This window comes from Mustela erminea, chromosome 6 (assembly GCF_009829155.1).
Source record: "Mustela erminea isolate mMusErm1 chromosome 6, mMusErm1.Pri, whole genome shotgun sequence".
Lineage (NCBI taxonomy): Eukaryota > Metazoa > Chordata > Mammalia > Carnivora > Mustelidae > Mustela > Mustela erminea.
This window is the reverse complement of record NC_045619.1, coordinates 15,504,567-15,615,256: the sequence shown is the minus strand read 5'-3', so window position 1 is coordinate 15,615,256 and position 110,690 is coordinate 15,504,567. Positions and strand designations below refer to the sequence as shown.

Here is a 110,690-nt window from a genome sequence, read left to right as displayed (position 1 = left end):
ACATCTCCATTCCCTCAGAAGATAGGGAAGAAAAGTGTTGCCTACTTCCACTCATGGTTCACTGGCCAGAACTCAAATCATATGGCCTCATCTAGCTGCAAGGAAGGCAGGACAGTGTGCTGAGGAGGAAGAGGCTGATTTGGTAAGTTTATATGGGTAAGTATTAGCCATCTCTACCTTGGGTCCTTCCAGCTTCCTTAAATAAGCCCTGTGAAACTCCTTTTCCTGAAAACAGGTTTAAAGCCATGTGCCTGCTCTGATCTTTGACCAGCAGTTCTCCAGAGCACTGTTGAGAGGATTTTAAAGCCTGATCCAGGAAAAAGAGTAGAGAGTGCTCTGTCTGGTTGGCGAAGTAAGCCGAGGCCATGGAACGGGCCACCTGTTGTGCAACATATTTTTATTTCTAACTGGAGCCCTTCTTAAACCTAAAGTTCTGCCTGTTCCACCTCTGGGGGTGTTAAGTCCCAAAATTTTCCACTCATTATTTGGTGAAAGTAGTGTGGGGCTGACAGTTAACAAGACCTAAGTTTGAATTCGCTTCCGCTACTTAATAGCCCTATGAACTCAAGCCAGTTTCTTTAATTTCCTTGAGCCTCTGTTTCCTGCTCTACCTCACAGAGATGCTGTGAAAATCAAATGAGATAATGTATTCAAAATCATCTGCAAACTCTAAAGCATAGTGTAGTCAGAATACATTAAAATAACTGTAATTTATTAGTCCTAAATCTCTTTCAAGCTTCAGGAAGTTTTAGTACTGAGAGCTGTGATGGTCAAGTACTTAAATCCATCAGAACAGAAATGGTCATATCCCATCAGGACCATGGTTCGTTAAGCCCAGTATTGTCATTGGCAGAGAAACTCAAGGGTATGCAGAAGGCAGCAGTAATTGTCCTTGGTGACAACTGTAAAGCAAAGTGACAAACCCAACATGTTCCAATTGTGTCTAGTAACCACTGATGATTTAATCTTTTAGAAAGTACGTTTGTATTATTGACTTGTGTCCTCTTGTTCTCTATTTTTGGGGTGAAGCTTCCTCTTTCTTGTTTCTAAGCTTACTATGTTAGTCTCTTTCAGATTTCAAAGGAAAGGGACTGAGGGGTTTATTGCAAGACTTTATAAAGAAGAAAACCCAGGAATCTGTCTTCAGTAGTTGCACTGGCAGGATTGATAGAGAACTTGAATATAATTCTTTTATCTTTCAGGAATATAATAAAATAACAATGATAAATAATAAAAACAAACAATACTAATAACCACTAAGCCGCTTACCATACGACAAGGAATACTTCATACACTCCATCTCCTGTAACTGTACAATGCCCCAAGAGGCAGGCTTTATCACTATTTCCATATAGGCAAAATGAAACTCAGACTGGCCAAGGAGGTTGTCCAAGGTCACAGGGCTTGTGAGTGTCTCCCAACCCAAAAAGTCTAACCCTGGAAAGTGTGCTCTTAAACTACTTGCTACATTGGCTTACTAAGGTCATCCAATCAAAAGAATTTCTCACTGTCATGATGTTACCAAATGTTTTCCTGGCATTGTACTTCTCTGCTTCTTTCTGTGGCTGTGCTCCCTTCTGGTACCTCTTACTAACATCCCAGAGAGAAATGATTGGGTCTGATTGCCATTGGTCAGTATGCACACTCCTCTCTCCCGCTCTCCTGCATTGGGTAGGGGGGTCTCATGCCCGACAAGCCACCTTGGCCCCCCTACCTGGCTGTCTTTGACAGATTCCTGGCCCTTATCAGTTCTCACAGTATGGTCAGATCTCATGACACAACACAAGGCTTTTCAGAGCAGGTGGCTTGTGGGCATGTCGAGCAGCAAGAGGTTTTTGGACTACCCACCCTTGCTCAAAATGCAGGCTGTTCTCAGATTACAGTAGAGGCTTCTATCCGTGTTCAGCCTCACCTTGCTGCTTGTGAAATGAGAGGCTTCATGGACTCCCTCTTTGCCCGTAAGAGCCCATCTTCTTTCCCCAACATTGTTCTAGTCTTTGTTAGTTCTATTGTGAATTTATTCAGGTTTAGAAATCAGGATCACATATGTTTTCTCCCACTCTGGATGCACCAAGTCTTTGAAGAAGAGAGGAAATCCTTTTGTTTCTAGTGTCTTCATGTTGAAGATGCTCAGAGTAAGGTCTTATTTCTTTAACATGGCATAAAGGCCAATAATGGCCCAGCTCCAATGGAGCTGTCTAGTGTCATCAATAGACACTTCCATATAGACAAGTCCCATGGAGAACCACACTCAACTGTCAGCATGCGGTACTGTGTAGAGCTCTTGTGTCATTGCTCGCACTGTTTTTCTCTGCTTGAAATGTCTTCTACCACCCCATCCACTCAGTGTGGTATTATGCTGGAGTGGCTGAAAGCATGAGCTCTGGGGTCAGGTAATTATGGATTTAAATTCCAGCTCTGCTTGGCAAATTTCTTAATCCCTATGAACCTTAATCCCTTTACCTGTCAAGTGGAGATAATCATACTTACCTCCTGGTGGTTGATCATTACATCAGGGAGTGCACACAAAGAGGTTATTTCAATGCCTGGCAGAGGGCAAATGCTCAGTAAATGGAAGTCTAGCTTGGATACCTCTGTTTTTCTCTTTCTTTTGCCCATATTTCCCCCACCCACTTCTCCATGGCATCAGTCACTTTCTCATCTGGTTATTGCAATACCGTGTACGTGAGTGACGGCATTGTACTCCAAGATATCAGACGTTTTTCCCTCCAAGATTTCCCTTCTGAAAATGTGCCCAGCCTTCTACTCAAACCGTGAGTCTTGGTGCTCCAATACCTGAGAGGTGGGGGTGGGGGGAGGGGAGACAGGTGTAACAAGGGAAGGCTTTCAAAGATAGTGGCAGCTGTGGTCTAAGGGCCCTGACACTACTCAGCGTCAGCTAACTGTTGCCATGCAGGATTCTGGGCCCCCTGCTACCTGATCCATCTCTTTTCAAGAAAAACTAAAAAAACCCAAAAAACAAAAACAACAAAAAAACAAAAAAACCTCAAAACAAGAAACCAAGTTTTTTTAAAAAACATGAGATATCAAATTTATTAATACTCATTGCATTACTTTCTTTCAAATTATTTATTCAACAAAAATTTATTCAGGAACAAACAGTGGGTTAGAACCTGGGAATGCAAAGACAAACAAAATGGTTCCTGTTCCAGGAGCTCCCAGTCTGAAGAAGAGATAGATGCGTAAACAGGTCATGGTATCCAGAGATATGTCCTACGTTGGACAGTGATTCCCAAAGTGTGATCACAGGGCCAGCAACATGGGCATCACCTGGGAACTTATTTAAATACAGATTTGCAGGCCCCCAGTTCAAACCTGCCTAATATTAAAATTGAGGTTGTTTCACCAAGCTTTCTAGGTGATTCAGATTCTAAAACTGGAGAACCACTTTGAGCTTGAGCGTGCAAAGCCAAGAGGACTTTGGAGCAATGAGCCAAAAGATCCGAGTCAAACTTGAGAACTCTGCCATCCAAGAATCACCTCATGGTCCCTTCTAGGCTAGATTCTAAATAGGCTGCTCTCCAGTAATTCACAAGGATGATACAAGAGCATATGTGTCTCTTTAAGTAAACTGTAAGATCTTCAAGGACAGAGTTAAGATTCCTCTTTTAATTAGCTATTTTAGGTAAATTTCAGTGCATTTCAGTTTAATTCAGAAATTTAACTGTGGGCAAGGATTATACATTCATTATGAGAAAATGGCAGATGTATATTTACAAATTTTCATAAAATACTATAGCAAAATATGCAGAAAATGTACTACTATAACCATTTGGAGTGTGTAGTTTCAGTGGCCTTAATATATTCACACCATTGTGCATCCTTACCACTGCCCAGTTCCACAATTTTTGCAACTTCCCAAAAGGAGACTGTGTACCAGTTAAACGATTTTGGTATCTTTTATCCTGTTTTATTCCAGTGGGAGTTTTTCCTATTGATCTGTATGAGTTCATTCTAAATTAGGGCTACCAATCCAACATTTTCTTTGTCTTCTAACAACTTGTGTTTTTAAAGAACTCTATTCACAGTGAATTTTAAAAATCTGTTCAGAAAGGGTGCCTGTGTGGCTCAGGTCATGATCCCAGGGTCCTGGAATGGAGCCCCAATGTCAGGCTCCTTGCTCAGTGGGGAGTCTGCTTCTCTCTCTGCCTCACTGTGCTCGCTCTTTCTCTCTCCCAAGTAAATAAATAAAATCTTTTAAAAAAATTTATTCAGAAAATTCTGCATTTTCATGGAATCATAAAACTATGGTTACAATTATATTACCAAATCTATGAATACTTCCCTTCAGGATTTCTGTGCTGCTGTCCTTGAAGATGTTCACAATCTCAATCTTTCATTTCCTTTTAAGGTTTTAACATCTAAATACCTAAACCATATAGGATTTACTTAATTTTTTTTCTAAATGGCTAATCACATGTTCCAATATCATTTATTGGATAACCCATCTTTGCTTGATTCAAAATATCATATTTTCATACTAAATTTCTCTACATCCTGGTATTTATTCCTGGATCTTTTCCCAGTCCCTTGAGACTATAACATAGTCTTAATTACTGCCCTGTCCTGCTCTATTCTCTAACGAGTTGATCCCTCCCCACTTTAGGTCATTTTGATGGTTGCATAATATTCCATGACACACAGGTACCGTAGTTTTTTAAACCAATCCCCTGCTACTAAGCATTTGTTTCCTATTCTTCCATACTCTACAGTGTGTAGTTTTCGGTTGGATTAAACGAATCCTCTGCCTCGGTGGCTCGAGTTGCGCAAATTCTCCGTTTGCCCTTTTCCTTGAATTATTGTAAAAATTACAACCAGTACGCTCTACTAGTCTCACTTGGCATCATCGGCACTAAACCTGTCCGGGGGTGAAGATTAGCCGGCAGAGACCACCAAGCGACAGCAGGGGGCGCAGTTTCCCAGTTTTGCCTAAACCACATCCGGGTTCTACCGCAGGTTCGGGCCGGGAGCGGGCGGAACGTTTCGGTCACACCATCAATTAACCCGCGCGGCAGGGACCCTTTAGGCCTCGGCGCACCGCTCTTGACCGGCGCTGCAGTTTCCTGGGGGGCAGCGAGAGCGGGCGTGGGGATTCTCCTGGTTTCTACCGTCGGCGTGAGCAGCGCAGCATGGACGTGCTTGCTGAAGAGTTTGGGAACCTGACCCCGGAGCAGCTGGCTGCGCCCATTCCCACTGTAGAGGTGAGGCCAGCGGGCCGGGAGCGGAAGGGGCCGGGAGCGTCGGCAGGAGGCGTTGCCCGGAGAGCTCTGGCGGCGGGGTGAGGGGCGGGGGGGCAGCTTTGCGCATGCTCGCGGCGCCGGAGCCGGTCTCTTCCGGAGCGGGGTGCCACGTGCACGTGGAGGGGTCGAGCTTGGAGGAACGCTGTGCGGGCGCTGTGCGGGCGGAAGAGCCCGGCGCGCCGGCTGCTCGGGGCTGGCGGCTACTTCAGCGTTCGTGTGCCTCGGGGCAGGACTGGCCCTCGCGCCGGTAGAGGGGCCTGTAATGCATCCCCGCGGGCTGGAGCGGACGCTTTCGTGAGGTCCGCATCCTCCGGATCCGGGCTAGTGATCCTTTTACCCGGAGCTCAAGTTTGGGCTTCAGGAGTATTTTAAGCGCCCTGAACATTGACTCCTTATTTTTGGGAGGAAAAAAAAAAAATCTGTATTTTGGGGGAGTAGCTCCATACCTTTCATCAGGCAGAAGTGTCCCTCCCTAACGAGGAATGAAGTTCAGCTGTGGACATAATGTGTACTTTCTTGAAAGGCCCGCAGAACCCCTCTGGCCCCGATCTCTAATGGGCATGAAAGGGGGCAAGTGCAGAAATGGTCCAGGGAGAGCTTTCAGGTAGTTGCACCGCGGTAGGTGAGACCGCCCGACCGTCTGATGTTTTCCAGGAACTGCAACCCTGTAGTGCTAGAGGGAGGAACAGAGAAAGGGGTGGGTGAGGGTCCCGACTGTGGACGGTTTTGATCTTCATAGACCTCCGAAGGAGCGAGGAGATGCTGTTGAAGGGTTCAAGCAGGAGAGTGACATGATCTTTGAATCGATTGGATCATAAGAATAATTCTTTATAAGCATTTGGCAAATTAGTGAGGTCCATTATGATTAGTCCGCGGGACTTAATCCCTGAGTGCGGTACAGCGATCATTGGGCAATACTGGATTTTTTTTTTTTTTTAACTCTTTCAAAGTTAAGACCCAGCATTTGCTGACCTTTTGCCATGTGTCAGGCTGTTTAAGCCTAAGGTGCATTGCATTATTTAATTTTCTGAAATAAGTACTGTTTTCACCACATTTTGCCAATGAAGATTTTTGAGGCCCAGAGAAGTTAGGTAGTTAATCCAGTGTCAAAACGATGTTAAGTGGCTGATCAGGATTTTGGACTCTGGCAGTCGGAAGTTAGTTTTAATCCTTAACTGCAGACCAGCTACTTCTCTGAAGACCTGAGGGATAAGCCTGAAGGATTTGTATATACCTTGCTTGAATTTGCACAGTTGTGAAGGAACCAGAAGCACAGTCCCAAGCTTCTGAATCGGGAATAACAATTCCTCTTCCTGGCCCTCTGTGTCCAATCCACCATCAAATCTTAGGATCCTGCCTACTAAATACCTTCAAATCTGAAACTTCTGCTATTCTCCAAGTTGGAACGAATGGCCTCTCTTACTTCCTAGGCTGCTGACTTGTCTCACCCCCAACCTGTTCTCTGCTCTGTAGCCAGAGCCATCAGTTTTATTTTACCATCGTTTAAATACACAACTATGATCATGTTGCTCCCTTGATTAAATTTTTCAATCTCTGTCCAGTGATAGTAGAGCAAAATCTAACATCTTAACCATATTTATAAGGCTCTTGATTTGGCCACTAGTGACTTCTTCAGCCTCTTTTCCCACCATTCCCACTTCCTTCCCCATTCTGCCCTGCGGTATTCTCTCCTCACAAAGTTCCTTCTGGATTTTTCTCTCATTCCTCTTTGTACATTTACATAAAGTAAAAATGCACAGATATGAAGTGTTCAGTTACATTTATTTTGACAGTTAGATGTACCCAAATAACTGCCATTCAATATAAGATCTAAAACATTTCCCTCACCCCAGAAAGTTCCCTTACGAAACCTTTCGAACTTACTCAATTTCTATCATCATAGATTAGTTTTGCCTGACTCCTTCTTTTTTAGTAGACTTACTTTTTTAAGAGCAGTTTCAGGGCCACAGCAACACTGAGAGGAAGATACAGGTATATGTGTACCCCACATCCACCCTGCACCCACCTCTCTGTTTTACTCTTTCCAGGTTTTTGCTTCTCTCCCTGACCACTCCTGTCACTCCCCTTGCTGGATCCGCTTTCCGCTGCTCCTCTCGACGTGTCGGAGTGTTTGTGCACTGCATCGAACTCTTGCCCATCCACACTCCTTCGGTGATCTCCGCCATTATGGGACTTTAACTGTCCTCCATCTGTAGGCCTCTCCCTAATTTTTATTTTTAGGCCACTCTCTTCCCAAGCTCCAGACCCCTATTTGTTGTCTCTTTGACATCTCCCCCTGACTTTCTAATGGATTTGTCAAACTGCATGTGCTCCCGGCCAAATTCCAGCTAGCCTCTCCATACCTAACCCTGCTGCCCAGCAGTGTCCCTGCCTCCTCCTCTCCATAAGTAGCAACTCTGGGGTGCAGGTCCTGACTCCTTTCAGAGTCTCTGTCTAATCCGTGGTCAAGTCCTATTGGCTTTGACTGTGTCTTTTTATTTTTTATTTTTATTATTTTTTTAAGATTTTATTTATTTATTTGACAGAGAGAGATGACAAGCAGGCAGAGAGGCAGTCAGAGAGAGAGGAGGAAGCAGGCTCCCCGCTGAGCAGAGAGCCCGATGCGGGGCTCGATCCCAGAACCCTGAGATCACGACCCGAGCCGAAAGCAGTGGCCTAACCCACTGAACCACCCAGGCTCCCCTTGACTGTGTCTTTTAACTATAATTTCTCCCTATCTGTACTGGTAACCATTGGCCTGGAGTATTTCAGTAAACTCCAGAGTCCTCTCTCTGCTAAACTTGTCTGTTCTCAACCTAGCAGCTAGAGTGATGCAGTTCAGATGAGTCAACATCACATTACTCTTTTGTTCAGAACCTTCTGATGCTTCTTACGTCACTCAAGAGTGGAAGTCACAGTTTATATAGCTGCTGCCGGGTCCCCTGTGGTCCTTAGACCCTTACTCAGAAACTGGGTATCCTTACCTTCAAAGACTTGTTTCTCACCATTTGTGAGCGTTCCCACTAGCAGAGTAGATACATAAAAAGAGACTTGTCATCTCAGTCGTGTACCACCTCAGGAAGGTATAAAGAGCAGGACTAAAACCTCGAGCAGTGCATGAGTATGCAGGTATCTGATGTGGGACACGAACCTCGTGTATGCCGAGGAGTTGTGACCAGACGCTAGCTGAGAAAGAATGGGAGGGAGACAGAGCTCTTTGTAGGGCAAGACATCCAGCTTCCCAGGGCTCTGAAACTAACATTCCCTGTCTCAGACTGGCAAACCCAGCTTTCCCAGGTGTCGTGACAGTAAAACAATGTGTGAGGAGTGCTTGGAGCCTTGAATCATCAGAAGATTAAAGCATATTCTATTTAAAAAATAGGTGGCATGACCCAGCAATTGCACTACTGGGTATTTACCCTAAAGATACAAATGTAGTGATCCGAAGGGGCATGTGCACCCGAATGTTTATAGCAGCAATGTCCACAATAGCCAAACTATGGAAAGAACCTAGATGTCCATCAGCAGATGAATGGATAAAGAAGAGGTGGTATACATACAGTGGAATACTATGCAGCCATCAAAAGAATGAAATCTTGCCATTTGCGATGACGTGGATGGAACTAGAGGGTATTATGCTTAGCGAAGTAAGTCAGAGAAAGACAACTATCATATGATCTCCCTGCTATGAGGAAGTGGAGATGCAACGTGGGGGGTTTGGGGAGTAGGAAAAGAATAAATGAAACAAAATGGGATTGGGAGAGAGACAAACCATAAGAGACTCAATCTCACAAAACAAACTGAGGGTTGCCAGGGAGGGGGGTAGGGAGAGAGTGGTGGGATTATGGACATTAGGGAGGGTATGTGCTATGTGAATGCTGTGAAGTGTGTAAACCTGGTGATTCACAGACCTGTACTCCTGGCTGATAATACATTATATGTTAATAAAAAATTTGTTTTCAATTTTTAAAAAAAGAAATAGGTGGTATATGTGTGTGTGTGGTTATTTGCACGCACATACACACATCTGGGATTTCCATAAAAGTGGTTACCATTTTAAAATTGTTGTTTTCATTTTTATTTATTTTCTTCTGCTTTCTGTGATAAAGTAAGTCATTTTTGGCATATTAAAATGACTTCTTGTAAAACCGCTGTTGCTGGCACAGAGTGCTGATACACCTTGTTGTTTTGGTTTGCAGGAAAAATGGAGGCTGCTTCCAGCATTTTTAAAGGTAATTGTTTAACATTTAATAATAGTTGGTTATTTTTCAAATGAAAAAAGTTAAATTCATCCTTCTTAAGGATTAAGTGTTTATCACCAACTAATAATTTTTTACTTTGCTTAACTCTGTAATTTGTTGTATTTTAGAAATAACAGGGAATTATACGGCAGTTTCCCTGACTGTCTGTAAGGTGCTGGTTGGGGGAGCAGTCATCGGATTCTAGAGATGAGGTGTAGTATACACAGCACCAGAGTGGGCTTGGCAGAAGAGATGCTACAGGTGGTCGGAGAAGGTCTCCCAGGCAAGGTGTCACATAAACCCCATCTCAGTAGGACAGGATTTAAGTAGGCGGAAGGGTCTAATGCGGAGAGCGTTCCATGATAAAAGCAGTCAAGGGGCACCTCCACGGCGTCTGTAAGGAACGGTGACTAGTCTGTGTGGCTGGAATGGACAAGTGGGTAGTCACAGGAACTGCTGAATGTCTGGTTAGTGGACGGCTTCAGTTCACTTTTAAAGAGTTTATGCCCAGACGTAGGGGGTACCACAGTGATCAGTCACTTGACACCAGCAGGATGGTGGTAATCAAAAAGAAAGGTAATAATTGTGTTGAGGATGTGGGGAAACTGGAACCCTACTGGCAGGAATGTGAAATGTTGCAGCTGCTTTGCATAGCAGCCTGGCAGTTCCTAGATGGTTAAACAGAGTTAACCATATAATCCAGGGATTCTGCTCCCACTTACTCAAGAGAAGTGAAAAACACCTGTCTGCACAAAACTTGTACACACATGTTCATAATAGCCAAAAAGTAAAAACAACCCAACTGGCCATCAGCTGACAGATGGTTAAATAAAATGTGGGATATCCATTCCGTGGTTCTGCAGTGGATTATTATTTGGGAATAAGAAGAAATCAAGTGCTGATACATACCGCAACGTGGACGGATGTTGAAAGCACGCTAAATGAAAGCATGGAGACTTGAGAAATGAGTACAGTCTTATCTGACTTAGTTCTGTGTTGTAGGCAGGGAGAGTGCTGGTGGGGGAGTTCTGGGGAGGCTGTCAGGGCCTGAATGTTGGTCAGATTTGAAAGCCACGTTAAGGATGTTGGCTTTTCTTCTAACACCGATAGGAAGCTGTTAAAGAGGTTTAAGAAGAGTGACCAAGAATAAAATAAAATGGTAATAAGGTCAAGGGAAGAGAAAAAAAATTTTTTTGTTAAAACTTTTTTTTTTTAAGGAAGTGTATATGAGCAGAGGAGAAAGGGTGGGATTTATGATTCAAAAAAGAGGAGACAACTGATGGCACACAGTCTAAGAAGAGAGTGAGAATTCAGTAGAGACATAAGACTGGTTTTTCCATTCATTCATTCATTCATTCACTCAAAGTTGGGATTCTCCTTTACTCAGACCACCTTGAAATATATTTGTCCAAAAACAAAGATACAAATATTCTAAAACATAACTGAAGACAGAAATACAAAGCTTATAAGGCTGCCAGCTCTGTTGGCCAACAGAATCAGACTCCGTTCTTAGGCTGGGATGACAACAGTGAGGAGCGGGACAAAGGTGAATCCCTGTCCTTGGTTTCTAACAAATGTCAGATTGGGTGTGCTTGACTTAATAGCATCGTTTTGTGAAGATAGACAGTACCTTTTGAGTTTTAGTTGATGAATCAGTAACGTGGCCTTGGTTTTTTTGTTTTTTGGTTTTTTTTAATAATAGTGGTGGTGTGGTATCCAGAATGAGGGAGGCAGTAGCCCCACTCTGTGCCGTCAGACTGTCGAGAACCTTGTCAGTGAGTTCAGGGTGCCCATATTAGGAGGAACATGGACCAACTGGAAGACGCCCAGGAGCAGGCCATCTGCTGCTGAAGGAAGGGTCCGGAAGGCATGCATGTGAGACAGAGTTGAATAGGTCATCCTGGACGTGACAACAGGAAGGACAGTTGTAAATACACAGACTGGGAGCAGGCCTTCCTCTCCAGAAGGACAGTTCAGTCCTCCGGCTGGAAACTAGAGGAAGGCAGACATCAGATCAGTATATTCGAATGAATTTTTTCCCCCAGTATTTAGGACTGCATCTAAATGGGATGGTTGCTTTCTAAGCCGGTGAGATCCCAACAAGGAAGTGTAATTAAAGCAAAGGCTCTGATTATGTGTTAGTCATGTTCTAGCAGGGCTGAACCCATTGTGCTTGAATATTAATATTTTTTTAAAAGATTTTATTTATTTATTTGACAGACAGAGAGATCACAAGTAGGCAGAGAGAGAGAGAGAGAGACAGAGGCAAGCAGGCTCCCTGCTGAGCAGAGAGCCCAGTGCGGGACTCGATCCCAGGACCCTGAGATCATGACCTGAGCTGAAGGCAGCAGCTTAACCCACTGAGCCACCCAGGTGCCCTGAATATTAATATTAAAAAAAAAGGAACACATACATAAATTTTCACACTTTGGAGTGTGTGTTATTGTCTCAGTGTTTTCCATAGCACACCGCACTCTCTGCAGGGTTGTCTCTGGCTTCAGAGATGAAACGGAAGTCTCTGCTGGCTGTTCTGCTCTTAGGTTCCTTGAGTTTCACCTGCCTTTCAATTTCAAATGCAGTTATTTTCAATTTTCTTAATAAAGATCCTTATTTTTTTCCCCCTTGGTCTTCTATAAGAGATCTGAGTTTCAAAATTGCTCGGATAGGGGAAGACAGAAAAGAAAGCCGGCATTTTTGAGGGCTGAAGAAATGATGCTCAATTGCTGTATTTTGTTTCTTGGATTTTTTGTAAATTGAAAATATGCGGAGAAAATCTTGCCCCATTTGTTAGCATATGGGAAGTCATTAGGTATGTTCGAATACCCCTATCTTGCATTCCAAGGGTCAGATTGATTCTCAGGGAAGAAACTTTGAGGGTACATTAGGAAGGGAGGAGAAATAGAATGAGGACACATAAATGTAAAGTTCTACTAAGTGACACTTCTGGGTTTTTTTTCTCAAAACTTTAGAGAAAAATCTGAAGGCCCCCTGGGGTTAGAGTCTCTAACATACTATGCTGTGTTGTTTCTAATCTACTTTCTATTTTTTGTCTGTTTAGGTGAAGGGCCTTGTGAAACAGCATATAGACTCATTCAACTATTTCATTAACGTGGAGGTAAGCAGCAGGGCCTGGAAACAGAGAGAGGGTGCCGGGCGGGCTCAGTTGGTACAACAGGCAACTCGATCTCGGGGTCGTTGAGTTTCCGCCCCACGTTGGGCATGGAGCCTACTTAAAAAAAAATGTAGAGACAAGAATTGACGGAAGCCAGAGATGTTCCTAATGGTGCTCTTTCCCCTGCAGATAAAGAAGATAATGAAAGCCAACGAAAAAGTCACGAGCGATGCCGATCCCATGTGGTACCTGAAGTAAGGAATCAGCTACTGTTGCCTTGCTGCTTTGGTCACGTCTCGTGTTTTGTAGAGTGAACGTGGTTGTTACCAAAACTCTCATTAAAATAACTGTCTTTACTTGGTTCCTAAGAAAAGTACTCGATTTTTAATGGGTAAACTAACGATAACAACTAGAGTTATGCTTGAGAAGTACTGAAGCTATTAGGTTTAAACATTTTTTCGAACAATTTTAAACTTAGAGAAAAATTACCAAAATAGTACGTACGAAGAGTTCCTATTACCGTTCGGCCAGCCTGTGCTCATGTTAGCATCTTACAAAACCAAACCAGGATTAGCAGACTCAGGCAGGCAGCGCTGACAGGATGCTGCCAGCTACTCCGCACCTCTTGTTTCAAGCTTTCCCGCTCATGTCTTTTTTCTGGCCCAGGATTCAGTCCAGAGCTCGATGTGGTGATTAGTTCTCCTGTCTCTTTAGCCTCCGCCAGCCTGTCCCAGTTCCTCTTACTTTCTTGGTCTCTTCTCACCTTGACACTTCTGAAGCATCCTGATTCATTGTTTGGTAGGAGGTCCTTCGGTTTGGGTTTGTGTGGTGTTTGCTCATGGTTCAGTTGGCTTGTGCATTTTTGGCACAGAAGGAATGTTTTGTGCTATCTTCCCTGCATCGTATCGGGGGTCCAGAGATCAGTATATTCTATTGTAGGTGGTTTTTGTTCACTTGATTAAGGTGGTATATGCAGGCTTGTCCACTGTGAATTTACTATTTTTCCATTTGTAGTAAGTATCTTATGGGGAGATCCTGTGATACAACGCAAAGAGCTTACCCACTAATTTTACGTCAAGGATGGTTCTTATAACAATTACTGCTGTGTGTTTGCCTGGTGGTGAGGCTCTGCTGCCATCATTCCCTGCACGTTAGTACTGGTATTCCATTGGAAGAAAGAACTTTTTCTTCCCTTTGTTTATCTCTCTCTTTTTTTAAAGATTTTATTCATTTATTTGACAGAGAGAGACACAGCGAGAGAGGGAACATGAGCAGGGGGAGTGGGAGAGGGAGAAGCAGGCTCTCTGTAGAGCAGGAAGTCCAGTGAGGGGCTCGATCCCAAGACCCTGGGATCATGACCTGAGCCATGATCCGAAGGCAGAGGCTTAATGACTGAGCCACCCAGGCGCCCCTATTTATCTCCTTAGTTTTATTTAGACTGATCCCGATTCCTGTGTATTTTAATCTGTGGCTCACGATCAGTAGTACCACTTCACTGCTCACAGCATCTCAGGTTGAACGCTGTGTCCTTTCAGCACACCCCATGTAATTTTCAAGCACTGATTTGCTTTGTGGCGTCATGAGATGTGGTTGATCTGGTGTTTTCCTTGTGTCAGCCTGGAATCGACCATTCCCCCGGGGAGCCCTAGCCTCCTTTTCTGGATGGTGTTTAAAAACCAAGATAGGGATAATAAAACCTTGGTAGACAGAGCAAGAAAGTGTGTGTGTGTGTAAATCACTCACATGCATGTATACATCAGTATTTCCATATCCTGTCTTCTTATGTGTAAAAAACCCAGCACACTGATAGCTCTTATTTCAGTTCAGCTCCATGGGACTCACTGTCACTGACCTCTTATTTGTAAGTTCTGTTCCTAAACCTGGCTCTCATCATTCACACTATTTTACCTATTTATTCAGTCCTAGACTAGATCTGGTTTCAGGATTGCTGATTGATACTTCTGTGAGAATAGAATTTACTAATAAGAGTGCAATATCTATATATTGCTTTTTTGTCTTTATGTCTATGGTATCCAAGCAAAATACCTTCCAAAGCTAATCAGACTCGCTCCCTTTCCCACCTCCCTGGTTCAGTTACATTATTCATTTGTAAATCTGTGGCATTTGTATTCCATTTTGGATCCCCGTCTGCATCCATAATTTTAATTATGCATTTGCTTTTTGAGTGTGTGAAACATGATTGTAAGAGTTAGACCTATAGGAAAAGGTATTTTCAGGGAATTGTCACTCCTGTCCCAGTTCTTTCCACCCTGTCGTCAGGGACCCCCAGTGGGTGACCAGTCTCCTTAGTTTCTGCTTTCTTCCTGTTCCGTTTACCGTAACGAGCACACACAGATGGTCCCTGATTTACAGTGGTTCAACTTAACAATTTTTCAACTTTACGATGGTGTGAAGGCTAGACACATTCGGTAGAAACTGCCTCGGATTTTGAATTTTGATCGTTTCCCAGGCTAGCAATATGCAGTACAATCCTCTTGTGATGCTGGGCAGCATGGTCACAGCTCCGAGCCAGCCCCACAGTCAGGAGGGTTGACCACCGACACACTGTCATTCTGTTTTTCACTTTCTGTTTTCAGTGAACTACGTGAGGTATTTAACACTTCATTTTCAAATAGGCTCTGTGTTAAATGATTTCCCCCAACTATAAGCTCATGTAATTATTCTGAGTACATTTAAGGTAGGCCAGGCTAAGCTCTGAGGGTTGGTAGGTTAGGTAGGTTGGTAGGTTAGCCTGAATTTTTGACTCAGTCTTTTCAACATGATGGGTTTAATTGGGTTTATTGGACGGTAAGACCTCTATTTTTCTGCCCTTACAACCTTTTCTTTCTTACATAAATAATAGCTCTTTTCATTAAATACTATCTTTTGAGAGCTGTCTTTCCAATATTTTTAAAAAGAGATTTATAATAATTTCTTTTAAAAGTTTGATAGTAGTTACCCTCCTTTGTAGAACTGTGTGTACTATTACATCAAGAGGATATCAAATTATAATTTTTAATTTGCTTGTCATTCTTAGCAAGGTAAGTATGTGTCGAAGTATAATCCTTGTATTGGGGAGGGAAATAGCTTGTTTGTTTATATGTTCTTTGAAAGGTGTAATTGGTCATGGAATAATCTGCTTTTCAGGTATCTTAATATCTATGTGGGGCTTCCTGATGTTGAAGAAAGCTTCAATGTGACCAGACCAGTATCCCCTCATGAGGTAATTACCTACCTTACCGTAACTGAATTTGTTTGCCTTAGCTCAGAGTCTGTGCCCCTAATATATGCTCTTAAAATGATTTAAAAACAGGGAAAAAAATACCTTCTATGAGACAAAGATAGCCAAAATAAATTAGCATTTATATAATACTGTATTCGGAAACAATTCAGCACAATTTAGTTCGTCACTGGATCCTAGTTAGCGTGCACTGTTACATAACTGTGCTTTCTGCGTCCCTGCCTCTGAGCCTTTGAGCAGCGCTCCCCTCGCCCCTGCCCCAGCCGGCCACTTGTGCGGAGGACCGTGTGCTGTGCATTTGCAGAGTTGCCGAGCACGTTTTCTGAGGGTCAGCAGGCATCGTGTCCGGCAGAGGAGACCAAGGGCAGGGGCTCCGAGTCTGTTAGAGGAGAGGGATGCGAGGAAAATTCGAATTCCAGCATTTTAGCAGAGCTGCAGGCAAAAGATTGTAGAACAGGCCCATTAATTGGCTTTTAAAACTTTCTGGATTCCTCTGGAAATTCTTCCACTTACTGTCCATAATTTGGAATTGATTAGTGTCCATAAATTATTTGAAATTAATTACTGCCCATAATTGGAATTTTAGGGAAAAAAATGATTTTTGTAGATTTATGTAGTTTTTGTTAATGTAAAACTAATGGGATTGGGAGGGAGACAAACCATAAGTGACTCTTAATCTCACAAAACAAACTGAGGGTTGCTGGGGAGAGGGGGTTTGGGAGAACGGGGGTGGGGTTATGGACATTGGGGAGGGTATGTGCTTTGGTGAGTGCTGTGAAGTGTGTAAACCTGGTGATTCACAGACCTGTACCCCTAGGGATAAAAATATATGTTTATAAAAAATAAAAAATAATCGGGGGTGCCTGGGTGGCTCAGTGGGTTAAAGCCTCTACCTTCCACTCAGGTCATGATCTCAGGGTCCTGGGATCAAGCCCCACGTCGGGCTCTCTGCTCAGCAAGAAGCCTGCTTCCCTTCCTCTCTCTGCCTGCCTCTCTGCCTACTTGTGAGCTCTGCCTGCCAAATAAAAATAAAAAAAAAAAAAAAAAAAAATAATAATAATAAAAAAATAAAATGTTAAGCAATCAGGGAAGGTGGCAGAGGAGCCTTTACTAAACAATAAGTAAGTTGTTAGAATGTTAGGGTTGTTGTCTGAGCAATGTTATCGTGAAATACGATAACATATACATACGATAACACATATACCTGTGTGGACATTTCACACAGGTATATGTCGATGTTATTTTCTCACCGAGCATCGAGTGTCAGTTGGACATTTATTTTGTGCCTCAGCATTGAGAGATAGAAAAGGAATGAGACCCTCTCCTTCCTCAGGGAGTTCATACACTGTGGAGAGATAGAGCACGTGAAACGGACACCAGGGGTTGCACATTGGAATGCCTGGAAGGGTGAGGTAGGCGTGAGAAGGGAAGTTGTGTTGAGTAGGAAGTGGTGAGGTTTGGAATGTTAGAAAGCATGGACACCCCTTTAGTTTTCCCCACTTCCTGTTCCATTTTGCTGGGGTTTTCTAATTTTGTAGGAACTAGGCAGCCAATAAGCAATTTCCACGTCATCTTCTGAATTATATTACCAAGTGTAGAGTAGAGAGACGACAAAGCAGTTTGAAGTAGTTCAGGAAGCCGGAGGCCACAGTTGTCCTAATCATTCTTCCTGATGTTGGAGAAAACACATGGGTGTTACTGCAGGTGGGGAGGGAGCGAGAGCACGAAGATTTCTTGGAGGGGTTTTGATCCTTGGGGAGATGGCGAGAGCGGGAGAGCAGGTGGGTGGGCGGTCGGGACCCACAGCAGGGGTGGCGGAGTGTTGGTGCTGCCAATCCCCAGCACAGCCCCAGTCCCATGAGGACAGGGAGGCTGGGGGTGGGGGGGACAGACCGAGCTCATGGGATAGTTTGGGACCTATGGAAAGGATTCCCGTGTTTACATCTGTCATATTTCATTTCCATTTGAAGGAGAGGAGTTTATTAAAACACACAAATATTTGCCCACTTATGGGCATTACATTGTTGTTGTTTTTAATAAAAATGAGATACTCTCTGTATAATACTCTGTACCAGGCACTATTCTAAAAATATATATTTATACTCTTAGGAATTAAAATTATTGTCATTCCCTCTTTACATACGATGAGACCAGGCACAGAAGGTTATTCAGAACTTAAGTGGGGGAGCTGGGGTTGGAGCACAGGCAGCAAGGCGTGCACTCCGAGCCCCCGGGCCATGTCGCCTTTGGTGTGGCCTGAAGACAGAGGCTCAATCTAAGTAAATATAAAATAAGCCATTTTTGGTCATCATTAATAGAGCTATCTAATATTTAAAGATCCCACGCACTGGGAAAGAGACAGTTTAAATCTGTCTTTGGTTTAGTTGGAGGCAGAGAGAGGATTCAGTACTGCGAATTACATGGTTGATGTTCAGAGAAATTATTTTTTTGAGAGTACAGGCCAACTGACAACCATCGGTAAAACAGGGAGGTCATCACGATCTTGGTAAGGTTTGCCATGTCTGGTCATGGCTCAGGTAGGGGCATCATTTAGTGACACATCGCCTTGTCAATAGCACACACCAGTAGTTTCTAAAGTTCCCCAGACGATGCAGAAATTGTTAATAGGATGTGTTGGATGATTTGTGTTCTACGATACTGCTTGTTAAGGAATTTTATGATAGAGTTAGTTTATTTGGAGAGTAAGAGGAAGTGTAGTTTAAATTTTTTAGTTTGTGCATGTGTATACTTTGGGTATTACACTGGTTGTGTTGTTAACTTTTCCAGTGTGAGGTAACCACATAGGCTGTTCCTTGAAAACTGGGTCCATGGAAAGTAATCAAATTGCTTCAAAGTGGGGAGCCGACCGTGGATGGCATCAGATGGCGGGAAGCCAGTCAGTACTAGAGTTACTGGGTCATCTCTGGGCCGGCAGGGGCAGAGATGCCGGGGGGGTGGGAGGGTGGTGTCTAGATCAGTGGCTGGTGTCATTCCCCTCCCGGAGAAGGCAGGGTCATCACTCCCGGTGCCCTCACAGCAGCACCTGGAATAGCACAGGTCAGTGTGGACTGTACTACTCGTACCGGAAACAGAGCTCTTGGAGGCCTCAGGACCCTTTCTTTCCCAGCGAGGAGGAGCAGTGACAGTCTGGTTGTCTTTCAGTGCCGTTTGCGGGACATGACATACTCCGCGCCCATCACCGTGGATATCGAGTACACCCGCGGCAGCCAGAGGATCATCCGGAACGCCTTACCCATCGGCAGGTGAGAGACGGTGTCCGAGCTGGAGCCACACCGCCTGCGTTCTAGCCCTGCGGGGTGACCTTGAGCAAGTCCTGCAGTTCCCTTTGCCCCATTTCCTCACCCAGTAGATGTGGGAAACGGTGCCTACTTCATGGGAGTCTTTCTGGGGACCCGTGATCGGCCCAGCAGAGCGCTCTGAGCAGTGGGCAGCGCATGGCTGGGTTGGCGGGGCTTTCATCGTGAAACCTTTCTGTAGAGCTGAGGAGAACGATTCCATCTCCTCCCGAAATCCCGGCTGTTAGGGAAGCATTAGGTTCATTTCAGTGAACTCTCCTGGGCTAGTCTTCTTGGTGGATTCATGTGTGTTTGAGTTTGCATTTTTTTGGAAAGTCGAATTGTTTCCAATATAGCGGGTATTTGAGGGAGAAATTATTTATTTACCTGAAGCAGGTTTGGAAATGATAGATCATATCAGCTAGCATTGTTGTATTCTGCTTTCCCTCATAAGGAAAATGGACCCACTTGCCTGTAGAAATGGACAAAACTCACAGCACTGTGTATCCGATAACAGGGTTGGACTTTAAACTCAGTGCGAACAATTCCCACCCAAGTGTTTCTCCTCCTTCTGCAGAGCTTAATAAATACCCTTTGGTTCGGTAAATACGCACCAGTTGCCTGTCACTTGTCCTGCACTGTGTTGGGGGTTCGGGTCAACAGAGATACTTAGAACTCCTGTTGGCTGTCTTCATCGCCAGCTGCTGGGGAAGGCAGGCTTGAGTAACTGTGGGACCATCAGGCAGGTGCTGTGATGGTGAGGTCCAGAGTAACGTGGAAACACACAGGTTTAGCAGATCCTCCTCTGTAGTCTCCTAAAGGAGGGGCTGTGTGTATTGTCCCTGTCTTCTCTCCTCAGTGAGGAAAGTGAGTTGGGATATCAGAATATTAATCTTCATTTTTTTATTATTTTATTTTATTATTTTTTTAAAGATTTTATTTATTCATTTGACACAGAGAGATCACAAGTAGGCAGAGAGGCAGGCAGAGAGAGAGAGAGGAGGAAGCAGGCTCCCCGCGGAGCAGAGAACCCGATGCGGGACTCGATCCCAGGACCCTGAGATCATGACCTGAGCCGAAGGCAGCGGCTTAACCCACTGAGCCACCCACGCGCCCTTAATCTTCATTTTAGCGGGACTGGTTTTCAGTGTCAAGACCTTCCTTCTTTCTCGTCATGCCCATTTAATCTTGGATCATAAGTAATTTCCCAGGTTGAATATTGTGAAGGGCAGACTGGAGAGGCAGGCTCAGGAACACTGGTGCCATTTAAAGGGCTTACATCCTGGTTAGGAGGAGGCGGGGAAGGCGTGCACATAGCCAGTGTTTGGTGAGTACCTGCCGCGTGCCAGACTCTGGGAGAGGTGACGCATTCACTGCACTGGTGCGGGCGACCGCCTGTGGGTCTGACTGCTTGCATGGACCGTGCACCAGCCACAGTATACATGGCCTCATGGAAGGCTGTGGCTTTTGGGTTTGGGGTTTGGTGGATTTGGTTTTTTTTTTTTTGTTTAAGGAAGAAGATTTCCATTTAATTCAAGTAATAGTCCTACTTGGTAACAAATCAAATAGTACATGAGAGGACTCGATACAAAGAAGAGGCTTCCCTGTTTCCTCACCCCAGTCTTTCTCCCATCTCGTGACCATGTCTCTTATTCCGGTGATTTTAGTGCATCCATATCTTTAAATGCTGTGTATGTACCTCTACTTCTTGGTACATCAACTTTAGACACTATTTGTTTAAAACTCCGGATATTTGGTTTTGTCCAAAGAGCTCCTCACATGGACCTCATTCTGCATGATGCCGTTAACAGAACACCAATAAGGTGCCAGGGACTCTCCCTCCACACTTTGTACACCCCCAACCCCGCCTTCATTGCAGGTGGGCCCTGTTGTCCAGTCATCCCTCCCTGTTCGGTAAGCGGCCTGTTCTCTCTGGGTTTTAAATCTTCTCTTTGTCTTCGATGACTGTATATTGACTATGGTGTGCTTTGGTGTGGCTTTCTTTTTATTTATTCTGTGTAGATATGATTGTGTGGGTTCATGGCTTGCCTACATTTCTGAAAGTCCACGGCCGCCATCTCTTTGAATAAGACTCCTTGCCCATTGTGTGTATTTTTTCCATCTAGAATCTGATGAGCTGTCTATGAGACTTTTTCGCTCTGTCTTTCCTTGCCTCTTAAACTTGGTTATACATTCCTTCTCTTTGTCTTTCTGAAATACATTCCCAGTAATTTCTTCAGCTCTCTTTTACAGCTCAGTAATTTTGTCTGCAGGGGCAAATCTGTTATTCAGCTTATTCATAGATTTTTAAATTAATATTTTTCACATGTAGAAGTTTTGCTTCGTTCTTAAAATTGTGGGCAAGTGTCTTGGTAGGCTCTTGTTCCTCACACTTTGTTCATTGTGGTATTTCTACGTGACGAATGGCCGTCCCTTTGCTTACCATGGGTGGAGAGTTGCCATTTCTGACTAGTACCAAAGTCTGTCTGCAAAGTTTAAGGAAACTAAACTCTTGAATTTTTATTCTCCGGACTATAAGAGCAGCAAGCCTAGGGAAGTGCTTCGTTTTACTCGGCTCTCATGTAACGGCCGCTCGTCTGCCTTTTCTGAAATGTCCAAGAGGAATGCAGATCCCTTGGTGATGTGTACAGAGCATGGTGCCTCTTTTCACCTCTTCTGCCAGTGACCATCTTTATGTGATATTTTCTTTTGTTTTTCCATAGAATGCCCATAATGCTGCGTAGTTCAAACTGCGTTCTCACGGGGAAGACACCAGCAGAATTTGCCAAACTGAACGAATGTCCTTTAGATCCAGGTATGTGTGATTCCTTAGATTTTCACCCCCCACCTCTTACCCTTTCTGGGCCTTTCTTTTGCTGTTGCTGTTGCTTTAATTCTCAAAAACTATACCAGCCTTTCTGCTTTATAATGAACTTGGATAATACTGTCCACAAACCATGGGGCTCCTGGGTGGCGCAGCCCATTAGGCCTCGGACTCTTGATTTCGGCTTCTGCTTGGGTTATGATCTCTGGGGGATGAGATTAAGGTCTGCGTGGGTTCTGCCCTGAGCACAGAGACTGATTAAGATTCTCTCTCTCTCTCTCTCCCTCCCCACTTCTGTCAGCACCCAGCTGGCTCACACCTGCATGCTCTCTAAGAAAAAAAACTAAAAATATTTTCGGAACATCCAGAAATTTGGCTCCAACTTTATTCTTTTAGTCTATATTTCTAAAAGGTGTACTGTTTCCTCTAGTGGTTTTCATCTATTCCTCTAAAGTTGCATTGATATAAAATCACAGCAGGTCTTGGAAAGAGGTTAACAAAGGACATGACTTTTTTAAACTATAACAGAATGTTACATAAGTCAAATATATTGCTTGTTCTTGTTTATATTCTAAAAGTAAAATGAAGCCTCACTTTATCTTATTTTGAATTGTGTGCAAAGAAAGGACATATGATAATGTTTAAGGATTTGGTTCAATATGGAATACTTAGGAAACCTAATCTTAGTCTACTATTGTCCCTGATTTATTAGAAAACTTAGGGCAATTTTGAGTTTATATTGAAGATTGTTGGTTATCTCTTTGCTTAAGAAATTTGAAGACTAATTTATTTAACATATTTTTTCCATTTGCCTCTTGTGAATGTCTGGCGCTGGTCATATGTACAACCAGTAAAATCTGGTCCCTGTCCTCAAGAAGTTTATTTTCTAGTGGCTTTTTTGTCTAAAGTCACGTGCTGACACTGTCATCGTTCATACAACAGCATCAGCAAATGCTTCTGAGTGTTGGTCAGCACCGTGGAGCAGTGGAGGAGGGGGTCTCTGAATCAGGAGATCACTGTGGCTCCTCAGTCACACTCTCAGAACAGGACGTGAACCTTTTCTTGCTTCCTTTGGGCAGGTGGCTACTTCATTGTCAAGGGGGTAGAGAAAGTTATTCTTATCCAAGAGCAGCTGTCTAAGAACAGGATCATCGTGGAGGCCGACAGGAAAGGGGCGGTTGGTGCTTCAGTTACCAGGTACGGAAAGCAGGGATGTTGCTAAGAAATGCTGATAATTCCATTAATATCGGATGACTGTGTTTCAGTACAGAGATAGCCTGTTACTTCTATAAGAAGCAGCAAAATATTGGTCTGTTTAATGATTCAGTTTATTGTGTAACTCTGGAAACATGGAGTATTGATTTAAAATTTTTAGCGATGAAAGTGTGAAACATTGGTTGAAAGGCTACTAGCTGTTTTATTCAAGTTGGATTTTGTTGTAGTAAAGGAATGTTGAAAAAAGAAATATGAAACCACTCCTTTTCTTATTCATGTTTGTTTTTAGGCTTTGACCATGTTGCATAATGTATTTCTACATTGTTATGACCAGAGATTATTTTTTACTTAATATTTAATGAATTCTGTCATGGACTTACATCTTATTGTTAGTTTTCTTGACTGGCCTCTTCATAGTGTACTCATTTTTCTCCAGCAGCATCTCTTGTCTGCTGTAACTTTTCTCTGATTTATTATCATATGTAATTTGAAATTTGTAAATTCAAACGTTCTGGGAAGGAAGCAGTCATAGAATAATCAATATGTCAGTATTCAGTAGGGTTGTTTGTCCTCCGACGACCTGTAATAAACTGTACAACTCAGACTTCTTTAATTTTCCTTTCTGATTAGCCGAGGGGATGGGGACAGCTAACAATAATGGCCATTTACTGAGCAGTCACTAGGCGCTAGGCAGTGTAACAGTTGCTGTATTTGTCACCTCAACCCTCCAAGATAAGTGGTGTTATTTCTCTTTCACTCCTGAGTAACAGGCCTTGGGCTCAAGGTCCTACTGGTCAGAAGAGGTGGCCAGCATTTGGACCCAGAGCTAATAATTCTATGACCCAGGTGTTCCTACTGTCTACAGCTTTTGGAGCCAGGGAATCGGGATCTAAATCCCAGAGTTATTGTTCGGTAGTTATGAGGCACTTGGATGGGAAGTTACAGATCTCTAAGCAGTGGTTTCCTCATGTGTGATTTGGAGACAGTCCTTCCGAGTAAGCATAGTATGTAGGAGATCAGAGCTAATATGAGTGTGTCACGTAGTGTTAATGGTGCCTAGCGGGTGAGTAGTGTGTGTTCTTGTTGTAGCCGATTACACTTGGAAATGTTTTTAAATCAATTAGGTAATTGGTAGCTGATGAGATACCAATGAAAGGAGATTCCGTAGTTTCTTTTAGCTTCACTGTATAGTAAGAGTGTGAATATGTTTTATTGGATTATTAATTTAAACACTCGAGTATAAATTCATTTCTTCATCATTTTTTCATTGTGGTATAGATTCTTCTGAGGTTTTTTTTTTTTTTTTTGAAATGTATAAAATTGATCACGAATGTACCTCACACTGAATCAGCAGTTCAGGTGGAACCAAGGTGAAGTAGGGTCAAAATAAATTTGTCACTTCCTCACCCACAAAACTCCACCCTATTCTCAAAGCTATAGAAACGTGTAGTGTTTTTAAATATTCATGGAAATGGCAGGAAAGCTTGGAAAGGAGTTACGCATCTTCAAAAGGCAGCTGTTAGGAAGGAGCTTCCTGTCATTACTGATGACTGAGTCTTACTGATCGATGATCATTGCTGCTGCATGCTACTGGTTTGAAACCAAGTGGGGACACAGTTTAACCAACTTGTGTTTCCTTGTAGCTCCACCCATGAGAAAAAAAGCAGAACCAATATGGCTGTGAAACAGGGACGATTTTATTTGAGGCATAATACGTTGTCAGAAGATATTCCCATTGTCATCATATTTAAGGTAAGGCTGCAGGTGCCTACTGAAAATGATAAGAAGCCTTTCTTGCTTTATTTTCATATGTCATTAGAAATTTGGAGGCTAAGGATCTTGAGGAATGGAAAGATTTGTGGCATGCGTACATTGTCAGTTATGTAATATATTTTAAATTGAAAGCTACTAAGATCAGGGTTCACGTGTTTTCACTATTTTTTAACAGCTATGCAATAAAAAATCCTAAGGTACGAAACGATATATAGTGAGAAGTAAGCCCTTCTACTCCCTGGGACCTGACCACATAGTTATCCTACCTGGGACACTGGTGCTCCTGGTTTCTGGGAGCTTCCCTATGACCCTGCAATTGCTCTCCTGGGTATTTACCCCAAGGATACAGATGTGAAAAGAAGGGCCATCTGTACCCCAATGTTTATAGCAGCAATGGCCACGGTCGCCCAACTATGGAAAGAACCAAGATGCCCTTCAACGGACGAATGGATAAGGAAGATGTGGTCCATATACACTATGGAGTATTATGCCTCCATCAGAAAGGATGAATACCCAACTTTTGTAGCAACATGGACGGGACTGGAAGAGATTATGCTGAGTGAAATAAGTCAAGCAGAGAGAGTCAATTATCATATGGTTTCACTTATTTGTGGAGCATAACAAATAGCATGGAGGACAAGGGGTGTTAGAGAGGAGAAGGGAGTTGGGGTAAATTGGAAGGGGAGGTGAATCACGAGAGACTATGGACTCTGAAAAACAATCTGAGGGGTTTGAAGTGGCGGGGGGTGTGGGAGGTTGGGGTACCAGGTGGTGGGTATTAGAGAGGGTACGGATTGCATGGAGCACTGGGTGTGGTGAAAAAATAATGAATACTGTTTTTCTGAAAATAAATAAATTGAAAAAATTAAAAAAAAAAAAAAAAAGAATTTCTTCTGTGTAGAATTGCATCTCCAGTAGAGGGCAGTGTGTTCCCATGGATCAAAAAGAGTTTCATGGATGTTTTAGAGGCTTAATGTCGCTTTGGACTACTTTCCTTAGACCAGAAATTAAAAATTGATTATAATAATGCAGTAGTCTTATGTTACTCACATGGAAAATTCATCACATTTTAACATGGACATGTTAAAATCAGAAAACGTTTATCAGATACTTTTTTGGCTAAGTAGCAAAATTTTGATAAGACAGTTTCTTCTGTCGAATTTAATATTATATTGCAAATGTATACATGTGCTTATAGCAAACTTAAGTCCTTTTTAGAATGGGGCTGTAAATTAATATGTACTTTAATATAACCTGTAGTTGAGATTTCAGATTTCTCCTTTTCTGATTATAAAACAGTCCTTGAATTGTACAAATTTAGAAAGTTACTGAAAAGTAGAACTACATTTTTGGACCTGTTTTTTCAGACCCTTCTTCCTTTGCTTTGGTAATATACACATAGATTTTACTATTTTTTTCCCGCTGAACAGTGAATTGTGAAAAGCTTTCCATATCTATAAATACAGAGCTACATCATTATTATTTTTAGTAGGTGTCCTACAGGAATTAGCCATGGGTGGTGTAATCTGTTTAACCAGTTTCCCGTAGGGGGACATTTAAGTGTCCTTTTTCCCCCAAGTTTTCACTCTGATACACGACCCTGGGTCTTCTTCTACATACATATTTGTGTATATTGCTGAGTAGTTTGTGAGACTTAACTCCTGGGAATGGAATTAGATGTTTTTTTAAAAAGAACTTGGGCATGTGGCCAGAAATTTCTCATGAGACCTAACCATTGCATGCTAATCAGCATGTATAAGAATGACAACAACTATTTAAATTTTTTCAGTTTAAATAAACGAAGTACATTGGTCACAGATAGTCCCGTTTTGCAGTCTCCTGTTAGAGGGACATTTTAATAGCCTGATGGAACCTTGTCTGATGACTTCTATGAAGACTTTTCCATCTGGGCAGCAACACGGAAAATGGGAGATCTTAGCATCAGACAGATCTAGGCCAAATTCCAGCTTCTCTACTAGTTAACTGTGTGACCTCAGGCAGATTTTCCAGTCTCCCTGGGTCTTGGATAATTCCCCTGCAAAGTGAAAATTTCACCTGGGAGGGTTGTCCTGAAACGCAAAGGAGATTATCTATTTTTTGAAAAATGGGCAGCCTAGAATGAAGATACTGTTTCTCTTGCCTGCACTCTGCCTCCACGTTCAGTGTCAGGAGCTGGGGAAAATAAACTGGGAGACCAGGAGAGTCCCATCATTTCTCTTTCTGTGTTGTGTGGCCCTAACACAGACCTTGACAGTCATTAGGACTTGATGGTTGTTGATTGTAACCAACAATTGGCTAAAAGTGACAGAAGCAGCAGGGTTTCCAGGTTCCATGCTGGGTCTGAATATGACGGCTAAAGCTTTTTAAGACCTAGATCAGCCTTATTTATGGACTTGAATCACTACAAAGGTTCTCCTGCCCATGAATCTTTCCCACTTTACACTTTGTATTCCCAAGTATTCAGCAGATGCTCTGTGATGGCCTCTGTAGTCTGAAAGTTTTTATAGAAAAGATCAGATTTCAAGGGGGCTGGGCATTGTTTCTTGGAAACAAACTTACATTGAAATTTTTGACCTTTAAAGAGAAAAAATTGCAGAGTTAAAGAGGGCCATCGCAGTTCTTTTGGTATCTACTAAGACTGCTTTTAGTGATAGTAGATCGATTCCTGTCTGAAGAAAGATTAGAGATTGCTGAATATTAGGTATTTTAAGCACTTCTTCCCCGTCCCTCCGTTGCACAGTGTATTTCAGCAAATCACTGTCAGTGGACGTGTTCGTCTCTCATTAGTATTCGGTCTTCACAAGTCACACTTGTAGTCACACTTAGTGGGTATGCGAAGAGAAGACTGTGCCGCTTCCTAAAGAGCGTATGCCCTCATTTTTGTTCTGTCTTACTCCCCATGGCCAGACTGGGTGACCTGCTGAAACGTATCCTCTCTGCTGTTTCTTCACAAGGTCATTATACAGCATTCATTTCTGACTTATTAGTCAGGTGAAATGATTTCAGATATCTGGAGTACAAAGAGTTCCTTATAAAGCTAGTTTTCAGATGTCTAAATTATGTCTGTAAAGCACAATGGTTGAGCATTTTGCTGTCGTTTCCATAGCAATATGTCATTTATTTGTAGCTCTGACTTCCCAAGGCTGAGTAGTCATAAAATCAGTTTGGTCTGCGGCACTGGACCGCTTTCGGTGATAACCTGACCGAGTTACCACCCTGTTGTTCAGTGACCCGGTAGAGGAGGGGTTTAGTCCTTGTAGAGCAGAGCTTTGCCACTGATCCTTCTCCCTGCACATATGGTGTCATTTACCATGTACTTGGCGTATCTTTGCTTCGTGGCTTAGAAATGTTTGGAAGGCCTAAGCAGTCTGTTTAGATCCATGTTAGAACGCTTGAAAATTTTATGCAGTTATAAAATTACTGCTCAGATTCAGCTTCGGGACAGCTTGAAGCAGCTCCGTATGTCAGATGAGAATGCGGGAGGACTTTTTCACTACTGTTACACGCCAAACCTATGTAGTCTTTTTCACTTAGAAATTGTTGAACTAAAAATTAATCACTAAAATAACCCAGGTGGCTTCGGTTCAGGTGTAGAGGTTGTCCTGCCTCAGGAGAGGGGACTGATCCAGAATGCTACTGGCCATTCAGCTCTCGTATTCCACTTCTGTCCCAGCAAGAACTTCTGCTCAATCATTTTACACGCTCCGGTTGGCATCCGTCCCATGTGGATCTCTTTTAGTGTTTGCACTTTCCCCTGGGGAGGGAAGTGCATTGCTTACAAAGTTTTATTATCAGTGATTTTAGGAAAGGGTGACTAGATTCTACTGCAGATTACTTGCCTTGGTGGTGTCTTTTGTATATTTGTCTGTTTTGATTCCGTTGAAACACATATAACACTCTCCTGGGAGATTAAGAGGCAAAAGTTAATTTATATTCTAATTAGCTTTTCGCAGAGAAATACTCTCTTCTTGTGTTTCTCTCTGGCTTCTTGCAGACCAAGGAGAAAATGTAGACAGGCCTACCTACATACCATCACTGTGAGAGTAGATGCCCTCCGTATACTTCATCAGAGGGTAATCTGGGGTATTTTCCTTCATTGGCTTAAAAATTAGAACTGATAACAGTTTTTTAAAGATTGCTCCCTTTTAATCCACGAACTCCTAAGTGTTTCAATGAACTTAAAATTTTTAATTATATTTTTAGTATTTTTAAGTAGTGCTGTTTATGTGTGTCCATTTGAACAAATGTGTCCTATCAAATTAGAGCGAAAACGATGAAAATTAAAATATAGAAGAGATTTGTGTTGTGAGAGCATCTTTGTTTCCAAAACACAGTTTTGAGCAAAACAAGTTCTACATTTACAAAGCTTTTTTTACGTTTAAATAGCAAATTTAATTCCAAAAGTTGGTCTGTTAGATATCTGTGGTGTGTAACAAATTATAGCACAGTTGCTGTTGGTCGGAGATGTGGAGGTTGCTTGGCTGGGTGGTTCAGGCTCAGGGTCTTTGAAGAGTCAAGTTGTCTGCCCGCGCTGAAGTCACCCAGAAGCTGGACTGGAGCGCAGTGGGGTCCGCTTCCATTCACGGCTCCCCCATGATGGCATTTCACTCCTCACCAGCGGACCTTTCCACAGGCTGCACGAGTGTCTGCAGGACATGGCCGCTGGCTTCCGGCCCACGTGCTCTCCACGGGCAAGGGCAAGCAGGCAGCCGTGGTGCTGTTCATAACCAGGGCTCTGCAGTTGTACTCTGTGCTTCTTTCTTATAAAAGGGAGTCATTGAGGGGCACCTGGGTGGCTCAGTGGGTTAAAGCCTCTGCCTTCGGCTCAGGTCATGGTCCCAGGGTCCTGGGATCAAGCCCCGCATCGGGCTCTCTGCTCAGCAGGGAGCCTGCTTCCCTTCCTCTCTCTCTGCCTGCCTCTCTGCCTACCTGTGAACTCTGTCTGTCAAATAAATAAATAAAAATCTTTAAAAATTTTTTAAAAATTAAAAAAAAAAAATGAGTCATTGAGTTGAGCTTCCACTCTGAAGGAGGAGTCGTCTTTACCTTGTGAAGAGAGCGTCAAAGAATTCGGTGAATGTTTTTCAAACCACCACAGGTGGCCTGAAGGGACGTAGCATATATTTAACTCCCTCCCCCCACAAAAAGTTTCAAACCTTCAGTCAGTTTACATCTGACCCTGAAGTATCCACGTCGAATTTCGGGATCACAGATGACTCAAATTCAAATGGAGAGCTGTAGAATTTTGCATCCTCCTGTTCAAAGATATGAAGAAACAGGTGGACAAGGCGGTTCAGCAGTAGTGGTTGTGAAGTCGGTCACTGACCGTGTTGAAGGACGGGCACTTCTGATCTCGTGACTCCGAGAGGTGCGCCGCCCGCTGCGCCCGGCTCATGTTCTCCACGTTCCTCCCTGGAGCCCGAGACTCGGTGTCCCTCCTCCTCCCCCGTGTGTGGGGGAGCAGGCGCCGGAGCATGGAAGCCTAACAAGACGGTTTACTAATGTGGGTTCCGTTTGTTCTCTGGTTCCGTTTTCTCTGCATAGCCGAAGGAATCATTTTAATGCAAACATAACTTTTCCCGTAACTTCTAAGAAGCACATTCTTTCTCTGCCAAGAGAGGTTTAGTGAGATTATGCTCTATTTCTTGATATGGCAGAATTCCAGGGGGATGTGTGAAGGAGTGAGCCCTAGTGCCATATGGAATCTACAAAGACCGGCGTTGCCGGCTGCCACCTTGAAACACTTAAGATAAGTGGGTTTCTTAAACCTCTTAAGTGTGTTTTTAGTTTAGTTTAGTTTTGTTTTGTTTTTTAAAAATCTTCTTAAAACCTGCGTTAAGTATAGCTTGGTATCTCTAGAATAGTGAGTTAAAACATCCTTTCGGAAAAATTCTTCTAGCCTAAATGTGAATGAATCGATAGTACTCAGAAAAATTAGTCTTGCGACAAAACTAATTGGGGTTCTGTTTACTTTCGGCAGTGCGTATTTTCTGATTTACCGCTCTTAGGCTGTTTTGTTTTAATTTTTTAGTTTGCTTTCGTAATTGCGATCAGTGTCTCTGCTATATCTTCCTACCTCCTTTTTCACGATGACACTTGCAGGATATTCAAACATTTTAGAAGATTGCACACATGAGAAAAAAGTGCTTGAGAATGTTTGTTTTCCTCTTCCCAATCAAAATTTCTATTTCAGGTTCTTCTGCAGCTTGGGCTGGGGCTGCCAATGCCAGATGGCACCGTTTCTGAGAAAAGAGCTAGCTTTTGCTTAGAAGTAATACCCACAAACAATGCCAAATTAGCATAAGCAAATGTCAGTGAGTTAACACAAAGCCAACACTCTTTCTGTCTTTTCTTTCCTTCCTAGGCCATGGGTGTTGAGAGTGACCAGGAAATTGTACAGATGATTGGAACAGAGGAGCACGTGATGGCTGCTTTTGGGCCCAGCTTGGAAGAGTGCCAGAAAGCTCAGATTTTCACACAGATGCAGGTGTGTCTTTTCATGTCGTCCTTTGCTATGAAAGGGAATTGGAGATTTAATGTTGCTCGTGCATAAAGCATCAGATGCAGTGACTTCTTGGGGTGTGGGTGCGGGAGGGTGTTGGGGAGTTGGGAGGAACAGTAGAGAAGCTTCTTTGACTTGTGTGTTAGGAATTGGAGGAAGGAGTCTGCCTTGATAAATTATCAGCCTATGGTGTCTAACCCTGAAGGGGGATATGTGTCCAAGAGGCTTTTGTTCTGATAAAATAGCAAGTACTCTTCTTTCAGTTATTTGCCTGAGTGATCTATGTTTTTGTTTTTCTGTTTTTTGGGGTATTTTTAGAGAGATTTATTTATATTAGAGTACATGTGAACGAGTACACAGCAGGGGGTACAGAGGGAGAGAAAGAATCTTAAGCAGATTCTGTTCTGAGTGCAGAGCCTGATGTGGGGCTCGAGCTCATGACCCTGAGATCATGACGTGAGCTGAAACCAACAGTTGAACGCTTAACCTACTGCACCACCCAGTTGCCCCAATATATGTTTTTGAACTACAGCAACTCTAGTGTAGAAGATTTTTTTCCTTCATTTCTCCTCAAGTTCCCTTTTTATTCCCTACTTCCAGTTGCTTTCAGTGTCCAGTTGTATATGGTCTCAGTCCCTTTTTCTGAATTCCTGGTGTCATCAGCAAGAAAAGCCAGGATCAGAAACCCTTTACCAGTACAAGCTTTCATCGACCTGCCAAAGAACTTCTAGCTGGACCTTGGGGATTTTAGGACAAGATTAGTTTCTTGTCTTCATATATATATGTGTGTGTATGTACACACGCTAAACATAATAGAAATAAAAAATATTAAAAACAATTTTACTTCCCTCCCCTTGTGACTGGAGCCCTCACAGCCACACGTCGGGTGCCAAGTCCGACATTTGTAAAGTACTTTGCTAAGTATCAGTCCACGGCAGTGCACCTCATAACCATCCTGAGAGGTAGGGATTCCTGCTACAGAAGCACAGTAGACAGTGCTTACTACATATCTGTATTACATTGTCTGTTCTGGGAGTTACGTACAGTGAAGTATAAATTCCAGGTGGCATTTTTCTTGTTACCTAGGATGCTTATAGAGATAGCATTTTCCCACTTACATCTGTTAGGGTGTGTTCTGAAAAATCACACCTCTATTGATGTTTTCATAGACTGAGCCAGACAAACATTTAAGGTTAATCATCATATGTAAGTGTATATAATCCCAAAGCACAAATCGGTAAGGATTATTCTTACCCCTGCCTTCTTTTCATGCAGTTAAGTAAGAGTCAACTCAAGTTCTTGGGCAGGCCGCATCAGGAGAAGTTGTTTGGATTTAGGAGGTTCTATGTGTGGTCTTTATTGAAAATGAAATATGTAGTGAGCATGAGTCTTTGTTACACACTGGAATTTTATTGTCCAAGGGCTCCAAGAACATGAAGAGGAAATGTAAAGAAATACCCAGGAGTTGGCCAAGTTTGGGGAGATACACGCTCTCCTCTAAAGCTGTGTAATGTTCGGGAAGAGCAGTCTACCTTCACAATCCTTCAGTGGACACAGTGAGATCCGTTACCCCTTTTATAACAAACAGCATCACCGGTGCTCAGATAGCCCTGTAACCCCGGCATCACAGAGCTGTGTGAGCAGGGCAAATAGTGGGTTGGGAAATCATTTACTTCTGCTATACAGGTGCTGACCGGAAACATTAGCTAACACAATGAGAGAAGTTCAGTTCAGAGATGGGAATATGCAGACGGGGTGTGACACGAACATGGCTCATACTCTGCTGTGCTGGGTTAGAGCAGGGATTAATAATCTGCAACTAAGAAGATGCTCTTGAGGCCATGCGTAATCCAAAATGGTTGGTAAGTGCGACATACGAGTTAGGGCAACGTGGGTATTGTATGCTATTGTAAGTGAGCAAGTAGCAAGTGCTTGGTGAACTTTTGGCAACGTGGCACTTAGTGGATTTCTTAACACCTGAGTTGTGTTTGTGTCGAACGCTTCCCTTGGTGTCTTTCCTCCATTCCTTCTGCTCACAAAGCCACTTGCTGGGTCTTGCTCGCGGATATTTTCTATCATTCTCTTCAAGGGCTGTGGCATAGAGAGAAGAAATTATTTATAACCTTCTTCGGAGGATAAGATGCACGGAGGGGGTGTCACGTTAACCTGTTCATGCCCGGGTCGGGCTCTCACCCCGACTCTCACACTGCACAGCCATGATAACATTATTACGCCAGAAAAAAGCTGACTGCAAGCTAACTCAGAAGGGATACTAGGCCCCTGTGTTCCTCTGTTTCTCTCCTCAAAGTGAAGAATCTTTAGCTTCTTTCCCAAGGGAACTGGAAGATCAGAATTTCATGAGGACAGCTCAGTTGAGGGAGGACTGAACTGCTTGTCTCTTGGCAGTTCCCACTGACTATGGGCTGGCTTTTATCCGGTGCTGGATCCTACTTATTGCTGGGTCATGGTGGCAGGGGTTGGCACGTCTGAGGTTTTTTTGTTGTTGTTGTTTTGGTTTTTGAAGATTTTGTTTATTTGACAGACAGAAATCATAAGTAGGCAGAGAAAGGGAGGGAAGCAGGCTCCCGGCTGAGCAGAGAGCCCAATGCGGGGCTCGATCCCAGGACCCTGAGATCATGACCTGAGCTGAAGGCAGAGGCTTTAATTCACTGAGCCACCCAGGCGTCCCGAGTGTGAGTTTTTCATATGCTTTAATGGACACTAAACAGAGAGGATCCTCTGATGTCCTGATCTTACCACAGAGGACTTCCATTCAAAGAAAAAGATGACACAATGTCTAGTAGGAATGACATACCTGTAAATAGTTAAAATATGGCCAGGGTCTAAAGCAGAATGAAAGCACTTAGTTCCTTATGCATAAGGAATTCACATAGCAGAGAAAAGGAGTAGGTGATACCTGAGCTAGTTTTGAAGCACAGAAATTTCCCAGGCACATAACTGGGGACAGGAATTCCAAGATAAAGAATCAGGAATCCCAGCCCCTTTTTCTGACTAACTGAAAGCCAGTTAAAAAAAAATGCATTCATTGTTGTTTGAAAATTATCCTCTTTAAAAACTTTTTATTGTGGAAAAACAACATGCGCAAAATATACAGAAGTAGTATGAACCCCCTTGTGCCCATCACCCAGCGTCAGTAATTACCGACAGTCTGCCATCTTGTTTCATCTAAATCTTCACCTACTCTTCACACCCACTATTTGATTAGTTTTTAATACTTCATATTTTAGGTACAATTTATGTGTGCTGAAATATACAAATCTTAATTGCATAATTTTACATAATTGATGTGGAATATTTTTCCATTACCCCGGGGAAGTTCCCTCGTGTCCCTTTTTTTTTTTTTTAATTTAAATTTTTTATTTTTTATAAGCATATAATGTATTTTTATCCCCAGGGGTACAGGTCTGTGAATCGCCAGGTTTACACACTTAACAACACTCACATAGCACATACCCTCCCCAGTGTCCATAACCCCACCCCCCATCTCCCGACCCCCCTCCCCCCAGCAACCCTCAGTTTGCTTTGTGAGATTAAGAGTCACTTATGGTTTGTCTCCTTCCCAATTCCATCTTGTTTCATTGATTCTTCTTCTACCCACTTAAGCCCCCATGTTGCATCACCACTTCCTCATATCAGGGAGATCATATGATAGTTGTCTTTCTCTGCTTGACTTATTTCGCTAAGCATGATACGCTCTAGTTCCATCCATGTTGTCGCAAATGGCAAGATTTCATTTCTTTTGATGGCTGCATAGTATTCGATTGTGTATATATACCACATCTTCTTTATCCATTCATCTGTTGATGGACATCTAGGTTCTTTCCATAGTTTGGCTATTGTGGACATTGCTGCTATAAACATTCGGGTGCACGTGCCCCTTTGGATCACTACGTTTGTATCTTTAGGGTAAATACCCAGTAGTGCAATTGCTGGGTCATAGGGTAGCTCTATTTTCAACTTTTTGAGGAACCTCCATGCTGTTTTCCAGAGTGGTTGCACCAGCTTGCATTCCCACCAACAGTGTAGGAGGGTTCCCCTTTTTCCGCATCCTCGCCAGCATCTGTCATTTCCTGACTTGTTAATTTTAGCCATTCTGACTGGTGTGAGGTGGTATCTCATTGTGGTTTTGATTTGTATTTCCCTGATGCTGAGTGGTATGGAGCATTTTTTCATGTCTATTGGCCATCTGGATGTCTTCTTTGCAGAAATGTCTGTTCGTGTCCTCTGCCCATTTCTTGATTGGATTATTAGGGTGTTGAGTTTGCTAAGCGCTTTATGGATTTGGGACACTAGCCCTTTATCTGATATGTCATTTGCAAATATCTTCTCCCATTCTGTCAGTTGTCTTTTGGTTATGTTAACTGTTTCCTTTGCTGTGCAGAAGCTTTTGATCTTGATGAAGTCCCAATAGTTCACTTTTGCCCTTGCTTCCCTTGCCTTTGGTGATGTTCCTAGGAAGATGTTGCTGCGGCTGAGGTGGAAGAGGGTGCTGCCTCTGTTCTCCTCAAGGATTTTGATGGATTCCTTTCTTACATTGAGGTCCTTCATCCATTTTGAGTCCATTTTCGTGTGCGGTATAAGGAAATGGTCCAGTTTCATTTTTCTGCACCTCATGTCCCTTCTTAGTCCCTTTTTATCTCCATCCTCTGATTTTCTTCCTCGCTGTTCTGATTTTTCACCACAGGTTAATTTTGCCTGTTTTAGAACATATGAAATTGTTCAGAATATACTCTTTTGTGCCCAGTTTCTTCTCCTGAGCGTACTGTCTGAGATATTGTGTCATTTGGCCATTATTGCTGAGTAGTATTACACTGTATGACTATCCCATGGTTTATCTTTTCTTGTGGATGGACATTTGTTTTTTTCACTCTGGATCTTATGCATAAAATTGCTGTAAACATACCTGTACAAGTCTTTGCCTGAACAGGTCAGCATATCTCTTAGATAAATACCTACAAATAGGATTGTTGGATCAAAGAGTAGTTGTGTATGTAACTTTGATAAAGTTGGAACTCCTAAACCTTTTCCCAAAGTAATTACCATTTTGCAGTCCATCTGCCACCCCACCCACCCCCAGTGTGGGAGAGTTCTGATCGCTTCCTATCCTCACTGATATTTGGTCTTGTCTGTCTTTTTAATTTTTTTACTCTTTATACTAGGTGTTGGATGTTGTGTGTCCCATTATGGTTTTAGTATGCATTTTCCTGATGACTAATGATGTTGGACACTCTTCATGGACTTACTACTCACTTTCTTAGTGATGTATCCAGATCTTTTGCTTATTTTCCTCACTGAGCTATCTTTTTAGTATTGAATTTCTAGTCCCTTTTTTAAAAAAAAGTATCCTGGGTATAAATCCCTTGTCAGATTTATTATTGTAACTATTTCTCTCTGTCTGTTGCTTCCCTTTTCATTATCGTAACTTTGTCTTTGATGAGCAGTTTTAATTTTGATAAAATCTAATTATCAGGAGGTTTTTTGGTTTGTCTTATGGTTATCAATTTCTGTGTCCTGTGTAAAGAAATTTCGGCTACCCCAAGGGCAAGAATATCTCCTCCTGTGTTTTTCTCTAGAAGCTTTATAGTTCTAGATTTTATGTTTATTTCTAAAATCCACATAAACTGATTTTTTTTTATTTGGTGTGAGGTAGGGGTCAAAGTTAACATTTTACTTTGTAGATACTTATATATGTAGATAAAATATGTAGATATTTATATATATTTATATATGTAGATATATATGTAGATATTTCAACATTTGTTGAAAATGTTTTCCCTCACCTGTTGAACTGCTTTAGTACTTCAATCAAAAATCATCTGACCAGGGCTGCCTGGGTAATTCAGTTGGCTAAGCTTCTGCCTTTGGCTCAGGTCATGATCCTAGGGTCCTGGGATCCAGCCCTGCATGCAAGGGAGCCTGCTTTTCCCCTCTCCCTCTGCTGCTCCCCTGCTTGTGCTCTCTCACTCAGTCAAATTTATTTTATTTATTTATTTACTTTTATTTATTTATAAAATCTTTTAAAATATCCTCTAACCGTGAAAGCCTGGGTTTATTTCTGGACATATTGTTCCATTGATCTGTTTGTCTGCCCTTATGCCAGTCTCACACGGTCTTGATTACCATAGCTTTCTAATCAAAAGTAGGTAGTGGCAGTCCTCTACCTTTTCTTTTTCAGGATTGTTTGAGCTATTCCAGGTCTTTTGCATTTGCATGTCAATTTTAGAATCCATTGATTTTTGTTTTTTTAATCTCTCTCTTTTTCTAAAGATTTTATTTATTTATCAGAGAGAGCAAGCGAGTGCACAAGGAGGGGGAGCGCCAGGCAGAGGGAGAAGCCTGATGTGGGACTTGATCCCAGGACTCTGGGATCATGACCTAAGCCAAAGGGCAGATACTTAACTGACTGAGCCACCCAGTCATCCCTGATTGTTTTTTTTGTTTTGTTTTGTTTTGTTTTTTAAACCCGGGAGTATTAATTTCCAGGAACAATTACGATGTGCCTATTCATCAGTTTGGAGAGAATTTAACAGTAAGCCATCCTAATACTGTTAAAGCTTCCAGTCTGTGAAAACAGCATAACCCTTGATTTACTTAAATTTTATTTTTTCTCAGCAGTGCTCTGCAGCTTTCGGAATAGAGGTCTTCACATGGTGTGATTCCTTTTTTGAGGGGAGAAAAGTACAGCTCCGGAATATTAATTGTGGACTGGGGTTCTCTCTGGGTGGAGGGTTGGTGGCTGCTTCATATATGTAATGTGTATATGTGTGTGTGTGTGTGTGTATGCACATATCTTCTTATTTATATATTATAATTTTCCTGCAGTGATCATGTATCAGTTTTTTAGTAAGAAAACAAATTATGAAAAGGGAACTAGTTTATTGGACAGCATATAATGCTAGTTTTTATCATTGATTCATGACAAATGTTGATTTTTGACTGAGCTTCATGCAGCATTCTCTGTATCCAGAGCTCATTTTGTGTATAGTGTTTTGTTTGGGTAGGTGTTTAATAGATTCCCTCCGATGGGTGTCATTCAAACATGATGATATTCTGTTTTTATAGGCATTAAAATATATAGGGAACAAAGTAAGGAGGCAAAGGATGTGGGGAGGTGGACCAAAGAAGACGAAGATAGAAGAGGCAAGAGAGCTCCTGGCTTCTACCATCCTGACGCATGTGCCGGTGGGTAGCCCTTGTGCCGCTGAGAACTGGGGGCCCCGTGGGTCCGTCTGCCGTGGGTGCAGGTTCACATTATTTAATATCTAGTTCTGTAAGAAAAAAGAGAGAGTCTAAAAAAAGACTAGGCTGCCCCATGGAAATAACCTTCTGTTATCAGTAGATTATTTGTACTTTGGGGAATGTTAGCTGTGTGCTATCATTAGCATCATGTTTATTCTCTCTGGGTCTTGTTTCAATCTAAAACTATGGTTTCCTGTGTTCACACATGTACGAGAGCTACTACTCAGTCTCACGGTTTTGAAGGACAGAGGTGGTATTAGATGTTTTTAAATGAAACAAACTTGCAGTGCCTTGCTAATGTATTTTATTTTATTGTAAAATACTTGACATAAAATTGACCATCTTTAAGTGTGTGGTTCTGTGGCCTCAAATACGTTCTCCCCGTTGTGCTACCGTTACCACCATAGACCCTTCCTAAAAAGCTGGATAGTTCATCCCTTAGACCTTGAGTTTCAGAGTTCACATTGTCCAGCCTCCTTTACTTCGGTTGAAGGTGCTCAGGTCCAGACAAGCTGGGTGGTTTGTCTTGTCCCCCAGCCGGTTACTAGTCAGAGAGAGAGCTAGAATTCTTCCTTTGATCCTAGAACCCATGCTTGATACAGGTGACTCTTGAATAATGTGTGTTTTAACTACTTGGGTCCACTTAGAAATGTGTTGTTTTTTTCTTTCAGCAAGTACAGTACAGTGCTGTAAATGTATTTTCTCTTATGATTTTCTTGATGACATTTTTTTGGTAGCTTACTTTAGTATAAGAGAAAACAGTATATAACAATCAAAATAATGTGGTGTTTATGTTATCAGGCTTCTGGTCAGCAGTAGGCTATTAGTAGTTAAGTTTTGGGGGAGTTAAAAGTTATACACAGATTTTTGAATGTGTGAGGGGCTGGTGCCTCTAATGGTGTTCAAAGGCCAATTGTGTTCACTTCTTACTTATTTATCATTAAGCGGAGATTGGCCATGTTGGCCTGTGGGGTGTGGGCGAGAGTTATCATTCGTCTCTAAGGTGATGTTACTCTAAGTGACAGAATTATTTGTTAGACAGTCTTGCTAACCAGATAGTCTGGTTTTGTAATGAGTTACCATGTGAATTGTTCATGAATTATCTAATTCAGGGGTCGCACACTCTAGGAGCTGATCATAAAGTCAAGTCGAGAGCTCTGTGGAAATGGGGAGTCACCACATAAACACAGGAATTTCTTATTTTAAAATACCTTTAAAATACATACCTTTAAATACCTTTAAAATACCTTTAAAATACATATCTCCGATTCTGCCCTTTGGCTGCCATTTGTGTGTCTTTTGAGCTAATTCAAAGAATTAGAAAATCCTTACTATGAAAGCTGGGACTCAACAGAACTTTAAACTCCTCTGGATGACTGGAAAGACCATTTCAAAGTCAAATAGCAACAGTGAGTGTCTCTGGCTCCCCAGTGCTTTTCCAAGCAGGCTTTCTGTCCCCAGCAGAGTCCTGGCCTTCTGCCATGGTGCCTGGGGCCCCAGAGGAAGGAAGTGGCAAGTGCGAGTTAAAGACCAGCCCAGGGAGGGTTGGTGGGCGCCACTTCTCTGAAGGAGAGGCGTGCAAGGTGCAGGGAAGGAAGGAGTGGATAGCGGCTAACGTGCATTGTCTCAGAAATTTTCTCTAACTCCCAAATCACAGGTTAAAGAATTCAATTTCCGAGCGAAGTGTATCTACACTGCCGTGATGGTACGAAGAGTGATTCTGGCCCAGGGAGATAACAAAGTGGACGACCGGGACTATTACGGTAACAAGCGACTGGAGTTGGCAGGACAGGTGATTTACTTGCTTTATGTCAGCAGGCCTGTGCTTCAGGCCTGGGGGTCAAGGTTTTCCAGAGCGTGAATGCTTCCTCGAACTCCTCGTATTAAAACAAATAAAAGGGGAGCCTCCCAGCGTGACTCGGAATCTAAGGGCTTATTTCTCTGCCTGCTTGCCCTTCCCCTGCAACTCCTCTGTGGAATTCATGAAAGTCTGACTGTTCTGTAGGGCAAAGCATAGCGTCTTGAGCAGGGCTTCCAGGGTCCCTGGCGAACTCCCGACAGCGCGCCTTTCTAGCCCTGCCTCCCGCCAGGGCAGGCCGCTTCCCCCTTCCCAAGCACAGGGCGATGCTCTTTCATCCTCCCTGCCTTTGAGGTAGGCCTTCTGCCTCAGTGGCCCCTGCCTCGTCTCCCTCTGTCCTCCCCCTAGTGGTGAGCTCCCGCCCATTCTTCATTCTTTGAGTCCCCCTCTCTGAAACTACTTCTTCTTGGTTCGGGCCTGTATTTACATGCTGAAGTATGCACGATTCTACACCTGCAAGCCTCTTTCCCCATTAGACAGTAAGCTCATTGAGGACAGGAGTCACTGATACTCGTCTCTCGAAGACCCAGGTAAAGCTGCTAGGCACCAGAGGAGGTGTCGGTGAGTGACTTCTGTGACGCACCTGCTCTCAAAGGGCATTTTGGTGGGAGAGAGACTGTGAGTGAGAGAGAGACGTGAACAGTAAAGAAATGAGATAGTAGGAAACAATCTTGTGTTTAAAGAAAACCCCAAACAGGGTGATGTTAGAGAGCTGTGGTGTTGGTGGAGGCAAGGGATGTTACTTTTATCAGCATGATCAGGAAAGATTCTTTGACAAAAGTGATGTATTTTAAGCTGAGCCTTCAGACATTCCCCCTGAGACATCAGTGAGGAGAAGCAAATCGCCTGCAACCTTGGGAATTGCATTCCAATAAGATACCCTTGCGAGTGTGTCCATCCCCTAACGGTTCTAGCCTGGGGAGCTGGTAGACGGTCACTGGGCTGGGCAGGAGCTGTGGGGGTGGGGAGGACATTGGAGAACTAGCCTGGGGGCCGTGCAAGGGGGTTTGGATTGAGTTTCCTTGCTGTGGAAAACCACGGAAGAGTTTAAACCACGCAGGTGACACGCTCTGATTTTCAGTTTAGAAAGATCAGATTTGGAGACAAACAGGGAAGGAAGCGAGCCAGTTAGGAAGCTGTGGCCATATTCCAGATGACAGATGGTGGTGCCAAGGATAACAGATACTACAACTAAAATTTAAAAACTGGGATTAAAAAATGATGGCAGTTTTAGGTTTTGGAAAAGGGTTAGTGTCTGGACACTAACTTCAGGGGAAGTTCCATGAGGTTCATGGTTGGTGCTAGCAGGTGGGTTTTCTGCCACCTTCAGACTGACCTCTGTTTAGGGTCTTATGGGTGTCCCATCACCATCAGTCCCAATTTTTAGTTTCTTAATAGGGAAAAAAATCATGCTGTTAAATGAGGCCATGAAAAGAAATGTTGATTGTTTAGAGGAATAAGGAATGGAGTCAGGAGAGGAGAGACTATCCTGTTGCTTAAAAATTAGAATTAAAAAGAGGTTCCCATGCGCAAGAAAACATTGCTTTATAAACAATGTAAAGACATAAAAGGCATTGTGTTGGCAAAAATGTGGAAAAACAATAGCTGCTAATTTCACAGCCCATGGGACGAGGGAGTATAATGTGCTTCAGCTTTAGATAACAGGGCTGCCTTCCACTGGCCAAGTGGGTTCACAGAGCTTTTCCGCAGTCTCTCTGCCACCGGAGGGCTGGCAGGCCAGCCGCCAGTAGAGGTGTTAGCAAAACCTACCGATTTCAGGCTTAATCTTTTCACCTACCTTTTCTTTTTCGGTAATGTGTTCATTATTTGCTGAGCATTACTCTGTTCTTTGTCTGCAAATTTTTTGTTTCTAATGCAGCTTGCTTTGTATGGGTGAGATATGGAACGGCACCAAAAATCCGGCACCCTGGAAAGCCAGGGATTTCCACCCTGTGACAAAAGAATGCCGTCTTGACTTCAGAGATTGCCTAATCCCAGCTGTTCTGATAATGTAATTAAGGCTGCCTAATGTCTTTAATTTTGCAACCAGTTTGTGTGAAAAGGAGAATTTGGCACTCTGAAGGCTTAACACTAAATAGCAATCTCAAGACGCCTAATTAGAATTCTCTGACATTAAGCTAATTGGTGAAACTGTATTTCAGCAGCTTAACTTCTTTATTAATTTTTTTTTTAGCATTTTCATTGCAAATCAATTGATGAGCTGTCAGCATTTTTTCCCTTTAATATAATTTGCTCTTAGTGTTCCTGTCCTCGACAAGCTGGCAGGCCTCGTACGAATGTTATCACCAGTGCTTCATCTCTTCTCGTCCTTTTACTCTTGACCTAAATAATGCGGCTTATTTTGTGATGTGGCCCGGTAGTTTCTCACTGCCCCGTGAACTGGGGAACGTAATTTCTCTTAAACCAAAAATTTAGAGGTGGAGAAATTTAATGAGGCAGTACTTCTGTTGAGCGTGCCCTCAGGTTTTACTTGTTTAGAACGAGAGCTGTTTCCTTGGGTTTGAATTAGGGCCACAACCATTTCAGCTGGAATCCAAAAATCTTTGTTGTAATTTGAGACACGAAAGTCTAAGTGTGAGGGACTCGTTAAAATAGAGCTGACCTTCTGTGGTTTAGGTGAAGGGCATTTGCTTCTGTTCAGATTGCTTATTCAAGTCCCTTTTGCCAGTTTGCCCAGGAAGCTGCTGCGGTGGGCCTCTCCAGCCTGCTCCCCACCCTGCACCTGCTTCCCTTCCCGTATCCTTTCTTCCCATGAGTGAGGCTGCTGGGTCTGAGTGGGAGAAAGGTTTAACAAGCTCTCAGAGGAGGAAGTTTTCTTTGTAGAATGCTTCTGACGTCGTACACTCAAGTCTAAAATCCTGGCTTTCTATCTGCAAAGTTGATTTTAGTAGGAAAGTGGGAGAACGTGTCTAACTTAAAATCACATTCCACTTTGGAATTTTTTCAGTAGTAGGTAGCTCGAGGAGAAGACTCATTTGCTTTCAATATTTTCTTCCTTCTGAGTCCAAAATCTACCTATGGGTGGTAAACATTCAAGAATATAGTCCGTATGGGGACGCCTGGGTGGCTCAGTTGGTTAAGCAGCTGCCTTCGGCTCAGGTCATGATCCCAGCGTCCTGGGATCGAGTCCCACATCGGGCTCCTTGCTGAGCGGGGAGCCTGCTTCTTCCTCTGCCTCTGCCTGCCATTCTGTCTGCCTGTGCTTGCTCTCTCCCCTCTCTCTCTCTAATAAATAAATAAAATCTTAAAAAAATATATAAAAAAATAATAATAAAAAAAAGAATATAGTCCGTATGGAACTTGGGAAATCTTTAGCTTACGTGGTTTCACTGAGTTTCAGAATTCCCTTATAAGTAAACAGTGTATATGTCACCCCCCCATGATAGTACTTTAATGTTTTGTTAGTAACTTACATTACAAATAAGTCTTTGAACCTATTTGTAGAAATAGAAAAAACTTTTTTCTTCCTCTTTTAAAGGAAGAAAAAAATGCCTACGAAGGAAAAAAAAAAGAAAGCAATTAATTTTACAGAGGAACTCAAGTACTTGTAATATGTATTATATTTGATTACTGAAGAAGCACACCTACTATTTATTAGTAGTGAGCCACCTCTCTAGTCTCAGGAACTTTTCGTAAATGGTGTTCCGGTTATCTGTTGCTACATGACATGCTATTCCCAAACAACCACCATTTCAACTCACAGTTGTGGGTCAGGAATTCAGGCAGGAGTTGGCTGTTTGATTCTTGTTTCACATGGTGTGGATGGAGGTCACCTGGCAGTGTTCTGCTAATGGTTGTGGGGAAGGCTGGAAGGTTCTTGCCTAGAACTGACCTAGAACTGACCTGTCCAGTGATGTGTCATCGGTGGCTCTGGGCTGTGAATGAATGTTTCCCATGAATGAGACAGAGCCCAAGGGGCCTCCATAACCTGGTCTTAGGCTTTTTAAATTTCTGTTGTATTGGAAGAAGCAGTTACAACCTCCACCCAGATTTGGGGCACTGGAAAGACTTGGGCCACACCTTAGGGGTCAGCCAGAGACTTGGGCTAAGTTTACACACAAAATTTGGGGGTTTTCTCCCATAGCTCAGATCTTTTTCATCTGGGTCTTCAATCCAGTAAGATCGCGGGTCTCTCTCTGAATTTTAGCTTCTCAGCATAGCTTGAACCCTTCTTACCAATGTGGCCTCCCTGTAATTCAGGTAGTTTTAATATTTTGTCCAGACTTTATTATCAGCAGGTGAGTCCATCTGGTAGGAGCTACTCTTACCAGTTCCGGAAACAGAACCATCCTTGTCTGTTTTTAGGACTTTCTATTCCATGCCATTGATTTGGCTTCTGTGGTTATACTGTTTCAGATAGTCCTCGTGGCTTAATATCATTTAATTTTTGTTATGTAATTTTAACATGAAAATAAAAATTCAAATGTTACATATATGTCAGTTATGAAGGGGAGGGTACAAATAAAATCAGTACCCCCAGATCCCCTCTTGAGAAATTCTTAATAATCAACCGTTATTAATACTATTCCATTCACCTGTATATTTCTTACTCCATTCATCTTTTTCTCCCATCCTGAATTTTTGCATTTTTTAAAATTACATCTTTAAAATTTTTAAATATTTTATTGCAATATGTTTTGCTTATTTTTGAGTTTTATAAAAATAGATTCATACCATATTCATTTTTCAGCAACATTTTTCTTCACTCAGCATTGTTTTTAACATTTGTCTATATTGTTGCATGTCACTGTACTTCCAGTTTGGTATTATATTCCATTGTATATATGGAATATGATATGGTATATAAGGTATGTATATATTCACGATAAATAACATTTTATTTTGCCAGTCATTCCTTTCTATGATTTTCCCTTTTTAAAAAAAATACTAACATTCTTATTTATATTTTCTGGTGCCAATATGCAAGAATCTCTACAAAGAGGAATGCCAAGTCCTGGAGTCGTTAAATCTTTAGTTTAACTGGGGAGTATCAAACTAGTTTCCCAAGTATTTGTCTGTTGTACGGTATAGGAGTTCTCATGACCTTTGATGACCTTTGTCCTGTGCCTTAGTATCAGACTTTGAACACTATTGCCTAGTGGGTATAAAGTGGTATCTTCTTGTGGTATTGATTTGCATTCTCTCTCTCTCTTTTTTTTTTTTTTGTAATTCTGGGTTTTGCTGATAGTATCTTCATGGCATCTTTATATTATATATTTCTCTGTCCTCTAAATTTTTTGTAAACCAGGAATCAAATTCAGAGGCTGGGTTGTAGTCAAGATCTCTCTCTCTCTCTCTCTTTTTTTTTTTAATAATTTTTTTGGCTAGAATGCTTCCTGGATTGCATTGTGCAGTTGGCTGTTGTAGCCTATCAGGGAGAGTATGACTGGTTGTTTCTACACTTTGTGTCATTGAAATTGGTGATCACTGGGTTTAGGGGTGTGGGGCCCTGATTCATCCATTGTAAAGTTGCCCATCATCTTTTATCCTGATTTTTTTTTTTTTTTTTTTTTTTTTAGTGTTTGGTTCTCTGTATCCCTTAGGATTTCTTTTTTTTTAAATTTAAAGAGTATATTTATTTATTTGACAGAGATCACAAGTAGGCAGAGAGGCAGGCAGAGAAGGCCAGGTTGGGGGGGTGGGAAGCAGGTTCCCTGCTGAGCAGAGAGCCTGATGTGTGTTTCGAGCCCAGGACCCTGGGATCATGACCTGAGGCAAGGGCAGAGGCTTTAACCCACTGAGCCACCCAGGTGCCCAAGTCCTGATGGTTTTATTTAATGACTGATGATGATCATTCTATTACCCATTGTTTGATTAGGGCATGCAAAGTAGTGATACTCTAATTTACTCTTTCTGCTTTTTTTAGCTCGAATTTTCAATAAAGAATACTTTTCTCTATCATCTCTTTGGTTACTCTGAGATGTAATTTATGTAGAAAAGGCAGGGTAGATGCTTGCTAGATTTTTTTTTTACCCAGTTTATGGAATACTGTTTTAGCTCTCTTGTTTCTTCCACAGATGAAGGTTTTTTTTTTTTTTTTCTATCATCATAAACTTGGGAATTTTAACATTTTTACTTAAATATTAGAATTAGTGTTTCCATTTTTGGGGAAAAAAAAAAAAAAAGCCTGCTAGTTTTTGATTGGTATTTTGATTGAACTTATAGAATAAGTTGGGGAGAATTGATGTCTAAATAATACTGAGTCTTCTAATCTGTGAACATAGTGTATCTCAGATTCTTTTAAATGTCTCTCAGTAATGTTTTAAATGCAGTTTTTGAGGGGGGGGTGCCCAGGTGGCTCAGTCAGTTAAATGCCTAACTCTTTGTTTCGGCCCAAGTCATGATCTCTGGGTCATGAGGTCGAGCCCTGCATTGGGCTCCTTGGTCTGCATGAATTCTGCTTGAGATTCGCTTTCTCGCTCTCCCTCTGTCTCGCCCCTGCTCATGCTCTCCCTCCCTCCCTCCCTCTCTCAAATAAATAAATCTTTTTTAAAAATTTAAACACAATTTCTTTTTGTATACTAACCTTGTATCTTGCAGGCTTGCTAAACTCACTTATTGGGTCTACTAGTTTTTGTTTTGTTTTGTTTTGTTTTTTAAGACTCTGGGATTTCTTATGCGGACATTCAGCTTATTGGCAAGTAATAACAGTTTTACTTCTTCCTTTCCGACTTTTATATATTTTCTTTTTCTTGCCCTAGTGCACTGAATGCTACCCCAAATACCGCGTTGAGTAGAAGTGGTAAGAAGGGGCATTCTGTCCTGTTCCCCAATTTGATAAAGCAGAGCTTTCCGTTTCCTGCCCATGTCTGGTGTCTGGCCCTTGCTGTGTACCAGTGCAGGATCCTTGACCCAAGCATGTTTCCTGCTTCTCTCCCAGGGAAGATGCAGTTTGGCTTCTCTCGCCTCTTCCATCTGGCCTTGTCCTTTTTCCTGCAGTTGGTGACCAGAGGGTTCGCTGGCCTTCCTGAAGTGGTAGGCTTGCTATTATTCCTTATTACTAGACACAAGGCTTATGGTGGGAGCAGGGGGCTGTCCTCTCCAGCCTCAGGGACAGAAGGCTTCTATCCCTCTCTCAGTGTGGGTCACCTTTCCCTGGAGCTGTGTTGGCAGGAGAGTTTCCTGACGCTTCTCTGGCAACTTGAAGCTTTTGCTTCATCTGAGCAGAAGTCAGGGGAGACAGGGTTTTGTTGCTTGTTCCAATGAAGGAGTCTTTTTCAGGTCTTTTGTTTGACACCAGTCTTTTGGGAGCACTCCACGGAAAAGAACTTGTGGGTGTAGAACCTCTTATGTCAGAGGTTCCGAAGGAGTCTAAGCTTCCGTGAGAGCTCATATTTGGTATTTAAGAAGTACTTAACATTTTGTCACATTTCTTCTTCTGTGGCAGATGTCCTCTCTGTCATGTGTCCTGTCTCTTCCTGGACATCCAGACCATAACCCTTGTATTCGGTTCCTCTGGGTGCCTTGCAACCTTAGCTCTCGGCTAAACTCCAAAAATGTATGATTTCATAGTTGATTTATCTTTTTTTATTATTAGAGTGGAGGGGATATTGTCTTCTGGCTTTCTGCTTCTCTTGAATATGGAATTTGCAAATCTTTCTCAAGCTCTCCACTCCTCCAGAGCCGAGCCTGCCTTCCACCTCTACTGTTCATCTGTTTCATGGAATCATTCATTAATACTCCTTTCCAATAATTTTCGGGTGACGGCTTAAACACTTTATTTTTTTTTTTCTAGCATAGGCTGAACTGTTTCAGACTTTACTTTGGTCTCTGTTGCCTTTACGTCATTCTCTGCTTATATAGATTGTACCCAGACCACTGGTTGGAGGATTGGTGTGAGTCCATGGTTCAGTTTTCACTGGTCTGAAGAAGAATGAGCAAGGATGGATGGTTTGAGTTTTATTTGAGAGAGACAGAGGGTGAGAGGTAGTGGCAGGTGCAGAGAGCAGAGGGAGAGGGAAAAGCAGGCTCCCCACTGAGCAGAGAGCCTGACTCAGGGTTCTGTCCTAGGATCCTAGGATCAGGACCTGAGGTGAAGGCAGATGCTTAACTGACTGAGCCACCCAGGCACCCCCGGATGGTTTGAGTTTTATCAAGCAAATTGTATTTACTTTTTTGTGTTTTTCTTCTGAGATTATTTGCTCTCCCATTTTTTGATATTAAAATGTCCTTTCGAAGATGAGATGATGTCAGAGTAATTGGTGGGTAATGTATTACAAGCTTTTTATTAAGGAAATATTACATATAGACAGAAAAGGGGGTGAAACATGAATTTCAGCTCACCAAGTTGTTAAAAAACGAAGTTGTAAGTTGTAAATAGCGCTCAGATCGAGAAATAATATCGTTTGAACACTTCAGTAGCAGTTCCCCCTACAGCATGCCCCTGCCTGATCAAAATCCTCCCCCGACCTGATTTTTATGGTATTCGTGTCCTTGCTTTTCTGTAGAGTTTTGCCATTAAATTAGAGTTCAGTTTTGGTGGTTTTGAACTTTATGTAAATGCAGTCATACCATACATACTCTTCTGTGTGTGGTTTCTGTCACTCAATATTATGCTTTTAAGATCCAGCCATGATCTTACTCATTTCGTTTCAATTTTGATTATTTTCATTGCTTTATAGTGTTCCATTATTTCGAGTCTGCCACAGTTTATCTAACTAAATCTTATTTGTATGGCTTTCAGTTTTTAGCTTATGCAGATAATGCTGCTGTGAACATCTTATATCTGTACAGACGCACATTTGTGAAGGGCAGTGATGCCCAAGGTGCCCTTCCCCCACCAGCAGCTGGGCATCTCCTGGGAACTTGTTAGAAATGCAAATTCTTGGACCTATTGAATTAGAAACTGTAGGGGTGGGGCCAGCAATTTGCGTTTTAACAATCCTGGAGCATGATCACCATGCTTGCTGAAGTTTGAGCAGCTCTGCGGTGGGGTGGGGATGTACCTAGGGAAGGAACTGAGGGGGTTTAGGGAAGACTAGATTAATGGCAACTGTCCTCCTAGTAGTTGTTCTGATACACATTTTTACCAGGGATAGAGAAGTCCAACCGGCGCCACATCTTTGGGGTTGTCAGACTTTTTTTTAACAGTAATTCTTTTCCTCCACCCCTTTTTGGGGTTTTAATCATCTTTATCTATAAAATTAAAACTTAGGTCATTGATCAGAGAAATCTACATGTCTGGAAGTGATTGGTCTAAATTAAATGTCCTTCAGTACAGAAGTTATATCATCATTTTTTTGGTCTCATTCCCAGTGCCTCATAAGTGATAAGCCCATAGAAAAGTACATGTTTATCGAATTGAATTTTAAAATATTTTTTCATTGATAAGCAGTTTCCCCATCTTTTTAAGAAAACAGTTTAACAAACACCTAACATTTATTAAATAGACTAGTAATACATCTTGAAATTTCACCATATGCTTTTTTTTTTTTTTTTTTTTTTAGCTTTTGTCACTTCTTTTTGAAGATTTATTCAAAAAATTTAATTCCGAAATGAAGAAGATTGCAGACCAGGTGATTCCTAAGCAAAGAGCAGCTCAGTTTGATGTCGTGAAGCACATGCGTCAGGACCAGATCACCAACGGCATGGTGAACGCCATTTCTACGGTAAGGCTTCAGTCTTTTGGCTAGGGTCTTGGGACTTAGTTATACATCAATTCTGTGGAATGGAAGTTTAAAGGACTTTGGGACTCTAGGTGAAAAAACATATTTAAAGGGTGTTTTTACACATCATAAATTTTCTATTTTGAAAGATAGTCTACAGATGAAATATCAATCACTAGGGATTTTGTTAGAATATAGCTTCATTGCCAAATTGTCATCCCTGTTGTATAAGGCAATAAGAAAACATCCTCTTACGTGGAGGGAAAATCTTTTAGTTTAACTGGAAATAGCCGTTCTTTCAGTGGACACTTTCCTATTGTTTTCTGTGATAAAACTGACATAGTGCAAGTAGTTTTATTAATGATAACTTTGGTCCAAAACAATACAGAATGTTTCATTTCATTGTAGGTTTGTATTCCTCAGAGGGCATCAGCTGTTCCTCACGTGAGTGATGGATTCAGGCCTCGGCAGCTGCCATGTGTGCAGGGCCCCTGGCTTTCATAGAAGGTTATCAGATGGGTTTGGGTTCCCTTTCTTAAAGCATCACGCCTCTACGCCTATCTGATGAAGTCTCGTCGTGTTTTGCATGGCAGACATAAGATTGGCTTTATAGATGGGATTTCACCCCGGCAGAGTAGTGTGGAATAACAACACATTGATTCTCTTGACAACGAAAGAATTCGTGGCAGACTTGCCGCCACGTGTGTTTTTAGAAACTAGCCAGTGGATCTGTGCGAACAGCCCCTGCGGTGATAGCCACCTCTAACCCGGGGTGACCCGGGCCCTTTGTGCCCATCTAGGCACGTTCAGCTCTTGTGGCCCACGCCTGTGTGAAAGTAAATCCCCACGTATTAGAAGTGACGCCCCCAAAGAGCACTCGAGTACACATCTGGTAGAGTGACTTTTCCTTGCGTCCCAACCCATGATTTTCAGGTCACAATAGCTTTTTGGAGTAGTTCTTTTGCCCCCTAGTGACACCGCTTTACCTCCTGGAGAAAACTGCTCACTCGAAAAGTTGGCAGGACACCTTGTTGCAGGTGGACCCCAACGCGTTGGCATCCAGGAGAGGATCAGCTCTAAAATTCTCTGTATTTAGTAGCATATTTTCAACAGTGTTTTCTCCAAAGGGCAGTTCTAGACTCCTTGTCTGTTCCTCTTCCCTCCCTTTTGTAAGACTCGCGCAGAATACTAGAACAAACCCTCCCGTTGGACATCCGGCTTCGCTCCCCACCTACTTCCTATTTGCCAGCAGCTGCGGCCTTATTTTAGCTCTGTGCAGAATATTTATTTACCTTCCTCACGCCTACTCTCGGGGTGCCAGTTGGTTTATGAGGCCTCCCCCGTTCAGAGCAGGAAAGGAGTTAACTGAAAAAGCAACAGAAGTTGTTAACTCGTGGAATAATGTGTTTGCTCTGTTCCTTTGCTGTGTAATGGACAGTTTATTCCTATAATTTAACTCTCCCAGGTTTTCGGAAACCTCAAATTTCTGCAGTGATGGATCTTAAATAATAATGATTATGCTTCAGTTTGTGAGAGAACTTCCCCAGAGTCCCATTTTTTTTTTTTTTTAAATTTTATTTATTTTGACAGACAGAAATCACAGGGAGGCAGGGAGGCAGGGAGGCAGATAGAGAGGAAAGGAAGCAGGCTCCCTGCTGAGCAGAGAGCCTGATGCGGGGCTCGATCCCCGGACCCCGGGATTATGACCTGAGCCAAAGGCAGAGGCTTTAACCCACTGAGCCACCCAGGTGCCCCAAGAGTCCCATATTTTAATTCAAGCGGATCACCTTATCTCCTTCTGAAACTCTGACAATTTTTCTCCTGTTAGCATTTTTAGCCTGGGATCCCTGAGTCCTTCCCTGGAAGTGGGATGTAAAATTTTGTGTTTGTGGGACCAGGCACATTTTCCCCAAGAGAACAGACATAGCTTTTATTAGAATCTCAAAAGAAAAATGAAGACCTACCATTTAGCAGATGTAATTTTTGCTTTTGAATCAGAAAGATTATTGAATCAGTAATTTTTTGGGACATTTTCTACTTCACTTTTCTATGCGTACTGTTTTCTACTATTCGTATTGCCATGAACTGAAAATTTAACCATTCCTAACCTTGATCTTCAAATTGTCTTTCAGAGTATTTAGTGTGTGTGTTTAATACAGTATATCCACTGCATAGGAGATAAACTAAATGTTCAAGATTTATTTCCTATACACCTATTTTAAGATTGACATGATAGCCATAGAGAATATATAATATCTCTTCATATAAATATATATGCAATTTTTAACCTTGATTAAGAAGCCTGCAGTTTATTCATTATCCCTGATAACCTGCTATTGGAGTCCTTCTTTTGGTCATTTTCTGTTATATTTTTCTCTAATTCAGACAGATTTTGGAAGACATCCAAATAATGGCATATTCCCACATGAAATTATCTCTTTGAGCTTTGAGCTACTTTTACCTTAAAAATGTGTATAGAAACTCCTAGTGTTCTATTAATTAGCCTACTGCTTCCAGTGGAAATCTCTGGTTGAACCGGCTTATTCAGGATATAATTAGTTCTTTAGAAAGTAAACACCGTGATGTGATAATGTTGATACATCAGAATGTTCTGACCTGGTTGCTGGACACGGGTGATATTCATGAAAGCCTTAGAAAGCTCCAGTTGAGTGACTTGGCTCAATTTTCATTTTAACTGTGATATTTTGATTTTTGAATGTACATCATGGCTCTGATTTCACAAAGAAATTGTTTCTGTGATGGACTTCTCAGAGTGACTGCAACATATCAGGCAACATATGAGCACATCAGAGGTGGTCTTATGTCTTTTTTTTCCCCCTTCACAGGGAAATTGGTCTCTAAAGAGATTTAAAATGGACCGTCAGGGTGTGACTCAAGTGCTGTCTCGCTTGTCGTATATATCCGCACTGGGCATGATGACAAGAATCTCCTCTCAGTTTGAAAAAACAAGAAAAGTGAGCGGTCCTCGTTCCCTCCAGCCGTCTCAGTGGGGAATGCTCTGTCCTTCGGACACTCCTGAGGGAGAGGTGAGGTACCCACGGCGTCTCTGCTGTGTCGGAGCTAATACCTGTTGCCGGTGTTCTCCTTCTGCCCCCATTCCTGCAGGCCGTATCCTTTCTCGGGTCAGCCACTTACCTAGCAGAGAAATAACTGATGCAGCAGTCAGGACATCATCAGTGCCGTCTGAAAGCCAGTGCCAACAGAGGCAGTCGATGTAGTGTCTCACCTCAGTAGAAATATGGTCCCCGTGTTCTTGCTTGTTTTAGCCTGTCCCTGAGAATCAAGCCATGCAATGAAGAGGGGTTGAGATTGTGAGAGAAAATTGAGAGACTCCTCACCTTTGGTCACGGGCATCTCTTTTTAAGCAACTCCTTATTTTCCATGGCTGTACTGAGAGGGCATCAGACTTGGCAGTGACAGCCAGTAGAGGCACAGAACCAGGCAGCTGACGGAGGTTCTGCACCATGGCCTCTCTCCTTCATGCTGACCATTGTTGGTGTCGCCTGATTCTGTTCGTTGTAAACTGCAAACTTCTGAAGGAAGGAACCTTGTTAGGTTCCCGCTGCGTCACAAGCTTCTAGCCCAGAGCCTTGTTTTCAGATATCTGCTGAGTGAATCAATATGCTTGTTATGACATGTGAAAGATGTTCCAGAATGTAGGAATTTGTTATGACTCTGGGGAGGTGAAAATAGAAGTCCATACAGAGTTAAGATTTTTAGAAAATTACCATTCCGCTCCTAATTTATCTTAAACCATATGGAAATTCACACTAGAATTATGCGGCTTGTCAAATTTGCATAACTTCTACCCGATGGGCTTTGCAACACTGAATTTCCCAGAGTTTGTTTTAGCTAACCTCCTTGAAATACCTATATTGTGTATCACCACAGCAGATGGTTTGAAAGAATCAAAGATACACTCTACACGTTACATTGTCTCAAGTGTTTTGTTTTCTGCTTGCTGTTTTATGTCCTTGTTCTTATTTTGTCTTAGATTGTGTTTTGGTTGTATGAAAGTTTAAAAATACTTTATTTCTTTTTCATTTTAAAGTCATTTGAAATGTACACCAAAGTTGCAAAAATAGCAAAAAGAATTTCCATAGTCCCTCACCTAGATTCCCCAAATATGAACATTTTTTACAGGACCATCGCTCAGTTATCAACCCGAAATTCACATTGGTAACAGGATTATAATCCGTAGATTATAGAATCTAGACCTCGTTCACTTCTTGCCAGTTATCCCACCAGTGTCTCTTTTCTGACCCATAATTACACTTGCTTCTTGCCATGTTTCCTCAGTCTCTTAATCGGAGCGGTTCTTTGGTCTTTTCTTTGCCTTTGCTACCAAGAAACTTTATAGGATACTGGGCATTAAATTTGTTGACGACTCATTTCCGGCCACTTGTATATTGTCAGGTACCACACCCATAAATGTTTTCCTTTACTGTTTCTCTGCCATGTCATCTTAATGGTGGTGGCGTTCCGTCGTTAGGGAGTAACAGCTTATGTAGTCAGTTTCTTTTTTGAGGGAGCATTCATGATGCCATCCATATTTGCTGTTTCAAATAGTACTTTGCTGAGCATTTCTGAGGCTAAATTTACGTTTATATCCTTGTTTACTACCTTAGGATAAATTCTTCCATGTATACGTTTTTAAGCCTTTTGTCTGAATCTCCCAAGTGTCCCCTACGAGGCTGTGCTGCTTTATGTGGCCACCAGCAAAGCAGTGAGCTTTCTTCAGACACAGACCGTACCTGGGATTACTAACAGTCAGTCTTACACATGACTGTCTTCTGTTTTCAGGCGTGTGGTCTGGTGAAGAACTTGGCCCTCATGACACACATCACCACAGACATGGAAGACGGGCCCATTGTTAAGCTGGCCGGGAACCTGGGCGTCGAAGATGTGAATCTGTTATGTGGGGAAGAGCTCTCTTACCCAAACGTGTTTCTCGTCTTCCTCAATGGTGAGTGCGTTACAGAGATGTGTGGTGCCTGATGGGCCTTTGGGTGGGGAGGGGGAGGGAAGCTCTTGTCATCCAGGTGTTTAAGGACAAATAAACTTCAGGGCACCTGGGTGGCTCAGTGGGTTAAGCCCCTGCCTTCGGCTCAGGTCATGATCTCAGGGTCCTGGGATCGAGTCCTGCATCGGGCTGTCTGCTCAGCAGGGAGCCTGCTTCCTCCTCTCTCTCTCTGCCTGCCTCTATGCTTACTTGTGATATCTCTCTGTCAAATAAATAAATAAAATCTTTAAAACAAACAAACAAACAAAAACACTTCAATTCTGGGTCCAGGAGGCCTTAAGTGAGAGGTAGAAACATGTTGACAGAAACCTTCACCCACCGGCTTGTCCTCAGGGTCTGAGAGGGTCCCGCTATCCAAGTCCAAGGTTACGTTGCAGACACTGGCTGCCTTCTGCCCATTCACAGCTGCCAGCTGGTCCACTGCGGGAAAGGCTCAGCATGGTATCGTTAAGTTCAAGCTTAACATGTGAGACATTCTGCAGTCAGATCAGCCCTGACAGCGAGTTGACTCACATTCCGCCGCTCAATGACAGATTGTCGGCAACCTGTGGCCGGAGGCCCTCGCCTTCGGCTCATGCTTCAGTTGCTGCTGTTACCCTCTGCAGAGCACGCCAGAGTCTCGGCAGCGAGGGTGCCTCGTCCTTCCTTCTTGGGATTTGGTGGTCTGGGTGCCTGTCCCCTCGCCTGTCCCCCAGGTGCTCATGCCGACCCCTGTCTTCATGCTCTTCTCCCCTTCCTCCCGCTCCCTGCATGGGCCGCTGAGCAGCAAAACAGGGCTGGCCCCTGGCCACTTGCTTCAGTCTATCCCCGTGGCTAGCGCAGACTGAGCTCCTACTCCGCACTGTCAGGCAGGACCCTCTGAGTCCGCACGCTGACCTGGGGCCCGGCGTCCACCTTCCCCATGTCTCAGATGCCGATGACAGGAAGAGCAGTCAGAGAACAGCAGTGACTCGGCGCTCGGCAGAGCTCGAAGCGTTTCTCGGAGGAGCGACTCCTCACCTCGCAGCAGCCCTTGGGAAGTGATGGAGCCGGTGTTCCAACCCGGGGTTCTGGACCCCGAGGTCCTGTCCCCAGCATGTGGACTCGGGTGGTCGGGCGCCGCTGGCGGCTCCGCTCTGCCGCTGGCCTGCAGCCTGTGGGCCGGCCGCCTGGCTGGGTGACAGGGTCTGCCGAGCGCGACTCCATGCTACGGCCGCTCTTCTCGGTTGGAAGAGGTCTGTCGTCTGTCGCTCTTAAAAATGTGCTTCTCTCTGCTCAGGTAACATCCTGGGCGTCATTCGAGACCACAGGAAGCTGGTGAACACGTTCCGCCTGATGAGAAGAGCGGGCTACATCAATGAGTTCGTGTCCATCTCAACAAACCTCACGGACCGGTGCGTCTACATCTCCTCTGACGGAGGAAGGCTGTGCAGGTATGAGTGGCTGAGAAGAGTTTTAATGTTTGCTTCTGACAGAAATGTGCTTGTTTCTGTCTTTGAACCCACTTTCACCTCTTGCCCTGTTGAGGGGAGTTGAATCCAGTTCGCGGACACCTCGTGCGTGTGCATCTGGGAGCTGAGGATTCGAAGATGAACGGAGTCAGTCTCTGCCCTCAGACAGCTCAGCCCACGGCAGAGGCAGAACGGTGGCTAGTAGCACCCGCCGTGCTAGGAAGGGTGCTTGCTGCCGTTATCTATGATGTCAGTAGGTACACCGTGTGTGATGCTTGAACGCCACTCGGCTGTGTAAGGGTGGGTCACCTTTTCATTTAGCACGCGTGGAACGAGGCCTGAACAGCTTACCCAAAGCTAGATGGTGGCGGGGTCTGTTCTTTACCTGACGGCCCTTACAGTTCGTCTGGCTCCAGCAGTTGTGATTTTACCCACTGGATTCTACTGCTGTGAGCCGAGCCTTAAAGGATGTGTGGGATCGTGTTTCCTGGACAAGGGAGGAGAGGAGAGAGGCTGGGGAACGGCAAGGATAAAAACATGGAGGCACAAGCGAGTCGCATTAGACCCAGTGGATAGGTGCCGGCTCGCCATTCAGCCACATGGTAAGGGCTTACTACGCGCAGGTCCTGGCCAAAAGGTTGGGGCACAGAGTTGAGTGTAACAGGATGTCTGCTCTTGGGGGACATCCAGGGACATCAGTTAAGGATGGTATCTTGTTTTGTAAGTCTCTGTGGGTTTTTTTGTAGTTTTTTGTGGACCTCAGGTAGGGTGAGGGCCCAAGTGAGTAAGCTAGCAATGGTGGGAGTGGTGGGAAGAGCTGGGGTGTGGAGGTCTCTGAGAGGCGAGAGCACTGCCCTTGTCTGCCCAGCATCCAGCTTCTCCTGCCAGTGACCCTCCTCACTTGCCTTTGGGAACTGCCCCTCCCCATTGGCAGTCTTGTGAGAACAGTCAGGTGCCCTCTCCTGCTCAGCCAAAGGTCAGACACATGACCCTAGCTTGGCCAGTCACACTCTCTCCTCAGAGAATTTGAATCCCCAACAGAATAACTCAAGGAAGAAGTGGTTGGAGCTGATTCATGCTGACAGCGACACATGCAGGACATTGCCAGTTACCCTCCCCTTCTGGATCCTTGGGATCCTTTTCTTTGTGAGGCTGGGCATTTTACCTTTTTCTTGTCCCCCATTCTTCTCCTTGTAATAAATTCCTACACTTTCAGTAAATTCTTTAAAAAATTTAAAAAAATTTTTTATTAGTAAATTCTGTTTTTGCTTCAATTAGCCAGAATTGGTTTCTGTTCTTTGCAACCGAAGAACCCTAGGTGATGACGTACCTCTGAGTCCTGACTGCCCGTCGCTGACTTGGGTGGCTCTGACTTTAGTACTTTCCTCGGCTGAAAGATGTAAACGATCATGATACCTCCCTAGGGTTGTCCTGAGAACTAACTGATAGAAGGTGTGGCGAGTGCCTTGTGGGTTCCGGGCACATGTTAGCTGCTTATGTACCGCTGTTAACATAGTCAGGGCGGGGAAAACAGTAACATTTTCTTAGGTTACTCTTTCTGGGGATTTTTCTCTTTCATTACATTCAGTATATTATGCAATAGAATGAAAGAAAGGATTTATATTTCAGAAGTCACCTTACAATGGCCGGACAGAGGTCTGGCAGGATGAACAGGTAGTTTATTGAGTGAGTAGCCGGGCCGTGAGGTAGCTGAGTGTGTCCACTCCCGTCTCCTGCGTCTGTCCTTGTCCTCACTTGTGAGTCTCTTGGCCCGAATGCCCTGCGGCCCTTGAATGAGGTAGCAGTGCTCTCTGCCTCCCTCCCCAGAAAAAGCCAGGATTTCGAGGTAATGTTGATTTCCATGAAAAGTTCACTCAGTTCATTTCTCGGCAACTTGTGTTCCCCTTTTGTAATTGTGCAGCTCTTCTTCTTAACTGTTTAAAAGTGCTCATTAGTCCTCAAATAGTTATTTGGACTTTAGGGTAGAGCGCACAAGGGTCTGGTGGTTGCTCGCTCCTCTCTCTGAGAGCTGCTTATCCAAATAGCAACAGCCCTTGACGTTTCAGGGCCGCATGCCATCCTTTGTGTCCGTGTTTCCTTGTGGTGGCGAGGCCCTCAGCAGCGGATCACCGCTGACAGTTACAGGTTAATCTACCAGAGTGCGGAGACCAAACGCTCTCTTTACCTCACACCCATTAGCTCACTCAAAATCACAACGTAAAAAGGCTTTATTCTCTGTAAATGTGTAGCTTTAGGTAACCCGCCAGTGTAGCCTAGTGATATCTGTCCAAAAAGAAGCCCCTCTGAACAGCGGCTGTCCATCAGACCCTGTCTCCTCAGGAGACATTGTTCTCCTCAGGGACAGTTCCCTGTCTGCTGGCTTCCTGGGCCGTAGACCACATATTCCTGTGTGGCATCCTGTGAAATGCCTCTGGTGTGATGTGTTTACACCGTCCATTTAAAAAAATAAGACAGTAAAGATTTTGTTTCTAGATCTTACTGAGGATCATTTTTGTGTGGCCTTTCCATTTAAAACCAGGTATTTCCTAAGATGCTTGGAGGAAGTACTGTGCATGCATTTGTGTGCGTGTGTGTACATACATGCGTGCTCTGGCCTGTGCACGTCTGTGAACATGTATGTGAGGGAGAACAGACAGGCCTTTACACGCTCATATATGCAGAGAGCCCTCAGGTCCAGGAATTGGTTTGATCATGTCCCACTTTCCCTCATTTCACTATAGTCAGTGTACTTGCTGATTTAATTCTTGTTTTGAATGCTGTGAATTTGTGTATTTTTTTTTTTTTTTTCATTTCAGACCCTACATAATTGTTAAGAAACAGAAGCCTGCCGTCACAAATAAGCATATGGAAGAGCTGGCTCAGGGGTACAGGTAAATGGTGGAAAGCAAAACCTCGCAGACTCCTTCATAGTCATAGATATGATTTAAGCAGCAATGACATTATTTGATCTGAGCTTTTAAGAAAGTATATTTTCATTTTTAGTCCCTTAATTCCTCCCTACGCGATGCATCAGCCTATTAAAACCTATTCTTCTCTATGTGAACTTGCCTAGACTTACCAGTTTGTATCATGAGGATCACAGTGTTGGTGTAAATTAGCACACTGTGAAGGAACAGAGGGATATGTTGATGTGGATGCTGGGGGTCTCATCGTAGGGGCTCTTAAAAGTCATAGCAGACATTTTCAGAAGTGGGGACCAGATTAGGGCACCTGGCTGGCTTAGTCGGTTAAGCATCTGGCTCTTGATTTCAGCTCAGGTCATGATCTCAGGATCGCACTGGGCTCTGTGCTGGGCATGGAGCCTGCTTAAGTTTCTCTCTCCCGGGGCATGTGGGTGGCTCAGTGGGTTAAACCCCTGCCTTTAGCTCAGGTCATGATCTCAGAGTCCTGGGATTGAGCCCCTCATTGGGCTCTCTGCTCAGCAGGGAGCCTGCTTTCCCCTCTCTCTCTGCCTGCCTCTCTGCCTACTTGTGATCTCTGTCAAATAAATAAATTACATCTTTAAAAAAAAAAAAAAAAGATTCTCTCTCCCTCTGCCCCTCCCTACTCCAGCCCTGCCGGTGCGCTCGCACTCTAGCTCTCTCTTCAAAGAAAGTGGGAGTGGGGGCAACCAGATTGACAAATGTCATAGATGTTTTATTTCAATAATTTGTGATCATTCTGTGATCCAAGAATAACATGTTTCAAGCATCCCAATATATTGATACTTTCTGGGAGAGAAAGGTGCTTTGGGTGTACGTGAAAGCCAGTAGCCTCCTCCATTACCACATGTAAAACATTGCAGTGAAATGCTTATTAGTAATGCACATTTCACCAACATTTTCCTAGGAATTTTGAAGATTTCTTGCATGAAAGTCTAGTTGAATATTTAGATGTCAATGAAGAAAATGACTGTAACATCGCACTCTATGAACATACAATTAATAAGTAAGTAGGATCCATAATAACCATAATTAAAACCTGTTCTGATTCTAGAAATCACCTTTTCATTTAATCTCTTCTGTTATGTTGCCTCTTAGTAGGAATTGTTAGAAGTATACTGTCCTATAATAAAGCATAACCCATCATTTATCCCAATGTAGGGTTATCACAAGGTTGCCAACAATCTTTAGACTTAATAACCTTTTCTATTCATGTTACACTTAGTGTGTATTTTTTAAAAGGAATTGAATTGCTTCTCTGATTCTGATAATTGGTTATTGTCAAAACTGAACGAATGGATCAGACTACGTAAAGATGTATTTCTGTCTTCTAGAGAGGACGTCTAATTCTTGTTGATACAGGAATTCCTTATATTCTATGTTATATGGATGTCTTTGAACTTACATGCAATATAAAAAACGATGATATGCTCACAGTGTTTCAAAAAGAGTGTTTCAAGAGTGTTTCACAGTGTTTAAAGTAATAGTATTTTTAGAAGCATCTGTTCTATTTGGAATACATTAGAGGATGTTTCTATATCTTTCTGCCTGATGCATGTAACTGGTGGCACTGTTTACCTGAAACTGGAATTTTTGCACTTCTATTGTGAAATAATTAAGGAGCTTCATACTACTGATAACTATTTAAGTCTTCAGTTGAGAAAGTACTTTTCTGTTTCCTACTACCAGATGCTTCATTGTTGTCTTATTAAAATTTAGTAAACAATGCTTTTCAGTCATAATCTTTTTCCTTAAAGGTAGGACTATCTCATTTGAAAAAAAAAAAAGGGGAGGTAGGACTCTCTCAAAGTGCTATTTTTATACTCCCATTTGAAGATTGAGTGACTACAAAGACTTCTTAGGCAGTAACCCTCCAAAGAGTAGCCCGTCCTTCTCAGACAGAAACCTGTTTCGGCCTTGACGCCTCTCCTCCTCTACACCCACAGCTGATCCCGTAGCCTGTGGTGTCGCCCCTCAGTGTACCCCCGGGTCTAATCTCTTTCCTCCATCTCCACCTCCCACCCTCGTCCAAGCCACTGCCATGGCTTACCTGGGGACTTGCAAAAGACTCCTGACTCTTTTGCCCTTGTTCCCTTACAGTCTGTTCTTCGTAGGTTCAAGTGGTCTTTGCCCTTCTCTTCTCAAACCCCCAGTGGCTTTCCCCCTCCCTTGGGAATTCTTACAGAGGCTTCAAGGTCCTCCACGATCCACCCACCCCTCCTGGGGTCTGCAGCATATTCGTCCATGCCTTCCTCACTCTCTGTAACCACACTGGCCTCTTCCTCACACCTCAGGCATGCTTCTACCCCAGTACCTTTTCACTGGCTCTTCCCTTGCCTGGGACACTCACCTCCATCATCACCCACTCCCTCACCTCCTCCAGGTCTTCCTCAGGGGCCTCCTTCTCAGTGCCTTTTCCTGACGACCCCATTTAGAATGGATACCCCTCCTCTGTGCTCCCCTCTTCACTGCTTTATTTTTCTAGGGCTTATTACCTTACAATAAGATCAATAAAATGCACATTTTATTGATTTATCTGTGTATTATTTCTCTGTCCACTAGAAACTTCACAAAAGGCAAGGATTTTTCTCTGTCTTGTTCACTGTTACACAGGAATGCAGCCGTTAGTGTCAGGAGCACCCAATCACCAAGCCGACCCATGTATCAGACTCATTTTATTTTAAAAATAGAAAAAATTTGGTATTCTATAATTCATACTTGTGACTCTTTTTCAATTGTAGACCTGCCTGAAGTAAAAAGAATGAATCCCCTTCCTTCCCCATCCCACCAAACTCCAGCCTCCAGACATCATCAGTGCCAGTGGTTTAATATATACTCTTTTAAGGATTTTTCTAAGTAAATACAAACATACATACATGGTCTCAAGGCAACATATTTTAATTATCTTCATTTTTAAACTTAGCATCATTATCAACTTTATCATTCTAGATACATTTCTATATTAGTGTATGCTTATATGTTTATATAAATACATTAATTTCTTTATATTACATTGTCTGACTACATGTAGTTTATTTAATCTGTTGATGAATATTTAGGGTGTTTTCCAATTTTTCCGCTGTTGCAAATAACAGGTTACTGAGTCTTAATTTGAGCTAAACTTAAGGCTCTTATACATATTGACTAGAAAGTCTTCTATTTCCTGTTCAGGACAGAAGATTATGGTGGTTATAATTTTGAATAATAGTATCCCTTTTTGTTTCATAAAAATCAAAATCCAGAGCATTTGGACTTTGAAGAATTGTTAGATAACGTGTGATCTTATATACGTATTTTTTGGTACAAAAAAATAAGAAACTTCGGTCTGTATGTTTCTTCATTTTCAGCTTGTTTCAATTTATACATCTGAAAAAGTAGTTTTTATTTACATGGGGAAATTGGCCCATATTGTGAAATTGGTTAGTATGTAAAGAAAACAGTACATTTAAGACTCTGTTTTACTCTAGAACATAAAATGTCACTATAAGCTGTTTCTCTTTGCAAAAAAAAAGCAAAAAACAAAAAACCAAGAAAGCAAAACCTAGGCCTCTTTCCCTCTCTGCTGACAAAGGTGTAATGTTTCTGAGAGAGTTGGGGTTCTACTAGGTCATAAGGTCAAAATTATGTTCTTCAAACCAAGAGCTGCGTGGAAAGCATCCTCTGTAACCAAACGAGGGGCATAATTCATACATGTACTAAAGAAAAAGAAAAAAACCCAGTGGATAAGTGGGAGGTCTTTTGCCATGTGTATTGCAACTAATTTTTCCCAGTGAGTTGGGTTATCTTGGAAATCACTTGTCTTCACAGGTACTGTAAACCTTTGAAGTTACCAAAGTTATGCTTCACAGGTGCTTGAGGAAGGAATAGAGGGTCACTAGAGTCCACAGACCCTGCATGTAATCTGTAATGTCTGTTACTTCCAGAAACAATCTGGCTGCCCTTTTCCTTTAAAATACCTGAGTTGCTGTATCAGCCAAAATGGGGATTTTCACAAAAATATATTACAAAGCAGCCAGATTATGACACCTACTAGATGAAGTCTTACTTTATATCCAGTTCCTACAGCTGAGCTCTTCAAGAAAAATACCATGTAAGCCCATATATATTTAAGTTTTCCAGTAGCCTCCTGAAAAAAGAAAAAAGAACCAAGTGAAGTTAATCTTAATAATTTTATTTAACCCACTCTATCTAAAATATTACCATGTTAACATGCAAGCAATATAAAAATATTGAGATTGTTTTTTCCTATAAGACTTGAAAACACATCTCAGTTTGAGGGCTAAATGTTCATTGGAAATACCTGATCTGATCATTACCTTTCCAGTTGAAAGAATAGATTCACAAGTGAAAGTTGTTACAAACATGAAGGTTTTGACTAACTGAACTGAGTTATTTAAATTTGAGTTTTAAAATGTAAAGTAATTAGAATTAAGTCAAATTAAACCTCCTCCAAGTTCCTCAAGCATTCTAATCTAAGTGAAAAGTGCTGAACAGCCACATTTAGCCAGTGGTTATGGTATGGGTCCCCTTAGGTCTAAGGTAACTATTCTTTTTAATTTTTTTTATTTTTTATTTATTTTTATTTTTTAAATGTTTTATTTTTTATTAAGGTAACTATTCTTAAATGGGATATATTCTTCTCTAAAATGGTGAAGCAACTTTGTCATTGATACAGGTTGGAAAAGTGAGAAAAAATCAGCCCACTCATCCATGTGGATATTTTTTCGGTATTGCATTTGGATATTACCCAGTAATTTCTTTATGAGTATTAGTTATTGTTATGTAATAATGTTTTAATTTTTTTTTAACCTGGGCATTCTGTACTCTCTCTCTTCTCTTGTATTTCTATAAGTAATAAGTTTCTATTACTGAAGAAAATAATTTGTTTTACTGCATTTTATTTAAGTAGGTTTTTTAATCAGTTTTACTGTCATCCAATTTTATTGTTCTTGAAGTTTTATATAAATTACATATAAATTTTTATACATAGCTATATAAATTTACACATTTTATTTAGGTCCTTTGGGGACCTTGGTGGCAATATTTTTTTATGACCTTTAAGAGATTTATTCTAGTCCCTGGTGTCTGAGATGTCTGATTCTTAATTAACTTGACAGAGATACCACCCACTTGGAGATTGAGCCCTTCACTCTGCTTGGTGTCTGTGCTGGCCTCATCCCATACCCTCATCATAACCAGTCCCCAAGAAACACGTATCAGTGTGCCATGGGGAAACAAGCAATGGGTAAGATTTCCTTCTTGAACTTGGTTGTAAATACTTGGATAAAAGACTTGAGCCTTATTCTTACTTCACTAGTACTAAATGCTTGGCTAAGTCAGGCGGTGCTGGTTCCTGAGTGTTTCTAACCTGAGGGCTTGCAGGTGCCCCGGGTCTACAGCCTCTGCAAGAATAGAGAAGACCTCTCTGTACTTACTTCTTTGGTCAAACGAGAGGATATGTAATAAATGTCACAGAATGATGAGAGGGTAAATAGAGAAAAGCTCTGTAAAGTGTAAGATGTGAACCAAGAGAAACAGGAGAAGGAGCAGAAGAATACAAGTTTGAGGAAAGAGTGGGAAAGGGAATAGAGCCGCCGGTGCACAGTGTGTATTAGAAGGTGTTCGGGACGCTCGGGTGACAGTTGTTGAACACATCACGGCCTTGCGGTTGCTCCTGTAGCTTCCGAAACATGACACTGGTTTCCGAATTCCTTTTCCTTTCTTCTTCTCTTTTCTCTGTTATCCGTCCCCAGCACTTGTTGAGCATCACGGATAGACCAGACGGTGAGGCTGGCCCCTGAAAATGGAGGGAGGAGAAAGAGCCCTGTCCTCAAGGAGCTCAGTCTAATGGGGCAGCCCAACAAGTACAACCGGAATTGAATGTGTTTGATAAATGCTGTCTTGGACCGACAGCTAGAACCTTAGGGAAGGAGAGTAGAAGGGGCACTTGGGGTTAGAGAGTAGGTTGCTTCTGAAGAATAGAACTGAACTGAGTCTTGAAGACCCCGAGTGTTTTTCACAGGCGTGGAAACAGAAACAAGCATTGCACGGGATCTTGGTGCTTTGGTCTGGCTGTCGAACATGATATGGGAATAGTGTGATCTGGAGAGTTGCAATAGATTAGGGAGTTTGGGTTTTATTTTGAAGGTGGTCCAGCCCCCCACCCCATTTTTTTTTTGCTTATAAACTTTTCTTGAAATGTTTTAAAAAATCATTTAAGTCCCAGTAAGTTTAATTTATTTCCATACATATATCTATGACATCTATATGACTTGTCAGTCCTGGTTTAAAGTATGCTACAGCTTCATGAAGAAACTGAAAGGTTTTTGCACTGCCTTTGGGTAGCATCCAGAATGCATTTAGCATCTCAGTTACCAGCAATCAGCTGCAATGGACCATAGCTTGACAATTAAGGAATCCTACATCTCATCCCGGAATAAAGACCATGTATTTCTTTCTGAGTCTTTGTATTGCCCTTTTGGTTGGCAAAACATGTTGTCCTGCAACCATTTACCTGAATGATGTAATGCCTGGACGGTTCAGAATAATTCCCAGTGGGAAAATCTAAACAGCGGCTCATCAGTTTCGCCTTTCCCATTCATCTTCAGCCGCAGTGCAGGCTGATTTCCCGCGTGTGCTTGTGACTTGCTAACAAGTTGAAATATACAGTACTGAACCCTGTGTGTCATGAAAGGACTATCACTTCTATTGGGTTTACCAAACCATTTTGTTTCATGATGTGAATCCTGGCTGAAACAATATACCTTTTGTGTAGAATTTTCAGCAGAATTAACGGAAGACTAATCACTCCGTCGCTAATGCCACTCTTTGGTCATGTTTGAAGATTAAAACAGAAGGAGCTATGAATCTGTCTCTACTTGGTGAATCTTTCTTTTTTTTTTTCTTTTTAAGTAAAGAAGTGACTTGAAGGAAAGAAATATTTTTATTTTTGTAACTCTTCTCCTTACAGGAAAAAAAAAGCGCCTTTATTTTGTGGCCATGAGTATCTGAAACGTTTGGTTAGTTACCACACACAGTTAAGCAGGATCAGTGTGTACAGAAAGCCAATTCAGTGTCTGTAGAGTTCTTTTGTAGTTTTCTGTGTGAAGGTTTTTTTTCTCGTTTTGTTTTGAGTGTCATTTGCAATTCATTGTCTGTGTTTTCTGAGGTTGGTGTATTCAGCTGCTCTGACCCTGGGTCCTGCACATTTAGCTCCTTGGATACAATCCTCTGACGTTCCTGCTGACGCTAGGAAGACAAAAGCCACTGAATATCTTAAGTAATTAAAAAAAAAGGCTTTGTTACTGTTTGTTATGATAAAACACCTGACTGGAAAGAAAAGCATCGAGATAAAAGTACATTCAAAGTTGGCACATTACATGACCACATTTCTCTTTGGACACTCATATAGCTAAGTACTGAGCGAGGGCTGTATGAAAAGTCACAAAAGGAACAAGGCCGGCAGAGGGAGAAAACCGCACAGCAGAAACCCAGGTCTGTAAAGCAGACCTAGCACTTTGAGTTGGACTTCTCTGAGTCATTTTAATTCTGCGCAGTCTTGGCAGCTGGTAACTAGAAGGCACGCTATCCCATTTTAAGTATGAGCCATTGCCGAAGACGGTCTGCATCTCAGAGATTCTCTGTGAATGGTCTGAAGTCATATTTTAGTTGCTGTTCGTCCATTAGTCTGTGTGGCAAGTGAAAGTAGCCCGGAATTAAATCACTACACATTCTTGCCAACCTGGAAGATTTGCTATCTCCTTCTCACTACCCAGTGGCCCCCCATCCCCCCACCCCCGTCAAGGGTGAAGAAGTGAGAGAAAGTCCTTTTCCTGCCACTAGAAAGGAGACCAAGGCAAGCCCAAAGCGCGGAGACTGAAAGCCTCAACTTTCATAAGAAAGAGCACATTGTAGTCAACATGAAACATCAGCAGAGGTGTTTCTTAAGTCTAAGATTCTTTAAGTTATTAATAAAGTGCAGGTTTCCATGTTCTGTTTTAACGGTCTACTGAGGAACACCTAACCTTCCGTGATACAGCTCTGTGGTGACGAGGTTCAGAGCAAGAAACCAGGTAGACGCGGATGGAAATGGCGAGGTCTCCGGGTCACTCAGCACAGCAAGTAAAAAGCTGTGTGTTGGAGCTGCATTGTATGGACTCCCTGGCACCAAACGCCAAGTCCGCATGAGTCACGCTTTCATATCCTGTCTATTTTATTAGTTGGCAATCCTCTAGTGGAACACTTTCTCCTGGTTAAAAGGATCTTTCAGTCGCTATCAGCTCAGTTAATGAATATGCATCACATACCTCCCCTAGCCACAGGCTCTTCCCAACCCTCCTTTACCCCCAAATTGCTGAGACTTTTTTTTGAAGCTCAGGAACTAATGCAGCTTCTGTTTTTGTTTTTGTTTTCAATAGATTTTGTTCCAAAGCAGATAGTTCCTTCTCTTATGTTCCCCACTTTATACTAGGAAGAAATGTCCTAGAAATAACCTAGATTTTGCAATCCTAAAGACACATAATATGCAAAGATCCTCATAAAATTTTGTTTCACTCTATATCTCCTCCTCCTGTTTCATTCAACTTTCTGTTTGAATTTTTTTTTTTTTTTTTTAGAAAATTTATTCTTTATCCGTTTGGTGGATACAAGGTGAAAAAAATGTGTTGGCCAAATTATCTCTAGCAGTTACATTTTTTAGAATTTCACTGTTGGTTCAAAAAAAAAAAATTGAAATCATTGTAGCTACTTCAGATATAAGATGATACGATATTTCCTGAGACTAGAAAGTTAAATAATGAATACTTAATGGAGATAAAGTTGCAGCGTAGTTTAGTATGTAAAGTTAGAATGGGAGGCAGAACAGGTGATAGTGTAGGGCCCAGGGGTGTGTGTTTGTCGTTCGTAGTATTGTTGGTGAATGTTGCCCCTTACTGACCACTGAAATGACTTAGACACATTTCTTTTAATTAATCCTAATAACCCTGTCAGACTGAATACGGACCTTTTTTGTTTCTGACAAGGAGAGGGAACTCCACTTTGGTTGAGTAACTTAGAAAAGGTTACATTCTGTCTTCCGGGCAAGACATAATGTAGCTATCTGTAATACTTACACAATTCTTCTCAGTTGAAACTAACTTCTTACCTCACTTTTTCCCCTTCACGGTGGGTCCTGACCTCCTCAGCATCAGTGAGGATGTGGAGCAGCTAAAAATCGCACGCCTTCCCTGCTAGCCTGTAGAATATAAGCACTGCGAGGACAGGACTAGGTCTGTGTTATTTATTGTGTCCTTGGTGCCGAGCAGGATGCCAGCTCAGTAGGCTTAGCACATTAAAGTTGTTAAGAAATCTGGTCCATGTTTTTGAAAAGAACTAAGTTGGAAAGCTTTTATACAACTTGACTTTAAGATTTGCTGGAAAGCCACGGTAATGAAGACACTGTGATACTGACATGAGGGTGGATGTATAGATCAGTGGAACAGAATCAGGAATTCAGAAACAGACCCACATGTCTTTGGGCATTAGATTTTCAGTGAATATCAGACAATTCAAGGGGAAAGGATAATCTTATCAACAAAATAACATGTATGTATGTGTATCTGTATAGAAATAAATGATCACCAACTCCTCCCTCATAACCATACAGAAAATGAACATGAAAAATGGATCATAGCCCAGAATGTAAAAGCTAAATCCATAAAATGTGTAGAAAGAAACATAGGCAAAAAGTCTCCATGACCTTGAACAACCTAAGTGAGATTTCTTAGAACTCAAAAAGCGCAGGCTGTGAAAAAGAAAAAAACATTAGTAATTCAGACTCTCAAAATTAAACTTTTACGCTTTGAAAGACACTGTTAAGAATATGAAAGACATCAAATCCAAAGAATGGGAGCAGGTATTTGCAGTATATACATCTGATAAAGGATCTATGCCCGCTACATGTAAGAACTCTTCAGTGGTGAGACTACTCGGTTTAAAGATGGCAAAAAGGAAATGAGGCGCTTCACAGAGAGTAATAGGAATGACGCGTAAGCTCATGAAACTCTGTTCGATGTTATTAGTCGTCAGGTAGATGTAAATTAAAACTGAGACCCCCACCACCTGCTCATTAGAACAACTGAATTGGAAAAGATGGACACACCAAGTGTCCAGAGTGGAGCAGCTACAAAGCGCATACGCTGCTGGTGCAAATGTAATACTTCCGAAAATTCTCAAGCAGTTTTTTAGGTTAACCATACGCTTACCAAACCACTCAGAAGTTCCACTCCTGTGTATTTGCCCAAAAGAAGTGGACACACAAAGTCTTACGTGTGAATGTTCATGGCAGCTTTATGCACAAGTGCCCCAAATGAAACAGTTCACATATCTGGCAGCAGCTGAACGGGTGAACAAACCGTAGAGACACAAAGTGCAGTAGTTCTCAACGGCGGCAGAGAGTGGACTGTGATACAGCCACCTGGGCGGGTCTCAGGATCCTTACGCCAAATTGAAAAAACCCGCATGGGAGTTCATACTGCAGGATTCCATTTATATAAAATAAAATGAACATGAAAAATGGATCATAGCTCAGAATGTAAAAGCTAAATCCATAAAATGTGTAGAAAGAAACATAGGCAAAAAGTCTCCATGACCTTGAACAACCTAAGTGAGATTTAGGTGAACAAACCGTAGAGACACAGTGCAGTAGTTCTCGACAGCGGCAGAGAGTGGACTGTGATACAGCCACCTGGGCGGGTCTCAGGATCCTTACGCCAAGTTGAAAAAACCCGCATGGGAGTTCATACTGCAGAGTAATGAACTGTAATGATAAACAAAGCCGTGGTTGCCCCGGGGTCAGGAACAGAGGGTGGGATCTTTTGGGGGTGTCGGAAGTGTTCTGGATCTTGATTGTGGTGGTGGTTTTACAAAGGCATGAATCTGTCAGAACTCATCAGTTTTGTACAATTCAAATGGCTAAAGTTTATTGTATTTAATAATGTTATTACATTTTCAAAAATTGGGCAAAGGGAGACAGAAAAAAATAGTTAAATGCATAAAACTTCATTGTTTTTCAGTATACATTTCTTAAGCTATTCAGTCTCAGCTGTACGTATGTTTACTAACCTTTTTTCATCCCGTCTTAAAATAATTGTAACCTACAGGGACATGCCTTGCAGTGCCATCCTGTGGCTTCTTAAGAAAGTTATGAGTAAGAAAATATGATTTTATAAGAAGGATCATGTCCTGGGTAGTAAGGAAATGAGTCTATAGGTATAGCCCGGAAGACTGAAGTTACAGCAGCATCGGACAGTGGAGGGAGAACCCTGCCTACAGATTCTCTCATCGTGTTGATCTGTTATGTACGTGCAATGCCCGTTTTAATAAGGAAGCTGAAAATAGTAAGAGGCATCCTAGTTTGGGCACATGCTTCACCCAGACTAGTCTTTTAATGTCCGCATGACATTTTCTCAAAAAAAGATCGCTTATTGGCAAAATAGTCATTCAGGATTTTTACAAAAATGTGGGGTGCGATAGCATTTTGAGGTTTTAGAATAGAGAAGTCATAGCTTATAATCTTGTTTCCACCAACATGCCTGTCAGTACAGCTAAACACGTATATCCATGTGTGTACCCCTGCGAGTTCTTTAAAAAGTCTGAAGAAAATTTCTGATGAGATCATAAGCACCAAACATTTGCTAAACCATTTTGCTGTGCATCCATTCAGCGGTCAGGTCAGTTGTGATGCCTGAGAATTGCGTTCTGGGTCCGGTAGCACAGTTTCCAGCGGGAGCCAGTCTTTCTGGCCATTGTTGGGAGGCGCAGCCGTGAACGCTTCCCTGCTGCATAATCACGCCCGTCTCAGGTTTCAGAAGCCGTGTTTGGCAGCCTGGTGGGACATTGCCTGAAACCTCAGCTCAAGCTGGGTGAAGTGTACAATTGGAGCTGAAATCTTGACATAAATTTTAAGTGATTTCATGTAAAAGGACAAACTTATTGTTAGTGAACTTTACCATGATCCAGGCAACAGGCATTTTATTTCTAAAACAGTAAGTGATCTATTACCAGGTGTCTGGCCCAGTTTATTAGTTGGCACTAAAGTAACATAAATTAATGGGCAGTTTATAAGTGTAAACTCAAGAAACAGTTCATGATAAATTTCCTGAGATTTACGTACAAACATACTATCATGAAAAGTAGGGGCACCTGGGTGGCTCAGTGGGTTAAAGCCTCTGCTTTCGGTTCAGGTCATGATCCCAGGGTCCTGGGATCGAGCCCCGCATCGGGCTCTCTGCTCAGTGGAGAGCCTGCCCCCCCCACCTGTCCCCCGCCTGCCTCTCTGCCTACTTGTGATCTCTCTGTCAAATAAATAAATAAATCTTTAAAAAAAAAAAAAGTATAATGTGGTTCGGTTTCATTTACTGACATTTATGGAGCAGCTGTAGTGGGCTCCCCACTGTACTAGGTGTTCATATCCTAGAGATTTCATTATTTCTTTCAGTAATAATTGTCAAGGAGTACCATGTCATTTTTGCTGCCTGAATAGGTTATTTTCATCCCTGAATTGAAATCATCATTGATTTTATGCCACAAATGGGAGAAAAAGGTGCAGGAGACAAATACCGAGTTTTGTTTATCTGTTTCTCTTAGAACTGAACTCCATTAAATGATACTTAGGCTTCTTGGGGTGTGTGGGTGTTGAGGATGTGTCGCCATGAAAGCCTGTGCAAGAGAAAAAGAGACGTAAGGCTACCTTCTTAGCCATTCAAGGGAAAAGAAGAGATACCTGGGAGAAGTTAAAGAGGCAGCGTAGCCCACACGTGGGTTTAGTAGTAGAGCAAATGTGAGTCCCCATTCTAAGATCTCTGAGTAGGGGAGTGTATTGTATTCACAAGACCAGGAGAGCGAAGCCCTTTTTTTGGTGGAAGTCTGTGGAAGTCTGTGAACCCTAGTGAACCCCTTTGGGGAAGAGGGAGAAAGGGTAACATTCTGATTTCACTTCCAATTGATAGTAAGAACCTTCCAAGGTCCAGTGAGGTGGAAAGCCTGATTGCTAAGGACCTAAAAGTCTATACCTGATTGAACCAGACCCTGGATTTTCCCTGAGGACCACTTTATCTCTGGTGTTGGACACAGTAGTGTTTATTCAGTACTTTGTAAATGAAGAGTTAAGTAGATGAGTAAATCCACGCTCCTCTGCTTTCAGTTTCCTCCTTTTCCTTCCTTCCTTGTCTTCTGTTTTCTTTTTTATTTAGAACTTTTGTAATGGTTGATTTCTTTTTATGGAATGGATCTGTTTGTCCTATTCTGTAATATCGTTGCCTGTCAGCACTGAAGTTGGTTTCTAATTACCTTCCAGAACAGCTTTGGAAATGGGTCTGCAACATAGTAGAACTGAGTGCAGAACTGTTGGCTTCCCTGGTTAATTTCACAACCAGTAGGTTGAAGTTACTTATGTTATAATACCTTGGGTGTGTTTTTTTTCTTCTTCACAGAACTTTTAACATTACTGAGGGGGAAAAAAATGCTTTTAAATGTCGGTAGGCACTGTGAGAGTCTTGGCTTTTGAAATATTTAACCTGAAGGTTTTCTTCATGTTAATTAGTGAAAATAATGTGGGTTTTTCTTTTCCATCTCTATATTCTTGGCTACCTAATTATTTGACATAATAGAATGTTGCATTTTGCTTTCTCCAATATCCATGAAGGTACCATTGGATACAACCAGCGGAACAGAATTGATACTCTCATGTATCTGCTAGCATACCCACAAAAACCCATGGTTAAAACAAAGACCATTGAGTTGATAGAATTTGAGAAACTTCCGGCTGGACAGAATGCAACAGTTGCCGTGATGAGTTACAGCGGCTATGATATTGAAGACGCCCTGGTTTTAAACAAGGCCTCCTTGGACAGGGGTAAGTGGGTTTTCAGAGCTCTGACACCAGAGGCACTCTGCAGAGTTCAGGCATAAGGACAATCTGTTAAAAATCACCTGGTGTCAAAATGTTAACGTTGGCTTCAAGTGATTTGAATTTTATAACATACAAACAGGAGGCAGCTAGGTTTCGGTGTTGACTTTTTTAATGAATATTATGTAGAGGTAATTTGTCAAATGAATTACTGAATGTGTTTTTCCTATATTTTACTTTATTGGTAGTTTGAGACAGTTCCTCAGCAGAAAACATGCAAGAATTTATTTCCTAGCAGGAATTCTAATAAATGAAAGGTGGTCTTTAAATCTGTCTAGTTATATGTTCAGCAACAAACTGAGAAGGCAGTAGTAGTATTTCTGTGTTAAAGGCAATTTTTGTTAATTCTGTGTTTCAGCCCCACAGTGTTCATACCTTTTTGTTAGCAAAATGCTGAAATTTAAAAATACAAACACACAAACGCTTAGCATTTATGCAACCCTTTGTCTGCCTTTTGACAGTTTACTTTTGCAAGTCACCACTTCTTGGTTTGTACCCGTCACCTGACCTAAAGTCTGACTCGTCTCTTCATAATCTCTGTTTCTCTTTTTCCTCCCTGGCATGCCCACTCTGCCTTCCCCTTCACTCTCTGTAGTTGCTAGGCAGCCATAATAGTACTCCTAGACATGTGTCTTTGGCATTAATGTTGGCCGCACTTAATTTATGCCTCTTTTTTTCCTCCAAATGACAACAGCCATGCTTTAAAACTAGATGTTTTCCTTTCTGATTAACTGGTAACGTTTATGTGGAAATCTGAAGACTTTGTGATATCTGTCAGAAACTCCACAACACAATTTAATGATCTGAGTTTACTGTCGTCCAGCCTTTCAGCTATCACCTGTAAATAAAATGTCCATTTACACTTAGAGGAAAACACTTCTTGATTTTAGCCCATTCAGATTCCCACTGCACTCTAGCACGTTGCAGTTAATGGCCATTGTATGGAATTTCAAGATCATGTAACGTTTCCAAAGCAGCTGGCTCTCGGAGCGGAGTTTATTATGGCTGTACACAATTTACTAGGGGCCACACTGACATCTTCATCTACCATCCGGATGTAGAAATCAGTTATTTCATCGCACAGTCACCTTCTTTAAAAATTGCATTAGGGCACCAGGGTTTTATTTAGAAATCTACTTTTTCCTGATCTTCCAAACTCCCGTTCTTAGATTTCTTGTAATAGTTCTGCCTTAGGGAGGATGGTTAAGTGAAGGATTTTACAACCATGCATTTTATCACCTCAGTGATAGCTGGTGTTTACTCCCGAGACTTTTTCCTATTGCAGTGAGCCTCTGACATGGCTCAGTATATCCTGGGGAGGTTAGAGAAAATCCAACTTAGAGTAACTGCTTGGCCAGAGGGAGAAAAAGGAAAAAAGAAGGACATGCAGTCACAGAATCTTGGGAAATGATATTTAGTGCTGAAGAGTTGACACTTCTTCTGGACAGCTCTGCAAGCAGTGAATCTTCTTGTGGGATTCAGTGCTGGAAGTTTCTGCTCCATGTGAAGGTTTCCTTCTGTTCGTGTTGCTGATCTTTCATAATGTGCATTTAGCTTGTAAGTTGGTCTCAGGACTTTCCCCTCATGCACTAGACACATGTGATCTAAAAATATAATCAGAATAAACTCTGATCTCTTCTGATCAGGGCACAGGCGAATGATTTCTCCCCTTAGAATCATTTGATTGCAGCTGCTTTTCATTTTCTCACCTCTTTGGAGAAAAGTTAATCTTTTGTTTCCTTGTTTGGGACTTCCTCTGAATGTCAATTAGGAAAAGGAAAACTTCTCAGAGAAGTGAGGCACCAGAAGGATGTGTAGGAAGAAGGGTTGTGGCTGACCAGTAGACTTGACATGTTTTAATTCTGCCACCAACTTGCTGAGTGACCTTGGTCACGTCACTTCCCTGGACCTCATTTTGTAGCACTCATAGCTCCTGTAGACAGCGAGAGTAAGCCAGGTGGCCTCCGGGGCCCTTTCTAGTCCCCGTACTCTGTGGCTCTGTGCTCCAAAAGAATCACAGTGACACTCAGACAAGGTCTCTTTCATGCCGACACGTGGTTGTAGAGATGTCAGTGTTTATGTAGGTGGGGGATTGGGGAGGGAAGCCCTGAGCCAGCTCTTGAGATGATTAGATCCCAGATTAGCCAAATGTAGAACATGTTTGGGGGAGTGGGTGTTCACTAACACAAATCTCATTTTCTCCTAGTCCTGTTGGTCGTTCTTATCCCTGTTGGGGTTTCATTTTAGGCTTTGGGCGTTGCCTTGTATATAAAAATGCTAAATGTACATTGAAACGCTATACCAATCAGACCTTTGATAAAGTGATGGGGCCGATGTTGGACGCTGCCACAAGGAAACCCATCTGGCGACACGAAATTTTAGATGCAGACGGTATTTGTTCTCCAGGTAAGGGCCTTTTTAAAAAAACATTTATATTTTTGAAATATGAAAGTTATTCAGCAATATTTCTTAATATTCGGTAAACAGAGAAGAGAAAAGATAACAACTTACAAAACCACTTTCCTAACTCAATCAGTGAGGTCATTTTTTTAAAAAGTGTTTTTTGTTTGTTTTTTAAATTGTAGAGAGATAGCACGCAAACATTGGGAGGGACAGAGGGACAGGGAAGGCATCTCAGGCAGACTGCCCACTAAGCGCGGAGCCGGACACAGGCTTGATACCACAACCCTGAGATCATGATCTGAGCTGAAATCAAGAGTCAGGTGCTCAACCGACTGAGCCGCCCAGGCACCCAGTGTGGTCCTTTTTGATGAATTTCCCTTCCAGTCTGTTTTTCTCTGCATATATTTCTACATAGTAGTCCTAGTTATGCTTCTCTACTTAAAATTTTGAATCTCAGAAGAGCCACTTTAAGGGGTTGTTTAGAAGAAGGTCATGTCCTTACATTTACACTGGCACGTCATCATTTGTGCATTTAGCTTAGACCAGCTTTCTTAGAATCTTCTTCCCCTAAAATGTGGGACACCATTATAATTACAAACTTGTAATGAACTTTGCTGATGCAGCCCACAGCAGCCGCCCTTTTGAGTCTTACAGGCCAGTGCGGAGACTAGCATTGACCAAAGGGTCATATGTGTACCTATATCCAGTCACAGCCGGGTTAAGGAATCCTGTAACTAGCAGATAGGGAGAGGAGTGCTGAGCTGTGCAAGGGCTTGTATAACTATTAAGCTGCAGGGCTCGTTAGTCAAAACTTCCGAAAGGAGGCCACTGGGAGTGTGGCTCCTAGGGAGAGTACAGGGGAGGATGCTAAACGTGGATCTGGAGGGAGAGAGAGGGAGGGGCAGGGCCCAGACACAGGCTTTGCAACCACGCTATTTTCTTTTTCTTCTTTTTTAAAGATTTTATTTATTTATTTGACAGAGAGAGATCGCAGGTAGGCAGAGAGAGAGGAGGAAGCAGGCTCCCTGCGGAGCAGCCACGCTCACTATTTTCATTATGATCCTAAAACCAATGCTGTGATCCGATGGCATTTTGAAATGATCATTCTGATCACAGTGTGGAGAAAAGAGTAGAAAGGGGCCAAAACAGGGGACACCAGCAGAGCAGGTGATGGGAGCCGCAGTGAGGTTGGTGAGGGGGTGAGGGGGGGCCGCCGGGAGGGGAGAGCCACGCGACTCGTCCGGATGGTGCACGGATGGTGAGTGCTGTGTCCACTGTGCCCACAGCCCCGTGGTGCGCGGCTTCCCCTCTGCCTTGCTGCAGTTGTTTCCCTCTTAACCTGGGTCATGTGGTTTGGAAGGTAGTGCCATGACAGTACTGTAGTTCTTGGCCTTTGAGCTTACTAGGAAAAGATGCAGAGAGAGGTGAGAAGAGCAAAAAAAAATCAATGAAATATTTTGATTTCCTCATTGTCCAAGTTAGGTCGGCAGTGACTTACTATTGGTTGAAATAACTACTAATAGAAGTAAGTGGCCCGGACTTGTTCCAACACCCTAGAGATCTATAAAACTGTCACTTACTGGGGCCCCTGGTGTCTCAAGTCAGTTGAGTGCCTGACTCTTTGTTTTGGCTCAGGTCAAAATCTCAGGGTCATGAGATCAAGCCCTGTGTCCGGCTCTGGGCTCGGCGCAGAGTCTGCTTGAGATTCTCTCCCCCACTCTGCCCTTCCCCCCACTTTGAACGCACATGAATGCTCTCTCTAAAATAAATGAAGAAATAAAATCTTTTAAAAATAAATAAAATTGCCACTTATTGACATGAAGTTAGTATGGTCCCCTAAATCAGTTTCTTGACCTTTTACACCTGTGTGCTCATCTGATTTTTCAAATGGGCTGGCACAGTTCTAGACGAGTCCTGTTGAACTCTAGCTCACACGGAATCGGCTTTTTCCTTCCTTGTGTGCATTTCATGGACCAATCTAACCGCATAGTTGTAGGCTACAGTAATGTTTGTATTCCACAGAGATGGTAATGACCGGGCTATGATTCCCTTCTCTTCTTCTTAGGTGAGAAGGTAGAAAACAAGCAAGTGCTGGTCAATAAGTCCATGCCCACAGTAACTCAGATTCCTCTGGAAGGAAGTAATGTGCCCCAGCAGCCGCAGTACAAGGATGTGCCCATCACGTAGGTATTGGTTGTGCCTCGGAAATACATAGGAAGATTCAAAAAAGACAGAGAGAAGGGCTAGGGGAAATGAGAAGTTACTCTTGGAGGGTTAGAGAGGAGAAATGACAGTTCGGGGTAGTAATAGTTCTCCTGTGGAGACAGCTTGGCATGGAAGGAAAATCTCAGCTGTGGAATTGTGGGGGCCTTCCAGCCTGGGCTTGAGTTCGGGGCCAGATAGGCAGGGGTTCCAGGTAAGGGAACAGTGAGTGGGAAGGCCCCACAGGCAGAGGAGCACCTGGGTTTGGAGGACCAGTGTGCCCTGCTGGGACGAGGCTGTGCAGTACTCGGGAGTTCATTCTGTAGACAGTGATACGATCAGATTTGTGTTAAAGAAGTAAATAAATAAAACGCACTGGCAGCATTGTGGCGTCACCATCACGGTGGATGACGGCTGGGCTTTCATACTGGGTGTGCCGTGGGTTACCTTACGTGGGTGAAGCACTCAAACTCTTGGGTTCGGTGCTTTCATCTGAACAATGAGAGACTAGTGCTTGTTAGTCTCCAGATGTCCTCTAGGCTCTCGAATACAGTGAGATACGAGACCTTATGAGATGAGCCGTGGGCCAATGGTAGCGGCCACACTGGCACATAAAACTAAAAGGAGTAACAGGATATTCAGTCTAGCCCAGGAACTGAGTTAATCCAGTTCAAGAGGTGGGCCAGGGCGTGACACAGGAGAGCTGGATTCCTGGACAGGGGAAGGCAGTCCAGCAGATCCTTTCAGCACACAGCCGAGGTCTGCTCCGGGCCAGCCACAGTGCTGCATGTCCCAGGGACACAGAGCTGAGAGATACCACCAGCCTTGCCTGCAAAGAGCCACATCTAGTTAGCAAAGACCTACACAAACCTAAGTATGGGGACCATCAGATCATCCTTCGTGGTTTAGCCGAGAATGTTCACTGTACCAGCTACCATTCTGGGCATCATACAGGTGTTAGCTCATTTGTTCTTACCACTACCCTGTGAACCAGGCTCTCTACATGGCCTTGTTTGAAAGACAGAAACAGAGAGGTTAAATAATTTACCAGGGTCACACAGCTACAAGTGGCAGTCAGGATTTGAACTCTCGCGATCTGGCTTCAGAGCCCAACTCCTGCCCAATATGCTAAATGCTGCCTTGCTGTGGGTGCCATGAATTTGTCTGTGCAGTCGGAGCACCGGGGAGAAAGTGGGCGGTCTACTTAGGGGAGGGGTCAGGACCCTTGCACCCAATCCTACAGAGCAAAAGCTGTTTCAGAATGACAGAGGTGGTTGTGCTAGCTGGTTTTCTTCCTGTCCTGGAGGAGGAGATCTTTTTTCCTCTTCAAAGCTTGCCCCTCCACTTTCCTGGGTTCTTCATTTAATCTAGACCTTTTTAGGGACCTGACTGTCATTTTCTTTTCTGTCCTTCCATATCTTCAACGAGTTTTCTATCAATTCCTTCCCTGTAGGCTAGAAAGTGTGCTCACATATTTCTTATCCTTAAAAGAAAAGGAAACCTCCCTGGCAGCTCTGTGATCCTTCCAAGCTGCCACTCTTGGTGTCCAAGCATCCCTTTCCCTTGTCTGCAATAAGGGAGTAGCCGTGTGTGAATATGTGTGGTGTGGGTTACATTGCCTTAAGCCTGCCTCATAGTAAGTGTTCACTAAATGTTAGCCATTTCAGACCAGGACTGTAAAAGGGAAATTGTAACCTTAGAATTTAATGTTGAGAAACAAAAGGCATGTTTCAGAGTCCAGAATAGCAATGTCGAAACATTTTGTGGTTGATATTAAATAAAATATGACCTGTGAGCGATAGGTTCACGAAGGGCAGTTTGAAAACTATTTTGGTGACTTCCTCTTAATATTAGCTACAAAGGGGCAACGGATTCATATATTGAAAAAGTGATGATCTCTTCAAATGCCGAAGATGCTTTTCTGATCAAAATGCTGCTGAGACAGACCAGGCGTCCAGAGATTGGAGACAAATTCAGCAGCCGTCACGGGCAAAAAGGTAAATTGTGTCATTCTTCAACTTGTTTATAAAACCAGAAACAGTATTTATTAACCACATATGCGAGAAATGTTGTATAACCAATTTAGTCCATTGAAAAAATTATTACATTGGGATGAAAATTATGCTTGTTTTATGCCTTAGGTTAACCTGTTGATACGTTAATGGCATTGAAAAAATGTACCACAGAATTGCCTCTCTTTGCCTTTATCTCCTTCTATAGCAACTGCTCCTCCGCCAAGATTGATTCCATTCTAGACAGTATACCCACTAAAGTGCAGGTAGCTGTTTGAAAAAATAAATAGCAAGACTTATATCTCATGGAAGGTGCATATTTCCGGTGCTGTCTGTTGGCCCGTGGTATTGTAGGAGGTCAGCACAAGAAGGCACCTTCAGGCCCCATGGGGAGGTGTGAGGAAACACAGAGCCCGGGTGCCGGTAGCCAGGCCGAGGTACCGACCAGCCGCCCAGGTCTCCCGACACCCACGCAGCGCCGTTCTTGCCCCCTGCCCCGTGGTCCCGCTCCTGGATGGGTTTCTCCACCAGACCGTGCTGGCGAGCGCCATTCCTCGCTGGTGGTTGCCGCTGAGTTCTCCTGCACTCGTGGCTTTGTTTTGTCTTCTTATCTTCAGGAAACAGCACTGTGTCACTACTGATTAACTTATTCTCAGTAGGGTCCCTTTTAGTTGTATATCTACCACGCTGCTGAGTGGAACCTTGGCCCCGCGGGTTTAACTGTGGCGTGTCTGCCGCTTACCTCGTTGAAGAACCACTGGAGCAACGAACACTTTTGTGGCACTGACTGTGTGCCGGGCAGTGTTCTCCGCACTTTCCATATACCCACTTACCCAGTCCTGGGAAGTCGGTGCTGTTTTCTTCTGCATATTAGAGGTGCAGTGACGTGACTCGCTTGCCTGGTGTCCCCAGTCGGTGGTAGATGTGGTTTTTGAGCCCTCGCCGTCCGTCTCCAGAGTCCACGCTCCTCCCTGAAAGCTGTGCTGTGCTGGGTGGCAAGCAGTTAAGTGTTGTGCCGGGAACAGAGTAGGTGCTCAAGAAGAGAACAGTGATCACTAGATCACGGATGCTGCTTGTCATGCCTTCTGCTCTCCTCTTCACTGGTAAATTCCTAGTGCGATGTCTTCTTGTTTTTAATTGATAGGTCTGGAGATAATTGCATTTTATGTTCCTGCTGATTTCAGTTTTTATTTGCTAAGCAAGTGTCTATGACAATTTGTTTAGTCAAATGAATCCAGCCTTAGTTGTCATTCCTTCCATCAGTGAAACTGTTCCAGACCAAGATAACTGTTTCATCAAAAACATTTTTAGTTCAGATGACAGACACAAGATTGTTTTGGCCTGTCAGTATCTTATTAAAAAAAATTCATTTTATTCATGTGAATTTGACACTTCTACTTCATACAATCCCCTAAGATGCTAACTCTTCATACCTTTTCAGTGTTTGTAAACATTTCTTGAGATTCTAGTGTTTTCTACCGCTAGTCAGTGAAAAACAAATTCTCTGTATTGAAACTAGTTCTCCCTTTCTCTAGGTCTAGACAGTTTCTGAGATGCGCTCCTAAATTATTCCATAATCTTGTTCACAGCCTCTATTTCACTTGACCTGTTCTCTGGATAAGGGCAAAGTTTGGTACTCTTCGTATAAAATGTTGGCACTGGATAATTTACAAGAATGCACCCTGTAAGAGAAAGTTTCCATTCTGAATCTGTTTACAAACTTCAGATATCCAAGTCCTCATGTTTTATTCCACTGGAGTATTACGCAAAGAGTGGAAGGCTGGCAAACATTTCAGCGATTATCCACTCTGTTCTGTAACTTCACTAAACTTGAGGACAGGGGTCATATGCTTGTATTTTCATGAAGCCTGATAGAGCCTTTCTCATGGAGGATACCTGATAGATAGTTGATAATGGTTGAATATATGAGTAAATTGAAGGTAGGGAAATGAAAGGGGACAGATGTGGTCCTCTTGATGGACTGATTTTACTCAGGTTATCATCTATAGATAATAGGTGAGCATGCATGTGTATAGTGTAGACAAAACAGTACTTTTGAAAATGAGAAACACACTTGTTCATAAGCTGCTGTAAACACAGACCTGTACAGGTACAGGAAAAGTGTCAGCAGGTCTTTGTGCTCTAACATTTGTCAGACTATTAGTATGATAGGGATAATATTCATTGACAGAAGTGGTTTCCAGTCTGCAATGATGTGACACAGCAGATTTTGGAGATCGGTTCAACCTTGGTGGGGCTTGATTTTGTACATCTCCACGAAACGGAAAGAAGCTCTCTTGGGGTTAGGTGACCTTTCACTTGCAGTGAGGAGTTTATCTCACTAGTTTTCTTTTCCAGATGGCTTTTAATCCAAGGATGAAAACCTGATTAGCCTCGATTTCCCTTGATACCCCCTTCTCTTACAGCTTCATCAGATTTATTGAAAAGATGGGGAGAAAACAGGCAAACAAAAAACAGGTAGCGTAAGCCTTAAGAAAGTGATGGAAGGATGATGTAGGACCCGTACCTAAGCATGGTTTTCGTTTAAGTATGTTTTTTTTAATCAGATAATAAATGCACTGGTTTAAAAGGTCAAATGGTACAAAAAGGGGGGTTTGAACTGAAAAACTGAAAAACAGTCTCTGCGTTTTCTCCAGTTCTAGTTCCCAGAAGCAATTTCTTCTTCTTTTTACCTTCGTATTTCAGAAGAGTATTTTTAAGCGGCTGAATCTTCATTCACCCGTTGCAGAGATGACCTGTTGATTTTCCGTGATGGGTGACAGGGGGGCGAGCATTTCACTGCCTCTCTTTCTTACTCCCCACCTCCATTCCCTGCACAGATGTGTCCTAATTGGGGGCGATTTAATTATTTAATTATTTAAATTGCATGATTATGATCGCATAAATACTGTTCACCCCCAAACCCAAGTAGTTGAGTGTGTTTTCTCTATTGTGTAACTGTACTTTTTCAGAAGTTAATAATTACCTTGTTTTTAAAATTTGCTCCATTTTCTTATTCCCGTTACCGTGTTTCATACCATCAACAGCCTCTCAACAAAATTTCCCACATGACCACTCGTCTGCTAGGACCATTTCGCTCCACCAGAAGCCCCCGTCTTCAGCGCCCCGTTCTTCCTGCTCCCCACTGCAGTGGTTTTCCTCTAAGCCCCAGCTTCCCGGTCAGTGTGTTCAGAATGGGTCCCCATAGGCCAGGGGAGCGGAGCCTGGCTCAGTAGGGGTCCTGAGAGACCTCATCTGTGTGCCCCAGAAATGTTTTCAAGAAAGGTTAGAAAGTACTCCGTGTTAGTTTGCTCTAACCAGATACCACAGACTGAGCACTTAAACAACAGAAATTTATTTTCTGACAGTTCTGGAGCCTGAAGTCTAAGGTCAAGGCCATGGCAGGTTTGGCTTCTCCTACCTCTTTCTGTGGCTTGCAGGCAGCCATGTGGCCCTGTGTCCTCACACGGTCTCTTTTCTCTGTGTGCCTGAACCCTGATGGCTCTCCCTCTTCTTACAGGGACACAGCCATATTGGATTAAGGCCCACCCCATGACCTCATTTAGCCTTAACGTCCTCTTTAAAGACCCTGTCTGCAAATAGGGTCACATTCGGAGGTCTCCTGGGGGTTAGGACTTCACCATAGGAATCTGAAGGTGGGGGACACATTCCATAAGACACTCTAGATTTGCTCAGTGGTAGTCACGTGTGGAATTCCCATTTGAACCCCTTTTGCTTGACTCATCCCATGTCATCCCCACGCCCGACCTCCCACCACAGTGGAATAGTCTGTTCATTCAATTGCTTGAGAAAGGATTCACTAGAAGTTTTTTTTGTTTTTGTTTTTGTTTTTTTAAGATCGTGTATATCTGAACATGTTCTGCCTTCATACTTGATTTCTATTCTGGTTGGTTATAGAATTCTAGATTTAAAAATTCTTTACTCTAAGATTCTAATGACATTGCTGCATTATCATCTGGATTCCATGTTACATTATTTTTCCTGATCTGTGTGTATGTGCGCCCTGTTTCACTCTCTTTCCCTGTCTTCCCCCTCCTCACTTGCCTCCCCCTCCCCACAAAGCTTTTACTATCCTTCTTCTGTTCTGGGAATTCTAAAATTTTCATTTCTTCTCCTAGGAAATTAGGTACCCTTTCTGGAAGTTCAGGGTCTTTCCATTTTCAGACATTCTCTTATTTTGTTGATAATCTCCCTTCATCATGTTCCTCATTGTCTATTTCCTTACCTTCTTGATTTTCTTTGTAGGAGATTTGAATTTTAGTTTCCAGATTTTTTTAAAAAGATTTTATTTATTTGTTTGACAGAGGGAGATCACACGTAGGCAGAGAGACAGGCAGAGAAAGAGGAGGAAGCAGCCTCCCTGCTGAGCAGAGAGCCCGATGTGGGGCTTGATCTCAGGACCCTGGGGTCATGACCTGAGCCGAAAGCACAGGCTTTAACCCACTAAGCCCACCCAGGCGCCCCTAGTTTCCAGATTTTTTTAACCTATTTTAATTTATAGTAAAAATTTTAAGTTTAATTTTTAGACTTTCTTATAGCAGTGAGTATATATTTTTAGCATTATTTTCATTTTTAGTTTTAGTTTTTTGTTTCTGTTTTTGTTTTTTTCTTTTCAGCTTTCTTCTGTTCCTAATTGTCTATATTCCTTGAGTCTTCCCCTTCTGTGTGTTTTCGGGTCTGATTGTCATTGTGTTTCTGTTAAAATAATTTTATATGTGCTTAAATATCCAGAATACCCTGTTGGCTAACTTAGGTAAGTACATTTTAGGTTCACTGAGGATAGGAAACACACCCTACTAATTTATTTTACTTCCAAAGCACCCAGCACACACTTTGCCTATAATGTGGTTTCCCGTGGCTGTGTTTGTGGAATAATTTAGTAAGTAGAGTGTCTTAAATGTACAGACACAATAAGCCAAAATCATCTTCCCCAAATTAGTGCAACTTATTCTTCCTCATAAATATCAGAAATGGGATGGGTCATCGTTGTCTAGACTGGTGTCGGAGCCTCACCACCCAAGGCTCCAGCTCTCCAGGCATACCTGAAATCACAAGCCCCCTGGGCTTTTCCAGCCGAGTCACTAAGTATGCATGCCCACCCCGGGCACGGATGGGAATGTGTCTTGACAGCCCCAGAGAAATCTGTTTGGTCGTATTTCAATCACCATTGTGAGTTCAAAACTCTGCTGGGCTCATAGGAGCTAGAAAGGACATGCCGCCTCTGCTAAGGCCAACCAAGAGTTGTCTCTGCCCCTGAAGCAGCAAGAGGAGTACAAAGGGTCACATGTGGCCATAGGCTAAATGTCATGAGGAAGACCAGTAGTGAGAGAGCAGGTGGGAGTTATTAGTGGGTAAGAATAAAATCTTGGAGTTCGAAAAGACCTTTTAAAAGTCTGGTCTGGGTCCATCTTCCTGGAATAAGAATTATTTTAGCTTATCTTGGCAGGTGGTTTTCCACTTTGTGTGTGCCGGTGAGGGGAAGCCCCTCCTGCTTTCCGGGGCAGCTGCTCTGGGTGCTCCCATTCGGATGGTTCCGTGGAGTTCCGTGTGCGCTGTTCTGGAGCGTGTCCTATGTGGGGCCTGAATGGATGCCTTCCCCTTTGCTGCATGGCCACCCTCTGTTCAGCATTTAAAGAAGGGCTTCCGGTTGGGAAGTAATGGGGCAAAGAGGTAGAGGTCTTGAGCCCTAACCAAACGAGCTGTTTTCTCTTTATGCCTTGGTCCCCCCGTCTTTGAAATGGGGACAGTTGCCTAGGAGTTGTCCCTGTGATTGAAGGAATCGATGTGTGTAAAGCAGCAAAGCCAGTGTCTGGTGCACGGCCAGCAGCCAGGAAAGGTGGGCGGCCGCTGTCAGGTCTGTCCCTGGTCCCTCGCAGAGCGGGTAGGAAGGGAAGGCTCGAGACTGGGTGAGGTGGATGCAGCAGGGCTGGGGAAATGGGTGGGCGAGTCACGGGGTTGGTTGACCCACAGGAACAAACAGGAAGGAGCCCCTGGGCCTGGCTTTAAGCGGCTTTGTCTCATTGAACTTGAGGTGATAGAGGATCATCTCAGGTGCTGATGTCATTAGCTCGTTCATTGATCGCGCTTTCACTGTGTCCCAGGCAGGCACTGTTCTGGGTACGGGAAACGCAGTAGTCAGCAGGACCAACAGGGTCTGTCCTCTCCTGGATTGGGAGTGTGTGCCCAGGAGGAGCACTGCCAGAGTGGGGGCAAGGGATGCCCTCGGGGGGTGCTCTGGAGGCCCGGCCAGCAGGACCAGCTGATGGCTGAGGTGTTGGGCGAGGAAGGGCAGGAGCGGAAGGTGAGGACGAGGCCTGAGCAGCTGCTGCTGCTGTTTACCAGGCAGCGGTGGACTGAGAGGGGGTGTTGGGAATTAGGCTGGGGCAGGGGTTGAGGATTTGGGACCTCAGGTCTGAGGGAACCCTGGGAGCCTCCAAGTAAGGATGTCAGATGTGTTAGATGTGCACTTGGATATGGAGTCTGGAGCTCCAGGGAGCGGTTAAGGCTGCAGATAAAATGTGGGCTTCGTGTGCATGAAAATTTGTAGCACTTTTTGCCTTCTGCGTTAGTATGTTACAAGCATTTTCCTTCTGTCCTTAATCTTCACGGTCTAATTGGTATTGTTACTCCTACTCTGTAGAACCTGAACCGTGAGGCTCAGGGAGATGATGAGTAGCTTGCCTACCGCAGCTCCTTGCTGGCAGAGTCAGGATTCAAATCCAGGTTTTTGGTCTGGGTACATTTCCTACTCTGGTAAATCTCGTCAAAGGGGACTCTTGTCTCTTCTGATTCACTGTGCCCCCAGATCGGAGTATTCCCTGGGAATCCCCCCGCCTTGAGAGAAACAATCTTTTCTTGAAACTGACACCTCTTACTTCTTACAACTTTCCTATATCTCCTCCTTAAGGCGGTCATTTTCTCAAAATTCCCATTCTTGGATAAGCAGGTTTACAGGCTGTTCTCTGCCACGAGTCTGGAGTCCATACTAATCCTTGCATACTTCGTTCCAGAACTACCTGCCAAACCCCCTTATTAAGACATACTAGTAACATAAAGCTGTGTTTGTCAGGAACCCCTTCCCTTCTAGCATCAATTCGTTGTAAAACACAGTCCCTGTTCCCTTTTTTCATCAGTCCTCTGGCCAGGCTTTCATGGCCTTGGTTAAAATTCTGTCAAAAATTTGAGCAGATATTCAAAGGGAGTAAATTGTTGCGCCCTCAACTTTGACCCTCCGCCTGATTCCTCTGGCTGGCTGGGATAGTTAGGGCCCTAAGGGACAGTGAGGACAGTGAGCTGGTGTGGAGCATTCACGTGCGGTGGACACAGTTCTTGGCATCTGCAAGGAACCGTAATACCCAGCCGCCTTAGTGCAGCCGGAACTGCTTCAGGCCTAGGATAGCTGGATGTTGGCAAATGGGATGTGAAGGGGATGGAGAAGGTCGTCCCCAGCCTCAGCCCTGCTCGGTGACGTTGTCGTGAAATGAGCTGACGGTGTTCCCTAATGCTGGGAATCCCACGATTCCTGCAGTGATCTGGTTCTCTTTGGGCCCAGACGCATGCCAGAGGAAGAGCCGAGTTAGCCAGACGTCGTTTTCACTCCTGGAAGGCAGGATTGTCTGTAAACAGTATTTCGTCCTTCATAGCATTACCCACAAGTGGACACATATGTGGGTTCTACGAGCAGATGGGAGGATCATTTTGATTTAATGGATCTTCCTGCCCGTTTCTTTTTCCCTCCTGCGCTGAGAGCATCGCATGTGTTCTCTCTGGTGTTCGGAAAGCAGCGCGTGCTGCAGATTGCCTGATTGTCGCCCCTTGTCAGCGGTTCACTCTGACGAAGCTGTTGTGAGCAAGGTTTCCTCCGGTGCACGTGGGGTGTGGAGATCGCATTTCCACTCCAGCAATTAGAGGAGACTTCAATCCACGTTCACAGAACTGACTGTCCTGCTCAAGCCTGATCAGCTCCAAGGTGGGGGACGTCATGAGTAGCTGAGGGAGTCAAATGGGAAGTGGAGGCCACTTGGCCATGGTTCTGGGCCGGGTGTCGTACCAGCTCTGGGGGCCGACGGCAGAGCACAGAGCTGGGGGCGGACTGGAGCAGGAGCTCCAGCACCGGGTCGTCGGGAGCCCACGTCCGTGCCGGGCGACAGGCAGAGAGTGACGTCGCTGACCGGAGAAGGCCCGCTGAAGAACCAAAGTGTTGGGGCAGGAGCTGTTCAAAACGTCACAGCCTCGTAAGCAGCGTCGCCTTCCATGACCTCAGGAGTGGAGGAGCGCGAGCAGAGAGCCAGCTGCGGAGCAGGAAGTCTTGTGTGAAGAGGAGGGTGTCAGAGCGCAGAGACGACTCCAGCCTCAGTGGAAGGCAGGAGTCCCTCTGCGCACACTTTTTGGATGAGGGAATTCAGAGAATTGCAGTGTGGCACAGCCCTCCTTTGGGTTTTCCTGAAGCCTGTTCTGTATCTCATCCCTAAATGCCGCTGAATCCGCTCCCCCCCAGAAGAGCTGGGCCTTTGATCAAGAATCTCTAGAGCAGTCCCTCTTCGGTAGAATGCAAAACACTTCCACACAACGAAGTTGTGCACTTGTTGTGTTGGCTTACAATGGAAGGAAAGTTTTGTTCAGTGTGTTTTGACCTCAGCTGGGAAGAGTATTAAAACCCTGAAGTCTTGTCCTTTTTTCCAAGTGTTCTAGACCTCTAGGTACCTTTGAGGGACTTTAGCAATAGAGGCACAGTGATGCTGCATGGGGGAAAACAGAGCAGAATGCGGATCTAGAATGTTCTTTATGTTTTGTCTTCATATTATTCTTCAGTTTGTACACAGAGTTGAAGGTAGAAGAAGACATTCACATATGTGATTGGATAATGAGACTCTTTATTAAAGTCAAAATTACGTATTTTTGCCTCTCGAGCTTTGGTATAAGTTCTGTATGAAGGGAACTCGTTGAAGGCAAACATTTTTAATCTTGAGCCTTGCTTTTTCCGATGGTTATTTCATTCATGAGAAGGGTGGGCGGATTTCCTGATCTTTTTTAAAAAAGGAATGTTTAACAGAAATTATCTGTCAGCCTAAGGAGTTCCCAGGTTAAGTTTCCCGTCAGAGTGCGGACAAACCAAATTATTATATTTCCAGATTTCCTCCTACTTTTGCTGCCCTTCACAACGAGGGAGGAAAAAGTGGACTCCTTTGATGTGGGGGGAAAAAAAGCAATATATCACTTCCCTGAAAGAACATTTCTCAGTCTCTCATGTGAAAAAGGATTAGCACCTCCAACAAAGGTCCTGTAGATCACAGAATCGGGCAGCAATACCAAATAGTACTCCTAAGGAGAGGAAAAACTGTATTTGAGCAAGAGTGTTTGTCCTGGCAAACAGAAGCTTTTTAATAACTGCAAATCTGAGATAAAGGCCTACGCTCCTCGGAGTCTCCCCGTAAATCCTCAGCCAGTCTAAACAGAGCGAGGCTGACTTTTGTTTTAAAATAGAAGTATAGTCTTATCAAAATACAGTGTTTTCGTGGACCAGCTCCGACTACCTGTGGCTCCTAAGGATCCCGTATTTACGGATAAACTGTAAGATTCTTCTTTGACCCTCTCGTGTCAACGGCAGTTTGTTAGAAGGCGGCTTGCTTCTATTTTGCATTGATAAAAGTTGTTCCAAAGCAAAACAAGTTGCTGAATTAATGCATTAAAGTTATTCAGCCAAACAAGTTGCTGCGTTACTGTATTAAGATTTTGGTTGAGTGTTTATTAGACGAAAAGGAAACCCACCCTGACTTCCCAGCACGTTACCGAATCCTTACGCATTTGGTATAAAGAGGCTGTGGGAAGTAAGAAAATGCCAATTCTTGTGCGCCAGAAAAGCTGAGAGAGAAGTTCGTTCAGTCAGTTTCGGTGCAAAACTTGCTTTTTCCAGGTGTTCCTGCACTTCCTTTTTCTGGAGTCTGTTTTCTAAAAGTGAGAGAATGAAAAGGCTCTGATTGAAGGTACCATCATACTAATAGCACCTTGTACACATGTGGCACTTGAGGTGCCCCCAATCCGCTCTGCTAGCTGGAGCTTCAAAGTCTGCATGTCGTTGGCTCCCTACTTTGCTTGATCCTGCTTGAATGGAAGATTCTAAGTGGGAGGGGAGAAGGGGGCCTGTGGAGCAAACAGTGGGAGCCCCGGGACGAGGGGTAGGATGCCAAGTGACCCTTCAGAATTTTGGTCCAAAAACAAATTCTGGGAACTCTTTAATGTGAGAAATCAGGATTATTTTGTCCACATGGGCCCCTTAATTGTAAGATTTTTTTTTTTAATCTACTTTTTTAAGAACAAATTTTAGTCTCCGGTAGCTAGTTAGTAACCCTCTGACCTTTCAGTAAATACCCAACTAAAGCTTTGAAATTAGGGTGTTTAGTGTTTTATGGCCCAGAATAAAAATCTCCAATTCTGTTTCCAAATAGTGTAGCCTCAACACATTTTATTAAGCTCTTGACACATTCAGCCGTGTGTATTTTGTAAAGTTCCTATGGTTATTGTTTTACAATAGCTGCTTCCAGAAGCATTGTAAGGGTTTCAATTAATCAGCCCTTTGTGTGCTTCAGACTATGCAAATTTATCACATCAAACCATTCAACTGCTCATGGGAAAGCCGTGTAAAAACTGTATTGTCTTCTAGCGCCTCCTCTCATTTAGAGTGATGTTTTAATAAGAAAGCTAATCAAGTTTTCTTATGCATTATTTATCTGTTAACATGTAAGGAAGAGCCGAATTAAAATTATGTCAACCGGGATATGGCAAGAGATGTGATAGATCTGGAAGTGATTCAACGGCAAAACAAAGCTCATATGATTCAACAGTTTTTGTCTCCTCCCCTCCCCCTGGGGATTATTTAAGGTGCTGGTGTGAAAAATAAAAGAAGGTTAATTCAATAACTGGAAAGGCGGGAGAAAGGAGGAGCCACCTGTGTTCGCCTTCACGTTTTTGATTGAGAGATTTACATTTCTGAATATAGAAAGGCTTATCGAGAGGAGGTCATTCAAAGCAAAACACTTCTTCCTTGATACAAACAGCCAAACTGGAAAGCGTCCCTGTTGCTTCCCCCCTGCTTTCATCACTTAGTCCCTCTTTCGCCCTGGAAGTCTGCAACCCAGGCCCTGTGGGGAGTAAAGTTAGTCGGGAACCCCATCCTGCTGATGTGAGATGGTCTGAACAGCGAGCTTTTCGGCCGCTCCTTCTGTTCATTAGGCTGGTCTCTGCTTTGCTAGTTTGCTTCCTGCTGAGAGTAATTAGGTTTCTTATATAATAATAATTCCTTGTATTTAGATGCTGCCTTTCTCTAAGGACCTTAAAGTACCTCTCAGACATTAGCTCATCTGTTCTTCTAACACAATTGCCTCATGAGATAGGTGCTAATTATTCCCATTACAAAGACCAAACAACTAAGGCTCACCAGAAAGTGGTGCTTTCGCTTCAATGTCACTTGAATGGCAGAGAGTCAAATTAAGGTCGCCCGATTACTTGGTATCCCGCCTTACTTAGATCTGAGAGTCCGGGGGGGAGGGGGGCGGTGAGTCCTTTGTAGATGGAACCCCCTGAATCCACAAACCTCATTAACACCAGGCGTGGCCAAGTGGTCACTCACTGAACACCCACACTTTTCTTCCACTGTGACGGATAGAGGGAAATCACAGCAGCCTTTCACCCTTCACTAGTGCAGAAACTGTTCAGTTTACAGAATAAACAGCCTTGTCTCAGAGGTAAGCACCTGCAGAAGGTAAAAGTAGATCAGTTAGCCCCCAATTAGTATCATGTCAGGAGAACCTACTCCAATCTGTCTGCCTCATTTAGAGCATTTGAAGGTGGCATGCTGAATGGTATCGGTGTTTTTGTTGTCGATGCTCAGTCGTTTTAATCAGCACAGGACACCTCTCACGTGGAGTTGGGTCCCGAGCCTCTCCCTGCCCCACCTCCAGCAGGTGCTTGTTAAGGGAGGGAAAGGACTGTCCTCACCTAGAAAACAAAGAGGCGCCTCATGGATGAGCCTGGGGGTGCTGCGCCAATCCGAAGGTGGTTATACGGAGAAGGTTAGACCTGCTACATAAAAATTACAACAATTAAAAAGTGAAACAGAGTGTGTTACTCAGATGTGACCAGTTATAGATGAAAACCCTTCTCTTGTCGGCACTCAGCACACTGAAGTTACATCAAAAACAGCTCTTGAATTAAAGATTTCTTTATGGTTTTCTTCTGCCAGTTGCTGCTCCCCTTCCTGTCTTGACAGGGTGTGAGAATGTGTTCGTTTTTCCTTCTTTTTTTTTTTAACCTTCTTTTAATTTTTTTTGTTTGTTTGTTTGAATTAGGATAGTTCCATTACACTAAAACTAGTTTAAAAAAAAAAAAAAGCCAGAAATGACTGGTGAACAAGTCATTTGCTGTTTATAATTAGAAATACTTTCTAAGAATGATTCATTAGATTAACCGAACTTTTGCTGGGCAAACCTATTCTTAAAATGATTTATGTTATGTTCTGTGAGGGCATGGAAATAGAAATAACAAATTGGCGTTAAGATCCTCCAGTGTCTAGAGCCTGACACAGAGAGAACTGTGACAGTGGGTCCCCACATGTGCCTTTCCTGCGTGGCTTGGCAGTTGGACTTGGGGCTCTAGACTCCCTAAATTCTTCGCCTTTACAATTTGAAACAAATATTGCTGTTAGTGGAATAATATATTATCTGTTGGGTATCTGTGGAAGTATCCTGCTCATTCTGTGTTCTGGTTTGTCTTCTAACCTATTTTCATTTCTTAGAAGGTGTGCAGTGTAGCCTGTGGTCTGATTCCGGGTCGGCCCCTGTGAGTCCTTGACGTGTCTGGGGGCCTGTTCAGCGGGTGTGTTTGCGTTCTGCTGCCAGGAGGTTGTGCTATAAACAATGGGGTGGAGACTCCAGCATGAGCCAGGGGATGAAATTTTATTTTAAAATCTGAAATGCTGTGTAAGCATTTAAGGTATGAATCGGTAATTGTTTCAATAACAGCTTCCATTAGATATGGTTTATTTGTAGTCCGTCCTCTTTTCAAGGGTCCAGGGGAGTGTTAACACACTGAAGCGGGCTGCATATCATTTACATTTTTAAACCAGCATTAAGGGAAAGTGACTGTAACTTTTGAGAGTTCTAAATCTTGGGAGAGATTTTACGCCTCCGTCCTTAGAGAAAACTGTTTTAACGTATCACGTGAAAATAAGAAAAGAAACCTTCCTTGGCTTTGATGAAGGCTCTGAATGATTCTGAAACCAAGAAATACCTTTTTTAAAAAAAGAAAAGTCTGGTTCAGAGACCAAGAGCTCTCTTCTCCCCTCCTAATGAATTCCGTAAAATACGAACTTTTTAAAAATCATCTGTCTCATTTGAGATTCAAGATCATCAAATTCTGTCTAAATATTTTGTTTTAACTTCTAAGCTCATTATGGTTTCTTTGTGTTAACTTGTATTAAAATCTGTCAGCTATGACTGGTCTCATAAGCACAGCCAGCGGACCAGAATAAGTTAATTATTTACTTGTGTCACTAGTGCTCTTCATCTAATGAAATGCACAGCTGTGTTAGATCTGCAGTTGGATGTGTAGCTCCCATTGTTCCACGAGTCAGCAGAGGGTAGAAGCCCCAGTGATGGAGAGCCCTCAGTTCTTTCTGCTGTTCTGGCTTTCTGTGTCGATTTCATGGATCTTTTATCATTCACTTTCACACAAAACAAACAACACAGGGCTGTCTGCTATGGGAACCATCTTGGCATATAAAAGGGTTTTCAGAGCCTAAAGTAATTTTAAGTTAGCTAAGATTTAATTTTTGGCTTACAGGTGCCCTTGATTCGGATGTGGCCAAAGCAGTTCCTATAATGGAATGAAAAATTCCCAAAGTTACTTGTCTGTATTTTTAAATACCGTGTCAGAAAGAGGCCGGTAGAATTACTTCCCAAAAAGGAAACTGCTACTACATTTTAATCACATTTCAAGCAAAGTTATTAGAAATTTAGATTTCAGGGGAAGGAGCATTGCTTTCATTTTAATAGCAAAGTTAAATTGGCCTGATTAAATGTGTCAACGGAAACTGAAAATACAAGATGCAAATCCTCTCTCTGCTTACCCTCCCCCCATAGGATTCCCTGCTCCCCCCCACACCACCCCCAGCTTCTGTACCTCCTCCTCCTCACTCCCACCTTCTCAAGTTGGGGGGCGGACGCCAGCTTCCCCCTGTGAGCCGCAGCCGCTGAAGGGTGCCGAGGTCTTCCTTTGGTTTTGTTTTTAAAGGATCTAACCAACCCTCCACGTCCTCACCAGCCAAAGTGACATTCTGTCCAGAGCACATCCCAGGACCGGCCTCCGCAGGAACTGCCGTTTTTAACATTTTGTTCACTGTTACACAATGTTGTTGTCGGTGCACCTAGATTTACAATTTGATCTCTTTCAGAGACAATTTCCCCAGGAGCCTGAGTGTTTGTCAGATAATTTCAGTGTGGACAAGATGGATTTGGGGAGGGAAGAAAGAAAGGGTCACACACTCGGCTTAATTTAAATTCTGAGACGTCGTAGTTGAATTTGAAATAAACTGAACTGAGTGATTGTTTCTGTGCTTCATGTCGGAAAGCATACGTTCTTTATGGTAAACAGTACAATCGCAACCAAAAAGCCAGTTAAAGCACCTACATGCTCTTGAATTCAACACCACAAATCTAATTACCGTATCATTGGTAGCCACTAGAAGTCAGAATATCAATAACCAGTACCAAAATAAGCAAATGGCTTTTTCTTTAAACTTTAGCTCTTGGCGTTTATAACACATCACAAAGATTTTATTTTATTTTAAAACAGTTTGATTTTGTAGAAATCAAACTGAGGAATGCAAACTTTCTGGGAGAGCAGTTTCTTCTCAATAGGTACAGATGGTTGATAACTTTATATACAAGGGAAAAAGAATTTGATCTTAGTAGATATAAAAGGATCTTATTTCTTCATCCAATGCCATTGTACATTAGTTTTCTCATTTTAAATTATATAAATTGGGGTTAACAGTCTAAATTATGCCCCTGTCCCTCCTACCAAGAAAAAGAAATCAGAGCCATTAAGAACAACTTAAGCGACAAAATCCCCTACAGGTTGAAGGGAGTAAGAAAATACAGTTAATTTAAGAGACAGCAGTGTTCATAGAACTGAGAGGTTTTTGTTTTGTTCGGTTCCTTAGAATTCTGCTTCTAATTTCTAGTCTTTTCTTTCAAGAACAATTTGACATTTAATTTTCTTGTTCAACTTCACAACTTCCATCAAAGATCACTTTTCTAATGTCTTGTCAGCCATAGGAATTAGAATTTCTTGAGGCCGTTTAGGCCCAGCCAGGGAAGCCCCGGGCAAAAGCCAGCCCGCCAGCCAGTGCTCTGGTCGCCGTATTAGCACACCAGCCACCCACGAAGACTCATTGTCACAGCTGTTTCAAACCCCAGCAGAAGCACACCTGTCATTCAGGTAGTTCTATGCTTGATTGATGGAAGAGTCGGAGCCCTCTGACTTGGGTACAGTAGGTAGCAGATCCCAGAGGAGCAAAACTGCCACGGCCTAGAAGCTTCAAGGTTGGTGGAGGGGCCGGGACCCCTGTGAAGGTGCTGCTTTTGGGTCCCCGTGGCAGGAGAGGTTGGGGGAACAGTCAGACAGCACCATCGTGCTTCATGCCCACAGGCCGGTCACAGGCCGCGATGCCTCTCTGCGGGGACAGCTGTTCTCAAATGGTTGCTCTGGCGGCAGGATCGTTGCAAATTGCTTTTGTTACTCGGTAGAGACTGGAGAAGGACACCGAGAGAGCCGGGGGCAGATCCCAACTGAGTCCTGTGGTCGTCTCTTCTGCTGGCACGCTGTACATGACATGGGGTCTTCTCTTCCCCCAGGTGTTTGTGGCTTGATCGTCCCTCAGGAAGACATGCCATTTTGTGACTCTGGCATCTGTCCGGACATCATAATGAACCCGCACGGCTTCCCATCGCGAATGACGGTCAGTACGTTTTTCATAGGTACTGCTTGTGAGGAAGAAAGTGGGCAGTGAGTTTGTAGGTGGTGCTGGCCCCGGGACCCTGGAATTTATTTTCAGAAAGATCCCTTGACCCTCTTCCCAGCCCCCAACAGTGCTAAGTTACTCTCCCGTGTGGAGGGAGTATGGAGCGGGTCTGCTGTTCCCTTCGAGAGCAGTCTTCTGAAGGAGGAACATACCCCTCGGCAAAAAGAACCCCTTGAATTGACCCCCACGTATCTCCAGTCCCATGGCATGGCATCCTGGCTCCACTGCTTAGCAGCTGTACAACTTGGGAAAGCTGCTTAACCTGTCTGTCCCTGAGTTCCCCTGTGCATAGCATGCATCCCATGGGGCTTTAGGGGCAGGAACTTGGACCCCATGTGTTAAGCTTTTCCAAGGGCCACACAGTAAGAGAGCGATAAATATTTGCTGCTATTAGTCTGCCTCGCTTATTAATAATCGTCATCTTGGTCTTTGCGGGGAGTAGGCTCTACCTAACTAATCAGACTTCCTGGACCACGAGGAGGTGCTGACTTGGGTTGTTCCATCCCACAGGTGGGGAAGCTGATTGAGCTGCTGGCGGGCAAGGCCGGCGTGTTGGACGGCAGGTTCCACTACGGCACTGCGTTTGGAGGCAGCAAGGTGAAGGACGTGTGTGAAGACCTCGTTCGCCATGGCTATAACTACTTGGGGAAAGACTATGTTACATCTGGTATCACAGGGTGAGTATGTTGGTAGACATTTTAACGAAAAAGTGTGATTTTATTAGAATAAGTGGTAAGAGTCCTTAAAGCATACTGTAAGATGAGCTGTTCTCTTATAAGAAATCAGGCAGAAGAAAGTCTAACTTTGGAACTGTTAGCTTCTGCTGTAGTGGCCGTCATGTTGGCCTCCGTGAATCTATCAAATCAACACATCGCACACTTTAAACTTGCTCAGTTATATGTCAGTTATATCTCAATAAAACTGGGAGGGAAAGGAAATCCAGATTCACAGAACTGGTAAATTAAGGAGTGGTGTTTTACTGGTGAGGCTGTTATTTAAAAAGGAAACAAGGTAACTTACCAAGGTAGGGATTCTGTGCAACTTTGATTGTATATAATGCAAAATCCCATCACCCTTGAACTTGCTCTGTATTAAGAGGATGAATGTCAGTTCATGCTCTGATGGCCTGAGAGGCCTGACGTGTGTGTACTCGTTCCCTAAGTGGTGATGGCGAGCAAGATGCACAGGTCCCTGGGCTGTGTAGCTGACCAGTGAATTTTGTTGCTAGACTTACTACAAAATGAGACAAAAAATAACTTCTCAGCAGGTCCTACCGTGACTCCTTAACTTGAAACTACAACTCCATGTTGTCCATTTCCTACCTTATTTTTCTCTGTAGTGTTTATCCTTCTCAAATACCCTGAGTAATAATGCTGTCTAATACTGTATCTGTCTCCTCCCTGAGAGCAGAGTCCGTCTGTCTTGTTGAATGTTTTATTTCCAGTATCTGTGCACACAGGCACTCCATAAATATTTATTCAGTGAAGGAATGAGAACAGATTGGTACAAATAGCTCTCACTGAAATGAAGGCAAAGAATGGGTTAGGACACCTCTGTGAGGTGGTGGGTGTTTCTTCAGTGGTGATAGGAAGGGTGAGAAGAATAGACCGTTTGAAGACTGATACAGAGGAGAGGCTGGGTTTGACACCTTCCAAGGGACAGACCTCAGTTCACCTGAGGTGAGGCTGCAGAAGGAAAGAAGGTTCTCACAGGCAGCATGTTGGCTCCTCTCTCCTCTCCGGGGAGAACCGGAGATCCCTGAAATTCTCGGAAATGACAGGCTTTTGAAACTTGACTCACGTGTGGTTTTAAAGGATCAAATCAGTTGCTTAAGTTAAGACGCACATTGTATTTTGTTCCAGATAAAACTCTGGGACATGGTGTTTCTACTGTTTTACTGAGGCTTCACTTGTACTCAAGCAGTACTGGGCGTGGACCCAGGGCTTGATTTGGTGCTGCAGACTGTAGTGATGGGATTAAAATGGTCAGAATTGGTATCTGTTAAAAAATACTGGGTGCTGGCTTCTCCAAAGAAGACATACAAATGGCTATCAGACGCATGAAAAGATGTTCGTCATCACTAGCCATCAGGGAGATTCAAATCAAAACCGCTTTGAGATACCACCTTATACCAGTTAGAATGGGCAAATTTAACAAGACAGGAAACATTGTGTGTTGGAGAGAATGTGGAGAAAGGAGAACCCTCTTACACTGTTGGTGGGAATGCAAGTTGGTGCAACCACTTTGGAGAACGGAGTGGAGATTCCTTAAGAAATTAAAAATAGAGCTTCCCTATGACTCTGCAATTGCACTACTGGGTTTTTACCCCATAGATACAGATGTAGTGAAAAGAAGGGCCATCTGTACCCCAATGTTCATGGCAGCAATGGCCACGGTCGCCAAACTGTGGAAAGAACCAAGATGCCCTTCAATGGACAAATGGATAAGGAAGTTGTGGTCCATATACACTATGGAGTATTATGCCTCCATCAGAAAGGATGAATACCCAACTTTTCTATCGACATGGATGGGACTGGAGGAGATTATGCTGAGTGAAATAAGTCAAGCAGAGAGAGTCAATTATCATATGGTTTCACTTATTTGTGGAGCATAAGAAATAACATGGAAGACATGGGGAGATGGAGAGGAAAGGGAGTTGAGGGAAATTGGAAGGGGGGATGAACCCATGAGAGACTATGGACTCTGAAAAACAATCTGAGGGTTTTGAAGGGGCGGGGGGTGGGGTGGGGTAGGAAGTTGGGTGAACCTGGTGGTGGGTATTAAGGAGGGCACGAATTGCACGGAGCACTGGGTGTGGTGCATAAACAATGAAATCTGGTACACTGAAAAGAAATTTAAAAAATTAAAAATTAAAAGGGCTCAGTTGGTTAAGCATCTGCCTTCAGTTCAGGTCATGATCCCAGGGTCCTGAGATCGAGCCCCGCATTGGGCTCTCTGCTTAGCAGGGAGCCCGCTTCCCTTCCTCTTCCTCTGCCTGCCCTTCTGCCTACTTGGGCCTTTCTCTCTCTCTCTCTCTCAGATAAATAAAATCTTTAAAATAAATAAAATGATCTATCCAAACCATGATAACATAGATTTCCGTAGAGGTATCACACCTGAGATGTTCTAGAAACTCACATTACGGGAAAAGAGTAATGGTCTGTTTCAAAAGCGACTCACTGAAGTAGCCGAGTTCCACTTCAAAAATTACGGTTGTCGTGGCGAAACTGATAGTCTCGGTCTTCACTCCGCACCCAGAAATAACGCAAAAGTTGACCAGAAGATGTGCAGAACCAGTGAATGGATTTGGCTGGCCTTCTGAACGTAATTTCACTGAAAGATTTGAACGAACGGGTCATGCTCTGCTTCCCGCAGATAGCTTCGCGTTCTGTCTCCACCCCCTTCCTCTGCCCGCTGCTGTTCTCACGCCTTTGCCAATGATCTCAGTGGCAGAGTTTGAGAAACCTGAGTTTAGCTTGTCAGCTGAAAGTTTCCCAGAGGGCTTGCCAACACATTCACCTACCAGCTTCACAAACCCGTGCCAAATTCTTGAGTATAACTAGGAGAGAAAATGGCACGTGGCTGTCTTCAGTGGTCGATGGGATGGCATTAGGGGGCAGAGTTCCCTAGATTGTACCAGGAGCAGCCATACTGAGAAGGATTGGAATCCTCGATGATCAGAGCTGGGAAGAACCTTGGTCTGACCTTCTTGTTGTACAACTAGGAAAACTGGGATAAAAAGGTCACGTAATGACTGCGTGACAGAGCTGGGACAGGACCCGTGTCTCCCAACACCCCGTCCATTGTGCCTTGCACTCCGCTCTGTGTCTTCCACGAATCTGGCTGTCTGGAAGCCAGCACAGTGGCTTGAAGGCCGCAAGCTCCTGTGCGGGTGTTGCTAGCGTGGTGTAAGAGGAGGCAGGCAAGCAGGGACCAAGTGGTTCTGTGCACCTCTGCTGTGTTGCTCCCTGCCTTTGCTCCCAACTCTCGTGCTTCATGCCGTGGCCCAAACACACTGCGTGTGAGCCAGGGAGGGCCCCGGATTCCCTGCACTGCTCACCAGCTCTGATTAACATCCCTGACCCGCTGGGCCTATTCCTTCCTCTTAAAAAAAAGAGGCAGGATGGTGTGTCGCTCCCTGGATAGTTTATGGACTAAATGGCACAGGGCAGATTCCTCCTTACTTTTGAGGATTTTCCGGGGCAGGTAGATTTTTTTAGAGGCAGGAATCCCCTGCCCGCTGTTGCTCCAGACTAAAGGAGAAAGGTTTCTTCTGTCAAAGCTGTGAAATAGTCACTGTCTTTTACAATTCTTACTACAGTTTTTGGTTCATTGAGTCCGCTGTGTTTTAACAGACCTATACGAGCACCAGTCAGAGCCAGGCAGGGTCGCTAGTGCTGGAGACAAAATGCTTACCCTGAGGAGTTTGCTTCCACTGGGGAAATGGGCAATAATCAGGGAAATAATAACTGTGTGTTAAAATATCAAGTGGTGGCAAGTGCTCTGAAGAAAATAAGACAAAGATGAGAGCTGAGACAGCGTGGGGGCTCGGTGATGGGGGGATGAGAGAGAACTCATCTCACAGGGAGGTCTGTGAGGAGGTGAAATGTTTGATAGCCGTGTGAATACCTGGTGGAAGAATATTTCAAAAAACAGGAAGTGCAAAGGCCCTGAGGCAGACAGGCTTGCTCCATTTGAGGAGCAATGAAGAGACTGGTGTTACTGGAGTAGAATGAGCAGTGGGGCAAGGGAACAGGGCAGGAGTCACAGCTGGGCAGGAACCAGACTACACGAGACCTTATGGCTGTGATCAAAATTTGGGTGACACAGATTCTGAGTGTGGTAGGAAACCTTTGGGAATTTAGAGCAGAAGAAGACCCTGCTATGATTTACATTTTAGAAGGAATCGCTCTGGTTTGTCCTGTGAAAGACAGATTGTTGAGGGCTAGGAGCGGAAGCAGGGAGAGCAGCCAGAAGAGAGTCTGCAGGGCTCCAGGTGAGAAAGGACAGCGGCCTGACTAGGGCGGGAGCCGTGAAGGAAGGACCGTTCTACAGATACATTCTCACCACCTATCTAAGTTTTTATTTCTTAAGTAAACAGGGTGTCTTCTAGTGTATCCGTGGTGTTTTTCTGTTTTCAGATGTAGCCTTTCTATTCAGTGACCAAAAATCCTTCTCTCTCATTCATTCATAAGCCTGTTCTGAAACAAACAAGGCCCTGCCAGGGAGGGGTCCTGGAGAAGGCTGTCTCTTGTTAGCCCAAACCTGGTTTCTTAGCTCAAAACTCTGACCTTTCTTTCAGCGAGCCCTTGGAAGCCTACATCTATTTTGGCCCCGTGTATTATCAGAAACTGAAGCACATGGTGCTGGATAAGATGCACGCCCGGGCCCGGGGACCACGAGCTGTTCTTACTAGGTAAGAGAAAAGCATTTATAGAAAGAATTTCGAATGCATTCGAGTCTACCTTGCATCCCCCAGATACAGCAATAAGGAGACTCAGCAAAGTTTCCGTTTCCCTGAGATGTCAAAATTTGAAGTGTTAGGCATTGACAAAAATCCTTTATGTCTGGCTAGGCATGAAACAGTAGCAACCAATTAAAAATCATTCCACAGGCACAGGAGGCCCGTCCCAGGTCTTGCCCATGGTCGCCTGACTACTGTTTACGAATGCGGGCTCATTCAAAAAGGGTCGTAAGTCAGAACGTAGACACACTTACGTCCCCACCACATATGTACACGTGGGTACATCTTCGTGCTCCCGGGTGTACACAGAAAACCCATGCATACATTATTTGGGAACCCAAGCACAGCTGTCATTTTTTAAAACTTCTGTTATTGGAGCAGAAGGCACCCGTACCTGCACGCATATCTGAATAAGCTCCGGGAGGTCCACGTGGGCCGCATTGACCAGGGTGTTCTCAGCTCCAAGCCCAGTGTCTACATGTTGATGAATGCGTGGGTATAATTGTTGGAAAGGGAATGACAAATGCTAAGTGTCACATGTTCTTATTACTACATTTTTCAGTTGGAGAAGAATAGTTCAGGATAGTCGTTCTCAACCACTAGCAGTTTTGTCTTCCAGGGGACATTTGACAATGTCCAAAGGCATCTTGGGATGTCACAGCTTGGGGGGGTGGGGAGGGGGCTACTGCCATCTGGTGGGTGGAGGCCAGGAATGCTGCTGAATACCCTACAGGGCACTGGGCAGCACCCACTGCAGAGAATTACCCAGCTCAGTGGGGGCTTTGTGCCAAGGTTGGGGAACATGGGCCTCGGAGCCAGACAGACACAGATGTGAGCTCCCCTCCACCTCGTGGCTTACCGTGAGCCTTGGACAGATCACTTAGCTTCTTGCGGCTTCGGTTTTCTAAGACATGAAGTGGCAACAATAATGCCCACTTCACAGCATTCTGGGGAATCTCCAGTGTTCAAATACAGAACGTGTATAGTGCCGATCCCTGGGGGATGCTCCAGAAATAGTCCGTTCCCTCCCTGCTCCGCTGATCCTGGCTCAGATGTTCCGGTACAGGGGAAGGGTAGGCATGAAGTGGCAGGCATCCCAGTTTACTTTTTTCAAAACCAAGGGAGAGGTGTAGATGACTCAGTCCCGTGACCACTTAAAACTGAGCAAACACACGTGCCTGTTGAAATGGTAGACATACATGTGCTCCACACTGCAGAAGAGGGAAGAGAAGTCAAGATCCTCAAGGCACTGGTGAGCCCAGCAGTGAGACCCTACTGGGGTTAGGTTTGAGGGGAAAGATTTATTGTTACATCAGGTAATAGTAATCATTTATTATTACCACTTAATAACAGGAGCAACAAGTAGGGAGGCTCTTTGGGAGCCTTAAATTTTACAATTTACAAATGCAGCCCAGGGGCAGGCTGGGCGGCCTGGCTCCAGGTCCCTGACCAGTAAGTGATTTGAATCCAGCCCTGTGTTCATAGCCAGCACGGGATGCTGCCCCTTTGTCGGTTTAATCTAGTAACAGCACATTTGTCGGATTTGTTTCAAAGGCAGCCCACGGAGGGTCGATCTCGTGATGGCGGTTTGCGTCTTGGAGAAATGGAACGTGACTGCTTAATCGGTTACGGAGCCAGCATGCTTTTACTGGAGAGACTAATGATTTCAAGTGATGCCTTTGAGGTTGATGTCTGTGGGCAGTGTGGACTTCTGGGGTATTCTGGCTGGTAAGTGGATACCATATGTCTCTCATACACACACCTTGCCTCTTAAATCACAGCCCACGAGGTGACCCTGGATCATACCCACATACTCTCCAGCCTTCGCCATCCACACATTCCTGGAATTGGGGATTTTCTGTATACCCGTTTAGTTCATCTGCCTAATGTTCTGCTTTCTACACCACTGGAGTTTAAATACCCAAGGAGCACGGACTTTTTCTTTTTCAGATTATCTCGAACACCTTTTATTTCACTGTTCACCTTTGAAAAATTACTAGCAAATTCATTGTTAGGTATAAGAAGTAGAGCGTTTTGTAACTAGAAACTTTTTTTTCAACCTCAATAATAATCAAAGAAATACAAAGTTACTTATTTTTTTTGACAGACTTAATCTCAAGTGAGGTCTGATTTTTTTTTTTATTATGTCCAATTAGCTAACATACAGTACATCATTAGTAACTAGAAACCTTTTTGAAAACATTGGGTTGAATGCCGTTATTTAACCTCAAATCCCAAGAGCTTTGTATGCTGCCACAGGACATATAGGAAGTTGGTGCAGATCTAGGACGAGGACCTGGTATCCTGACCCCTTAACTGTGCTCTGTCTGCACAGCAAGCGGCTTTACACTCCGACTGTGAATTGCATCATAGTGGAGACAAGGTCTGTCCCAGTCATTCACTCAACAAACAATTTCTAAGAATCTGCTAAGTGCCAGACACTGTTCTAGGCTCCAGAATACAGTGGAGAACAAGGCAGATGAATGGATGCTCACAGGGCTCTTCTCTTCTAGGTCATTCTAACTGCATTTGCCTTGTTTTCCCCCTGCTTCTCTGCTTGGGACCTGGTAGATACTTAGTAACAGATAATTGCCAGACGACACTAACCCTGTGTATGGAGGATTACTAGTAGGTAAATTGTGTAAGTCATAAAGCTTACAATTTCTGTGGGGAGTTCAGTACACAAAGGCCAGCCTAAAAGGTAAAGCTCCATATTTGTTGGTTTGGTTTGTGGGGGAGGAGCACCTCTCCTTGTAAGCATTCCACCCTACCTCCAAGGAAGGGCTCCTCTGCTGAGGGTCGTCATTTCTGGGGCCCTGACTTACCCTGGAGGCAGGAGGGCCTGTAGCTGGCCAGGCTGCACTTACTTTCTACAGGAGATGAGGTCTAACAAGGTCTGAAGCAGGGGCTGCAGGGACAGGAAATAGCCTCTACTCCCTGGTCACCCTTCCCCTGCACTCCCAGCGCCCTTCCCCTAGGGAGGCACCATCCCCCGGAGGATCGAATTAGGTGCAGATGAGCTACCCTTGCGAGAATTTGAGGGCTGCCTGAGCCACCTTTTCCCCACTGCGTCTCCCCTCAAAGCCTCCTTCCAGTGAGAGTCCCAGCTCCCTGTCGTCCTAAGTCTCCAGTTCCATGGTTGAATAAAGCAGATCAAGAAAGTAAGTGGGCATCTTAGAATAGAGTGTATACCTTGCTTGGTATATAACAAAGCCTTTGAGCCCATGACTTTATGGGTTTTAGTGTAGAAGAGGTGATGAGACTTGGCTGTGAAGAAATCCTTTCATTTAAAAACAAAGACGAGGGGCGCCTGGGTGTCTCAGTAGGTTGAGCCTCTGCCTTCGGCTCGGGTCATGATCTCAGGGTCCTGGGATTGAGCCCCGCATCAGGCTCTCTGCTCAGTGGGGAGCCTGCTTCCCCTTCTCTCCCTGCCTGCCTCTGCCTACTTGTGATCTCTCTCTCTCTGTCAAATAAGTAAATAAAATCTTTAAAATAATAATAATAATAATAATAAAAACAAAGATGAGAGGTGGCCATTCGCAGTGCCTTTCTTTCATAAGGTTGCGGAGGTAGGTGACGTAATTCTAAGCATTAGCCTGGCTTTCTTATGTCAGGGACCGGGCTGGGGGTTTCAATTCGGAGATGTCTGTTCGCCTTTTGAAATGCATATTGATTTTGCCCTTTATTGTCCTGGCTGTGTCACACAGCAGCCACGCAACTGTAAGAGGAAGGTGCCTGGGACCAGTGCCACTGTGCCTGCATCTTCAAATTTGGCACAAGGATTTTTAAGTCATTTACTTTGAAAAGATGATACAGAAGAGTCATTTTATTAAAAATAGGGATGATGAAACTTAAAATGGATTTCCTTTTCTTCTCCATCTCCCCTGCATTTTCTCCTGTGCCTCCCCAAAAGGGAGAGAGAGAAAGCAGTAGACCAGATTCACTCACGGACATTGAAAATGTTCCCCTCTGTTTTGCTGAATATTCAGGGAAACCAATGAAAGCAGTAATCGATCTCAATATGATTGTTGCATTCATAGCTTTTTTCCTACTTCATTTCTGTCTCATTTAGAGATCGTGTGATGGCAGTACCTGATTTTGAAGCTCGTGTGTTCTGTGTGTATTGTGTTTGAAATCCTTTGAAAGAGGGCTAAATCAGGTTACATGGTTTAAGGATCTTTACTGTAATTAAACCGACCTGGCTGTACTGTGTCTGGTTTTGAGTGGCCTGCTCATACCCTTGTTGCCAACAGAAAAAAATCCTAATCCAGCCTGGTAGTCTAGCAGTCTCCTTGTGCGGCTCTCGGTAGAGGAGCATAATGATGCCGTCCTTTGCCATCATTACCTGGGCGTGTGCGCCGGGCCGTGTGGGAGGGAGCACAGGCGTGTGTGGGAGGAAGTGGCTCTTTAATGAACAGCACAATGGAGGCTGAGTAATTAGAGCAGTTCAGAACCTTGAAACTGGCCTTTTGTCAGTGATTTGCACATTAGTAAGGCATTGCTATGGGGATGTTTACAGCAAGACTGTTGTTGTGCAGGAGACATGAAGGGCATAAGTCACAAAAGAGAGGTCCGGAAGGAAAACTGCAGAGAAAAGAAGATCCCTATTAAGATAATTAGCTCATAGAGAACATTTTACTGGACAGTCATTTCTCATGTAAAGCCACAGCTGCCTCCTTTTGCTGTCTTTGCCCTAAAAAGTCAGTTTATTTTATTGTTGTTGGGTCAAGTTTCTTTTGAAATCATTCAGACACAGGGTGAGATAATGTAATAGCTCATCATTTATATGTGTGTTATATATGCATACATATGTATGCATGTATAATAATGTGTTAGAACATTTTAAATGGTCGAGAAATGTTTAATAATAGAGAAGGTCAGTGGGCTTCCTGGATTGTGAAACCTTCAGTAAGCTTGGATTAAAGTCACAGAATAACATAGAATCAGCAAGAAGTTGCTTCCGGTAAAACCATTCTCCAATTTAATTAAAGCACAAACATGATTCCTGAATAAATTAGGTCAACCAAGCACATTAAAAACATAGTTCTTAAATGATAATGCTTTAGCGAGGTCTTGAGGTACAGTCTTCCAGGAAGAAGTCCTTTACTGTGTGGCTAGGACTGTGATTGTTGATGGGATCGAGCACTGCCCGTGTGTCCTCGGCTCCTGCAGGCCTCCCGTCGTGGGGACCACCACACCGCGCATGCGGGGCTGTGCCGGCTCCTCTTTTCCCCGATCCCTTCTCAGGACATTCACATCTATAGTGTCATTCACCACCACGCTCAAACTCTTCGTGCTTTTCTTTTCTAAAATAACAAAGGCTTGATTTTGCTGATTTCAAAAATGATCCCTGCACTTTTATAAAGTATTCAAAGTTATTTAAAGGAAAAAAAAAAGAAAAATATAAATCATCACATTAATTCTCATCACCCAGAGGTGACCACTGTTCACATTTTAGTGACTCTTTTTGAGACATCTGTTTGCCCAGTAGTTAGTTATGTAACATAACCTCCTCCCACCCCCAGGTTGTTTTTTCTTTCTTTAATAATGAACTCTTTGAAATTCTGGTAATAGCAGCAAAATGGAAATACATATTCACACACAAAAAAATCTCATTATATATGACTTTGGGGGCTTCATATATTTACGGGAACCCATCTGAGGACCTCCTGGGGCCAGGCCATTAAGCAAACTTCTTTTTTCACTCCACAGTGTGTCTCAGACACCTTATTTCAATAAATACAGGTCTACATCATCACGTTTAATGGCTGCACAGCATTCTTCTGCATAAACATCTTATCATCACAGGACCAGTTCCCTCCTGGCTCTCAGCAGTCTCCCGTTTTGTGCTGTTCTAAACAGTGTGAACATTCTCTTACACTCATCTTTGCCACTTTTGTCGCACATTCGTGCACATTTACGCTGTTACACATGCTGTCTTACTGCCCTCCACACTGGCCTTCCCCTCTGGTCCCCACTCGGCTTGGAACTTTCTAAGCCCCGGTTGGTGTTCCTCTTGAACTCCTTCACCCCCGCTGTTGACTAGTTTTCCACCCAAGTCTCAGCTGCCCCAGGTTCTTGAGGTGTAGGGTGAGGTCCTGTTTGGGTCTGAAACCTGGGAGGATTGTTTACTTCTGCCCCGGGGACTCTTCATGAGTTGTGGACACTGATGAAGACCTAGGTTTGCTCTTCCTGAAAAAAGAGAAAAGAAGATCCTAATTGGAATAGTAGACGTATTGGTTAGGAGCATGGGATATTGTAGGAACTAAATGACAATATATGCACACCAGGGGAACATATTGTAAGTACAGTGGCTTCTCCTACTTGTAGAAATCACCAAGCTTGAAGAGCACTGGAAAAATAAATAGCATTTGGTTGGCCACCACGTTCTCTGTGAAAGTCCTGCGTGTCCCCCATCACACTTCCAGTGTCTCAGTGACAGACCAAATTGTAATTGTTGAACGTCTTACCTTGAACAGTATAGTATAATAGATTTCTCTCAGATACATGGAGAGGAATTGATTATACAAATTTTCGACATTGAGAAAATCTAAATCTGAGTAACTTGGAGTTGGCTTAGATTTCTGGGCCTCAGTCAGAACAAGTAAATGGGCAGGTGTTTTGCATTTTCAAGAGGTCTAGAAAATGGGAGTAAGTAGTTAAAACTGTGTGCTTTTAAACCTGCAGGAGCGATAGTTGTTTTGCTTTTTCCTTTGCCTCCCTTGGATGCTGCTTTTTGGGGGGTGGGCGGTGGGGGGCACGTATGTCCATGTTTGATAGCGAGACTGGACGCTGACAGATGGAACGGAACGGGTAGGATGGTGGTAGGAGCCGCGCGGAGGCCTTGTTTTCCGAGCGATCGTCCCTCTGACACGTGCCGACTTGGGTTTCAGGTGCCATTACTGCAAGTCGTCCTGCCATGTGTCCTCCCTCCGCATCCCGTACGCCTGCAAGCTGCTCTTCCAGGAGCTGCAGTCCATGAACATCATCCCCCGCTTAAAACTGTCCAAATACAATGAGTAAAGACGGAAAAGGTCAGCATTTATAGAGAACCACTGAGAGGTCAACACGGTGGAAAACAGGGGATTGAGGACCCCGTCTGCTTCTGTGACTGATTCCCTCGATGGCCCCCCTCAAGAAAGAAAGATGGAGAGGCTTTCTTGCCCTGCGGACGGACGACGCAGCCTTGAGCCGTGAGCCTCGGGCTCTGGGAGACATGCCGCTCACACGGACCAGGAGGCAGTTTCCTGTTTCTGGGCTGAATGTGCTTCACAAATGGACGTGACTTAAAAGAGAAGCAAACTTTTACTTCTGTTCTGGTATCTTGAAATCTACTCATGAGAAAGATCTTCCTCCTTTAAAAGACATCTGGTGTTCAATTCCCCCATGGTGCCTTCCCCGCTAACAAAACGCCAAGACTCTTCGGACGTCTGAAGGGTATGAAGAGTCTCTTTGAATGGTTGGTGTGGCCTGTGGCCCTTGTGGAGGTGGCTGACGGGAGCAGGCCGTGAAGGGAGAGCGCCGTGGGAAGCCGAGAGCCGCGGATGAAGGGATGGCTTTCCTGCCCGGCACTGTGAGATACAATAAATTCCTCCCATCCTAAGCAGGTTTACCAAGGATGTCCTCGTTTCTTACGGACTTGATTGCTTCTCTTTGGAACCTCCACAGGCAGGCCATGCAGTAAGACTTGTTGAACATCTGAAAATAATTCCATGGTGCTTTGTGATTTTTTGTTTGTTTGTTTTGGTCCCTTCCATTCCTGCCAGGATGTTAGCTATGCATTTTCTTTTTAATCTGATGACCTTCTTCACTTTTAACTCTAACTTGTTCTTAATTGCTCTACCCTAAAGGCGGAGAATGACTTGTATTAAAGATTGTCTGTAAAATAAGTCAGAAGAGCTTGGAGTAATGGTCTAAGGCTACAGTTCCAGCGTGTCACGTTGACGTGTTTCACAGAATATCAGTAGGTATCAGACGCCAACGAGAAGCAAACTCTAGTATCGAATAAGATTTAGAAACTGGATGTAACCAAGGTAAACGTACCAGGAACTTTTTCAAAGCCTTTATTTACCAGGCTCCTATCCTGAGACTTCTCCCAAAGAGGGATATTCAGGGATATCAGGGAGCCAGGCTAGTCATTGCCTTGAGAACTCAACCTCAACATCATTTCATTTACTTCACAATAAAAAGCTCTAATTCAGAAGTAAAAGTCTAGGCACTTAACAGGAAAAGCAGAAGGAATGAGGGACATAGCATAGGTGAACAGGCCTTCCTCGTTCATTACCACATGTCTCCGTTCATTTCAGGGGCTCGAAAGCTGTTAAAGAGGCAGAGGGGTTTAAATGCTGGATCAATTGGCTTTGCCGATTGTTCCTTCCTTTCTAGTTCTTAAAATTGATGGTGCCTTGGGACACTTGGGTGGCTCAGTTCGTTGAGCGTGCAACTCTGGATTTGGGCTCAGGTCATGTTCTCGGTCGTAGGATCGAGCCCCGTGTCAGGCTCCATGCTGGGCGGGGAGTCTGCTCAAGATCCTCATTCTTCCTCTCCCTCTGCCCCTTCCCTCCACCCCTCCTTCCCCCCACTTCACCACCACCCCCTTTCGTGCACTTGCTCTTGCTCTCCCTAAAAAAAAAAAAAAAAAAAAATTGATGGGCCTAAGGATTGCACTACTGGACACTGTTCTGCACCACATGGGCTATTCAAGGGGTTTTGGCTATTTCCCATCCCAGGACAACCCCACCGACCCACTTTGCTGGGGAGGGGGACGGCCGGTGCACACCTGGAGGGCCGGAGTGGGAAGAAGCTATGAGGCCTGCCACGTTGATCATTCTGTACCTGCTCTGTACTGAGGATAGAAAGAGAGCAGGACAGGGTCCCCACCCAGAGCTCCTAACCCAGTGAAGGAGCCGACAGTCAGGGCTAGGAATTCAGCCCGGTGAG

At 43.4% G+C, this 110,690-nt stretch overlaps 1 protein-coding gene across 1 annotated transcript; it reads left to right on the top strand.

Moving 5' to 3' along the window:
* Nucleotides 1–5,150: 5,150 nt before the first annotated feature.
* Nucleotides 5,151–110,232, top strand: POLR3B (RNA polymerase III subunit B). The gene is made up of 28 exons (XM_032346510.1): nucleotides 5,151–5,222; nucleotides 9,461–9,493; nucleotides 12,561–12,617; nucleotides 12,804–12,868; nucleotides 15,762–15,837; nucleotides 19,018–19,118; nucleotides 21,875–21,966; nucleotides 23,055–23,172; nucleotides 24,834–24,942; nucleotides 31,328–31,450; nucleotides 38,549–38,668; nucleotides 40,383–40,517; nucleotides 50,051–50,212; nucleotides 53,056–53,256; nucleotides 55,034–55,196; nucleotides 56,512–56,665; nucleotides 59,500–59,574; nucleotides 60,533–60,631; nucleotides 64,743–64,870; nucleotides 73,307–73,516; nucleotides 75,818–75,976; nucleotides 78,039–78,156; nucleotides 80,030–80,172; nucleotides 96,120–96,223; nucleotides 96,797–96,963; nucleotides 101,589–101,702; nucleotides 103,305–103,478; nucleotides 108,644–110,232. The coding sequence occupies exons 1-28, from the start codon at nucleotides 5,151–5,153 to the stop codon at nucleotides 108,771–108,773; spliced, it is 3,402 nt and encodes a 1,133-aa protein (XP_032202401.1). The 3' UTR covers nucleotides 108,774–110,232.
* Nucleotides 110,233–110,690: the final 458 nt, after the last annotated feature.

What these genes read in the sequence shown, in the direction of transcription:
- POLR3B (XM_032346510.1), top strand. Translation starts at nt 5,151, where the DNA reads ATGGACGTGCTTGCTGAAGAGTTTGGGAACCTGACCCCGGAGCAGCTG. An exon ending in GAGCTGGCTCAGGGGTACAG is followed by an intron (nt 59,575 to 60,532) that starts GTAAATGGTGGA and finishes ACATTTTCCTAG; the next exon opens with GAATTTTGAAGATTTCTTGC. An exon ending in CATGGGGAAACAAGCAATGG is followed by an intron (nt 64,871 to 73,306) that starts GTAAGATTTCCT and finishes ATATCCATGAAG; the next exon opens with GTACCATTGGATACAACCAG.